At 38.9% G+C, this 138,112-nt stretch overlaps 5 protein-coding genes, 3 long non-coding RNA genes and 3 pseudogenes across 13 annotated transcripts; 6 read left to right on the top strand and 5 right to left on the bottom strand.

Annotated features, from left to right (window-relative positions):
- Positions 1–14,854: 14,854 nt before the first annotated feature.
- LOC126617308 (uncharacterized) lies at positions 14,855–16,219 on the top strand. The gene is made up of 2 exons (XM_050285336.1): positions 14,855–14,873; positions 15,026–16,219. The coding sequence occupies exon 2, from the start codon at positions 15,068–15,070 to the stop codon at positions 16,016–16,018; it is 951 nt and encodes a 316-aa protein (XP_050141293.1). The 5' UTR covers positions 14,855–14,873; positions 15,026–15,067; the 3' UTR covers positions 16,019–16,219.
- A 326-nt stretch (positions 16,220–16,545) lies between these two features.
- On the bottom strand, positions 16,546–21,285 carry LOC126617312 (uncharacterized; annotated as a pseudogene).
- Positions 21,286–29,443: 8,158 nt separating this feature from the next.
- Positions 29,444–40,396, bottom strand: LOC126617304 (uncharacterized). Its single transcript, XM_050285329.1, has 10 exons — positions 40,256–40,396; positions 39,540–39,835; positions 39,017–39,148; positions 38,861–38,900; positions 38,693–38,775; positions 37,729–37,806; positions 37,549–37,602; positions 37,188–37,322; positions 36,157–37,056; positions 29,444–29,913 (listed from the first exon to the last, which is right to left on the bottom strand). The coding sequence occupies exons 2-10, from the start codon at positions 39,795–39,797 to the stop codon at positions 29,479–29,481; spliced, it is 2,115 nt and encodes a 704-aa protein (XP_050141286.1). The 5' UTR covers positions 39,798–39,835; positions 40,256–40,396; the 3' UTR covers positions 29,444–29,478.
- Positions 40,397–59,986: 19,590 nt separating this feature from the next.
- LOC126617311 (uncharacterized) lies at positions 59,987–60,831 on the bottom strand. The gene is made up of 2 exons (XM_050285339.1): positions 60,650–60,831; positions 59,987–60,543 (listed from the first exon to the last, which is right to left on the bottom strand). The coding sequence occupies exons 1-2, from the start codon at positions 60,824–60,826 to the stop codon at positions 60,337–60,339; spliced, it is 384 nt and encodes a 127-aa protein (XP_050141296.1). The 5' UTR covers positions 60,827–60,831; the 3' UTR covers positions 59,987–60,336.
- Positions 60,832–73,835: 13,004 nt separating this feature from the next.
- On the top strand, positions 73,836–75,600 carry LOC126617314 (uncharacterized). Its single transcript, XR_007621328.1, has 3 exons — positions 73,836–74,171; positions 74,325–74,508; positions 74,736–75,600. It is a non-coding gene; the product is annotated as an uncharacterized LOC126617314 (long non-coding RNA).
- Positions 75,601–80,663: 5,063 nt separating this feature from the next.
- Positions 80,664–87,601, top strand: LOC126615369 (putative disease resistance protein At3g14460; annotated as a pseudogene).
- LOC126615370 (putative disease resistance RPP13-like protein 1) lies at positions 80,728–81,225 on the top strand. Its single transcript, XM_050283192.1, has one exon. It carries the CDS (start codon positions 80,728–80,730, stop codon positions 81,223–81,225), a length of 498 nt encoding a protein of 165 aa, XP_050139149.1.
- A 1,037-nt stretch (positions 87,602–88,638) lies between the features above and the next one.
- On the bottom strand, positions 88,639–89,484 carry LOC126617309 (uncharacterized). 2 transcript variants are annotated; one of them, XM_050285338.1, is made up of 3 exons: positions 89,456–89,484; positions 89,223–89,355; positions 88,639–89,088 (listed from the first exon to the last, which is right to left on the bottom strand). In XM_050285338.1, exons 2-3 carry the CDS (start codon positions 89,334–89,336, stop codon positions 88,696–88,698), a joined length of 507 nt encoding a protein of 168 aa, XP_050141295.1. In that variant the 5' UTR covers positions 89,337–89,355; positions 89,456–89,484; the 3' UTR covers positions 88,639–88,695. The 2 variants fall into 2 exon arrangements, with proteins under 2 accessions (XP_050141295.1, XP_050141294.1); XM_050285337.1 differs by having other exon boundaries at positions 89,223–89,467.
- Positions 89,485–108,835: 19,351 nt separating this feature from the next.
- Positions 108,836–110,806, top strand: LOC126617315 (uncharacterized). Of its 2 annotated transcripts, none has more exons than XR_007621330.1 (3): positions 108,836–108,941; positions 109,051–109,176; positions 109,452–110,806. It is a non-coding gene; the product is annotated as an uncharacterized LOC126617315 (long non-coding RNA). The 2 variants fall into 2 exon arrangements; XR_007621329.1 differs by having other exon boundaries at positions 109,447–110,806.
- Positions 110,807–116,950: 6,144 nt separating this feature from the next.
- LOC126617307 (putative disease resistance RPP13-like protein 1) lies at positions 116,951–118,705 on the top strand (annotated as a pseudogene).
- Positions 118,706–129,577: 10,872 nt separating this feature from the next.
- On the bottom strand, positions 129,578–130,418 carry LOC126617316 (uncharacterized). 4 transcript variants are annotated; one of them, XR_007621333.1, is made up of 3 exons: positions 130,316–130,418; positions 130,167–130,238; positions 129,578–130,006 (listed from the first exon to the last, which is right to left on the bottom strand). It is a non-coding gene; the product is annotated as an uncharacterized LOC126617316 (long non-coding RNA). The 4 variants fall into 4 exon arrangements; XR_007621332.1 differs by having other exon boundaries at positions 130,167–130,418; XR_007621334.1 differs by having other exon boundaries at positions 129,578–129,981; positions 130,167–130,418.
- Positions 130,419–138,112: the final 7,694 nt, after the last annotated feature.

Here is a 138,112-nt window from a genome sequence, read left to right as displayed (position 1 = left end):
TTGCGCTCGGTTTTGTGTCATGTCCTCCGTTAGATCCAAGTACTCTAAGTCTTTTCTTAGAGTCTCTTCCAAAGTTTTCCTAGGTCTTCCTCTACCCCTTCGGCCCTGAACCTCTGTCCCGTAGTCACATCTTCGAACCGGAGCGTCAGTCGGCCTTCTTTGCACATGTCCAAATCACCGGAGCCGATTTTCTCTCATCTTTCCTACAATTTCGGCTACTCCTACTTTACCTCGGATATCCTTATTCCCAATCTTATCCTTTCTCGTGTGCCCACACATCCCACGAAGCATCCTCATCTCCGCTACACCCATTTTGTGTACGTGTTGATGCTTCACCACCCAACATTCTGTGCCATACAACATCGTTGGCCTTATTGCCGTCCTATAAAATTTTCCCTTGAGCTTCAGTGGCCTACGACGGTCACTCAACACGCCGGATGCACTCTTTCCATCCAGCTCGTATTCTATGGTTGAGATCTCCATCTAATTCTCCGTTCTCTTGCAAGATAGATCCTAGGTAGCGAAAACGGTCGCTTTTTGTGATCTTCGCTAGATTGCTCCGGTCATTAGTGTGGATAAGTATATAAATGGATAGAGATAGGAAAGCAAACACAAGATGTACGTGGTTCACCCAGATTGGCTACGTCCACGGAATAGAAGAGTTCTCATTAATTGTGAAGGGTTTACACAAGTACATAGGTTCAAGCTCTCCTTTAGTGAGTACAAGTGAATGATTTAGTACAAATGACATTAGGAAATATTGTGGGAGAATGATCTCGTAATCACGAAACTTCTAAGTATCGGAGTGTGGTGTCGTCTTGACTTGCCTTATCTGTCTCATAGGTAGATGTGGCATCTTCTCTGGAAGTACTCTTCCTCCATCAGGGGTGGTATCTTTAACTGGTGGAGATGCACAAGGTAATGTATCAATTTCACTTGAAGCTTACTTGTAGTTTCAGGCTTGGTCAAGCGCGATACAAACCATGTAGTAGGAGTCTCCCAAGTCGCCGAGCTAGGGGGTCTGCTGAAAGAGGTGACAGACAAGGTAAGCAATCAGAGCTCCGACTGATTGTTCACCTTCTCCCCATCTTGCAGCAGCATGAAGGATAAAGAGAAGAAAAATGAGAAGAGATGATATGAGATACTTTTGCTTTTGAAGAAGTAACTTTCCACAGGCTTATTCTTGAACTGAGCTGGAGGGTTTTCTGGTTTCCTCCAGAATATAAGGCCGACTGAAGAATTTGAGGGTCAAAACAAGTCCATCAAATCTAGAGTACGTTCCACCCTGCTGATATGGGATACTTTTGCTTTTGACAGAGTAATGGATGTATCGGCACGTGTGCTGTTACGCTTGTCTCCACATGCTTCCTTGTATCCTTCGCACTTGCCCTATCTGTTCCTCAAGCAGATGCGGAATCTTCCCTGGAAACATAAGATGTTGAAGATGAGTACTCGAGAGTAATGCCAGGTAAGTAATCAGGTAAGGGGTTCCAGGCAGTCACTTCCTGGCTGGAAGCTTGATTCCAAGTGCTGACTGATTGCTCTCTTTCTCCTTGTCTTGCAGGTAAAAACAAGGCCAAAAGAAAAGACAGGGAAAAAGCATGATATGGGATACTCTTGCTTTTAACCCTGATGATATGAGATATTCTTGCTCTAGTATAGCTTGTTTGCAGAGGTATTATCGGGGGGAAAGAAAGCTGAATATTTCGAAAGGCTTCGTTGGGAGTGCCCTCTCAGATATGATGAAGGGTTGAGCATTTTTGCAGGTCTGCCTGTCCGTTGGGGATGGAGGTCGACATATATAGGAGTCTCCCTAACAACAAGTAGTAATGCTATTCCTTTACCCTGCTTGGTCATAGCACGGTAGTGGGAGCTGCCAGTTTCACATGTTTTAACTCTGTCAGAGCACTTTGAAAAAGTGGTCTGTGGTATCTGGCTCTCGAGATTCGGAGAACGATGCCTCTTCGATTTTTGAGAAAGCAATCATGATGGGGGTCTGACTCTCGAGATTCGGAGAGCAATGTCTCTTCGATTTTTGAGGAAGTAATCATGTTGGGAGTCTGGCTCTCAAGATTCGGAGGGCGGTGCCTCTTCGATTTTGGAGCAAGCAATCTTGTTGGGAGTGTTGTCTCGAATGTGAGTAAAGGTTGGACATGTTTGCTAGTCTACCTTGCCACGAAGCACAAAGGTTGACACACAGGGACTTTCCAATTATCCAGCAATGGTACTGTTCCTTTACCCTCTCTTCGATTTTGAGAAAGTAGTCATGTTGGGAGTCTGGCTCTCGAGATTCGGAGGACGGTGCCTCTTCGATTTTGGAGCAAGCAATCTTGTTGGGAGTGTTTTCTCGAATGTGAGTAAAGGTTGGGCATGTTTGCTAGTCTACCTTGCCACGAAGCACAGAGGTTGACACACAGGGACTTTCCAATTATCCGTACTGTTCCTTTACCCTTATGGGTAATAATATGGTAGCTAGACCTTCAAAATTTATGTGTCTAAACTTTGTTAGTGCTGTTTCTTTGCTATTCTTTTACCTTTCTTGGTCAGAGTGATGTAGTGGGAGCTGCAAGCTTCACGTGCTCAACTTTGGCAGAGAACTTTGGCAAAGTTATCTATGGTACCCATAAGTTATTGTTGCGTGTGGGAAGTGGGTGATTGAACAGTAAGATTCATGTGCTTTCTACTTCACCAGAAGTCTTCGACAAAATGCCCATAATTTCTGCAAAGCTGAGTGTGCGTGTGACAGGTGCTGACAAGGCTAGAAAAGTAGGTGCCTCTTCGATTTCTGAGATCGGCCCTCGTGGTCTCTGAGCAGCCCAGCTTTTGAGAAAGCGAGCGCCTCTTCAATTGATTCGGAGAACGATGCCTCATCGATTTTTGAGAAAGCAATCATGCTGGGGGTCTGGCTCTCGAGATTCGGGGAGCAGTCTCTTCGATTTTTGAGAAAGTAATCATGTTGGGAGAGTGGCTCTCGAGATTCGGAGGGCGGTGCCTCTTCAATTTTGGAGCAAGCAATCTTGTTGGGAGTGTTTTCTCGAATGTGAGTAAAGGTTGGGCATGTTTGCTAGTCTACCTTGCCACGAAGCACAGAGGTTGACACACAGGGACTTTCCAATTATCCAACAGTGGTACTGTTCCTTTACCCTTGTGGGTAATAATATGGTAGCTAGACCTTCAAAATTTATGGGTCTAAACTTTGTTAGTGCTGTTTCTTTGCTATTCTTTTACCCTTCTTGGTCAGAGCGGTGTAGTGGGAGCTGCAAGTTTCACGTGCTCAACTTTGGCAGAGAACTTTGGCAAAGTTATCTGTGGTACCCATGAGCTATTGTTGCGTGTGGGACTACTTCCCCAGAAGTCTTTGACAGAATGCCCATAATTTCCGCAAAGCTGAGTGTGCGTGTGACAGGTGCTGACAAGGCTGGAAAAGTAGGTGCCTCTTCGATTTCTGAGATCGGCCCTCGTGGTCTCTGGGGAGCCCAGCTTTTGAGAAAGCGAGCGCCTCTTCGATTTCTGAGATCGGCCTTCGTGGTCTTTGAGCAGCCCAACTTTTGAGAAAGTAAACGCCTCTTCGATTTCTGAGATCAACCCTCCTGATCTCTAAGTAGCCCAACTTTTGAGAAAGCAAACGCCTCTTCGATTTCTGAGCAGGCGCCTCTTCGATTTCTGAAGCTCCGTCGAGTGCAGATTTTTATAGGGGCTGGCATTAAGTTCCAAAGCACACTTGAATCTCCACCAGTAGAAGCTTCATTCTTGCACTTCTAAGATCTTGATTTGTCCGACCTCTTCTCTCTTCAACACCTTTGAAAATGTCTGGCCCCTCCGACCGTCGTTTTGACTTGAACCTTGTTGAAGAGGCAGCCCCGCCTTCTCCAGACAACATATGGCGCCCATCCTTCGTCTCCCCAACTGGTCCTCTTACCGTTGGGGATTCCGTGATGAAGAATGATATGACCGCTGCGGTGGTGGCCAGGAACCTTCTCACTCCCAAAGATAACAGACTACTTTCCAAACGGTCTGATGAGTTAGCTGTTAAGGATTCGCTGGCTCTCAGTGTTCAGTGTGCAGGTTCTGTGTCTAATATGGCCCAACGCCTATTTGCTCGAACCCGCCAAGTTGAATCATTGGCGGCTGAAGTGATGAGTCTCAAACAGGAGATTAGAGGGCTCAAGCATGAGAATAAACAGTTGCACCGGCTCGCACATGACTATGCTACAAACATGAAGAGGAAGCTTGACCAGATGAAGGAAACTGATGGTCAGGTTTTACTTGATCATCAGAGATTTGTGGGTTTGTTCCAAAGGCATTTATTGCCTTCGTCTTCTGGGGCTGTACCGCGTAATGAAGCTCCAAATGATCAACCTCTGATGCCTCCTCCTTCTAGGGTTCTGTCCAGTACTGAGGCTCCAAATGATCCCCCTCCGGTGCCTTCTCTTTCTGGGGCTCTACCGACTGCTGAGACTTCTCCTAAGCAACCTTTGTGAAGGCTCCCTCTTGTGGGTTTATTTTGACTCATGTATATGTACATATTTGTAGCTTATCGGGGATATCAATAAATAAGCTTTCCTTCATTTCAACGTATTGTGTTAAATACACCAAAGCCTTCTTCGCTAAGTTCTTTGAATTTTCTTTTGTTGAAGCTTGTATGTTGAAGCTTTCTGAGTGAAGCATGTAGGTTAGGGTAGTGTTCCCTTAATTTCCCGAGTGAGGAAAACTTCTCGGTTGGAGACTTGGAAAGTCCAAGTCACTGAGTGGGATCGGCTATATGAATCTTAGAACGCCATTGTGCTCGATCCTGTGTCATGTCCTTCGTTAGATCCAAGTACTCTAAGTCTTTTCTTAGAGTCTCTTCCAAAGTTTTCCTAGGTCTTCCTCTACCCCTTCGGCCCTGAACCTCTGTCCCATAGTCGCATCTTCTAATCGGAGCGTCAGTAGGCCTTCTTTGCACATGTCCAAACCACCGTAACCGATTTTCTCTCATCTTTCCTTCAATTTCGGCTACTCCTACTTTACCCCGGATATCCTCATTCCTAATCTTATCCTTTCTCGTGTGCCCACACATCCAACGAAGCATCCTCATCTCCGCTACACCCATTTTGTGTACGTGTTGATGTTTCACCGCCCAACATTCTGTGCCATACAGCATCGCCGGCCTTATTGCCGTCCTATAAAATTTTCCCTTGAGCTTCAGTGGCATACGACGGTCACACAACACGCCGGATGCACTCTTCCACTTCATCCATCCAGCTTGTATTCTATGGTTGAGATCTCCATCTAATTCTCCGTTCTTTTGCAAGATAGATCCTAGGTAACGAAAACGGTCGCTCTTTGGTATTTCTTGATCTCCGATCCTCACCCCTAACTCGTTTTGGCCTCCATTTGCACTGAACTTGCACTCCATATATTCTGTCTTTGATCGGCTTAGGCGAAGACCTTTAGATTCCAACACTTCTCTCCAAAGGTTAAGCTTTGCATTTACCCCTTCCTGAGTTTCATCTATCAACACTATATCGTCTGCGAAAAGCATACACCAAGGAATATCATCTTGAATATGTCCTGTTAACACATCCATTACCAACGCAAAAAGGTAAGGACTTAAGGATGAGCCTTGATGTAATCCTACAGTTATGGGAAAGCTTTCGGTTTGTCCTTCATGAGTTCTTACGGCAGTCTTTGCTCCTTCATACATATCCTTTATAGCTTGGATATATGCTACTCGTACTCCTTTCTTCTCTAAAATCCTCCAAAGAATGTCTCTTGGGACCCTATCATACGCTTTTTCCAAATCTATAAAGACCATGTGTAAATCCTTTTTCCCATTTCTATATCTTTCCATCAATCTTCGTAAGAGATAGATTGCCTCCAAAATGGACAAAAATTGTATTAGGGCCCAAAATATTGCCAAAACGAGATTCCATCTACAACACTGTTAAAAGAAAGTCTTACATGAATTTTCGAAATCTTGTTGTGAAGGTGAAAGCAAATAGATTTTATGATGATTTTTGTATAAATTTGCAAAATAACCTAGAAACAGTGAGATTAGCCAAAGTTCTCTTTTGAGCAAAATGGAAACTTTTTATTTTTTTCGAAATATTTTCCATCATGATTAAGAGTAACTTTATAAGGCAACTTAAAGTGATTTTACCATTTATTGAGCCACAAATGTATTCTTAATATAATATTTAAACTGAAAGCTTAAAACTATATGGACAGAAATTGTAGTGAGACCCAAAACATTGCTAAAACGAGACTTCATCTATAAGCATCAACAAGAAGTTTGACACAAATTTACAAAATGGCCTACAACCCGTGTTAGCCCACCTTTTTTTTTTTTTGACAAAAATGCAATTTTTTTTTATAATTTTTTGCAAAATATTTGCCATCAAGAATATCAACAAAATGTCTTACATGAATTTTCAAAACCCTATGGTGCGGTAAAGGTGAAAGCAAATAGATTTTATGACAATTTTTGTACAATTTTGCAAAATAACCTAGCAACCGTGATTGTTAGCTCATGTTTTTTTCTAAGAAAAATGGATAACTTTTATTATGCTAAATATTTTCCATCATGATTATGAGTAACTTTATAAGGCAATTGAAAGCTATTTTACCATTTATCGAGCCATAGATGTATTTTTAATAGAATATTTAAACCGAAAACTTGAAAATAGTTCAACAAACTGTAGTACGACTCAAAACATTCTAGAAAATGGACTTCATGTACAAGAATATTAATAAAAAAAAATCTTACATGAATTTTCAAAACCTGACAATGTCGTGAAGGAGAAAGCAAATAGATTTTACAACGATTTTTCTACAAATTTGCAAAATAGCCTAGAAACTATGATGGTTAGCCCACGTTTTTTTTTGTTTTGAGAAAATGAAAATTTTTATTTCTGAGAAATATTTTCCGTCATGATTAAGAGTAACTTTATAATGCAATTGAAGCAGTTTTAATGGAATATTTAAGCCGAAAACTAAAAAATAAATGGACAAAATTGTACTATCACCCAAAACGTTGCCTAAATGGGACTCCAGCTACAACTATACTAACAAAAAGTCTTACATGAATTTTCAAAATCACACGGTGTGAAAGGTGAAAGCAAATATATGTTATAACGAATTTTATATGAATTTGCAAAATAGGCTAGAGCCATGATGGTTACCCACGTTTTTTGAGAAAATTGAAATTTTTTATTTTCATGAAAAAAATTTCGTCATAATTATGAGTAATTTTACAAGGCAATTGAAAGCAGTTTTGTCACGCCTCGATCCTAACATACGCCCATGATCTACATGTGACGTCACCAAAACTCATATCTCAAACTTATCCGCCTCCGGAATATGGCAAATTACAACTCCATAATCAAATTTCGTAGTGATTTTTCATATATCTTATAGTTGCATCTAACCTCCTCATTAGACGGCCTATGTACCCTCAATAGGGATCAAGCCATTCGTAGTTCGTCATACATTACACTTGAACAATTATCACATCATTCACTTTATCTTTAGCGTGATACATCCATAGCATGTAACATATCAAATAACCAACGAAGCATAGTATTAATCTCGAGCTACCTTGATCAACTAAAATAATCATAATAATAACTATCATATTCAACGTCATTCCACAATTCCGACAGTTCATGAATTAAAGATGCATGATCTTAGCATTTAACTACGTTAATCAAACAATGCGATAACATGTCATTTTATGAATCTAATTAAAGAACTCTATATAATTCCCTAATTGGATTATAAGTAATAAAAATGGTAAATCTAATTTATATTCACAAGGTCTAGTCGGGTAATTCCCATTCACTCGAATCTAGGGTTCTAGACTAACCTTATGGAAATGAGCAAGAGCAAGGATTTCGGACCACTCAACGGAATCCAAAATATCAAGCGGTTTCTCGTAATCTACCCAAATCTATCACATGTAAAATCAATGCCTACATCATGGAAATGGTACATTGGGCCAATCAGACACTTAGATAAACTGCGAGGCTCGGGTGGGTGACAATAATACAAGTATGTGATATTTAGTAAAAACAAACCATCGATCACAATCTATAAACATTGAGTATAGCATCATGCTTTATGAAATCATAATCAAGTCCCTGCAAACTCCGAAGGAGTCACCCAGACATCCAACGGCTTTTCTAATTCAAACATCAAGATTCACAAAACCATCGTTCATATGTACATAAAAAAAACTAGGGCTAGAGGGACGCAGTTCGGTCGAAGCCTACATAAGTAACCAAATAGGAAGTGGCCCCCCAAAGCGGATTAACCAAATAGAGCCACCTCTGAGAAAGTAACCAAGTAGGCAGTGACCCCCCAATGCGGATTAACCAAGCAGAGTCACTCCTACAACTGTTAGGAAGTGATCACCTAACGCAGATTAACCAAGCATGATCACTCCTAAGCATACATGGCCATAAGGATCGCCCAACGTGGATTAACCAAGCGCAATCCATATATAGTATGATCCCCCAACACGGATTAACCAAGCAGGACCATTAGTGACCCCCCAACGTGGATTAACCAAGCAGGGTTAAGATAACCAAGTAGGTAGTGACCCCCAACGTGGATTAACCAAGCAGGGTCACACATACAGAACTATTACGCAATGATTACCTAATGCGGATTAACCAAGCATGATCACCCATAAATAAAAATGGCCATAAGGATCGCCCAACGCGGATTAACCAAGCGCAGTCCATAAATAATATGGTCCTCCAACGCGGATTAACCAAGTAGGACCATCCATATGCCACTGTTACATGGTGCAGTTAGATTAACACACAAACCACTTACCCTTATCTTATCCACTATGATTTACATCGTAATCACTTGCACTATCAACTTCTCATGACCACTAACTAAAAGTTCTACATAATACTTCTCATAAGATTCTGGGTTCACATCGTCATAAAAACAATCATACACATCATACTAATCATACATATCTAACCACATTTCATAAACATTTCCAAGCTGCAGTCGAATCACAATTAATAAATATAGATCGATGTTAAAAATAAAAATAACAATTCAATAGAAAGCACATTTAATAAACAAGTATAACTCAATATGGTGCCACTAATACATATATCGAGACACACATCAACTGGAAACGACACGTCATCGTGATGAGCCAACTAAGCTCCATCAAGCCTCAACAACAAACTAGAGATAAATGACACTCTAGAGTAGAGCACGTTGACTAGAACGTCAACTGTCGATAAGGTAGGTCCATTAAGGTCAACAATCCAAGGTTATTCAATTCAGAAGATTCGCATATCGGATTTTCGATCTATAAGTTCTCAAGTGTCCAACAATTGATAACTAGCGTGCTCACAAAATTGTACGACGATCCAACAATCGGATTGTCGTCAATCACACAAACAAGTGGTGGTCCAATTTGATCACCACACCAAACAATTGAATTTCGGGAAACCAAGCTAGACATAGGTTCATAGGGTCACTAGAAGATATTTGGTACTTAAACAACACTCGTGGACGATCCCATGCACCGCCACACGTGGTGGTAGCCAAGGTGGAAGATTTAGAAAACCTGAATTTTCAACATTAACTAAATGAGCTCAAATTTACGTAGTAGCTAGAGCTTAACAAGGGAAACACTTTTCACAACTAGGCCGACAATAAATTCTAATCGGAAACCGTCCAAATTCACCGAAAAAAACTGGATTTCTAGGGTTCTAAACATGCAACTCTAAAATGAATACGAAACACGAACCAAGCATACCAACTTGAAGATTATGAAGAGTAGATGAAGTTTCATACCTCACTCGAAGGAAATGGTTGCCGGAATCACCGAAAAAATGATAAAACCACCTGCAAAGTCCTGGCTTTGTGGCTTCAAACTACAAATATGGAAAAGAAAATGGGAAATCTAACACTACAGAGATGTAGGGCTCGTCAAGAGCTTTCCATGGACACTAAGATCACCCAAAACAGAGCTCGGACAGAGAAGATACACGTGGGTCAAGTTGGTCGGTTAACGGGTCCAATACAACAACAACAAAGCCTTTTCCCATTAAGTGTGGTCGGCTATATGAATCCTAGAACACCATTGCGCTCGGTTCTGTGTCATGTCCTCCGTTAGATCCAAGTACTCTAAGTCTTTTCTTAGGGTCTCTTTCAAAGTTTTCCTAGGTCTTCCTCTACCCTTTTGGCCTTGAATCTCTGTCCTGTAGTCACATATTCGAACCGGAGCGTCAGTAGGCCTTCTTTGCACATGTCCAAACCACCATAACAGGTTTTCTCTCATCTTTCCTTCAATTTTGGCTACTCATACTTTACCTCGAATATCCTTATTCCTAATCTTATCCTTTCTCGTGTGCCTACACATCCAACGAAGCATCCTCATCTTCGCTACACCCATTTTATGTACGTGTTGATGTTTCACAGCCCAACATTTTGTGCCATACAGCATCGCCGGCCTTATTACCGTCCTATAAAATTTTCCCTTGATCTTTAGTGGCATACGGTGGTCACACAATATGTTGGATGCACTCTTCTACTTCTTCCATCCAGCTTGTATTCTATGGTTGAGGTCTCCATCTAATTCTCCGTTCTTTTGCAAGATAGATCCTAGGTAGCGAAAGCAGTCGCTTTTTGGTATTTCCTAATCTCCGATCTTTACCCCTAACTCATTTTAGGCTCCATTTGCACTGAACTTGCACTCTATATATTCTGTCTTTGATCGGCTTAGGCGAATACCTTTAGATTCAAACACTTCTCTCCAAAGGTTAAGCTTCGCATTTACCCCTTCCTGAGTTTCATCTATCAACACTATATCGTCTGTGAAAAGCATACACCAAGGAATATCATCTTGAATATGTTATGTTAACTCAGCCATTACCAATGCAAAAAGGTAAGGACTTAAAGATGAGCCTTGATGTAACCCTACAGTTATGGGGAAACTTTCGGTTTGTCCTTCATGAGTTCTTACGACAGTCTTTGCTCCATCATACATATCCTTTATAGCTTGGATATATGCTACTCGTACTCCTTTTTTCTCTAAAATCCTCCAAAGAATGTCTCTTGGGACCTTATCATACGCTTTTTCCAAATCTATAAAGACCATGAGTAAATCATTTTTCCCATATCTATATTTTTCCATCAATCTTCGTAAGAGATAGATTGCCTCCATGGTTGAGCGCCCTGGCATGAACCTGAATTGGTTGTTTGAAACCCGTGTCTTTTGCCTCAATCTATGCTCAATGACTCTCTCCAAGAGCTTCATTGTATGACTCATTAGCTTGATACCCCTATAGTTCATGCAATTTTGTATGTCACCCTTATTCTTGTAGATAGGCACCAAAGTGCTCTTTCGCCACTCATTTGACATCTTCTCCATTTTCAAAATCCTATTGAAAATGTCAGTGAGCCATGCTATTCCCGTCTCTCCCAAGACATTCCACACTTTGATCGGTATATCATTGGGGCCCACTGCTTTTATATGCTTCATCTTTTTCAAAGCTACAACCACTTCTTCCTTCCTGATTCGGCGGTAAAAGGAGTAGTTTCTACACTCTTCTGAGTTACTTAACTCCCCCAAAGAAGTACTCATTTCATGTCCTTCATTGAAAAGATTATGAAAATAACCTCTCCATTTGTCTTTGACTGTGTTCTCTGTAGCAAGAACCTTTCCATCCTCGTCCTTAATGCACCTCACTTGGTTTAGGTCCCTTGTCTTCTTTTCCTTTGCTTTAGCTAGTTTATAGATATTCAACTCTCCTTCTTTGGTATCTAGTCGCTTATACATATCGTCATAAACTGCTAGCTTAGCTTCTCTTACAGCTTTCTTCGCCTCTTGCTTCGCTCTTCTATACCTTTCACCATTTTCATCGGTCCTATCCTTGTATAAGGCTTTACAACATTCATTCTTAGCCTTCACCTTTGTTTGTACCTCTTCATTCCACCACCAAAAGATTCCTTTTGGTGTGGAGCAAAGCCCTTGGAAGATTCCTTTTGGTGTGGAGCAAAGCCCTTGGAAGATTCCTTTTGGTGTGGAGCAAAGCCCTTGGACTCTCCTAATACCTATTTTGCTACTTTTCGGATACAACTAGCCATGAAATCCCACATTTGGCGAGCTTCCCCCTCTTTATCCCACACACATTGGGTGATTACTTTCTCTTTGAAAATGGCTTATTTTTCTCTTTTTAGATTCCACCATCTAGTCCTTGGACACTTCCAAGTCTTGTTTTTTTTTCTCTCTCTCTTTTGATATGTATATCCATCACCAACAAGCGATGTTGATTAGCCAAGCTCTCTCCTGGTATAACTTTGCAATCCTTACAAGTTATATGGTCCCCTTTCCTCATTAGAAGAAAATCTATTTGTGTTTTTGACGACCCCCAAAATTGTTTAGAATTAGACCCCTCCCCCTCTTTTTTTTTTTTTTTTTTTTGAAACCTTCCCCCTTTAATTTGATTGGTCCTTCTCCTTCTAGCTGATTTGTCCCCTTATTTTTGCTTAAAGCTGAATAGGCTTCTTCCTTGTGGAAGTTTAATTGATTTAAAATCTATAGTTTAGTAAAACAACTTCAAATGTTCGTAACTATACCGTTATAATCCGGACTCGCAAACGGCTTTCGCCTATACGTTCATGGTTTCAAGATCTATTCAAAAATATAAACTGTGACCTCGAAAGGTCTACGGATTTTAAATAATTAATTTCCAAACGTCAAACTTCGTAACTAGTTTAATTAAAATCTAAATTCAAACAAATTAATATAAATTCTCGAGAAATAATATAAAATCTCAATAATACAAATACGTAGATTATAACAGTGAAATCCAAGAACGGGATTTCACATTCTTCCCTCCGTTAAAAAATTTCGTCCTCAAAATTTCTAGTATCGTTCCTTTCCTCATGCAATCATGATGAATGATCCATCGATTAAGAATTTTATAACGTAGAAACGAATCGATTCACAATCACCTATATCCATGATTTAAGTGAAAGCGTTCATGAGAGGTCGAGGATGTGTTTTTTCACTGGGAAATAGATCAAGAGGATGTGGATCTTGGTTATGACTACCGAAGATTAGCGAGTCTTAATCACAAGGACTGGGCTTCCAAACAAAAATGGGTTTTCCCATATGGCGTTCCAAGATAGGTTGTTGTCTGTTTTGTATATTTATACGTACATGCAAGAAGACAAAAATATGGCTACAAATTTCCAGACTTGAGCTCCTTCCTGGAAGATGCGAAAAGCTACTCACCCTTAAACTTTTCTTTCCGTGAAACAAAGGCCAGTTTTTCATGATTACTAACTATGTATTATGTTTCTTACTACTTTTGTTAAGCAGATTACTTGGAAAGATGTAGAAACTTACTTTGTGAACTCGAATTATCATAAATAATGAGTTTGAAGCTAATTTATTTCTCTGCTTATAATGTAAATATATTATTGTATGAATAAAATAATAATAAAAATCGTAAAGGGCGGATTGGGTATTGAACAAGTATATAATGAGTCATGACATTAGGACCTGACGTGAAAGCCTAGTCAGTGGACTAATTAAACCAATTGAAGTTATCTCAAGTTTTCACTTCTTTTAATGGTTTGGAACTTAATAAGGGCGGAAAAACTTTATTTGAACCGAATTGTGATATGGTTTGTAGCTTGTTACTCTGGCTAGCTTGAATCCTTGTATTAAGATATAGAAGATACAGAGATTACTCGTAGAAAGTTTTATGGATGTTAGAAATACAAGTCATGTAATGTATGATCCTACATATTATGATAAAAGTGGATGAAAAAGTTGATAAGTCTCACTCCAAATATATTAGCAAAAAACAAATCGAAGTGTTATAGGCCGAGGAGAATAGTAACGCAATATGAATGACACATCAAAGAATCACTCAATTAATTGTTGTTAGTTGTTAGATGGCAATGCGATAAAACGTTATCTAAAAAAAAATCAATTATTCAGGGACTGCTTTTGGTCCTGAATATCAGAAGTGGGATTATCAGATTAAGAGGCCACTCCCATAATAGAACAACCAAAACCCACAGTTAACCTAAATGGAGCCCTAGCGAATCGTAACTGAGTCTATGTTTCTTTCTATATAATTAAAGTGGGTAAATTGCGGTTTGAGTCCCTAAACTATCACTTCAGTCGAGATTGACTTTTTAAATTAATTTTTTGGTAAATTAACCCCTGAACTATTTAAAATTAGTCAATTAACCCCTTGCCATTAGATTGCAGAATCAATTCTGACAAATTCAAGGTGCAAATTAGTCATTTTATCATTAATTATTACTTGTCATCTATAAACACCAACAAAATTTTGACACATGGACACAAAATAATTCAAAAATATATAGCATAATGAGAAAACATAAAAAACCAAACGTTTACATAACGGACTATCTCACATTGTCATTACTCATTATTTTGTTTTCACATGTCATAAGTACATTGTTAGTTATAGTTGATAAGTAAGAATTGATGAAGGAAATACTAATTTTCCTTTGAATTTGATGAAATAGTAGATGGAATCTACCGACAAGGGTCAATTGTCTTATTTCAAATAGTTCAGGGGGTTAATTTACCAAAAAAATAGTTCGAGGATCAATTTCAACTGGAGTAATAGTTCAAAAGGTCAAATGACAGTTTACCCATTTAAAGTCCTCTCACTTACGGTAACAAATCGTGTTCCCAACAAATTAAAAAACTTCTCCTAAGCTTGGAAGCCTTTAGACTTCTTAGGATTTCACCCCCATTCCCCTCCCTGAACTCTTTAAAATCCCTCTCTCATTTGCCACCCTTCTCCATCACCCTCCCTTATTTTCCCTTTAGGCTTAAACAACACCAACAACATAAACAACCTCTCTCTCTCTCGCCCTCCCTCCCTCCCTTTCTTTCCCTTTAGGCTTAATCAACACCAACAACATAAGCAACCTCTCTCTCTCTCTCTCTCTCTCTCTCTCTCTCTCTCTCCCTCTCTCTCTAGGCTTAAACAACACCAACTACATAAAAAACCTCTCTCTCTCTCTCTCTCCAACACAAACCAAGCAATTGGAAATGGGCACTTTAGTTGGACATGTAACACCAGGCCTTGGGTTTCTTCTCATTGGCTTATGGCACCTCTTCAACCACATTAAACTCCATCTTTACCAGCCAAACTCCTACGCATCTCCAACCTGGTTTCCCACCACCAAATTCAAGTATTTGGAGCCCTTCTTAATCATGGGAGGCTCATTTGCCTTCATTGCAACGGAACTGTTCATAGCCCCGGAGAAACACCAACCCTTCGATGACGATGGAACCATCCCCACCAACCGTCTCCGCAACTTTGAGCACTGTTCAATCTCCATGGCCTTCTTGGTCTATGCAGCTTTTGCTATCATTCTTGACAAAATTGCCCCAAAAGCACAACATGGTTTGACCCAACTCCTTGGAGCCATAGCCTTTGGGCAGCAGCTTCTTCTCTTTCACCTTCACTCTACTGATCACATGGGACCTGAAGGCCAATACCACATGCTTCTGCAGCTTGTGGTTCTTGTTTCTTTGGCCACAACCCTTATGGGAATTGGTTTCCCTAAGAGTTTTTTGGTCAGCTTTGTGAGGTCACTTAGCATATTTTCCCAAGGTGCTTGGCTTATTGTCATGGGGTTCATGCTTTGGACACCTGAATTGATGCCAAAAGGTTGCTTCATGAACTTAGAGGACGATCCCAAAGTGGTTACGTGCCATGGAGATGAGGCACTTCACAGAGCCAAGTCCTTAGTGAACCTCGAATTTAGTTGGTTCTTGGTGGGAATAGCCATTTTTGGGGTGTCCTTCTATTTGGTTTTGGTTAGGGTTTACAGTGAAAAGGTTGAGTATTCTTCATTGACAAGGCTACGCGAAGAAGATGAGGAGGAACCGAATCTTGATGTTGAATCTCAAAAGAAAAGTAAGCTTGGAGAGACAGAGAGTTTTGTTAGTCATATGGGAAAAACAGCCTTTGCGTCCATGGACATGGAAAAGTAGCAGGAAAAAGTGCAAGGCACAATGGAAATACGGGATTTGGTATGTATGTACGAATTAATTAAGGTTGTGGGATATATGCCATTTTATATTTGATTAAACCAACCATAGTGTTGGCCTAATTAATTAAAAGAGGGGTTTGTGGAGTGTGAAAGTATATATGTAGTCAATGCCCTGATGGCTTAAATTTTTAACTTTCTCAAATTCTCAATGCAAGAATATATATATTTTAGAGTGCAAACAAGCACCTATTTATATGTTATATAATAAATTTAATTAAATCCGTATAGTCCTCTGAGCCCCCATTTAGGTGCTAAAAGCCTCGACCCGCCGCTTGACTAGCACCTAACGTTTTTTAAAACCTTGTTCAGGAGTGGCTGCTTTGGAAGGCCTCCATTAGGCTCACACGGTAGGGCTGGTTCTATCTTGCTTTGACAGAACCAGCCTACTGAATTAGCTCGCCGGATTGCTCGGTTTGCTTGGTCCCTTTTAACTGATTTATAATATAAATGTGGTACTCTTTCATACTCTTTTAGCGAAGGGGAAACAAATCGATTGATAAAAAGATAAGGAAATGTGTTTCTTGAAGAAGTTGTGTCCTATCAGAAATCAGATAACAGCAACATGTTAATATGACCTATAGACTACAACAACTCCAAATTCTTGTTTTGTTAGCTGTTTCACTAAATCCGAAATTGTAACTCCAACCAAGGCAATCAAATCGCATTAGTGTAGATCAAACCCTTGCTTTCACATCTTCCCTGGATTACCTCCCTGCTGTTGATTCGCGGAAGTGGGTGAGAACGGATCATACAGTTGTTGCCCTCCTCCAGGACCAGACGCCGACTTGCCAGAGGAAAATGCAAGGTGGTTGCTGAACTGTTGATTTGGAGCACGTGGGATCTCAGGTCGAGTTGCGTGAGCAGGATAGTTTTGCTGAATTTGAATATAATTTCCTGGCCTTGGAGGCAGAGGACCTGGCAAATTGGGCATCTGGTGAGGTGGATTGAAGTTACTCGGTCTCATTGGTGGGTGTGGCGTCCGAGGTAGAACGGTACTGGATTCTAGAAATGTTGCGAGTCTAGGAGGAACTGAGATGGCAGTTGAATTTCTGGCATAGGGAGCAGCAGACATATGAGCTGATGGATGCTGACCCATGTGGTCACCGAGTTGTGGTCTCGATAACACCTGACTGCCCGGCTGAGGAAACTGGAAAGACGGTGCTTGAGGTGTTGGAGATGGCAACATTGGTCTGGCAAGAGAAGCGTTATGTGCTGAAAAGTGACTGCTTGGCTGGGGAACTGTTTGGAAGGATGGATTCTGTGGTCGATGAGGCTGAAAAGTGAAATCGCCAGGGCTTTGAGCCGTCATCATTGGTGGTTTTAGGGGAGCGAAATTTGGAACACTTCCAGAAACAGAACTTGGAACTCTTGCTTGCAGAGATGTGGATAGAGATGTAGAAGGAAGTCCCGCTTGAGGCCGTGGAATAGAAATAACTTGGAGCTGCAATAGGAGGGTTTACAGAAGACACCATATTCGCCGTTGATATATTTGAAGGTGGTGGCATGGATGCAACACCTGGTTGTGGAACTGGTGGACCGCTTGATCATCCAGTAGAGCTCTCAGCAGGCAGTGGTCGGTTTCGCATGAATGTGAGTGGAGCTGAAACATTAGTTTGAACTGATGCAGCCTGGGAAGCCATATATGTATGCGGCAAAAATTGTGGTGTTGGTGGATTTTGTCTAGGGGAAACAAGAGATGGTGGAAGCCCAAATGATGAAGGCAGGTACGCAGGGTTGAAAAGTGATGTTGAAAGATGGGAAGGATTGTTGAGGATTGGTCTCAAAGAATTCAGAGTGAAGCCAGGCATATACATGGGAGTGGAAGATGGGCCCCTCGAGAGAAATGGACCAGGGTACTGAAACTGCCCATCCAGTGGAGTTTGTGCAAGTCCTGGCAGTGGTTGTACCATTCCCTGATTTACCACAGTAGTCGGAACCATCGTAGAGGTGGTAGTGTCCTGGACTTGACTAGGAACATGAGCATTATCAGCAGAAACTGAAGCACCTGTACTGCTAACCGCTGCCAGATTTCCCTATATGGAAGTAATTAAAAGAACAATGCTAAGAGAACAACTGTAGAAATCATAATAAATAGCACGAAAGAGAAATTTTAAGAAACTGTTGGACTTAAAGCTTTTTGTTGAGAAATAAAAAGGAAACTCACTGATACAGAGGTGACTAAGAGTTCAATTACAGCAACCGCTGCATCTACTTTCTCAAATGTGTCAACTGATATATGAACATATAAGCTTTCATATTCACCATGGATTTCACTCCCATCAGATGGTTTTATTTCAGCCTGCAAATAAGTTAAAGAATAAAAGAGGGGAAGGTCAATACTACATGAGCATTATGCACATCTCGAAGCAACCATTCCACAATAGATTTTTTTTTTTTTTGGTTAAAATAATATGTTTAAGAAAAGATGAAAATCAGTAAAATTGATGATGAGGAGTCAGGACTCTCAAATTTATCTTGATATTGATTCCATACCGTTCTATATTATTTATTGAAATATTACCTTCTGTCCTGTCCCTGCTTTGGTACCATAGACTTGAATCTTGGCTCCGGTTTCCTTATTTGCATTGACCAATCAAAAAGAAATGTAGAGAAAACACACACAACGCGAAGATCATCAGAACATGCACATGGTAATCACGAGTGTTTGGCATAATCGTCATAAGCACACACAAAACTCTTACCTTTTCTAATTGTTTCTGGTTATCACTTTCAGGACCATATATTAGGCCAAAAAGATTATATTTAGGATATTCTTTCACCTGAAAAGCATATAAAAACATCTAAGCATCAGAATTCAAATACTGGCCGACTCAGCAAACCATGAAATTGGATAATATATGCTCCCGTCTTAGGTCCCACCCTCCACCCCTGGCCAAAGGAAACCTTATAAAAGTAATGGTAAACAAACATACCAACCCATTGCATTCTTTACTCTTAGTAATAAAATAGTTGCATTCTTGGATAAGTTTTATTTTAAATCAATACAACTAAAATTGACAGAACATTTTCACACCATGATAAACTAACTTATATTATCTCAGCAGTTTGGACACATCTTAAAAAAAACAGTTAATTAGGAAAAAGTTGCAGAGGATTGCAGAACGAGAAGATAAACTTACAGGAATAGGGACTGTAGCCTCTTTCAACAAAGGTTTATAATCAGGTGGGGCCTTGTAGCTTGGATTTAACTTTAAATCTCACCTGAATATCGTCAAGAAAACAATAATCATGCAATCTATAATATAACATACAGAAAGGTATAATCTAAGAAAGCTGTCAAACACACCTATGGCTTCCCGCTTTTCAAGTTCCAACTGGTCAACGTCCTACATTGACGAATATTATCATCAGTGCTTAAGAATAGAAACATCATTCAACATAGAAACAAAAGTAATCAAGAATAAATGAAAAAAATAAGAGAACAAGAAATGGAATTTTACCTTTGTGTCAATTTGATGCTTAGAGGATTTGTGGTGCGGATCTTGAGGTGCTGATAGTAAGTCCTCATCACTCTCATCCTCTAACATTTCTGATTTCAACTGTTGTGTAATTTGTTCCACCCGAGTCTACTCAAAATTTGTACCACCAAACAGGCAGTAATATCACTTAGTGGCACCTGGAATGGGAGGTTTCCATGTGCAACATTCACACAGAAGACACAACCAGCATTTTAATACCCAACGTAAAAGGGAAACAATGAACTTCCACTAGGTGGAAATATTTATTCCTCCCACAAGGGGGGCGAAGAATGCCTCCAAACCATAAATTTGAATTTCTAAACTATATGAGGATGGGAACATATTAGAGACGTTTGACATTTGCAAACATAAAAGCGGGTAAGGTGGGAAAAAGATACATAAACCAAGAACAAATTTTGATCTTAGAACTACGAAATAACATAGTATCAAACGAAATATGACCAGAACAGGACTTGCAAACAATCCAAACAATACCTGATAAGCTAAAGCTCTTCCTTTTTTGACAGAAGCATCTTAGGTGAGATCAGGGCCCCATTTTGTTTTCCTCTGAATCTGTTTATTACTTTCTCCACTAACCGTATCACCGGTTCCTAGGTTTTTACTTCCGCGAAAGACAGGCACAAGTGAACCCGACAGCTTGTTTTTCGGTATAACAAATCCAGCCTTGGCAGCAAACATTGAGACCTTTTGTGTACCAGCTGATGATGCAGGTGTCATCGTTATACCAGACATCTCAACAGTGGGAGGTTCGACTGTGGATACAGTACCAACCTTTGCAGTCATCCTGTTTTCCAATCCAATGGGCACATAAATGCCGAAAAAACGTAAGAGATCAACTAAAGCTAATAACTTTTAATCTGAAGATTTTCCCTTCAAATAACCAAACACTTATAAATTTCAGTATTTAACTAAACAGACAAGACAACGAACACGAAATTAGGTAGACAAAATACAATTTCAATTAGGTTTTAATTTCCCAAATCCTTTGATTTCAATGTAACTGCAAATTGCTGGCCTTAATTCAAAGAACTCATTGAACATTACAGAAATTAAAATTAAGACATTGACTATTTAATACACCCCACCAAATCCAATGTGTCTCCTTTTCTATTATTTTCGTCAGGTTTCTCAGCAGCCAAACATAATTTTCTCGGAAAATACAACCTACCTGCCTAAAACTGTAGGAAATACACAGAGAGAGAGAGAGAGAGAGAGAGAATACCAGTGTGAGGATTAAGGAGAGAGATGAGAAGAACGCTGCGTTTTGGGAGTGTAGACTTGCAAGTGGCAACCCAATTGCTCTGCTCTTTTGACAAGTGTAATGTCTCAAAAGGATGAAAAGCGCGCAGAAGCTCTTCCATGGAGTTTTTACAGTTTACAGTTTTACACTTGACCAGCACGAGAGCGAATCGAGACGGGGGCCCGTCGGGTTATTTGGGTGGGCTCAACATGGTCCGGGCCTAGGCGCTGGACGGTGGCCGACCGCCGCGATTAACTTCTAAGCGGCCACAAAATCAGAAAGCATGTTAGGCGGGCGCCTAGGCGGGATTAGGCGGGACTAGGCGGAGCTATGCAAGTCTGGGCGGGGTTCGACGGCGGCTAAAGACGCCGGATTCTGAAATTTTTTGTTGCAGAGTCGGGGTTGCGGGAGGAAGAAGATGACTCGAGCTGGTCCCACCATCTTTTTAATGGGAGCATCCAAAAAATCATGCTCCCATTAAGGCACAAATATTACGATTTTACCAAATGAATCATCACCGCCGTTAAGGCAGAGCACGAACCCCCGTTTATCTCAGCCTTGCCTAATGAAGTAAGGGAGGGCCGCGTGGGATCATATTGTTACCACGAGGACACTCAAGCATTTTTTGATTAGGTAGACCACTAAAAGATGATCAAGGCAATGTTCAAGCTTTCATGCACCCAAAGTGACGAGAAACAGAAGCTTCTAATTCTCTGTGTTCGTCGCAGGAATCTCCTGGCGGACGAGCACACAGCTCCCCTGGGAGAATGGCGTCGGTTGAGGGTATCTGTCGTACTTCTGCTTTCTTCTCGGGCTCGCTCGGGCAAGCCTTTGTCGGGCAGATCTTGGTCGGGCAAGACACACTTCGGGCAAGGCTCGTCGGGCAGTTCTGAAAGAGAAGGACATAGTTAATTTGAAAGGGTGCCTTTGTGGGGCCTTAGGTGTAGGCCTTAAGGCTCACAATCAAGATTAACTTTGTCGTGCTCAGGCGTGCCACTGCCATCTTCAGTATGGCAGATGTTGAATGGGTGTTAAGCTTTGATTGAATATGTATACGCCCGAGAAACCAAGTTAGATATAACAGGTGCCTTTGTGGGGCCTTAGGTATAGGCCTTGAGGCTTCCTGTCAAACTAAACCAGCGCTTGGATGTATCATATTTGGTCTTTTATGGTTGCCAGAGTCTTATCACTATTATACCTTTGATTATCTGAATCCAAGAGGTAGGACGAACCCAAATGAGTGCCTTTGTAGGGCCTTAGGTATAGGCCTTGAGGCTTCCCATCAGAGTTAATCCTTATACTCGGACCAACTAGACCGCAACATGAAATGAAGCTAAATAGATGCCTTCGTGGGGCCTTAGGTGTAGGCCTTGAGGCTTTCTATCAGAATTCACTCCATGCTTAAGCCTTTTCTACGAATCAAGATATAATAGCAACAAAACGGAGAAATAGATTGATTACTTACGCCCCAAGTAACTTCGGACTTCTCGCTTATCAAGGATTGTCGTGGATGGGTTGAGTCCACATAGAGTTCTTTTTTATGCCTTGAGGCCAAGGACTTTTAAACTGATCTTTAAATTACATGCCCGCCGGGCTTAAGACTTAGATCTGATTTGAACTCTGACGCGATTCAGATCGGATTCAAGTGCTGAAGACTCATTTTCATTATGACTTTGCTAGAAATAACTTGTATATAACTGGGAATATATAACATGTTATTGTGCTTTTAAAAGAACGAAAAGACAAAGACAGAGCAAAGATAGTCGGGTAAGTTTGAACCTTATCGGCCAAGGCTGAACTTCTTACAAAATCTATCTTTGTGGCTCTGTCAGAGGTCTGAAAACTTTTAGAGGGGTTGACGGGGGAGAAGAGGATACAAAATGAATCGATACCACCATGAACAAGGTAGCAGAGCTATTACAGGGGTTTGGGAAGGTTTATCCCGAATGGGATGAAGGCTTGTGCTGACTACAGCTTCGTTGAAGGCAAATCTGGCTTGAGCAGAGTTTTGGCTTTTGTTTGTTTGTTTGAGTGTCCCTAATTCTGTCTTCTCTTCCTCCTTTTATAGACGACTTCAGCTTGGGTTCATGTAGCAATAGCGGTGCCCGAATGCGGTTTGGTGATGACTCACTAGATTTTTTACATGAATGCCACCAATAAAGTACTTTATTGGGCTGTGTAGTGACTGAATAGCCTACCCCCTGTGGTCTTTGAGCAGGTAAGCAGGTGGCCTTTGTAACTTGTGCCCAGCCGAAAGCCTCTTTCTTGCCTCCTAAGTTTTCCTCTGGGCCTTGGGTTTGGGCCGACTTTCTCTCTGGCCCAAAGTTCAGATTTTATCCCAAACACTCTGCAACTCCTCCCAAACTTTTTAATTTATTAAATTCTAAAATTATGTATATTTTTGCAACAAATTTTTCAGAAATGGAATTTCCCCCATTTAATCTCTGTTTCTCTCTACATTTGGCACAGTAACAGTTATTTGGTAATTAATTTTCTTTTTGTTTTTAGTTTTGGAAAAGAAAAGGGATTTTTGTTTGGGTGTTTGTCGTTCACCCTCGTTCTTATTTTATTGTATTTCTAGAAATAGTGTTTATTTTGTTCACTTACAGAAATACTGTGAATTATTTTGGTTCAGTTTCAAAAATAGCGTGTGTTATTTTGCTGTTGTTCCAGAAATAATGTGGATTATTTTGGTTCAGTTTCATAAATAATGTGGGTTATTTTGCAGTAGTTCCAGAATTAGTGTGGATTATTTTGGTTCAATTTTAGAAATAGTGTGAGTTATTTTATTGTAGTTCCAAAAATAGTGTGGATTATTTTCTTTCATTTCATAAATAGTGTGGGTTATTTTGCTGTAACTTCATAAATATCGTTTATCTTGTTCACTTCCATATATAGTATATGTTATTTTGGTTCAATTTCATAAATAGTACGAGTTATTTTGTTGTAGTTCCATATATAGTGTATGTTATTTTGGTTCAATTTCATAAATAGTATGAGTTATTTTGCTGTAGTTTCATAAATAATGTGGATTATTTTGGCTTAGTTTCAGAAATAGTGTAAGTATTTTAGTTCAATTTCAGAAATAATGAGAGTTATTTTAGTGTAGTTTTAAAAATAATGTAGATTATTTTGATTCAGGGTAAAAAATATCAGAGATTAGTGTAAGTAGCCTTAAATTTACTTCCAAGTTGCTTTTTATATTTTTATTTTCATTCTTTTTATGGAATTGCTTCCAAGTTGTTGACTTGGAAACGCAAATCTATTCCACACAAGTCTGATGGTAGACTTGTATTCTGCCCATTTCTAATTTTTTAATATCAAAGTTGACAGTGAGGTGTAGAAGTGCGGTTCCTATTGCATCTCTTGAAAAGAAAAGAGTATTGTAAATTTAAAGGAATTCTAACGAAAATGGTTTGGCACTATTCATTCTAATAAAAATGATATTTTGTGTATGAAAAGTTCATAATGGATCATGTTCTTTTCTTTATTTACTCTTATGCCATTATAGCGGGATCCACAATGATGTTGACATTTCTGTCTGGGAATACATTATTTTACATTATACTAATTTACAGCTAGCTCTTCAGGCTTCCATCATGTTGTCGATGTTATGCAGCTCTTCTTCTGTCAAATTATTTCAGTACTGTTCATCGTCTTCTACTAGCTTTGCATCTCTTTCTCTATCTTCTTTCACCTTGTAGTACATTTATGATGTTTCTTCTTTGAAATTTTGAGACTTCCAATAAGGCTGATGACTTATCATTGTCTTGCTATAAATATACATCTCTTCTTCCTCTGCTACTAATACCATATCATATCTAAAATCTTCAAACTCATCTAAGGCATACATTTGGATCCCCCTAAATTGTGCTATGGTGGTGGAGCGGGCCCGGGAAGTGATCCGCCCCGGGCCGGGATGTGACACTAATAGTAAGGCAGGGGTAACTTCTACCACATTAACTTCTACCACATTATGCTTTTTCTGATGCTTATAACTAAAATGCCATGATTTAAAATCTCTTATGTTAATCATAGCCATAGCTACTCTAACCTTTACTTTTCATGGGCCCCACCCGTAAACTTGATCACTTCATGGGCTTCACCACTGATCACTTCGCGAAACCTTGACCATCTCCAACCAAAGGGTCCAGATGGCCAGAGGACCGAAAATAGCCTGAAAACAATCTTCAACCAGGGGCCAGGCCACAGAAAAGGCCAAAGGGCCAACCAGGCGACCCAAATGAGCTAGCCAGCAGGTCCCGGGCCGGCCCATAATTCAAATTGCAACAACTAGTCGTTATTTTTAATTTTTAATTTTTACAGTTATTTTATTTTTTACAAAATTTTTAATTTTTATTTTTAAATTCTATTTTTTCCCTATAACTTCCTAAGTCATTAAACAACATTGAATTAAATTAAGTAATATGAAACAACATTAAACAATATGAAACAACATTAAATAACATTAAACAACATAAATCAACATTTAACAACATGAAACTTAAACAACATTTTTTTCCTATAAATTTAAGTTGTAGTTTTTAAATTTAAATAATAAATTATGTTTGGCGCTATGACCCTCTGTTGGAGACGGTTTTTTGTGACATGGCTAAAACAAGCCCTATAACCTTTTGGCCCTCGATTGGAGATGGTAAAAAATATGGCCCTACACTGTTCATTAAAATATTAATTTCTTGAATGGCCAGAGGGCCCTCCTTCGATTGGAGATGGTCGCATAGCTCTGCCCCAGGTGTATAAAATCGAATGAATTCTCTCTCATGGAATTACAAGTTCAACCATCACTCTCCCTTCCTCCCCAGCTGTGTACAGTTATTATTACTTAATAGGTACAAGTATGATGTACTATAGGAGTATGATTCTCTCCCCTCCTAATCTCTCTCTCCTTCCATCTGCTTCTATTTAAACGGTTGCGATTACACCACGTCTACATCTTATTTTGAATTTTTTATATAGAAAATAAGACAAAAAGAAGAGCGTGAGAGGAATGGATGGAAGGGAAAGGTAATAAGAGGGGAGAGAATCCTACTCCAGTACTATATTGCTAGTGCTTAGCAGTGCCTTCAGAGATTTTTTCAGCAACTACTCAACAAGGTATTCATCAGTGCGTTGGATAATGATCTTAACCTAGAAACAAAAGTACCGGCGGCTGATCAACCATCACCACCGCCGCCTCCAGCTCTAGAACTAGAAAGCACAGTTTAGATTGGACGAAGATTATCGTGGCGTATTGCTTGTCGACAGCCATTGAAATGGCTCTCATTCATGAACTTCTGGATTTCTGAACTGATACACACTAAATTTTGTTTTATTATTATAATATGTACACTTCACCTTCCCATCCGATGATACATTAATATAGTACAAAAATGTTGTCTCTTTAATATTTTCTTTTTTCATTTCTAACTGTAGGCAAGAATATATACTTTAAGATTCATTTTCCCTTTTTTTTTCCTTTTTTAGTTTTTTGAGAACTTCGGTGGTTCGAGTTAGATTAAAAAGTTGTTTACGTATTGACCACTTCTTGGAGGCATGCTTTCAGAGAATTCAAAAATCTGTCATACATAGAGGAGAATTCAAAAGTATCTGTTAAGAAAGAGAATTCTTTACCCTCCTAATCTCTTTACCCTTCTATCTACTCTTATTTGAACGGTCACAGTTAAGTCTTAACAATTTATATTGATTTTTTTTATAAAAATAATAAGATAAAAAATAATGTATGAGATGAGAGAATAGAAAGATAGAGAATCTTACTCTATCTGTTAAGTGCATAAAACCTCTGCCCACCTTCTTTCCACGCTGGCGTCTCACTTGCCCCGAGACACTCTTTGCCTCTTCCGGACCCTATTTTTTGGGCTTCAGATCTGCTGTCCTTTTTTGTCTCTTGTGTCTCTTTGCTAATATTTTGACACATATCATTTAAGTTAACATGTATATAACTCTGTTAACTTTTTATTTAATATTTAAAAGTAAAAAAAAAAAAACCAAAATAATCGACTAACTGTTCGGTTAGTAAATCCAGAATTCTTCACTTTTTTTTTTCCGTGTGGCTCTTGGTTTCCCAGTTCAAGCTTTTAATCTTCAGGTTCCAAATCAGTATTCATCACATTTCCTACTTGGCATTTATAATCAAGGAATTTGAGATTCAAATCATATGCATAGCCACCAGATGCAACGATACTAGTTGCAAGGATCTTATCACCACGCTTTACATAATCTGTACCACCTTGAATCTGGCGATGAAGGTCAACAATTGTAAGTTTCACTCTGTAATGGATCTCGTAGGGATTCGTATAATCAGGTATGGGATCGGCGTCATCGTTGCCACCGAAGCATGTGAAAATGGTGTTAAAATACCAAACACTACTGGCTGAAGTCAAGGAGAAGATCCATCTCTTACTAGATCCACCGCACAGGTGGTCGGAAGCTTGTAGGCCTTCGAATTGGAGTCGGTGTCATTGATTTTAGTTGGAGAGAGCAATTGTTTGGGCTAAAATAGAGGAGGATGGAGGAGCAAAGGGAGACGAAGGAAGAGGATGAGATGGAGGAACGCCAGCGTCGATGAGAAGATGGCGGAAGGGTGGGTACCTTGGTCGTCGGTAAGAAGATGGGGAAGAGATAATATAACTGGTCTAAATTTATTTTTTCAACACAAAATAATAAAATTTAACACTGTTAAGTTTTGATTAAGTTAGATGACACATGTCAAAAAAATATAAATGAGACATAAAAGAGACACGTAATTGGGAGACAGCAGATCCCCGACCCATTTTTTTGTAGGTCCATGCTCAACCCGTCCGATTTAGCGTAAGTCCATGCTCAACTTGTCCGATTTAGTTTTGCTCGTAATAGGACAAATGCCCCGAAAAGTCCATGCTTAACTCGGCCGATTTAGTTTTTGAGGCATTTGTCCTAAGAAAAATTTCTAACCCCACGGCATGCTGCTTCTGTTGACTTATGTGCTACTTCTGGAACACGAACCAACCAGGATGGATTCTCTCCTGAGCATTTTCCTAGGGATTCTAGGGATCCCGCAATCATTTCCGTTTATCGTATATCGTGCGATCAGAAATCATTTAAAATTTCAATTTTAAAATTTAAATATGAAACGAAAACTGACCGCATGATACACGATGAACGGACAAGATTGCGGGATTCCTAGAATCCTAGGGAATGCGAGAATCCTGGTTCCTACTTCTGCCGACTTATGTCCTTCTGCCACGACTTCACTTATCCCCCCCCGGGCCCCATCATGAAGTGTATAAAACCCCCCCTTTCTCCCGTCACCGCACCCACAGCACCCCCAAGCCTCCTTCCTCCGCCCCTTTCTCCTGTCACCGCACCCCGCAGCACACCCCCCCACCCCCCCACCCCCTCCCCCCCACAAAAAAAAAACCTCATCCTCCTGTCAACACCCCGCCGCACCACCCGTCCTCCGCCCCTTTCTCCTGTTGCTTCCACCACGGGTACCCTCCCCCCTTTCTAAACCCGACACAGTTCCCCCCCAGCACCACCCGTTTCTCCTGTCACTCCCACCCTTTTTCTCATCCCGTGTTACTCCTCCCCCCATCTCCCCCTCCTTATTAGCAAACAAGTATGAAGAACTATATTGCTAGTGCTTATCGGTGCCTACGGGCATTTTTTCAGAAACAACTCAACAAGGTCATCAACGCGTTGGATAATAATCTTGACCCGGAAGCAATAGTACCGGCTGATCAACCACCGCTGCGGCCAGCCACGGCCACCAGCTCTAGGACTTCGAAGCACAACTTAGACTGGGCAAAGATTATCGTGGCGTATTGCTTGTCGACAACCATTGGAATGGCTCTCGTTCCCATCCAACTTCATTCCGACCATCTCCCTCTAACTTTTTGCGTTCTCGGTCTCGCAATCCTACTAGCCTTTACTTGTATAATGGTTAGCAAATTTATCCAGTACTCCAACTCTCCACGGATAATAGTTCATCTCTTCCATTATTTCGGGGTCTTCTTTGGAGTCACCGCTTTCTTCATTTCCGTCACAATCCCATTTCCTGTCTGGTTCAAATGTACGGCCTCTGTCATCTATGTGGCCTCAGGCCTCGTAGTACTGTTTTGTCACCACTACTATACATAAGGCTACAGCAAGCAAGGAGAGAATCTCATAAACAAAACGTTCGGTTTGGGAAACATAGTTGTAATCTCCTAGCTACATATCTGCATAAGACCACATGCACACTCTTTTATGTCAGGAACGAGCAACGTTTGCTGACATATTTTTCAATATGTAATTGTTTTCCACATATAATGATCGAGTTAAACTGTATTAGATAGTGTCTTAGCAAGCGTGCGAATTTTATACAAATAACAATATTATTGTCTTGCTTTTCGTTTTGGCCGGTATTTTACTTTTTGGAAAGGGTTTCACCCTAATATCAATAAATATTAATTGTTTAGTTTTGTTATTTTGTTTTTCTTCTCCCGCGTTCTTATCAGCTGTAGACTAGTGAATCAGCTCGCCGGACTGTTCGGTTTGCTTGGTCCCTTTGAACTGATTTGTAATATAAATGCGGTACTCTTTCGTACTCTTTTAACGAAAGGGAAACAAATCGATTGATAAAAAGGCAATCAAACCGCATTAGTGTACATCAATCCCTTGCTTTCACATCTTTCCTGGATTACCTCCCTGCTGTTGATTCGCGGAAGTGGGTGAGAATGGATCATAAAGTTGCTGTCCTCCTCCAGGACCAGACGCCGACTTGCCAGAGGAAAATGCAAGGTTGTTGAACTGTTGATTTGGAGCACGTGGGATCTCAGGTCGAGTTGCGTGAGCAGGATAGTTTTGCTGAATTTGAATATAATTTCCTGGCCTTGGAGGCAGAGGACCTGGCAAATTGGGCATCTGGTGAGGTGGATTGAAGTTACTCGGTCTCATTGGTGGGTGTGGCGTCCGAGGTAGAACGGTACTGGATTCTAGAAATGTTGCGAGTCTGGGAGGAACTGAGATGGCAGTTGAATTTCTGGCATAGGGAGCAGCAGACATATGAGCTGATGGATGCTGACCCATGTGGTCACCGAGTTGTGGTCTCGATAACACCTGACTGCCTGGCTGAGAATCCAGAAATACCCTCCTCCATTTCTCCTTCTTGCTGCGCAGAGCTCTTCACGAGTCTCTGTCTCTCTCTCTTCTTTCTCTCTAGAACCAGAAGCTCCGAGTCTTTAAGGTTCGTTTTCGCTTCGGATCGGGTCCTGCATTTGTATAAATCGGAGCCGTTTGATGGCGCTGGAAGGGATTCGGATTACAACGATCGAATTCGCTTTTTGTCTGATTGGGGTTGAAGATGAACCCGCTGTGCTGCATTGCGCCGGTTTCGGTCGATCGGGACCGGGGCACCCCGGTGGCGGCGAAAATGAAGAATTTTGATCTGGGATTTTTCACAAAAAAAAAGAAGGTGATTTGAGCTTTTCAGAGAGAGAGAGAGAGAGAGAGAGAGAGAGAGAGGATTTGAATGGAGTGCTTGCAGTTGTATCATTGAAGAAGAATACCAAGGATAATTGAATGGAATAAAAAATGGCAAAAGTGGATTAAAATATTGTAAGAATAATGACTAGATAATGCTGGAATGAAATAAATAAAATGGCAATAGTGGATTAAAAATTGTAAAGAAAATTAACATATATTTGTTAGGAAAATTAAATTAATAGCACATTTAGTATTATACATTTTTTAATCATTTCACACATTCACAGGTGTTTTACATAAAAGTTTACCAAATACTATCATACTGCTTTTTTTCCAAAAGCACTTTTACAAAAAAATTTACCAAACATTCTGTTGCTTTATTTTACAGCCGCTTATTTTCACAACATAACATAAACAGTTTTTTTTTCAAAACACATCAATACCAAACCAAACCTAAGAGTTCAATTACGGCAACCGCTGCATCTACTTTCTCAAATGTGTCGGCTGATATATGAACGTATAAGTTTTCATATTCACCCTGGACTTCACTCCCATCAGATGATTTTATTTCAGCCTGCAAATAAGTTAAAAGAATAAAAGAAGGGAAGGTCAATGCATGTACGTACGTATGAGCATTATGTCACATCTCGAACCAACCATTCCACAATAGATTTTTTTCCGTAAAATAATAGTTTAAGAAAAGATGAAAATGAGTAAAATTGATGATGAAGACTCCCAAATTTATCTTGATATTGATTCCTTACTGTTCTATATTATTTACTGAATAATTACCTTATGTCCTGTCCCTGCTTTGGTACCAGAGACATGAATTTTGGCTCCGGTTTCCTTATTTGCGCCGATGAAAATGAAATATAGAGAAAACACACACGACACACTGAATATGCACTTGCTAATCACAAGTGTCCTCTCTTAGATACTTGTGGATCGGTGGTGAAGACCTGGATATGGTATCGTTTCCCCCGGACATGGTCCGGATGGAGATGTTACTCCCCAAATCTCTCACTGAACTCTCAATTGGTGGCTTATAGAATCTGAAGAAATTGAGCAGTAAGGGCTTTCAATTCCTAATCTCCCTTGAATCTTTGGAACTCTGGGATTGTCCAAAGCTAGCATCCATTCCAAAGGAGGGACTGCCTCTTTCACTTACGGAAATTTGCATCTATGGGTGTCCTATGCTAAAAGAGAGATGTCAACCAGGAAAATGACACTAGCACAAAATATCCCACATCCCTTACATAGATATAGATTGGAAGATGATTTGAAGCTGATGGTCGATTCGATCTCATTCTTGAGTTCCAGGCTATTTCTAGGCCAAGGTTTGTTCTCGCGTTCCTCGCAACTCTAGTGTATTCTCCAGATTGCTATGTTTGCTTGGTCCCTTTTCAATGATTTGTAATGTAAGTGTGCTACTCTTTCTTCTAAATTTGGAGTTTTTCCCACTGGGGTTTCTCCGAGCAAGATTTTAACAAGGCCGCTTAAACTTAATCTTTTATTTTATTTTAGCAACTCGTGAGCTAGTAATGCATTCAATTAATGTGTCGAGAATAAGACAATCAACATGGAAATGGAAAGGCAAGGGGCTTGTCGCTCAAGAGGGTAAGAGCATTTTTACCCTTACACCTGAGGTTCTAAGTTCAAAACCCCCCTTCCCCATCATTGCTTGTATAACAAACAATAATAAATAGTAATTTGGAAAGCGAAAGGGAAACAAATGGAATGATAAAAAGGGGAGGAAATGTGTTTTCTATGAAGAAGTTTTGTCCTATCTTAAATCAGATTACAGCAACATGTTTTGTCACCTGCTTCACTAAATCCTAAATTGTATTGCTCCGACCAAAGCAATCAAATCCCATTAGTATAGATCATAGTCTTGCTTTCACAACTTTTCTGGATTACCTCCCTGCTGTTGAGCCCAACAGCCGCGGAAGTGGGCGAGAATGGAACGTAAAGTTGCTGTCCTCCCTGCTGTTGAGACGCTGACTTGCCAGAGGTTGGGAACATCGAACTTGCAATTAGAGAGGTTTGACATTGCGCAAACACAAAAACGGGTAAAGTGGGAAAAAGATACATAAACCAGGAGCAAATTTTGATCTTAGAACTATGAAATAACATAGTATCAAACGAAAGATGACCTGAAAAGGACTTGCAAACAATACAAACAATACAAACAAAACCTGATAAGCTAAAGCTCTTCCCTTTTTGATAGAAGCATCTTGGGTGAGATCAGAGCCCCATTTTGTTTTCCTCTGAAAAACAAAATTTTCTGGGAAAAGGACAACCTACCTGCCTAAAACAATAGGAAATACAGAGAGAGAGAGAGAGAGAGAGAGAGAGAGAGAGAGAGAGAATAACAGTGTGAGGATTAAGGAGAGAGATGATCAGAATGCTGCGTTTTGGGAGTGTAGACTCGCAAGTCGCAACCCAATTGCTCTCTGCTCTTCCGATAAGTGTAAAGTCTCAGAGGAATGAAAAGCGCGCAGAAACTCCATGGAGTTTTTACAGTTCCACACTTGGCCAACACGAGAGTGAATGGAGACGAGGGCCCGTTGGGTTCTTTGGTGGGCTCAAATATGTTCCGGGCCTCAGTCCAATCCAAGATAACAAATCACTACATTCACCGCTCAATTCTGTTTGAACGAGGACATTAAACTTTTACAGGCTTATTAATTGTAATGTCTTTTAAAACTATCATTTAGTAGTCTCAGTTTACTTACTGAAACTGATTTTATCTCACTTTGTTATCTTGAAACTGACATTTTCAACTCTTTTTGTCTCACTTAACCCGTCACGTTAAAGAACTGTTCAATTCCAGGATATTTTAGATTTTAGACTTTTTATACATCTATTTGCCTCTAGATCACATACTAAACCGATCACAAATACATTTTTGACGACTCTAATTCAAACCTCAAGCGTTAGGGCCTTTTTAAAATAAATTCTCAGTCGATAGAAAAATTTTGAGCAACAATGTGAAACTTTTGGTTGCAAACTGTGCACATTTTCTTTAGATGATTTTTTTTTGTATGGGAAGTATTTTGGAAATGATAGCTTAATGGTTTTTGAGATTATATTTGTTGCAAATGATCTTAGATCATTTTTTAATGGGTGAAACTTATGGTTAGGCCAATTTTAATTAGAAAAATATCTTGAAATAGGCATATCATGATTCTTTTTTGTCGTAATGAGTATTTTTTAAGTGCAAAGTTTCAAGCCAATACATGATGCTTTGCAATTGAAATAACTCTAAGAAAAAAAAATATAACCCTTATTTTGATTGATATAATGATTTTGTTACTCAAATTTTTTTTATTTATTGAATAATTTATTTTTTTTAAAGGCTCAAAATTCATGAATTTGAATTACAGTTGTGAAAATTGGAATTGAGATTGGTTTAGTGGGTATGCTAGAGGTAAATAGATGTGTAAAAACTAAAATGTCTAAAATATCCTTAGATTTAACAGTTATTTAACAGAATGGGGAAAGTGAGACAAAAAAAGTCTGTTTCAGGGGGCATTTCAATTAATAAGCCAAATTTTGTGGAAATTAAAGTCTAAATTTCTGAACTGATACACACAAATTTATGTTTTATTATCGTGATATGTACACTTCACTTTCCACATCACATGATACATTATTAATATAGTACAAAAATGTTGTCTCTCTAATATTTTCCTTTTCGTTTCTAATTGTATAGCATAATTGTAGGCAAGAATATATATTTTAAGATTCATTTTCCCTTTTTTTTTATTTTTTTATGAGAACTTCGGTATATATACTTACGAAGTTGTATGAGACTTTAGTGGTTGACCTATTTTGTTTGCTTCTTCTCCCATATATACTTGCGAAGTTGTATGAGACTTTAGTGGTGACTTGTTTTGTTTGCTTCCCCCATAAAACCCCATAAAACTCCCGCCCCGCCCCCGCTTTTTCTCCCTCACACAGCTTTCTCCCCGCTTCTCCTGTGACTCCCACCCCTCCCACGGTGTCACTCACACACAGTTTTCTCCCTCTCCTGTCACTCCCACACCCCCGCCCCCCCCTTTAGATCCCGCCCTAAAACGCCCATTATCCTAGAGTTCCGAAGTTATCCTCATTCTCACCAACCCCACCCCAAAAAAAAAAAAAAAACTCCCACTCACACACAGTTTCCTCCCTCTTCTCACCCTCCAAAACCACCCACCACCAAAACTGTTTAGGGTTCCATCACTCTCCCTCCTTATTAGCAAACAAGTATGAAGTACTATATTGCTAGTGCTTATCGGTGCCTTCGGGCATTTTTTCAGCAACAACTCAACAAGGTCATCAACGCGTTGGATAATAATGTTGACCCAGAAACAATAGTACCGGCTGATCAACCACCGCTGCCGCCAGCCACGGCCACCAGCTCTAGGACTACGAAGCACAACCTAGACTGGGCAAAGATTATCGTGGCGTATTGCTTGTCGACAGCCATTGCAATGGCTCTCATTCCCATCCAACTTCACTCCAACCAGCTCCCTCTAACCTTTGCTTTCTTGGTCTCGCAATCCTACTTGCCTTTACTTGTATCATGGTTAGCAAATTTATCCAACACTCCAACTCTCCGCAGATTATAGTTCATCTCTTCCATTATTTTGGGGTCTTCTTCGGAATCACCGCCTTCTTCATTTCCGTCACAATCCCATTTCCTCTCTGGTTCAAATGTACGGCCTCTCTCATCTAGGTGGCCTCAGGCCTTGTAGTACTATTTTGTCACCACTACTATACATAAGGCTATTGCAAGCAAGGAGAAAACCTCAAAAACAAAACGTTCGGCAGGGAAACATAGTTGTAATGTACTAGCTAGATATCTGCATAAAACCACATGCAGACTCCTTTATGTCAGGAACGAGCAACATTTGATAACATATTTTTCAATATGTTATTGTTTTCCACATATAATAATTGAGTTAAACTGTATTAGATAATGTCTTAGCAAACGTGTGAATTTTATACAAATAACAATATCATTGTCTTGCTTTTAGTTTTGGCCGGTATTTTACTTTTTGGAAAGGGTTTCACCCTAATATCAATAACTATTAATTGTTTGTTTTTGTTATTTTGTTTTTCTTCTCCCGCGTTCTTAGCAGCTGTAGACTAGTGAATTAGCTCGCCGGACTGTTCGGTTTGCTTGGTCCCTTTTAACTGATTTGTAATATAAATGCGGTACTCTTTCGTACTCTTTTAACGAAAGGGTAACAAATCGATTGATAAAAAGGTAACGAAATGTGTTTCTAGGAAGAAGTTTTGTCCCGTCAGAAATCAGACAACAGCAACATGTTAATATGACCTGTAGACTACAACAACTCCAAATCCTTGTTTTGTTAGCTGCTTCACTAAATCCGAAATTGTAACTCCAACCAAGGCAATCAAATCGCATTAGTGTACATCAATCCCTTGCTTTCACATCTTTACTGGATTACCTCCCTGCTGTTGATTCGCGGAAGTGGGTGAGAATGGATCATAAAGTTGCTGTCCTCCTCCAGGACCAGATGCCGACTTGCCAGAGGAAAATGCAAGGTTGTTGAACTGTTGATTTGGAGCACGTGGGATCTCAGGTCTAGTTGCGTGAGCAGGATAGCTTTGCTGAATTTGAATGTAATTTCCTGGCCTTGGAGGCAGAGGACCTGGCAAATTGGGCATCCGGTGAGGTGGATTGAAGTTACTCGGTCTCATTGGTGGGTGTGGCGTCTGAGGTAGAACGGTACTGGATTCTAGAAATGTTGCAAGTCTGGGAGGAACTGAGGTGGCAGTTGAATTTCTGGCATAGGGAGCAGCAGACATATGAGCTGATGGATGCTGACCCATGTGGTCACCGAGTTGTGGTCTCGATAACACCTGACTGCCTGGCTGAGGAAACTGGAAAGACGGTGCTTGAGGTGCTGGAGACGGCAACATTGGTCTGGCAAGAGAAGCGTTATGGGCTGAAAAGTGACTGCTTGGTTGGGGAACTGTTTGGAAGGATGGATTCTGTGGTCGATGCGGCTGAAAAGTGAAATCGCCAGGGCTTTGAGCCGTCATCATTGGTGGTTTTAGGGGAGCAATATTTGGAACACTTCCAGAAACAGAACTTGGAACTCTTGCTTGCAGAGATGTAGAAGGAAGTCCTGCTTGAGGCAGTGGAATAAAAATAGAACTTGGTGCTGCAATAGGATGGTTTACAGAAGATACCATATTCCCCGTTGGTATATTTGAAGGTGGTGGCATGGACGCAACACCTGGTTGTGGAGCTGGTGGACCGCTTGACCATCCAGTAGAGCTCCCAGCAGGCAGTGGTCGGTTTCCCATGAATGTGAGAGGAGCTGAAACATTAGTTTGCACTGATGCAGGCTGGGGAGCCATATATGTATGCGGCAAAAATTGTGTTGTTGGTGGATTTTGTCTAGGGGAAACAAGAGATGGCGGAAGCCCAAATGATGAAGGCAGGTACGCAGGGTTGAAAGGTGATGTTGAAAGATGGGAAGGATTGTTGAGGTTTGGTCTCGAAGAATTCAGAGGAGTGAAGCCAGGCATATACATGGGAGTGGAAGATGGGCCCCTCGAGAGAAATGGACCACGGTACTGAAACTGCCCATCCAGTGGAGTTTGTGCCAGTCCTGGCAGTGGTTGTACCATTCCCTGATTTACCACAGTAGTTGGAACCATATTAGAGGTGGTAGTGTCCTGGACTTGATTAGGAACATGAGCATTATCAGCAGAAACTGAAGCACCTGTACTGCTAACCGCTGCCAGATTGCCCTATATGGAAAGTAATTATAAAACAATGCTAAGAAAACAACTGTAGAAATCATAATAAATAGCACGGAAGAGAAATTTTAAGAAACTGTTGGATGTAAAGCTTTCTGTTTAAAAATATAAATGAAACTCACTGATACAGAGGTGACTAAGAGCTCAATCACAGCAACCGCTGCATCTACTTTCTCAAATGTGTCAGCTGATATATGAACATATAAGTTTTCATATTCACCATGGATTTCACTCCCATCAGATGGTTTTATTTCAGCCTGCAAATAAGTTAAAGAATAAAAGAGGAAAAGGTCAATACTACATGATGCACATCTCGAAGCAACCATTCCACAATGGATTTTTTTTTTTTTTTTTTTTTTGTGCGTAAAATAATATGTTTAAGAAAGGATGAAAATGAGTAAAATTGATGATGAGGAGTGAGGACTCTCAAATTTATCTTCATATTGATTCCTTACTGTTCTATATTATTTATTGAATAATTACCTTCTGTCCTGTCCCTGCTTTGGTACCATAGACTTGAATCTTGGCTCCGGTTTCCTTATTTGCATTGACCGATCGAGAAGAAATATAGAGAAAACACGACGACACAAAGATCATCAGAACAAGCACATGGTAATAACAAGTGTTTGGCATAACCGTCATAAGCATACACAAAACTCTTACCTTTTCTAATTGTTTCTGGTTATCACTTCCAGGACCATATATCAGGCCAACAAAATTGTATTTAGGATATTCTTTCACCTGAAAAGCATTTAAAAACATCTAAGCATCAGAATTCAAACACTGGCCGACTCAGCAAACCATGAAATTGGATAATATATACTCCCGTCTTTAGGTCCCACCCTCCACCCCTGGCCAGGAAACCTTATAAAAGTAATGGTAAACAAACATAGCAACCCATTGCATTCTATACTCAGTAATAAATTAATTGTATCCACAGTCCGTTCATCTCTGTGTGAAATAATGACATGTCAGCTCATACTAGAAGTCCTAAAAAGGCAGTTCAATGCATGTGGATTCCCGCAATGCGAGTTCAGGGAGGTAAAATATGGGCAACAATAGCCGTCTTTCTAGATGGACTGTTTTCGGAACACGAGCTCTCTACAACCTAGCCACTTGGTGAAAGTTCTTAAAACAACCAAATAATTCTTACTTATGTGAACTTACGATCAATATTATCAGGATTCAAACCAACACCGGTATCGCAAACCAACCTAAAAACGCTATGCTAAATATGCTTAAATGAGTAAATCTAAACTATTCCACCAGATTAATACGGAGTGTACCCATAAGTTGCAAAGCTTTAACCAGTTATTTCGAATTCATGTAGTACTCTATGGCCCATTCTTCACCACCCCTGAACCCCAAATTACAGCCAACCTGTTCAGATTTCAGATCCATACTTATCATTGTAGAAGTGTATGATAAGACTGCCACTTATGAGTCCAGGTTGAAATTCCACATACATGTTCTTCTTGGGTAAGTTTTATTTTAAATCAATACAACTAAGTTTGACAAAACATTTTCACACCATGATAAAATAACTTACATTATCTCAGTAGTTTGGACACATCTTAAAAAAAACAGTTAATTAGAAATGGGTTGCAGGACGAGAAGATAAACTTACAGGAATAGGGACTGTAGCCTCTTTCAACAAAGGTATATAATCAGGTGGGGCCTTGTAGCTTGGATTTAACTTTAATATCTCACCTGAGTATCGTCAAGAAAACAATAATCATGCAATCTATAATAAAACATACAGGAAGGTATAATCTAAGAAAGCTGTCAAACGCACCTATGGCTTCCCGCTTTTCAAGTTCCAACTGGTCGACATCCTACATCGATGAATATTATTATCAGTGCTTAAGAATAGAAACATCATTCAACATAGAAACGCAAGTAATCGAGAATAAATGAAAAAAAAATATGAGAACATGAAATGGAATTTTACCTTTGTATCAATTTGATGCTTAGAGGATTTGTGGTGCAGATCTTGAGGTGCTGATAGTAAGTCCTCAATCTCATCATTCTCATCCTCTAACATTCCAGATTTCAGCTGTTGTGTAATTTGATCCACCCGAGTCTGCTCAAAATTTGTACCACCAAACAGGCAGTAATATCACTTAGTGGCACCTGGAATGGGAGGTTTCCATGTGAACCATTCACACAGAAGACACAACCAGCATTTTAATACCCAATGTAAAAGGGAGACAATGAACTTCCACTAGCTGGAAATATTTATTCCTCCCACAAGTGGGGCGAGGAATGCCCTCCAAACCATAAATTTGAAATTTTAACTATATGGGGATGGGAACATGCAATTAGCGAGGTTTGACATTGCCCAAACATAAAAACGGGTAAAGTGGGAAAAAGATGCATAAACCAAGAACAAATTTTGATCTTAGAACTACGAAATAACATAGTATCAAACGAAAGATGACCAGAAAAGGACTTGCAAACAATCCAAACAATACCTGATAAGCTAAAGATCTTCCCTTTTTGACAGAAGCATCTTGGGTGAGATCAGGACCCCATTTTGTTTTCCTCTGAATCTGTTTCTTACTTTCTCCACTACCTGCATCACCGGCTCCTAGGTTTTTACTTCCGCGAAAGACAGGCACAAGTGAACCCGACAGCTTGTTTTTCGGTATAACAAACCCAGCCTTGGCAGCAAACATGGAGACCTTTTGTGTACCAGCTGATGATGCAGGTGTCATCGTTGTACCAGACATCTCAGCAATGCGACGCAGCACCAACCTTTGCAGTCATCCTGTTCTCCAATTCAATGGGCACATAAATGCCGAAAAACTTAAGAGATGAACCAAAGCTGGTAACTTTTAATCTAAAGATTTCACTTCAAATGACCAAACACTTATAAATTTCAGTATCTCCCTAAAGAGACAAGACAACCACGAAGTTAGGTAGAGAAGATACAATTTCAATTAGGGTTTAATTTCCCAAAGCCGTTGATTTCAATGGAACTGCAAATTGCTGACCTTAATTCAAAGAACTCATTGAACTCTAAAGTAATTAAAATACAAAACTGACTATTTAATTCACCCCACCAACTCCAATTTCTCTTCTTTTCTATTATTTTCCTCAGGTTTCTCAGCAGCCAAACAAAATTTTCCCGGAAAATACAACCTACCTGCCTAGAACTATAGGAAATACGGAAAGAGAGAGAGAATACCAGTGTGAGGATTAAGGAGAGAGATGATCAGAACGCTGCGTTTTGGGAGTGTAGACTCGCAAGTCGCAACCCAATTGCTATGCTCTATTGGTAAGCGTAAAGTCTCAAGAGGAATGAAAAGCGCGCAGAAACTCTTCCATGGAGTTTTGCCAGTTTACAGTTTTACCATTGACCAACACGAGAATGAATCGAGACGAGGGCCCGTCGGGTCATTTGGGCCCAACATGTTCCGGGCCTCAGTCCAATCCAAGATAACAAATACCATTTTGTTTGTAGAAAGTCTGAATTTCTGACTCATATTATCATATATTACTTCATTTTTCACATCACATGATATCATGTTAATAATTAATATAGTAAAAAGATGTTGTCTCCCAAATATTTTCATTTTCGTTCCTAATTGTATAGTGTAATTGTCGGCAAGAGTATATAATTTAGCTTATCATGAACTATCATATACCTGGGAGATTCGTTTTTCTTTTTTTGTTTTGGAGAACTTTGGCAGTACAAGAGAATTCTATTGATATGAAAAAAAGAAAGTTGAGTCTAATCAAGGGGGACATGAATCGTACTCTTCATAAGCAAAGCAAGAAGTTACACTAAAGAGTTACTTTCAAGTCATAAATTTTGTCAGCCCCGTGCATGAGCCAATTCCACAGCAAGAATGACAACATGAAACTTCACATAAAATGATTATCCCAAACTCTGGAATAAGCCACCAAAAAAATAATCTGTAAAATCTCAAAACACCCCACCACAAACCGCAAGACCCAATTTACCTTTAGTAAGATCATCCGTATTCATTTTGATCCAAGGACATAGAGAATGATGCCAAATAACTATAACTGTATAACAAGCTTACTTATTCAAAACACTATTGACATGACCAGGAGGATTTACTTTCAAACTTCACTTTTATTAAACAATGTAATTTTGAAATCACCGGAAGCTTCTTATGTTCTAGTCAATTTCACATTTCTACGTTGCCTTCCAAGGTGATAAGCTACTGTGCGCTTTAAGGAAAAAGGCATTTTATAAAATTTCAATGTTCCAATAAGATCATTGATGTAGACATGAAAAAAAGAAATTGGCTGATGCATTGCCAACGTCTTGGATGTATTGTTTTTTAATAAAGAAGGGGAGCAAGTGTTGAGTTTCCACTTCGACAAGACAAAAAGAAGAGGATCCAGTGTGGAGTTTGGATCCAATTTAGAAGCGGATCAAGTGTTTGAGTTCCCCATTTTGACAAAACAGTTGGAAAAAAAATTTCATTATGCTTAGAACACAGGTGATATACCACATATTATTATAAAAGTGAAATAAAATTTTATTTTTTAAGATGTTAAATTTTTAACACAAGCATTTCACCATTTATATAATGACATGTGATATATCACACCGTGTTCAGCACAAATTCCAAAATCTCCCCAAATGTTGGGTTTCCACTTAAAAAAAGAAAGAAAGAAAGAAAGGGAGGGATCAAGTGTAAAAGGGATCAAGTGTTGATTTTATAAGGGCCACCCTTATCATGATCCCTTCGTGCACGCAAGCATAGCTCTGCCCCAGGTGTATAAAGTCTACCATGAATTCTCTCATGGACTTAAAAATTAAACCATCACTCTCCCTTCCTCCCCAGCTGTGTAGGGTTATTAGCTACTAGTATGAACTACCATATTGCTAGTGCTTATCGGTGCCTTTGGGCATTTCTGCAGCAACTACTCAATAAGGTATTCATCAGCGCGTTGGATAATGATCTTGACCTAGAAACAATAGTACCGGCTGATCAACCACCACCACCGTTGCTGCCAGCCACTGCCGCCAGCTCTAGGACCAGGAAGCACAACTTAGACTGGGCAAAGACTATCGTGGTGTACTGCTTGTCGACAGCCATTGGAATGGCTCTCATTCCCATCCAACTTCACTCCAACCAGCTCCCTCTAACCTTTTGCTTTCTCGGTCTTGCAATCCTACTTGCCTTTGCTTGTATCATGGTTAGCAAATTTATTCAGCACTCCAACTCTCCACGGATAATAGTTCATCTCTTCCATTATTTCAAGGTCTTCTTCGGAGTCACTGCCTTCTACATTTCCGTCACGATCCCATTTCCTGTCTGGTTCAAATGTACGGCCTCTCTTATCTATGTGGCCTCAGGCCTTGTAGTACTCTTTTGTCAGCACTACTATAAATAAAGCTATAGCAAGCAAGGAGAAAACATCATAAACAAAACGTTCGATAGTGGAAACATAGTTGTAATGTACTAGTTAGATATCTGCATAAAATTCCATGCAGACTCGTTTTTTTATGTCGGGAACGAGCAACATTTGCTTTTTTAATATAAGTATTTTCTACAATTAATTGTTTGTTTTTGTTATATTGTTTTGTCTAGCTTAATTTATGGATCACATCCTACGAAAAATCTTGAGTCAAGTAGCATGACCAACTTCACAAGATCAAAAAATCTCTTTATTTTAGTTTTACTCGACTCTTCTGCCTATTATAACCTGTATGAAAAATAATAATAAATAGTAACTCAGAAAGCGAAATGAAATAGATCGATTGATAAAATCGTGAAGAACTGCGTTTTTATGAGGAATTATGTCCTGTTAGAAATTAAATTACCGCAACATGTTAATATGACCACCTCTTTCTTACTTCTCCAACGGAGCTGACTACTTCCCCCAGATGCTGTTTTCTCCAACTTTTGATTTTTTGGAGGTTTCGGATGTTGTGGGGGTCTTCAGGGAATTCATGTAGGCTTTGTTCTGCCTTTGAACCCTCCTGATCATGGAAGCTCCCATTGGTTTGGTAGGTTGTCCGTTCTTCCCGACTACGTACCATTTTCGCTCGAGGTGGGCAGGATTTCCTTTTCTGACAGGATTTGTTATCCCATCAATCTTCTTGGTTTCCCTCCCCATCTGGCCATATTGAGGATGATCTGCACCCCTTCGTACTTTGGCCACCATATCTTCTGCCTCTTCAGAAACTTCATGGTTTCGAAATACTTCTGACAACGCTTTGGGTTGGGAATCACCTCCCAATCGTTGAAAAACGCTTCGGGAAGTGTCTTTTATTGTTGCCTGCCTGATCTTTTCGCGGGCTTTTCTTCTTTCATCTTCTTCCTTCCTCTTGATCAGCTCATGATCAATGAGGATTCCAGCCGGGGGAATTTCAAGCTCACACTCGCATTGGCACTTGCTACACATAACCATCCCCTTGATTATGGCTGCTTTTGGATACTCGGGCGATTTAATCACCCTTCCTGTAGGTTTTTCAGCCAATCTTTCTTCCTCTGGTTCCCATGTGATTCTTTCTTTTCCCTTCTCAGCCCATGTCATATTGATCATATTTACAGGGGCTTCTGAGAAGGGAACTGCAGGTTTGGCCATCATCATCTCTTCTGGCTGGCCGGCTCTAAGTCCTTTTCTTTCGGAAGGAACCAAGTCTGTATCATTTCTGGCACTCGTGGAGGCTTTCTCCAATCTTTGCAACATTTGTAGCAACGTGGTTTGCAAATCTTCTGGCATTTTGACATATATCTTCTGATCAAAAGGGGGGATCCCACCGGGCGTGCCAAAACTATGTTCGCGTCAGGAATTTTCGTCGGGGATGTTTCCTGGCCGACGAGCACACAGCTCCCCGGGAGGTTGGCGCCGGTTGAGGGCTGCTGTCGGGCTTCTGCTTCACTGTCGGGCTTTGTCGGGCAAGTCTCGTCGGGCAAGTCTTGTCGGGCAAGACTCTTCGGGCAAGGCTCGTCGGGCAAGGCTGAAAGAGAAGGACATAGTTAACTTTGAGAGGTGCCTTTGTGGGGCCTTAGGTGTAGGCCTTGAGGATGCTCAGGCGTGCCACTGCCATCTTTAGCATGATAGATGTAAAAGGATGTCGAGTTTTAGTTGTATATATGTATATATCCGAGAAACCGTGTTAGTTATGACAGGTGCCTTTGTGGGGCCTTAGCTGTAGGCCTTGAGGCTTCCCATCATTAACTAAACCAATGCTCGAACACATCATATTTGTTTTCGTGATTGCAGGAGTTTTATAACTATTATACTTCTGATTACCCGAGTCCGAGAGGTAGAATGAACCCAAATAGGTGCCTTTGTGGGGCCATAAGTGTAGGCCTTGAGGCTTCCCATCAGAATTCGTTCTTATACTCAAACTCTCTAGATCGCAGAACGGAATGAATCCAAATGGGTGCCTTTGTAGGGCCTTAGGTGTAGGCCTTGAAGCTTCCCATCAGAATCCATTCCATGCTCAAGCGTTATATGATAATCATAATATAATAGAAATAAAACTAGAGGGTAGGTCGATTACTTGCGCCCCAAGTAACTTCGGACTTCTCGTTTATCAATGACTGTCGTGGATAGGTTAAGTCCACATAAGGTTCTTTTTTATGCCTTGAGGCCAAGGACTTTTAACTCATCAGATTTGTATGCCTGAGGGCTTAGGACTTGGATCTGGTTTGAACACTGAAGATATATTCAAATCGGATCCAAATACTGAGAAAGCCGTTTAATAGTCATATTGCTAGAAATAACTTGCATATAACTGGAAGTATACAACATATTGTTAGGCTTAATGAATGAAAAGACAAAAACAAAGCAAAGAAGGTCGGGCAAGGTTAAACCTTATCAGGTAAAGCTGCTCGTCTTGTAGGTTCCTATCTTTGTAGTTTTGTCAAGGGTCTGAGAGCTTAGAGAGGTAGAGGGAGAGAGAAGGATTACAAAAGATGAATCGATATTACAGCAAGGTTGAACAGGGTAGCAGAGCTATTACAAAGGTTTGAGAGAAGGGTTATCCCGAGAGGGATGAAGGCTTGGCTGACTACAGCTTCGTTTTGAAGGCAAATCTGGCTTTTGAGCAGAGTTTGTGCTTGCATTTGTTTTTTTTATTTAGTGTCCTTATTCCTGATTTCTCTTTCTTCTTATATAGACAACTCGGCTTGGACTCCTGTAGCAGCAGCCTTGCTCGAATGCGGTTTGAGGGTGATGACTCATTAACTATTTTACATGTAATGCCACCATAAAGTACTTTATGGGCTGTGTAGCTGATCAGTCTATACCACTTGGCCCTTGGGTAGGTGAGCAAATGGCCTTCATGAGCTGCACCAAGTCAGAAAAGGCCCCTTTCCTGCTTTCTGGGCTTTGACTGGGCTTCGGCCGGGCTCTTCTCTAGGCATCCCTTTGGGCCAGCTCTTTTCTTGAGCCCAAAGTCAAGTTTTGATCCAAACAGTGCCCCCTTCAATTAATGTTAAGGTTGGAATCCCAAGCGCCAACATTGATTGAATATCCGCATGCTTGTATATCAATCTTTTGGAACTTGTGCTTTCGAGACAGAAATGAAGGCGACCCTGTGCCCCTTGCCCTTCTCACGACCTTTTAACTGTCTTCTGGGCCCTATAAATTCTGGCTCGGAATCACTTCTGCCAAGCCATCAAATCCTCCTCAGCCTTCTCTTCCATCTTCCTTGAGCGTTCGAAAAACTGAGAGATGGGTTCCTCAGGCTTTGAGTGGGTTTTCCTAAAACTCCCTTTTCGTGAGAAAAAGGGGTTTCATCAAATGACTGCTATCTCCAACACCCTCGGTCGAACGCCCCGCTACCTCCAACACCCTTGGTCAGGCGGTTTCCTCTTGAAGGCTTGTCTTCCTGCTTGTTGCGGTGATAAGTCAGGCTTCACCATCACATATGGTGACGGTCCTGCCAGAGGATCCTCTACCAGGTACATGTTGGCCGCACAACCCGATCACCTGATCGGACTCCATTCATGAAGATATCGGAAAACCAGCTGAAAGCATCACTTTATCCCGAGAGAATCAAATGTAATACGCAAGAATTGAATCTTTTGTTAATTTCACCAATTTGTCGACATGAAATAAATATTATTTCAGCAACTTTTGTCTTTCTGTCTTTTTGAATGGTTGATGAATAAACACTGCATATGAAACTCCCGAAACTTGTTTTACTTTACCCCCTCTTCAATGTAACAATCTCTAACATCCCATAATGTAGGACAGAACTTCTTCAAGAATTTAACATTAATGGGATGTTTCTGCCTATTTCCTTCGAGGTCCGCCAAGTAGTAGCCTCCTTTATCCAATACCTGACTAATAATGAAAGGACCTTCCCATGTCGGGCTCCACTTTCCAAAACCCCGAAGCTAAGCTCCTAGCGGGATGACTGTCTTCCATACTAAGTCTCCCTCTTTGAAAGACTTTATCTTCACCTTTTTGTTATAAGCTCGGGCAACAGCTTTCTTTCCTTCATGAATCTGGTTCAAGGCTTCAATTCGGGTTACATCCAGATCTTCAATTCCTTGACACATGGCTTCGATGTATTCTTCACTATGTAACCCAAATTGGTTTTGAATTCTAACAGAACTAACATTGATCTCCATGGGGAGCACTGCATCTTGCCCGAAAGTTAAAGCATAAGGAGTTGTCCCAGTGCCTGCCCTCTTGGAAGTTCTGTATGCTCACAACGTATTCCCCAGCCTCTCATGCCACTTTTCTGGACTATCCATCACCATTCTTTTGATAATGTTGACCAAGATCTTGTTGCTGGCCTCTGCCTGGCCATTTGATTGAGGATAGTATGGACTAGATTGGATCATCTTTATTTTGTACTTGCTTGCAAACTCCTCAACTTTTTTTGAAATAAAAGATGGTCCACGATCCGTTACTATAGTTTCGGGCACCCCATATCTGTATAGAATCTTGGTCTCGATAAAATTCTTGACTGCATCTGAAGTTATGGATTTTACTACCTATGCTTCCACCCACTTGGTAAAGTAATCCGTTGCTACGATTATAAAAGTATGCCCTTTACTAGAAGCTGGATAGATTTGCCCGATGAAGTCCATCGCCCATCCTCTGAAAGGCCAAGGCTTGACCACTGGATTTAAAGGTACTGAAGGCACATGTTGGAGAGGTCCGTGCCTCTGACACTCTTCACAACCTCGGGCATAAGACTTGCAATCTTTCTCCATGTCGGGCCAGAAATAACCGTACCTTCTAAGCAACCATCTCATCTTTGTCCCAGCTTGATGTGCTCCACATATTCCTTCATGTACTTCGGCCATTACTCTCATGGATTCTTCTTGGCCTAAGCATTTTAATAGTAACCCATCTGGAGTCTTCCGTAGCAGGTTCTTCGCCCATAAGACATACTTGGTGGCTTGCTGTCTATTCTTCTTGCTTGTAGGCGAATAGGGATCCTTCAAATGATGAATGATAGGTGACCTCCAGTCTTCTATCTCGGTTGTTTCTAGAACCATTACATCCAGACTAAATCCCCTTTCTAGGATAGAAGGAAGATTTCTTCTTTGGACCTCGACATCTACCCCATATTTCCTCTCATGTATTGGCACTCCTGAGGCCAGTTGTGCCATTTCGTTGGCCGCTAAGTTAGATCCCCTGGGGACATGATTGACTGATATCTCAGAATCCCAGAAACTCAATAATTGCGCAGCTGCTAAGTAATACCCCGCCATAGTGATATGTCTGCACTTGAACTCACCATTTAGCTGGTTTATTACTAACTCTGAATCACCAAAGACATCTACCTCTGCTGCCCCCAGATCCATCAGGATTTCCAGACCAATTATTAAGGCCTCATACTCTGCTCGATTATTAGTATTTCATTAGTAGTCGAGGAGAAATGAGTAATAATGATAAACCCCATGAGGGTTTACAATCACTATCCCAGCTCCTGAAGCCTTCTGAGTGTGAGATCCATCGAAATATAATTTCCAATGAGTGATCCAGAGACCAGCTACTCTTCTTATCTCTTGCTGGACCCAATCTTCTTTACCCGAAATATCTTTTCTTGGCGGGATCCAAATGCTAGTAACCTCCAGGCTTCCCGAGATATTGATCACCTCACTTTGAGATTCTTGATGCTCGGTCAGGAAGTCGGCAATTGCCTGACCTTTGACTGCCCTTTGTGGTACATATTGAAAACTGAACTCTGATAATGCTAGAATTCACTTCCAATCCTTCCTGTTAACATTGGCTTTGACAACATGTACTTTATCACATCTGTTTTGGCAATGATATGTATGTGACAGGGTAACATGTAATGCCTTAGCTTGCTGGCAGTAAAATATAGAGCCAAGCATAATCTTTCTACTGAAGAATATCTTGTCTCCACCTCGGTCAGAATTCTACTGAGGTAGTATACGGCCTGCTCCTTCCTGCCTTCATTATTCTGGGCTAGCAAACTCCCAATTGACTTTTCTGAAGCAGAAATATACAGTTTTAAGGGCTTTCCCCTTTGAGGTGACACCAACACGGGTGGAGAAGTTAAATAGGCCTTGATGCTGTCAAAGGCCTGTTGGTGTGGTGGTCCCTACGCGAAGTTTTCTTTATCTTGCAATCTTAGTAGAGGAGTCAGCGGCTGGATCTTGCCAACTAAATTGGCAATGAATCTCCTCAAGAAGTTAATTTTGCCTAGTAACCTCTGGAGTTGCACCTTATTGGTAGGTGAAGGTGACTCCATTATTGCCCGGGATTTGTTCTTGTCCACTTCTACACCTCTTTGATGCACCAGGAATCCCAAGAAGTTGCCCGCTCTTACTCCAAATGCGCACTTTTTTGGATTCATCTTCAATTTATGGATCCTCATCCTTGTCAATGCTTGCTTGAGGTCTACCAGATGCTGCTCTTCTGTCTTAGATTTTACCACGATGTCATCAATATATACTTCCATGCTCTGGCCAATCAGATCGTGAAAGATGGCATTCATTGCCCTTTGGTAGGTTGCACCGGCGTTCTTGAGCCCGAATGGCATGACCAGATATTCATATGCCCCCACATGACCGGGACACCTAAAAGCTGTTTTATGTATATCTTCTGGAGCCATCTTTATCTGATTATATCCGGTATTTCCATCCATAAAATATAAGACTTTATGTTTTGCCACTGCATCTATGGATAAATCGGCCATGGGCATGGGATACTCATCTTTTGGCGTGGCACTATTAATATTTCTGTAGTCAACACAACATCGTACTGCTTTTGTCACAGCTTTTAAAACGGTTACAATGTTGGCTAACCACTCCATATATTTGGCTGGTCTAATAAAGCCAGCCTTTACCAGCCTTTCAATCTCTTCTTTAACCTTTTCCTCTATCTCATTTGACATCCTTCGTGGTGCTTGCTTGATAGGTTTATATCCCTCCTTAATCGGCATTTTATGTTCCACCAAGGTTGGATCTAACCCTGGCATCTCGGTATAATGCCAAGTAAAACAGTCTTTGAATTCTTGCAAAAGACAAATAATCTTTGCCGGATCATCAACCCCCAATAAACCATTGATCTGTATTGGTCTCGGATCCCCCTATGTTCCTAGATCAATAACTTCCAGAGGATCTTGGACTTCTGGTGGTGGTTTATCCGATTCTGCACACAAAAATTCGACCAGCTCCGGGCTCTCGGGCAAGTCATCTGGCCCGTCTAGATCATATATGCATTCGGCCATTTGGATGGCCCTATCCAGTTCCTCTTTGCAAGATTCTTCCTTGTTTTCATGCTGGCTGGTTGAAGCTTCCTCCTGCCATTCCTGCTATTCCCTATCTAAGAACTCCCTTTCTTGCCTCCTTCCCTTCCCATACACCAACAGTTTTTTAATCAGGGATCTGACTGCCATTACCCGATCTTTCTTCTTTTGTTCAGTCATTGATGGTGTAGGGGATTTGGGATGATACAAGGTCTATCCCACTCCTCTTCAGTAAGGAGCATTCTTTGTTCCAAAATCTTTTGGGCCGTCACCTTGGTAGGGCGGCCGTTCTGATCAGCTCCTGAACACTTCAAGATTCCTACATTGGGGTTGTAGAAACTTGCTTATGCAACATTAGCTGTGGGGAGAAATGGCCGTGACTCGGCCTCTACCATCTCCCAAAAGCCTGGTCCTTCTGTGCCCGCTTCATGATAAACAGCCACTTGTTGATGAAGAGTGGAGGGTATGGCTAGACTTTGGTGGATCTAATCTCTTCCGAGTAAGGCCCCATAAGTGGAGGTGCAATCCACCACAAAGAATGCCAGCATTATCTGTTTAGATCCCAAATCCACTTCTAAAGGCAATATCCCATGAGTCTTGGTGATAGCGCCTGAGAAGCTAGAGACCGTGAGGTCTGTGGGAATAAGATCCTCCGTGCCTTTTCCCATTTTCCTCATCTGCTTGGCTAGTAACACATTGACAGCTGCTCCCCCATCTATTAAAATTCTTTTGAAGGGCACCCCTTCCAGATGAGCTGTAACGTATATGGGCTTCAAGTGATTGGCCATCGAGATGTTCGGGCGGCTGAACACTATCTCGTCTGTATGAATCCTCAGAGGACCCCTTTTGGATGCTTCGGCTTTGCCCGATTCTTCTTCTTCAGCTACCTCCACATTGATATGTGCCATCATTGGCTCAGTCGTCAAGTAATCACCCTCCATAGTAGCGGGCTGACCAGGTATGGCACCAAACGTGGCGGATAATACATATGCCATGTTGATATGGAAATTACTAGGCTCGAGCATATCTTCTTTCTTGCTCCCTATTTGGTCCATGAATTCATCCAACCAGGCCATTGCATCGGCTGGAAGTAGTGGTTCTGGTGCCCCCTCCTGTTGCTGCTGATTCATGTCCGTATACAGTGTTTGTTTTAGAACTTCACCAAAAGGATCCACCAATGGCAGAGAAGGTGGTCTCCTCTCAGATGAAACAGTTCCAACGCAAATAGGCTCTGGCTTCCACCCAGAGGTTGGTACCATGATCAGATCTTCTTGAGCTCTCCTCAAGATCCTATACTTCCCAGGGTGTTGGCTCTGCGGCACGTGATCCCCCTCGCCCTCTGTCTTGCTGTTGGCTTTTTCCACCTCTTTCTTACTTCTCCAACGGAGCTGACTACTTCCCCCAGATGTTGTTTTCTCCAACTTTTGATTTTTGGAGGTTTCGGATGTTGTGGGGGTCTTCAGGGAATTCATGTAGGCTTTGTGCTGCCTTTGAACCCTCCTGATCATGGAAGCTCCCATTGGTTTGGTAGGTTGTCCGTTCTTCCCGACTACATACCATTTTCGCCCGAGGTGGGCAGGATTTCCTTTTCTGACAGGATTTGTTATCCCATCAATCTTCTTGGTTTCCCTCCCCATCTGGCCATATTGAGGATGATCTGCACCCCTTCGTACTTTGGCCTTCATATCTTCTGCCTCTTCAAAAACTTCATGGTTTCGAAATACTTCTGACAACGCTTTGGGTTGGGAATCACCTCCCAATCGTTGAAAAACGCTTCGGGAAGTGTCTTTTATTGTTGCTTGCCTGATCTTTTCACGGGTTTTTCTTCTTTCATCTTCTTCCTTCCTCCTGATCAGCTCATGATCAATGAGGATTCCAGCCGGGGGAATTTCAAGCTCACACTCGTATTGGCACTTGCTACACATAACCATCCCCTTGATTATGGCTGCTTTTGGATACTCGGGCGATTTAATCACCCATCCTGTAGGTTTTTCAGCCAATCTTTCTTCCTCTGGTTCCCCTGTGATTCTTTCTTTTCCCTTCTCAGCCCATGTCATATTGATCATATTTACAGGGGCTTCTGAGAAGGGAACTGCAGGTTTGACCATCATCATCTCTTCTGGCTGGCCGGCTTTAAGTCCTTTTCTTTCGGGAGGAACAAAGTCTGTATCATTTCTGGCACTCGTGGAGGCTTTCTCCAATCTTTGCAACATTTGTAGCAACGTGGTTTGCAAATCTTCTGGCATTTTGACATATATCTTCTGATCAAAAGGGGGGATCCCACCGGGGGTGCCAAAACTATGTTCGCGTCAGGAATTTCCGTCGAGGATGTTTCCTGGTCGACGAGCACACAGCTTCTCGGGAGGTTGGCGCCGGTTGAGGGCTGCTGTCGGGCTTCTGCTTCACTGTCGGGCTTTGTCGGGCAAGTCTTGTCGGGCAAGACTTTTCGGGCAAGGCTCGTTGAGCAAGGCTGAAAGAGAATGACAGAGTTAACTTTGAGAGGTGCCTTTGTGGGGCCTTAGGTGTAGGCCTTGAGGCTCACAATCAAGGTTAACTTTTAGATGCTCAGGCGTGCCACTGCCATCTTTAGCATGATAGATGTAAAAGGATGTCGAGTTTTAGTTGTATATATGTATATATCCGAGAAACCGTGTTAGTTATGACAGGTGCCTTTGTAGGGCCTTAGCTGTAGGCCTTGAGGCTTCCCATCATTAACTAAACCAATGCTCGAACACATCATATTTGTTTTCATGATTGCAGGAGTTTTATAACTATTATACTTCTGATTACCCGAGTCCGAGAGGTAGAATGAACCCAAATAGGTGCCTTTGTGGGGCCTTAGGTGTAGGCATTGAGGCTTCCCATCAGAATTCGTTCTTATACTCAAACTCTCTAGATCGCAGAACGGAATAAATCCAAATGGGTGCCTTTGTAGGGCCTTAGGTGTAGGCCTTGAGGCTTCCCATCAGAATCCATTCCATGCTCAAGCGTTCTATTATAATCATAATATAATAGAAATAAAACTAGAGGGTAGGTCGATTACTTGCGCCCCAAGTAACTTCGGACTTCTCGTTTATCAAGGACTGTCGTGGATGGGTTAAGTCCACATAAGGTTCTTTTTTATGCCTTGAGGCCAAAGACTTTTAACTCATCAGATTTGCATGCCCGAGGGCTTAGGACTTGGATCTGGTTTGAACACTGAAGATATATTCAAATCGGATCCAAATACTGAGAAAGCTGTTTAATAGCCATATTGCTAGAAATAACTTGCATATAACTGGAAGTATACAACATATTGTTAGGCTTAATGAATGAAAAGACAAAAACAAAGCAAAGAAGGTCGGGCAAGGTTAAACCTTATCAGGTAAGGCTGCTCATCTTGTAGGTTCCTATCTTTGTAGTTTTGTTAAGGGTCTAAGAGCTTAGAGAGGTAGAGGGAGAGAGAGGGATTACAAAAGATGAATCGATACTACAACTAGGTTGAACAGGGTAGCAGATCTATTACAAAGGTTTGAGAGAAGGGTTATCCCGAGAGGGATGAAGGCTTGGCTGACTACAGCTTCGTTTTAAAGGCAAATCTGGCTTTTGAGCAGAGTTTGTGCTTGCATTTGTTTGTTTGATTGAGTGTCCTTATTCCTGATTTCTCTTTCTTCTTATATAGACAACTCGGTTTGGAACCCTGTAGCAGCAGCCTTGCCCGAATGCTGTTTGAGGGTGATGACTCATCAACTATTTTACATGTAATGCCACCATAAAGTACTTTATGGGCTGTGTAGCTGATCAGTCTATACCAATTGGACCTTGGGTAGGTGAGCAAGTGGCCTTCATGAGCTGCACCAAGTCAGAAAAGGCCCTTTTCCTGCTTTCTGGGCTTCGGCCGGACTCTTCTCTAGGCATCCCTTTGGGCCAGCTCTTTTCTTGAGCCCAAAGTCAAGTTTTGATCCAAACAATTTCAATTAGTGTTTAATTTCCCAAAGCCTTTGATTTCCATGGAACTGCAAATTGCTGACCTTAATTCAAAGAACTCATTGAACTCTAAAGAAATTAAAATACAAAATTGACTATTTAATTCACCCCACCAATTCCAATTCCTCTTCTTTCTATTATTTTCCTCAGGTTTCTCAGCAGCCAAGCAAAATTTTCTCGGAAAATACAACCTACCTGCCTAAAACTATAGGAAATACAGAAAGAGAGAGAGAGAGAGAGAGAATACCAGTGTGAGGATTAAGGAGAGAGATGATCAGAACGCTGCGTTTTGGGAGTGTAGACTCGCAAGTCGCAACCCAATTGCTACGCTCTTTTGGTAAGTGTAAAGTCTCGAGAGGAATGAAAAGCGCGCAGAAACTTTTCCATGGAGTTTTTACAGTTTACAGTTTTACTCTTGACCAACTCGAGAGTGAATCGAGACGAGGGCCCGTTGGGTTATTTGGTTGGGCTCGACATGGTCCGGGCCTCACTCCAATCCAACTTTTAAATATGTATAAAATTCTGAATTTCTGAACTGATGCTCACTAATTTTTTTCTTTTATTGTCATGAGATGTGCACTTCATTTTTCACATCACATTATACATTAACATAGTATAAAAAAGTTATCTCTCTAATATTTTCATTTTCGTTGCTAATTGTATAGCGTAACCGTAAGCAAGAGTATATATTTTACTTATTTTCCTGATCAAGGGGACATCAAGTTTATCTCTTATAAGGCAATGAAAAGAAAATACAGGAAATGATAAAAAGAGCCAAAAGAAAAGCAAGATTTTACACTGAAGAGTCACTTTCAAGTTATAAATTTTATCAACCCCGCGAGTCAACTCCACAGTAAGGATGACAGTATGAAGCTCCGCATAGAAAGTTTATCACAAATTATAGGATTAAACCACAAAAAAAATAACCGGCGATCTCAGAAAACCCCACTACATGTCGCGAGACCTAGTTTACCTAGTTTACCTTTAGCAGGCATCCGTATTCACTTTGAAAGAACAAAGAGAAGGATGCCAAATAATGGTAACCATAAAAAGAACTTTACATGACTCAACTGGGATCTCAGGAGAGACTAAAAGTTGTTTATCCTAAACAATATAAAGCATGACTAGGAGTGAAAACTCCAACCTGCCTAATCCATGTTAAATTATAACGATAAAAGCATGAAAAAAAGGGAGGTTACTTTCAAAATTCACTTTTATTAAACAAGGTAATGTTGACATGAACGGAAGATTCATATTTTCTAGCCAATTTTACATTTCTACTTTGCCTTCAAAGGTAATTTTGCTACTGCGTGCTATAAGGAAAAAGGCAGTCTTATCTATCTACGCTTAATTTCATAATGTTTCAAATGCTTCCGATAAGATCGCTGATGATTTCGACATGGAATTTATGTAGATCTTTCCTTTTGGTGATTGGGTTGGAAAATTGTCACTGAAAATGGGAATTGATGGATTTAAAAAGTTAGAGAAAAAAGAAAAGAAGAGTGGTTCATGCATTGACCACATGTCTTGGAGGCATGCTTTTAGAGAATTCAATATCTTATCCGATGCTACCATCAATCTTGGTTACAAAGTGACTGATGTTGGTAAACTTGAGTTCTGTTAAAAAAACTAAGATTAATTTTATAAATCGTTTAGACTTTGACAAAGGTGTTGGAGATATATTTAAAACTAAGATTAATTTTTTAAATCGTTTCGACTTGACGAAGGTGTTGGAGATATATTTTTAAATTTAGATAGCAAATGTTGTCCGTCCGTCCGTGTGGAATGTCTATGCTCATGCACATGCTAAGAGGGAGCAGGATAAAAGTTGTGTTAAAAAACGCTATATGGTGTTTTATGGTTTAGTGGAACTTCCCACTATGACTAAGAAGGGGCCCCAGTCTTATAATGCTCCCTGTATCATAGTGCTGGTAACTACGTAAGCCTAGTTTTACCAAAAAAAAAAAAAAAAACTACGTAAGCCTAGCTCTGCCCCAGTTGTATAAAATCTACCAATTCTGTCTGATGGGCTTAACAACTTATTCCAACTCTCTCCCTCTCCCTCGATCCCAAGCTGTGTAGTGTAGGGTTCTTAGCAACAAGTATGAAGTACTATATCGCTAGTGCTTATCAATACCTTCAGGCATTTTTGCAGCAACTACTCAACAAGGTACTCACCAGCGCGATGGATAATGATCTTGACCTAGAAACAATAGTACCGGCTGATCAACCACCACCACCACTGCTGCTGCCTGCTGCCGCCGCCAGCTCTAGGACTAGGAAGCACAACTTAGACTGGGCGAAGATTATCGTGGCGTATTGCTTGTCGACAGCCATTGGAATGGCTCTCATTCCTATCCAACTTCACTCCAACCAGCTCCCTCTAACCTTTTGCTTTCTCGGTCTCGCAATCCTACTTGCCTTTACTTGTATAATGGTTAGCAAATTTATCCAGTACTCCAACTCTCCACGGATAATAGTTCATCTCTTCCATTATTTCGGTGTCTTCTTTGGAGTCACCGCCTTCTTCATTTCCGTCACAATCCCATTTCCTCTCTGGTTCAAATGTACGGCCTCTCTCATCTATGTGGCCTCAGGCCTTGTAGTACTTTTTTGTCACCACTACTATACATAAGGCTGCAAGCGAAGAGAAAACCTCATAAACAAAACGTTCGACAGGGGAAACATAGTTGTAATGTACTAGCTAGATATCTGCATAAAATCACATCCAGACTCTATTATGTCAGGAGCCAGCAACATTGTACACTTTTCAATATAGGTATTTTCTACAAACAATGATCGAGTTAACCCTGTATTAGAAAATATCTTAGAAAGTGTATCAATTTTATACAAATAACCTGTATGGAGAGAAAGTTAATGTGGTTTGGACATGTGAAACGAAGATATACAAATGCTTCGGTTAGAAAATGCGATTATGAGATAAAGGCCTAGGGCAAACGGGGTATAGAAAGACTTAGGAAGACTTAAGAAGAGACTCTAAAAAAAGATATGTGGTACCTAGAGCTAATGAAGACTTGGCGCAAAACCAAACGAAACGACGTTTTAGAATTCATACCAACCGACCTCACTTAGTAGAATAAGAATTTGTTGTTGTTCGTGCAGGGCCAAGGGGACCCACCCATCACGTGGTAGTACAATACGGGCCCGCTCTTTGGCTCGGATACCATGTAGAATTATCAGAGAGACGAGCCATACGGCCCACTTCTAACAACACCGATATTGTACCCAACTTGGTAATTACCACCTGCACAATCCGTCAGGTGTGGGGTTTTATCATAAAAGGTCTTGGTGTTAGTTAGAGCGGGGTTAGAATATTTAAACTATTACTTATCTTTTACTACGACCGATGTGAGATTCAACAGTTGTAACATTATTGTCTTGCTTTCATTATATATATATTAATAAACTTTAATTGTTTGTTTTTGTTATTTTGTTTTGTCTATAGCTTTGAACCTAGAGTCGACTAGCATAACCCAATCACAAGATCAATCAAATCTCTGTATTTTAAATTTACTTCACTCTATGCGGACGACTTTGCCGAGAACCTATTTACTTGACTATGCGGACGGCTCTGTCGAGAAATCCTACCTTTTTGAGATAGAGGCATATGCAAGATGTTGATGGTGTTGGGAAATAATATTTTTATTGAATGATTGGAATAACATTACAACCTGTATATATACATGTATCTTCAACCAATAAGAAAACACTCCATATAATTAACCACAACAAACCGTCCAATATTTAAGGAATATCTTATACAATGTCATTTACACTTTTACCCTTAATATCTCCCAAACTAAACTGAGGCTGTCGAAGTGCAAGTTTGTCTCTGAGAAAGATGAACCTGGATTTGGACAAAGCTTTAGTATAGACATCAACCACTTGATCTTGTGAACAAACAAAATGACCAGAGATTTCTTGTACCAAAACTTTTTCACAAATGCAGTGGTAGTCTATTTCAACATGCTTAGTCCTAGCATGGAAAATAGGGTTCTTGGCCATAGAGATGGCTGATATATTATCACATCACAACTTTGGATTACAAGGTAATTAAAAACCAATGTCAACTAGAAGCTTGCAGAACTATGTAATTTCTGCAGCAGTGTTAGCCAATGACCTATATTCAGCCTCTATGGAGGATCTTGCCACTTTAGGTTGTTTTTTGGCACTCCATCTAATGATAGAGTTGCCCAGAAACCACCAATGTTTTTTTTTATCAAGTGTACAACCTGCCCAATCTGCATCTCAGTAGGCATTTATACTGGGAATAGAAGAGCACTTAGAAAACCGTAGGCTAAGATCAATTGATCTTTTTAGATACCTGAGAATTTTCTTAACTGCTTGAAGATGATAAACTTTGAGACAATGCATAAGCTAACAAACAAAGTTCACTGCAAAAGAAAGATCTAGTGACTCTAGTCTGGTCCATGTGAGGTATTGTAGTGCTCCTACAAGTGATCTATACTCAATGGGATTGTTCAAGAGAGGAGAATCATGATCAAGTTTAGATGTGCTGAGGGGAGTAACACATGGTTTAGCACCATCCATTTTGACATTTTGTAACAAATTCTGAATGTACTTAGTTTGAGATATGAAGATACCTTTGAATACCTTTTGGTTTGAGATATGAAGATACCTTTGAAGACCTTTCGACTTTAATGCCAAGAAAGTAATGTAATGAACCAAGATCCTTGATAGGAAATAGAGCACTCAACAGTTGAATAACCTGCTTGCAAGCTTGAGGAGATGGACCAGTGACAAGAATGTCATCAACATAAACTAGGATGAAACCCAAATAGGGATCTTTCTTGACAAACAAGGAATTATCAGATTGTGAACCACCAAAGCCCAGAAAAGTAATGCACCATTGAGCTTTTGGAGCTTGTTTGATTCCATACAAGGACTTATGCAACTTACATACAAAACTTGGATGTGTAGAACCCTCAAATCTAGGAGGTTGTTGCATAAACACTGATTATGTGAGAGTACCATGCAAAGCATTACTCACATCAAGTTGGTTAAGAAACCAATCATATTAGGCAACCAAGGTGAGAAGAAGTCTAATTGTTACAGCTTTGGCTACATGACTGAATGTTTCAGTGTAGTCTTGTCATATCCCAGTCCCGGCTCCGCCGTAACACAATATTATCCGTTTTCGGCCCCTGCCTCGCCCTCATGGTTTTGTTTCTGGGAACTCATACGAGAACTTCCCAATAGGTCACCCATCCTAGGACCGTTCTCGCCCGAACTCGCTTAACTTCGGAGTTCCTATGGAATCCGAAGCTAGTGAGTTCCCAAAAGGCCTCGTGCTATATGGAGGTGGGCATGTACATATAAGGCACATCACCTCCTCTCCGTTGTTCGATGTGGGATGTTACAATCCACCCCCCTTAGGGGTTCGACATCCTCGTCGGCACACTCGCACCACACTGCAGAGTGGCTATGATACTATTCTGTCACATCCCAGACCCGGCTCCACCGTAGCATGATATTGTCATCTTTGGGCCTGGCCACGCCCTCATGCTTTTGTTTTTGGGAACTCACGAGCAACTTCCCAGTGGGTTACCCATCATAGGATTGCTCTTGCTCGAACTCGCTTAACACTACTACAAAACTACCCATTACTGGCACAAATAAAAACGACAAGAAAAGGTTATTACTGAGGGATTTTAAGCAAAATCCGATAGAAAATGGTTGCAGTGGCGGATATAATAAGCGACAGAATTGCCTGCGTCAGGAAATGAATTTTCCGACAGAAAATTCTTTAAAACCGACAGTAATTGTGTTGGTTCCAACCGACAGAAAATACAAGAACCGTCAGAATTTGTGTCTGCTATAACCGACAGGATATATATTTATAATAAATAAATAAGACACTTTCTGTCGGTTAAAACCGACAGAACATATATTAATAATAAATAAAATAAAAACAACCACTTTCTGCAGCATTCACTGCATTTTCCAGGTTTTCTATTTATATTTACATGCATACTCACTCAAGCAATTGGGCAATTATCAAATTCGCAGAGACGACGTACCAAAATGATCAACAAACCATGCAACAGGAAACTTCACACAACAGATTACAATCAGTAATACATTTCTTTACAACAATGCTAATATAATGTGGTAATCAAATATATCATTATCTTCTCAATCCATCAAATTTCAGCAACTGGGTCTCTCATTGATTTACCAGAAAACCAGAAAACTGGGTTTTCGATTTCTTAAAATAAAAAAAACCAAATAAGAAGCAATATTCAATTCATCAATCTGATCATTCACAAGAAAAATACTCAAAAATTCATTCGCCAGACAGAACATCAATCACCGAAAACCAAAATCCAAAAAATGATTCAAGATCTAATAAAGTCGAAATCAACAATGATCCAAACAGGCAGACAGGTACGTCGTCTCGAGTCGCTGAGTCGTCGTCGATGACCTTCAGCACCTGCTTCTTCCTCGAAAATGACGGCAACGGGAGCGAGCTCGGCTCCGGCGACACCACGAACGCTGATCCGGCATACATGTCGGTCTTCTGCACCATTTCTGGCCTGGGCCGTAGCCTCCCAGTCCTGATCCCAGCCAAACCACCCTTTTCATTCATCATCGAGTCCAGCGACTCTCCGCGCCTCAAGATCGTGACTTTCTCCATCTTGAACTTGAAGCCCCGAAGGTCGTCGTGGGAGCTGGACCTCTTCGCGACCGGTGCCGCATCCGCCGGGTGCACCTGGATCCTCCTGGATTTGGATCGCACCGCCGTCCTCTATAAACTTCTGCATACCCTCTTTTCCCAAATAGATTTTCTGCCAAAACCCACATCACAAAATATGAATACTATATAAATTTCAATCACTCAAAAATCCTCGAAAACATCAAACAGTTTTTGAAGGAAAACAAACAAAAACCTACCTGAGCTAAAAGCATTTGTGGTATCAGAAATCTCTTCATAGGAGAAGCATTTCCAAGTGGGTATTGGAGAAAACTCTTTTGGATGTGGGTGTGGATGTTGAACTGGAAGTAAATGAGGAGAGAAGAAAATGAGAAGGAAATGAGGAGAGGAGAAAAGGGGGAAGGGAGAAGGCACATGCGCAAGGAAGAGTTGGAGGGTTTTATGTTGGAAAATTAACATTGCTGTCGGTTTTAACCGACAGAAATATTTTTTTAAATATAAACCGACAAAAATTTAAAGAGATTGTTCATTCCTGTCGGTTATAACCGACAGAAAAAAATGGTGGAAAAAAATTTCCGCCCAAAATTTTAAATTCCCTCCCAAAACCAAAATTTTAAATTCCCTCCCAAAATTTTAAATTCCCCCCAAAATTTTGTTACGATTTCAAAAATTAAAATAATAATTGTGTAGTAAATAAATAGATAATATGTATTTAAATATAATACGTTTTTTAAAATTAAATAAATAATTTTTTTTTTGTGAAAATAAATAATTGTTTGGTTTAATAGATAATAATCCATGTAAAATATGCAATAAAGAAACAAAAATATAATTGTACAATGAAAATGTCATCACACAAACTAAGGGGGTGTATTCAATTGGGATTTTAAGGGATTTGAATTCTTTTAATGAATCTAGGTGTATTCAATCAGGATTTCAAGTGATTCTCTGAAATTTTAGGTGTATTCAATTAGAATTTTAAGATAATTTATTAAAATCCTTAGAAATCTGGGTGTATTCAATTAGGATTTTAAAGAAGTTTATAACATTCCAGGTGTATTCAATTAGAAATTGATTTTAAAGAATTTGATAAAGTTGAGGAATTAGAGGGAATTGAAGAGATTTCATAGTGTATTTTAAACATCCATAAATCTCACCTCTTCCCATGAGATTTCAAGGGAATTGAATTAAAATTTTATATGGAATCTCTACAAATCAATTAAACTCCATAAAAATCCATGGATTTATAAATCCATTAAAATCTCTCACATTCTCAATTGAATACACCCCCTAAATATTGTCTAATCAATACTTGAAAAATATAAATAAAAATTTAGCACAAATTACTTTTCACACTTCAAAATAAATAAATTTTGATCTTTAATTTAAAATATTTAAGAATGTAATAAACAAATTACTTAGCACAAATTACTTTTCACACTTTTCACACCTCAACCCTATAAGAATGTAATAAATAAATTTGATCTTTAATTTAAAATATTTACACTAGTGGATACCATAAAATCTTATTTTATACTTAATAGAAGTATAATATTAACTCTAGGTGTTTGTTTAATCTACCGTTTTGACGCAATATGCATTCTACGAAACTTTTTTCAACGATCCAACCGTCAAACTTATTTGTACACACTTCGAGATTGCATACGTAAAAAATCGTAAAAAAAAACATTCAGAGATTATGTAACAGAACAAAAGTTTTCGACGGTTATAAACGAAAAATCACAATTTAACGGTTATTTAGCTCTGATTTTGATGATTTTTTACATCTACACTGCTCGACCCTATAAGAGTGTAATGAATAAATTTGATCTTTAATTTAAAATATTTACACTAGTGGATAACACAAAATCTTATTTTATACTTAATATAAATATAATATTAACTCTAAGTGTTTGTTTAATCTACCGTTTTGACACAATATGCATTCTACCAAACGTTTTTCAACGATCCAACCGTCAAACTTATTTGTACACACTCCGAGATTACATACGTAAAAAATTGTAAAAAATAAACATTCAGAGATTACGTAACAGAACAAAAGTTTTCGACAATTATAAACGAAAAATCCCAATTTAACGGTTATTTTAGCTCCGATTTTGATGATTTTTTACAGCTTCACTTTTTGACCCTATAAGAATGTAATGAATAAATTTGATCTTTAATTTAAAATATTTACACTAGTGGATATCACAAAATCTTATTTTATTCTTAATGGAAGTATAACATTAACTCTAAGTGTTTGTTTAATCTACTGTTTTGATGTGATACGCATTCTAAGAAGCTTTTTTCAACGATCCAACCGTCAAACTTATTTGTACACACTCCGAGATTTTATACGTAAAAAATCGTAAAAAACAAACATTCAGAGATTAGGTAACGGAACAAAAGTTTTCGATGGTTATAAAAGAAAATTCACAATTCAACGGTTATTTTAGCTCCGATTTTGATGATTTTTTACAGCTACACTCCTCGACCCTATAAGAATGTAATGAATAAATTTGATCTTTAATTTAAAATATTTACACTAGTGGATAACACAAAATCTTATTTTATACTTAATAGAAGTATAATATTAACTTTCAAGTGTTTGTTTAATCTACCGTTTTGACGCAATATGCATTCTACAAAACTTTTTTCAACGATCCAACCATCAAACTTATTTGTACACACTCCGAGATTGCATACGTAAAAAATCGTAAAAAACAAACATTCAGAGATTAGGTAACGGAACAAAAGTTTTCGACAGTTATAAAAGAAAAATCACAATTTAACGGTTATTTTAGCTCCGATTTTGATGATTTTTTTACAGCTACACTCCTCGATCCTATAAGAATGTAATGAATAAATTTGATATTCAATTTAAAATATTTACACTAGTGGATACCACAAAATCTTATTTTATACTTAATAGAAGTATAATATTAACTAGTGTTTGTTTAATCTACAATTTTGATGCAATATACATTCTATTTAACTTTTTTCAACGATCCAACCGTTAAACTTATTTGTACACACTCCGAGATTGCATACGTAAAAAATTGTAAAAAACAAACATTAAGAGATTAGGTAATGAAACATAAATTTTCAATGATTATAAACAAAAAATCACAATTTAACGGTTATTTTAGCTTCGATTTTGATGATTTTTTACAGCTACACTCCTCGACCCTATAAGAATGCATTGAACAAATTCGATCTTCAATTTAAAATATTTACACTAGTGGATAATTTTTTATACTTAATGGAAGTATAACATTAACTCTTAAGTGTTTGTTAAATCTATCAATTTGATAGGACATGCATTTTACGAAACTAGTTTCAACGATTCAACCGTTTGTATGTACTCCGAGATAGCATTTGTAAAAAATCGCAAAAAAAAAAAAAACATTCAGAGATTAGGTAATGGGACCGTGAGTGAAAACAAAATATTTACACCATTTTTTTATTTATTTTTAATGAATGTAACATTTTAAAATGATAAAATAATCAATTTCTGTCGGTTATAACCGGCAAAATACTAAAATAATGACCATCAGATTCTAAAATAATAAAATAGTCAATTTATGTCGGTTATAACCGCCACAATTAACTTAGAAACCGCCAGAATATCTTTAAAATATTAAAAAAAAAGAATTCAAAAATACTGAGGGTTATAATAATTTCATGGCGGTTAAATCCGTCAGGAAAAATCCGCCAGGAATTTATGTCGGATATATCCGACAGAAAGTAACTTTAATCCGACAGTAAATAAATTATGTGTCGGAAATCTTTTATCCGTCAGAATAACTTATTAACCGCCAGGATCGTCCGACACCTAAAGCTAATATTGTAGTAGTGTAAATTCGGAGTTCCAATGGAATCCGAAGCCAGTGAGTCCCCAAAAGGCCTCGTGCTATATGGAGGTGGGTATGTACATATAAGGCACATCACCCTCTCTTCGTTGGTCGATGTGGGATGTTACAAGTCTAACCCTTCCTATTGATGGAATCCCATGGCAACAAGCCGAGATTTATACATGTCTATTGAACCATTAGGCTTCTTCTTGATTCAAAACACTCACTTGCAGCCTACAAGATTATGAGATGGAGAGGAAGGAACCAAGGACCAAGTGCCAGTATTTAGATGAGCATTTAACTCTTCTTGCATTGCTTGTCTCCAATGAGGGTGCTTAGATGCTTGGAGATAGGTAGATGGGACATAATCAAGACTGGATGAGATGGTATTGGATATTTAGTAGCAGTTAGGGCTTTAGGTTTGAAATTACCAGATTTTGATATGGTTTGCATAAAATGGATATTGGTGTTGGTATTGGTATTGGTATTGGATTGAGATTGTGGTGTTTGTGAAGAGTAAGAAACTTGGAAAGTATTTGGTGTTGTGATGTATTGGATGATGTTTGAGGTTAAGGTGTGTTTGGGATAGGTGAAGTAGGTTGAGAGAGAGGTAAATGTTAGAGTTGATGGGATAAGGGAAGATTGAATTTGTTGAGAAGATGAGGATGTGATTGTTGGCAATGGTTTATGAAAAGGAAAGTTGCACTCATAAAAAAACAACATATCTGGAGATGTAAATCCTGCTGGAAGTTGGATCCAGTTTTTTTACTTTGTCATATAAGATAGAGAGATTTTCAAGTACCGTGTATTTAAACAGTATTCTACATGTTATTAAATAAGTGAAGAAAATGATATTTTTTTGTACCTCTCCACGTAAAATACCCGTTTGAATATTGAATACTTCAAAAAAAATTCCTTTAATTTTCCATGTCCCATATATGAGCTCTGACTTGGGTACGTCACGTAAGCCAACCCAACATGGCAATCCATGCACCCCCAAAGTTTATGCATGCGAATGGGCCACCCCCGGTAAATTAAATTAAACATTACAGATGTGGATGACGTGCAGTTTATTAATAGACAGCGATTATGTATGGAATTTCTTTTATATTACCTCGCAGATCCACAATGGATTACTGTGTATTTTTGCCATATTGTTTAATTGCCTTAGCTCCAATGGCTAGTGCAAGAGATGATTCAACACTTCCAAAAGAAGCACCAAATCACTATTCACAATGTACGTGTTTTACAACTCCAATCTTGCTCATTATCCGTGTTAAATATATGTTCGTCATTGTTGTCATTGTAGTTTCAATACGGCCGTTGTTCAAACCTTTGTGTTTACACTACTACAAAAGGGGGCTATAGTGTCGGAGGGTGGTGTCGCTTTAATCTAATATAGTGGCGGATTAGGCAGTTGCGACACTAACTGAACATGACGTCGGATTTACTGTCGCTTATAAGCGTTATTAAATGTTTATGTCGCTTTTAAACCGACGTAAACATATATTTTAATAATTTTTAAATACTAGTGTCGCTTTTAAACCGACGTAAACATTATTTTAATAATTTTTAAATACTAGTGTCGCTTTTAAGCGACATAAAGTGTGTATATATATATATATTAAATTATATATATATATATTAAATTAAATTTTATATCCCTAAAAACTATAATAATTATATATATATATTAAATTAAATTTTTAAAAAATTGGTGATCATTGGATTGGCTTAAATATACATACGATTCAATTTCTTAAGTGTTATACATACAAAATAAATAAATTTAAATCTACTTAATATATATATATATATATATATATATATACACACCATTGAACTTGATTGGATACGAATTCTATGAAACTAATTTTGACAGTTATAAACGAAAAATCACGATTTAACGGTTATTTTAACTTCGATTTTGATGATTTTTTACAGCTACACTCCTTGACCCTATATGAATACAATGAAAGGATTCGATCTTCAAATTAAAATATTTACACAAGTGGATACCACAAAATCTTATGTTATACTTAATGAAAGTATAAATAAACTCTAAGTGTTAGTTAATCTATTGTTTTGATGGGATACAAATTCTCCGAAACTAATTTCAACGATCCCAATCGTCAAACTTGTTTGCATATGCTTCGATATCACATCAGCAAAAAATCACAAAAAACAAACATTCAGAGATCAAGTAACGGGACAAAGCTTTTCGACGGTTATAAACGAAAAATCACGATTTAACGGTTATTTAACTTCGATTTTGATGATTTTTTACAACTATATTCCTTGACCCTATATGAATAGAATGAATGAATTCGATCTTCAATTTAAAATATTTACACAAGTGGATACTACAAAATCTTATGTTATACTTAATGAAAGTATAAATAAACTCTAAGTGTTAGTCAATCTATTGTTTTGATGGGATACGAATTCTCCAAAACTAATTTCAACGATCCCAACCGTCAAACTTGTTTGCATATGCTTCGAGATCACATCAGCAAAAAATCACAAAAAACAAACATTCAGATATCAAGTAACGGGACAAAGCTTTTCGACGGTTATAAACGAAAAATCACAATTTAACGGTTATTTTAACTCCGATTTTGATGATTTTTTACAGCTACACTCCTTGACCCTATATGAATACAATGAATGAATTCGATCTTCAAATTAAAATATTTACACAAGTAGATACCACAAAATCTTATGTTATACTTAATGAAAGTATAAATAAATTCTAAGTGTTAGTCAATCTATTGTTTTGATGGGATACGAATTCTCCGAAACTAATTTCAACGATCCCAACCGTCAAACTTGTTTGCATATGCTTCGATATCACATCAGCAAAAAATCACAAAAAACAAACATTCAGAGATCAAGTAACGGGACAAAGCTTTTCGACGGTTATAAACGAAAAATCACGATTTAACGGTTATTTAACTTCGATTTTGATGATTTTTTACAACTATATTCCTTGACCCTATATGAATAGAATGAATGAATTCGATCTTCAATTTAAAATATTTACACAAGTGGATACTACAAAATCTTATGTTATACTTAATGAAAGTATAAATAAACTCTAAGTGTTAGTCAATCTATTGTTTTGATGGGATACGAATTCTCCGAAACTAATTTCAACGATCCCAACCGTCAAACTTGTTTGCATATGCTTCGAGATCATATCAGCAAAAAATCACAAAAAACAAACATTCAGAGATCAAGTAACGGGACAAAGCTTTTCGACGGTTATAAACGAAAAATCACGATTTAACGGTTATTTTAACTCCGATTTTGATGATTTTTTACAGCTACACTCCTTGACCCTATATGAATACAATGAATGAATTCGATCTTCAAATTAAAATATTTACACAAGTAGATACCACAAAATCTTATGTTATACTTAATGAAAGTATAAATAAATTCTAAGTGTTAGTCAATCTATTGTTTTGATGGGATACGAATTCTCCGAAACTAATTTCAACGATCCCAACCGTCAAACTTGTTTGCATATGCTTCGAGATCACATCAGCAAAAAATCACAAAAAACAAACATTCAGAGATCAAGTAACGGGACAAAGCTTTTCGACGGTTATAAACGAAAAATCACGATTTAACGGTTATTTTAACTCCGATTTTGATGATTTTTTACAGCTACACTCCTTGACCCTATATGAATACAATGAATGAATTCGATCTTCAAATTAAAATATTTACACAAGTAGATACCACAAAATCTTATGTTATACTTAATGAAAGCATAAATAAATTCTAAGTGTTAGTCAATCTATTGTTTTGATGGGATACGAATTCTCCGAAACTAATTTCAACGATCCCAACCGTCAAACTTGTTTGCATATGCTTCGAGATCACATCAGCAAAAGATCACAAAAAACAAACATTCAGAGATCAAGTAACGGGACAAAGCTTTTCGACGGTTATAAACGAAAAATCACAATTTAACGGTTATTTTAACTCCGATTTTGATGATTTTTTACAGCTACATTCCTTGACCCAATATGAATAGAATGAATGAATTCGATCTTCAATTTAAAATATTTACACAAGTGGATACCACAAAATCTTATGTTATACTTAATGAAAGTATAAATAAACTCTAAATGTTAGTCAATCTATTGTTTTGATGGGATACGAATTCTCCAAAACTAATTTCAACGATCCCAACCGTCAAACTTGTTTGCATATGCTTCGAGATCACATCAGCAAAAAATCACAAAAAACAAACATTCAGAGATCAAGTAACGAGACAAAGCTTTTTGACGGTTATAAACGAAAAATCACGATTTAACGGTTATTTTAACTCCGATTTTGATGATTTTTTACAGCTACACTCATTGACCCAATATGAATATAATGAATGAATTCGATCTTCAAATTAAAATATTCACACAAGTGGATACCACAAAATCTTATGTTATACTTAATGAAAGTATATATATATTTATTAAGTAGATTTAAATTTATTTATTTTGTATGTATAACACTTAAAGAAATTGAATGGTATGTATATTTAAACTGATCCAATGGTCACCAAATTTTAAAATTTAATTTAATATATATATATATATATATATATAATTATTATAGTTTTTAGGGGTATAAAATTGTTACATTAATATATATAATTATTATAGTATTTTTTAGGGTTATAAAATTAATATATATAAAATTATAGTATTTGAAATATTAGGCGGGAAATTTCCCGCTTGTTTGAATGGATGGAGGACTTAGTGTCGGTTTTAACCGACGCTAGTGTCATTAAAGCGACGCTATGTGAATTTCAAAAAGTGTGTCAGAAGTTGGCGTCGGTTAAAAGCGATGCTAGTTTCATTAAAGCGACGCTAGTTTCATTAAAGCGACGCAAGTTTCATTAAAGCGACGCTATGTGAATTTCAAAAAGTGTCAGAAGTTTGTGTCGGTTTAAAGCGACACTAGTTTGATTAAAGCGACGCGAGTTTCATTAAAGCGACGCTATGTGAATTTCAAAAAATGTGTCAGACGTTTGCGTCGGTTTTAACGGACGCAAACTAAGTACCCATATTTAAACCCTTCTCTTTCCCATTTCAACCGTGCTTTCATTTCTCCCCCAATTTCAGACTTTCTTCTTCTCCTTCCCCATTTCATATGTGCGTCCCCTTCTTCCTCCTTTTTAGTTTTTCCTCAACTCCTTCCCCGTTTGCTTTGGATCACCAGTTTAAAGATCAACACTTTGAAGAACTCCAATTCGAGGAGGAAGATCTTGAAGGTGGTTCATTTTTAAATTATTATGATTATTAATTTTACTTTCTATTTTGTATTCTAAATAGTTTTATGCTTAAATTGAAAATTTATTTTTGTTTCTTGGTTTTTAATTGTTTTTTTTTGTATTTATGCATGTTGGATCTGAAGAGCAAGGACACTGGAAATCGCAGATCCATAATTTTTTAAAGGTATAAAACCTGAGTTTAATCTATAGAGATTAGAGCCCTAATGTTGAAGTAGTAAAGTATTGGAGCACTGATCTGATGGCAAGCATGACAGTATGGAGTTGCTAGTATTATATATGGCACTATGGAGCTACAAAATCTGTGGTCTTCGACAAAGGCAAGCACAGGAAAGCATGGAGGATGAATTTTTGTAAATTATATGGAATGTTAGATGTAAAACATTTGTATATTATGGCACTATTTTTCTTTTGAATTATTTTTATTATTGTTTGTTTTGGCCTAAAATTGAAATTTATTATTTCGATTATATAATTTTTTTGAGTTATAATTATTTGAGAACGAATACAGAAACAAATTTCGACTTTTTTTTAATTATTATTATCAAAGGTGGTGTCGCTTTAAACCGTCACTAGTTTGCATATTTTATTTATTTAATTGTTCTCTAACGTCGGTTTAAACCGTCACTAGTTTGCATATTTTATTTAGTTAATTGTTAACTAGCGTCGCTTTAAACCGACGTTAACATCAGCGTCGCTTTAAACCGACGCTGCGTAGTGGCGGATTAAGTGAACAAAGCGACGCTGAAGCCCTTTAGTGACAGTAGCAATGGCGTCGCTATTCCAATCCGACATTGCAGTGTTTAATGTCGGATTTTTGCCAAATTTCCGACAGAAATCGGGGTTTCTTGTCGGTTTTTGGTCCGCCGGTGATAGCCTATATTGTAGTAGTGTTAAATCTTTTTACATGAATCTCTTGGACCCTTGGGTGTCTGTTTTGATACTTGTACCCTATGGTTAGGATATATACAAACGGGTAGGGTATTTCGTTAAAAGTCTCAATGGCAGGTACTCATCTATGTTGCATCTTTGCTAGAGATGACCAAAAGAAGAACTTGCTGAAATGAGTTACCACAATGCAGTGCGCTTATTCTCTTACGATGTAGGAAGAAATGGTAGTTTGGATTTCTGTGGCGCGTTATTGTAACAAATTTTTATGTACAAAGTAATTAAGCAGATAAAAAGCGTGTTTGTAATATGATCTGATGCTATCATCAACTTTGGTTACAATGTGACTGATGTTGTAAACTTTCTACTATGACTAATTAGAAGGGCCCCACCCTTATAATGATCTCGTCGTGCAGCGTAAGCCTAGCTCTGCCGCAGTTGTATAAAGTCTACCATGAATTCTCTCATGGAATGACATATTAATCCATCACTGTCCCTCCCTCCCCGGCTGTGTAGGGTTACTAGCTACAAGTATGAAGTACTACATTGCTAGTGGTTGTCAGTGCATTCAGGCATTTTTGCAGCAACTACTCAACAAGATATTCATCAGTGCGTTGGATAATGATCTTGACCTGGTAACAATAATAGTACCAGCTGATCAACCACCACCACCAGTGCTGCTGCCAGCCACTCTAGGACTAGGAAGCACAACTGGGCGAAGATTATCGTGGCCTATTGCTTGTCAACGGCCATTGGAATGGCTCTCATTCCATCCAACTTCACTCCAAACAGCTCCCTCTAACATTTTGCTTTCTCGGTCTCGCAATCCTACTTGCCTTTGCTTGTATCGTGGAAGCAAAATTATCCAGCACTCCCAACTCTCCGTGGATAATAATTCATTTCTTCTATTATTTCGGGGTCTTCTTTGGAGTCACTGCCTTGTACATTTCTGTCAAAATCCTATTTCCTCTCTGGTTCAAACCTACGGCCTATATCTCATCTATGTGGCCTCAGGCCTTGTAGTACTATTTTGTCACCACAACAATACATAAGGCTATAACAAGAAGGGAGAAAACCTCATAAACAAAACGTTGGATAGGGGAAACATAGTTGTAATGTACTAGCTGGCAAGGTTTTAAAGACACTACGAGCTAATTGAGTAGCTGGCTAGGGCTCAGCACCTAGGCGGCTAGACGGGGGCTTACAGGGACTAGGTGAATTTAACTAAATTTATCATATATTTTATAAATAAGTGCATGTTTATACTTAAGAAAACACATAATGTATTGGGATAATATAAATTACAAAATAGAATGACATATTATGAAGTACTATAACATATTTAATACATGGGGAACAATCATATAATGAGTATTCATTCAAGTATTCAACAAGTCTCTTACAATTTATTAAAAAAAATAAAATGCAAAATGAAAATTATTTATTTTTTATCTAAGTTGACAGTCGTGACCTAGGTGGGTCTAAGTGGGTTGGGCGGGCACGTAAGTAGGTCTAGCAGGCGCCTAAGCAGGTCTAGACATTTTTTTTTTAATTTTCAAACGTATGATTAATCGGGCAGTGGCCAACCGCCTAGCGCTTAAGCTCAGCTAGACGGGAGTTTTTTGAACAGTGCTAGCTAGATATCTACATAAAATTACGTGCAAACTCGCTCTTTTATGTCAAAACAAGCAACAATATTTGCTTTTAATATATACGTATTTTCTACATACCATGGTCGAGTTAACCTGCAGTATTAGATAATGTCTTAGCAAGTGTATCAATTTTATCCAAATTACATTATTGTCCTGCTTTTAGTTTCGGGCGTTTACTGTTTATGAAAGGGTTTGGAATTGACCAAAAAAACATCAAAGTTTTTGTCTGGTTAGACATTGATACTTCCTTAGTACCTTACTTTCCAACAACCAAAAAACAAAATATAACACCCAATGATAATCCCAAAGGGATCATAGGCATAGCGCGCGAGGAGTATATAAGTTGTCCTGGCGAGGAATATATAAGTTGGTGTGTGTGTGTGTATATATAACATAATGAAGTCTCTCGTGGAAATACCAAAACCCATTTCTCCCTTCCTCCAGCCCAGCTTATGTGCAGGAAAATGTACTATATTACTAGTGCATATCAGTGCCTTAAGGCATTTTTGCAGCAACAACTCAACAAGATATTCATTAGCCCCCCGTTGGACGATGATCTTGACCCCGAAGAAGTACCAATACCGGCTGAACCAGCAGCAGGCAGCTCGTGGACTGGGAAAGCACAACTTAGACTGGGCAAAGATCATCGTGGCGTATAGCTTGTCAGCAGGCATTGCAATGGCTCTTGTACCCATCCAATTTCACTCCAAGCAGCTCCCTCTAACCTTTTGCTTTCTCGGTCTCGCAATCACACTTTCCTTTTCTGGTATCATGGTTAGCAAATTTGTTCAGAACTCCAAATGTCCGCGAGTCATAGTTCATCAGTTCCATTATTTCGGTGTCTTCTTCGGAGTGACTGCCTTCTTCATTTCCATCGCAATCCCTTTTCTGCTATGGTTCAAGTGTACTGCATCTGTCATCTATGTGGCTTCAGGCCTTGTAATACTATTTTGTGACCACTACTATAATTGATCGAATACATCCGGCAAGAATTAAAATAACACCAAAAAGATAAAAGCGTTCTAGAGAGAAGACATAATCAAATTGTACCGTTTGAATATTACTCTTATATATGTGTTGTAGAAGTGAGACAGTTTGTAAACTACACAGACTAATCCGATGAAATTGAAAGGGCATGGGTCAAATATAAAACCCAAGATATTTGACAAAACTTTATTGATCAAGTCAAAGAGAAGATTTTTTGTTACATTTGCAAACGATTGATTACACGGTCTTAAAGGCAACATGAATGGAAGAGAAACAACATTCCAAAAATACTGATTAGGGCATGGATGACGTGAGATTCATGAGATCACAATAAAAGCAGTATATAAATCAATTCAAACCATTCAATGCTCGTATCATGGAAGAATTTTTCTTATAATAAAAAAATAAAATCAAAGTACTTCTAATAGAATTATTGAAAATTCTGGTAGTTTCAAATCAGTTGACTTTCGACATCTAAAGCTAGAAACCAATTCAAACCAAATCGTTACCATCTCGACATTATCTACAATTGCATACAAAAAGGAAAAATTGAATTGAACACTGCCACAAAACAAAACAAAACAATGTAATTCATATAGCAAAAGAGTACTGTTAAGAGCATCCACGAGCTCATGCACCAAAGCTAAAAATTTGTCTGCCAACAATTCCATTATTATTGCTCATATAAACAAAATGAGAATAAAAGATAAAGAATTGCTCACTACCATAAACTATGATGTATGCTAAGCATCATATTTATAATCGTTATATGAATTTAAATTTCGAGATTCCTGAAGTAGACATGCACGAATTTTAAAATTTAAATTGATCTAATATTAATAAATAAGGTGATGAGTAAAAGTACACTAAAAAAAATGTAAAAGACAAACATTATGATCCCTCCCTACGACAATGAAGAGAGAGAAAACAGAGAGGACTTGTCAATTATCATAGCAAATTGAAGAGGTCTAAAGTCTCTGTCTTCTCGAATCTGGATTTGTTGATTTTCATAAGCGATCAGATCGATGGAAACAAGTCCCTTCTTCTTCATGATCATCTGAAAGCTTCAATTAACGCAGTAAGTTCTTCCTGCAAATATATGGGAAATCCATTATTTATTGATTAATTATTTCATTTTCTTCATCTTAATTGGAGCTATCTATATATATATATATATATATATATATATATATATATATATATATATATATATATATATATACGGTTTCAGGGTCAATTTGTGCAGTTTTACGGTCGAGAGCTCAAGCTTCCAGGGAACAACTCCTTAATCTTAATTGCAAAGTTTTCAACTTCAACTGAAACCTGATCCTTTGAAGCCAGTGTCCTCTTGATCTGACGACTTCCATATAAGTTCTTACTACATATTCGGTCCTATACCGATGTGAGAGTTTCGAGTTGTGTAACTTGTCGCTTCCTAAATTAATACTCTTATTTTTAAAAGTAAAACATATATAATTTTTACATACCCAATTGAGCTCATGTGCAGCCTGTAGGACGGTTATAGAATTGTATAAATTTGTATTACAATAACTAGTTTCCTCCGACCCTCGCAAAGTGGGAAGCGTTGTTGGCTTGGCGTCGCCCTTTTTTTAAATTGGTTTCATCTGTTTTAATAATGCAGCTGTGACTAGTTGTGAGTTTGATTGGTATTGCTCAACGGATCAAACTTCCAATTCAACAAACTATGGGGGGAGAGGTTTTTCTTGTGGCATTCCTCCAAGTGCTGGTTGACAAGTTAGGCGCATCGCGAGGTCTTCAAGTACTTTGGACTTGTAAAGGGCGTAGATCAAAAACTGAAGAAATGGAGTGCCACCTTGTCTGCAATTGGAGCACTGACGAATGACGCAGAGGAGAGGCAACTGACGGCTGAGAACAACGCACTGAAGCTTTGGCTCGATGATCTCAGGGACTTGGCTTTTGATGTGGAAGACGTGTTGGACAAATATGTTACTAATATGTTGAAACGTCAGATACAACATGCTCATTCCAGCACAACAAGCAAAGTGTGGAACTCAATTCCTGATGGTGTTTTCAACTTCAACATAAACTCGGAAATACAGAAGATTAGTCAGCGGTTACAAGAGATATATGAACAAAAAGATCAGCTTAATTTGAAAATTGATACTGGGGCATTGACTACAAGGGCACACCGAAATATATCACCTAGTTCTAGTCAACCAGATGGACATGTGATTGGAAAGGATGAGGACAAAAGAAAGATTGTTGAGCTGCTGTCGAAACAAGAGCATTATGCAGTCAATTTTGATGTAGTTGCAATTGTTAGTATGGCTGGAGTCGGAAAGACAACACTTGCTGGACAAGTACTCAATGATATGGTTGCAACCCAAACGTTTCAACCAGCCGTTTGGGTGTGCGTATCTGACGACTTCAACCTTGAAAGAGTGACAAAGCAAATTCTTGAATCAATCACATCTCGGCAATGCACCATAGAAGATTACAATAAGGTCCAAGATTATCTGCATAAGGAGTTATGTTGAATTATAAGTATTTGAGCTGAAAAGTTTTTTAGAATAAGTTTCTGTTTTGAATTGGTGTATTCACTTGTGCAAATGAGGCAAAGTGTAAATGTCTAGTTTTGTAAAAAGGCCATGAGTGCCATGTGTTGAGTGATCCATGAGATTAGAAAGATGTGTGTCTAGGATGAAATGTAGTGTATGTGTGGTCCCAAGTGCTAGGCCATCAGTTATGTAAAAGCATGTGCTTCGTGTTTTTTCATTAACACAGAGAAATATTCCTCTGCAATTTGACAGAGAGAAGAAGAAAACTATTCATCTTCCATTGTGTTCTTCGATTTTGTTTTTGTTCTTAGTTAAGCTTTCTTTCTTAAGTTTAAATCTCTTGAATTCAGAAACACTAACATGGCCTCAGAGCCTGGTTGGATTTAACAATCTGGGCGTAAATCTGTGAAGTTGTCGAGCTCAATCGAAGCTCTCTTGAAACTCTGTGAAGGTTGTCGATTCAGATCAAAACCATGTCTGGATCTGGAGGCTCGGAAGTGAGGACTCCAATCTTCTCCGGTGAGAACTACGAGTTCTGGAGAATCAAAATGGTGACAATCTTCAAATCACATGGGTTGTGGAATCTGGTGGAGAAAGGAGTTAAAACGTCGGATCCGAAGAAGAAGAAGTCTGAAGGATCGTCGGAGGATGATGGAGATGAAGAAATGTCAGCTGTGTTGATGCAAGACGCAAAGGCTTTGGGAATCATTCAGAATGCAGTCTCGGATCAAATCTTCCCTCGAATCGCCAATGCCGAGTCAGCGAAGATGGCATGGGATTTGTTGTATGGAGAGTATCATGGTGGTGATCAGGTACGATCTGTGAAATTGCAGAATCTTAGAAGAGAATTTGAATATGCTAGGATGCGAGATGATGAGTCTTTGTCTAGCTATCTTACACGGTTGAATGATCTAATAAATCAGATGAGAACATTTGGTGAATCTTTGTCGAATGAGAGACTAGTGCAGAAGGTCCTGATAAGTCTTAGCAAACCTTATGATTCTATCTGTTTGGTTATAGAAAATACAAAGTGCTTAGAGACTGTGGAATTGCAGGAAGTAGTTGCAATCTTAAAGAGTCAAGAACAACGGTTCGATTTGCATATGATTGATGCAAATGAAAGAGCATTCTCTTCACTCTCAGTGAATCCAAAGGAGCAGAACAAGAGTGGTGGTCATTCGAGTTCATCTAGAACTCAGAGAAATTGGAATTCTAAAGGCAAGAAATGGGAATCAAAACCCAAATTTCAGCAGAAATTTCCTCTGCAAAATTATCAGAGTGCAAATGCATCTCAGTCTGTGGGTCAGGAGGTTGCAAAGCCTCAGTGCAAAGTGTGTTCTAAGTATCACTTTGGTGAGTGTAGATACAAAGGGAAACCAAAGTGTTTCAACTGTGATAAATTTGGGCATTGGGCTAGGGAGTGTAATGTAGGCAGGTCAGTGCAAAAGGCAAATAATGCAAGTCAACTGGAGATGACAGGAAATCTGTTTTATGCAAACAACACTGTCACAGAACCAAAGGTGAATGGAGAGTGGTATGTAGACAGTGGTTGTAGCAATCACATGACAGGAAATGTCGATTTGCTTGTTGAGGTTAGAACCAATGTAGCTGGTAAAGTCCAAATGCCAACTGGAGATCTTGTGAATGTTGCAGGAATGGGATCTTTAGTTATTGATACAAATAAAGGGAGAAAATATGTTAGAGAAGTAATGTATCTTCCCGGGTTAAAGGAGAACTTACTCAGTGTTGGTCAGATGGATGAACATGGATACTTCTTGGTGTTTGGAGGTGGAATGTGCAATGTGTATGATGGTCCATCACTAGAATGCTTGGTTATGAGAGTGAAAAAGAAAGTAAATAGGTGTTATCCACTGACTTTGTTCTCTGAAAATCAAATGGTGCTGAAAGCAAGTGTTACTCACTCCACTGAGATTTGGCACAGGAGATTTGGACATCTACATTTTGGTGGTCTCAAACAATTGAGAGACAAGGAAATGGTACATGGTTTACCACAGCTTGCAGAGTACAATGGAGTCTGTGAAGGATGCCAATTTGGTAAACAGCACAGAGAAGAATTCCCTAGAAATCAGGTGTATAGAGCAACTGCTCCACTTGAATTGATTCATGTCGATTTGTGTGGACCTATGAAGACTGAGTCACTTGCTGGAAATAAGTATTTCATGCTTCTGATAGATGATTTTACCAGAATGATTTGGGTCTATTTCTTGAGATATAAGTCAGATGCGTTCAACTGTTTTAAGAAATTCAAAGCTATGGCAGAATTACAAAGTGGTTTCAAGATTAAAACATTGAGAAGTGACAGAGGAGGGGAGTTCAAGTCTGCAGAATTTGATCAGTTCTGTGAGAAAGAAGGTTTACAAAGACAGCTTACTCTTGCATATACTCCACAACAAAATGGAGTAGTGGAAAGAAAGAACAGAACAGTGATTGAAATGGCGAAATCTATGTTGCATGAGAAGAGGATGCCATATTTTCTCTGGGCAGAAGCTGTGCATACATCTGTGTATATTCTGAATAGATGCCCCACAAAGGCCTTAAACAACATTACACCTTTTGAAGCTTATTCTGGTAGAAAGCCAGGAATAGCTCATCTGAGAGTATTTGGATCTCTGTGTTATGTTCATGTTCCAAGTGAACAGAGACATAAACTGGAACCAAAAAGTCTAAAAGGAGTATTTGTGGGGTATGCAACTTGTGAGAAGGGGTATAGGGTGTTTGATCCATTATCTAAGAAGTTGTTCTTGTCAAGAGACATTGTGTTTGATGAAGAAGCTGTATGGAATTGGGAAGAGAACTCAGGGTCAACATTTCTTAATACTGGAAGTTTCATGCACAGTGATATAAGCACAGAGAGTAATGACAGAATGGTGTTGTCCCCTACATCACCTATTCTATCTCAGTCTAGAAGAACTCTTAATAGTGAAGACTATGAATCTGAATCAAGGTCACCTATCTTAGGTGAATCTTCAAGCATGTCAAATGCAATTGAAGGACAAAATCAAGCATTTGATAATACACCTTTGAAATGGAGAAATCTGAATGATGTATTGGCTCAATGTAATCTGTGTATCATGGATCCAGAGAAGTATGAGGATGCCAAACAAGATGAGTCTTGGTTAAAAGCTATGAAGGATGAGCTGTTTATGATTGAAAAGAATAGCACCTGGAAGCTTGTTGACAGACCAACTGAAAAGCCTGTCATAGGGGTTAAATGGGTTTACAAAACCAAATTAAACCTTGATGGTTCAGTGTTGAAGAATAAAGCCAGGCTGGTGGCAAAAGGCTATGCACAAAAGCCTGGTTTGGACTACAATGAGACTTATGCACCGGTTGCTAGGTTGGACACCATTAGAACCTTAATAGCTTTGGCTGCACAAAAGAGCTGGAAACTGTATCAACTAGATGTGAAATCGGCTTTTTTGAATGGAGTTCTACAAGAAGATGTCTATGTTGAGCAGCCTGAAGGTTTTGTAGTAAAAGGCAAGGAAGAAATGGTGTACAAACTTCATAAGGCCCTCTATGGTCTAAAACAAGCTCCGAGAGCTTGGTATGGAGAGATAGACAGTTATTTCTCACAGTGTGGTTTCAAGAAAAGCTTGAGTGAACCAACACTGTATATAAAAGCAAGGGGAGAGGATATTCTGATTGTCTCTATCTATGTAGACGATATTGTCTACACTGGCAATTGCAAACCAATGCTAGAAGAGTTCAAAGAAGATATGAAAATGAAGTATGAGATGACAGATTTAGGTCTCCTTCACCACTTCCTTGGGATGGGAGTGATACAAACTGATTCCTGCATCTTCATTAATCAGAAGAAGTATGCTAGTTCTTTACTGAGCAAATTTGGTCTAAATGAAGCAAAGACTGTCTCAACTCCTTTGGTAGCTACGGAAAAATTGTCTAAAGATGATGGAAGTGGATCTGCAAGTGATGAATTGTATAGGAGCATTGTGGGAAGCCTTCTATATCTCACTGCTACAAGGCCGGATATAATGTATGCAGCTAGTTTATTGGCAAGGTACATGCACTGTCCTACCAATAGACACTATGGGACTGCAAAGAGAGTACTCAGATACATCAAGGGAACTCTGGATTATGGCTTGGAGTATGTGAAAGGAAGAAAATCATGTTTAATTGGCTTCTGTGATAGTGATTGGGGAGGTTCATTGGAAGACAGCAAAAGCACATCAGGATATGCATTCTCCTTTGGCAGTGGTGTGTTCTCTTGGGCTTCTGTCAAACAAAACTGTGTGGCATTGTCCACAGCAGAAGCAGAGTACATAAGTGCATCCGAAGCCACAGCACAAGCAATATGGCTGAGATTTGTCTTGGAAGATTTTGGAGAATTACAAACTGTAGCCACTCCTCTTCACTGTGATAACACATCTGCCATTGCTATCACAAAGAATTCTGTGTTCCATCAAAAGACAAAACACATTGATAGGAGGTATCACTTCATTAAGGATGCACTGCAAGAAGGAATCATTGATTTGATATACTGTCCCACTGAAGAACAGATTGCAGATATCTTCACAAAACCTTTGGCTAAGGATCGGTTCAACTTTCTCAGGGATATGCTTGGTGTGAAATCAGCTCAAAACTTAAAGGGGAGTGTTGAATTATAAGTATTTGAGCTGAAAAGTTTTTTAGAATAAGTTTCTGTTTTGAATTGGTGTATTCACTTGTGCAAATGAGGCAAAGTGTAAATGTCTAGTTTTGTAAAAAGGCCATGAGTGCCATGTGTTGAGTGATCCATGAGATTAGAAAGATGTGTGTCTAGGATGAAATGTAGTGTATGTGTGGTCCCAAGTGCTAGGCCATCAGTTATGTAAAAGCATGTGCTTCGTGTTTTTTCATTAACACAGAGAAATATTCCTCTGTAATTTGACAGAGAGAAGAAGAAAACTATTCATCTTCCATTGTGTTCTTCGATTTTGTTTTTGTTCTTAGTTAAGCTTTCTTTCTTAAGTTTAAATCTCTTGAATTCAGAAACACTAACAGAGTTAACGGGGAAGAAGTTTTTAATTCTTTTAGATGATGTTTGGAAAAACGTGTAGCTACGGTGAATGGATGAAGTTGCAGTCCCCTTTTCGTGATGGAGCACAAGGAAGCAAGATAATTGTGACAACACGTGATACAGATGTTTCAAAAATGATGGGAGCTGCCACGCTCGTTCACAATTTGGAGCCTATGGCTGTTTGTTTGCAAGTATTTGAGCAGCATGCATTCTTAAATTCTAATGACGACAACCCACCAAATTACAAGTTAGTTAAGGAAAAAATTGCTGCCCATTGTAGGGGATTGCCTTTGGCCGCAAGGACCCTCGGTGGTGTTCTACTTCGTAAAGATACATACGAATGGGAAGAAATATTGAACAACAAATTGTGGAGTCTATCAAATGAGCATGACATACTCTCAGTATTGAGATTAACCTACTTTTATCTTCTTTCACATTTGAAAAGATGCTTTGCCTATTGCTCAATACTTCCAAATGACTATGAATTTGAAGAGAAGCAAATGATCCTTCTATGGATGGTTGAGGGGTTTATTCTTCCACTACGAAGATAAGAAGCAAATTGAAGATTTAGGTGCTGATTATTTTCGGGATCTCGTATCAAGGCCATTGTTTAAAAAATCCACCAAAAGTATTTCAAAATATGTGATGCATGACCTCATTGGTGATTTAGCACGATGGGCAGCAGGAGATGTTTGTTTTAGATTGGAAGATAAGTAAAGTGATGATGGTGGACAACTTAGATGTTTTCCGAAGGCACGCCACTCGTCCAGTATGATGGGATTCAAAGATTTGAAGCATTTTCTAAAGTGAATTGTTTACGAACCTTCCTGCCACTAAGACAGGGTTTTCTTCGGAATTTTTTAAGTCGTCAGGCTGCTTTTACGTTATTACCAAAGTTGCAATATTTACGAGTGCTCTCTATGAATGGCTATGAACTGAATGAGCTTCCGAACTCAATCGGTGATTTAAGGTATCTATGGTATCTCGGCCTTTCCTACACAGATATAACAAGTTTGCCTCAATCGACAGGTACTCTTTACAACTTGCAAACATTGATATTGGAAGGCTGTTTTAATTTGATCAGTCATTGCCTGCAAACATGAATAATCTAATTAATTTGCGCCACCTCAACAACTCAAGTGTATCTTCGTTGAAATGAATGCCTCCGCAACTAGGTCGATTGATGAATCTACAATCATTGACTAATTTTGTGGTGAGTCGTGAAAGTGATTGATCAGGGATAAGAGAGCTAGAGTTCCTATTGCATCTCCGAGGGACATTGTGCCTCTCAAGATCAGAGAATATGATTGATGTTGAGGATGCTAGAAGGGTCAACCTAAAATTTAAAGGTAGGCTTGATTCATTGGTGCTAAAATGGTCTGATTCAAGCTACGTAAGAGAAATGGAATCTGATGTGCTTTACATGTTATAGCCTCATACAATGCTGAAGGAGCTCACCATCAAGAGTTATGCTGGAAAAGAATTTTCATCATGAGTTGAAGTTCCTTTGTTCTCTAATATGGTGCTTGTGCGCTTAGAGGAATGTAACAGTTGTCTATCTCTGCCACCTCTCGGACAATTGCCTCATCTCAAACAATTTATATTGGAGGAATGAATGTAGTTGAAAGTGTTGGTGCTGCGTTTTATTGAGAGTGTATCTTGCCTTTTCCGCTATTAGAGACTCTTGAGTTTGTGGATATGCAGCATTGGAAGCAATGGCTTCCTTTCCAACATGATCGAGGAAGGGATGTTTTCCCTTGCTTGAAACGGTCAATCAAAGAATGTTATAAGTTGGAAGGTAAGCTGCCAGAGAACCTCAAATTGCTAGTCGAGCTTGAAATTGTTAAATGTGAAGAATTAGTGGTTTCGATTGCCAACTACAAACTGTTGGAAAATTAGTTATTATTTTATTATTGTTTATGGTTTTCTTGTGGGCCAGGATATTAGAGTTCCTTGCCCGTTAAGGATTCCTTGTCCGTTAAGAATTAGGGTTTTGCTTTAGTTTTTCACTATAAATAGTAGTGCTTGTATTAGTTAATAAAATCAAGTTAGTCACAATATAGCCCTTAGAGTTTTGTAGCCGTTTCGACATTCTCAATTTGTTTAATAATATTCTTATTAATTTGTAGTCTCGTTCGTTGCGCACTCTGATATTCAACTTGGTATCAGAGCAGGTTTGATCCTTCAGGGTTGAATCTGTTCTTGGTAGCTAGTTTGTTTGTCTTGTCACGTTCCTCTTCTTCGTTGTGGTTTGTCGTTGTGCCCTAGTTAGGGTTTTGTTGTTCAAAAAAAACAAAAGAAGTTGAATCTGCCATAACCCCATCGCTGCATCACCACATCTAGGCTCGCCTGGACCACTCCTGCACCAGTATAAGATCCGCTACATCTGCACTTGTTCGACTCGCCCCACCTTGCCTGCATGACTCACGTCGCTGCACTATTTACCATACCCGGATTGAACTTGCTTGCACCAGCACCCAGATCCCTTGCCGTCGTCTCGCAACCGCCTCACATCTGTACCACCACCCGTTAAATCCGCTGCTTCCCTCACATCTGTACCACCACCCGTTAAATCCGCTGCTTCCCTTACCGTACCCGTATCCCCCGCCGCCGCTGCATTAGAACCGACCCACCAAGTCTGCTGTCTCGATCAGATCCTGGTGACATCGCAACGCCTGCAACCCCGCCGTCTCACCACCACTGGTTGTAAACCCATGTTGCTCGCCTGCTTGCGCGCATCGCAGATCGGACCTGATAAACCCACCCTGCTTGCTACTTGTTGTCTGACCGAAACCAGATTGTGCCATAATTTGTCACTGTTCTTGATTATTGTGTTACGAAGGCCAAAAGACAAAAAGCTTATTGCTGAGTTTGTTGCATAGAAGAACGAAAAAAAACAAAAAGAAAAAGAGAAAAAAATAATAATTGGCTTGGTTTGAGGCCCACGGGTTGTAAGGCATGTTGGGCTCTTACTAGTTGTTTTTAAGAAAGCTTGCGCCATATGGAGTTTTTTGTTGCCTACCACCACGACAATTGCTTGAGTGCTTGGGTTGATGACCACTCGAGTGACGTTGTGCACCTGGTTAGTAATTGGATCATTTGCCGGAGTCCGCTAGCTTGCTTGTTCGCTTGGATTGTTCGTTTGCTCGCTTGATTGCCCGCTTGCCTTGTCGTGTCCGCCTAACGGAACTTGCCTTGTCGTGTCCGCCTAACGGAGCTTGTCTTGTTGTGTCCGCCTAACGAAGCTTGCCTTGTCTTGTCCGCCTAACGGAGCTTGCATCCGTATCTGCTTGGTGGCAAACTCATGACGTGTACCGCCATGAGTTTGACAGGGAGTGTTGGAAAATTAGTTATTATTTTATTATTGTTTATGGTTTCCTTGTGGGCTAAGGATATTAGAGTTCCTTGCCCGTTAAGGATTCCTTGTCCGTTAAGAATTAGGGTTTTGCTTTAGTTTTTCACTATAAATAGTAGTGCTTGCATTAGTTAATAAAATCAAGTTAGCCACAATGTAGCCTTTTAGGGTTTTGTAGCCGTTTCGGCATTCTCAATTTGTTTAATAATATTCTTATTAATTTGTAGTCTTGTTCGTTGCGCACTCTGATATTCAACTCAAACGACTTCGTCAATTAAATATTTATGGTTGTAAAGGGGTGGTGCATACATCTACTAAGGTTGAGTTTGAGTTATTAGAGTCCTTGTGCCTTTCAATCATTTTAGAACTGATGTCTCTGCAAACAGGAGAATTGTGCAAAAAGGGTAACCAAGGTCAAAGATTTGAAGATTAATGGATGTGAGGAGCTGACGTCTTCATTGAAAATGAGGCTAGATTATTGCAGCAGTTGACTTCTGTTGGCCGTTTGGAAATTGAAGACAACTCTCATCTAGTTAAAGAATTGGGAAAAGTAGAGGAGTTGCTGCAATTGCAAATATTGAAGTGCAAGTTTGAATGTCTGGAGTTAAACAAGTGCAAAAATCTTTGAAGCTACCGAAAGGGTTAAATCAGTTGTCTTCTCTTCAGGAGCTTCACATACACGAATGTCCACATCTAGTTTCTTTTCCAGATGTTGGTCTGCCACCTTCTCTTAAAGACATCGTGATTACAGAGTGTCATTCGTTGATTTATTTTGCAAAATACCAGATTCCTCAAAATCTCAGAAGAATAGAGATAAGAGATTACAAAATATTAAAATCACTAGTAGATGAGAAGGTTGTTGGTTCTTGGTCGTCTTCTGCTCACAGTTGTCTTAAGTACTTAAATATCCAGGAATGTCAATTTCTGACGTCGTTATCATTGAGAGGTCAACTTCTCAGGACACTTAAACACCTTGAGATATGTTATTGTGAACAACTGGAGTTAATAGCATCAGACGTGTTCTTCGATGACAACACTAATCACTGTATTGAATGTATTAGGATACGGGAGTGCCAAAATCTAAAATCCTTACTGGATGGCTTACGGCACCTTAGCAATCTTCAAATGTTGAATATTGATTATTGTGGAAGTCTTGTTTCCATCCCGAGATTGAGTGTGGGGGGAGAACAGCCTCCAACTTGAGAAACATCTCGATCATCGATTGCGACAAATTGGAGGCGTTGCCTGAGGGCATGCACAATCTCAACCCTCTTGAGGAATTGGAAATCGATTATCGTGAAGGTTTGACTTGCTCCATTCCCCCAACCTAACATCACTTTATATTTGGAAGATCAAAAGCTGTAAGCCACTCTGGGAGTTAGTGTCGGGGTTGCAGAGACTGACCTCTCTTAGATACTTGTGGGTCAGTGGTGAAGACCTGGATATGGTGTTGTTTCCACCTGACATGGTCCATATGGAGACGCTGCTTCCCAAATCTCTCACTGAACTTAGAATAGATGGCTTCCTAAATCTGAAGAAACTGAGCAGCAAGGGGTTTCAATTCCTCACCTCCCTTCAATCTCTGGAACTTTGGGATTGTCCAAAGCTAGCATCCCTTCTAAAGGAGGGTCTGCCTCCTTCACTTAGGTAACTTCGCATCTGTGGGTGTCATGTGCTAAAAGAGAGATGCCAACCAGGAAAAGGATGCTACTGGCCCAAAGTATCCCAAATCCTTTACATAGAGATAAATTTGGTAAGGAGCTCCCCTTGGAGATGATTTTTTTTAGTACATCGATATTTTTACATTAAGGGGAGGGTGATTTCAATCTCTCTGAATCCTTGTTGGTCGTTTCTCGTTTACGCTCAGCTCATTCCTTTTGTTTGCTCTAATCTTCACACGTGAAAAGTTCCTTGTGCTGACTAAGTTGAGATGCATCAACATGGAACTAAAGTTATCCGCACTTCTTATCATGTATGAACTAAAGTTTCAAGGCTTCAATTCTTGAAAAATCGTTTCCTATTATCAGGATGCGACAATGGGCGAGATGGTAGGTAGTTATAGTACAACCGTACTGATGCGATGCAGTGCAGGTGAACCCCTATAATGGTGTTGTTGCTTTGGGTCCATCACTTGGTACAGTCTCCATGTGGAAGCCTACAAGCTATGCTCCTCTACTTAGACTTCTGTGTCACAAAGGACCCGTCTCTACAATCGCATTCAAACCATAATGGCCATCTCATGGCAAAATCTTGGGAAGAGAAGAAAATTAAGCTTTGGGACTTGAGGAAACTCGAGGAAGAACCGCTCCAATACAATGTACTGTCATTAATAGAGTTAAAAATCAAATGAGCGTAAAGATAAATTTACATATTGAATTGAGTTTGAGGGTATTTTAGGTAGTAAATTTGGGTTTAAAGAGATATGGATAGTTAAATTAAAAATCAAATGGGTGCAAAGAGTAAGTTGGATGTAGAAAGATGTTATATGAGTTCAAATAAAATTTCTAAAGTTGTGATAGTGTTTTTTATGTTTTTATATTTATGTCCTTCATTTCGCTCAAGATTTTTGGGGATTGAGGAGTGGCTGCTTTGGGAGGCTTTCATTTGAGATTTGGCTCACAAACTAGGGCAGGTTCTGTCTTGCTTTGAGAGCGATTCTTTGACGACAACCATGGCTAGGCCAAGGTTTCTTCTCCCAAGTTCCTCGCAACTATAGTGTATTAGCTCTCCGGACTGCTACGTTTGCTTGCCCCCTTTTCAATGATTTGTAATATGTGCGCTACTCTTTCTCCTAAGTTTGGAGTTTTTCCCGCTGGGTTTTCTCCGAGCAAGATTTTAACAAGGCCACTTAAAACTAATCATTTGTAATTTCTCCCTTTGATGGAGTTTGATTATGGGATCACCGTTTTCCAATCCCATTTTATTTTATTTTAGCAATTTGTGACTTGTGAGCTAGTAATGCATTTGATTTAATGTGTCGAGAATGATGCAATCAACAAAGAAATGGAAAGGCAAGGGCTCGTTGCCAAGTGCGTAAAAGCGTTTTTACCCTTGCACCTAAGCTTCTATGTTTGAATCCCACCTTTCCATTTATTATTGCTTGCATAAAAAAATAGTAACAGTAAGGTATAACTTGGAAAGCGAAAGGGAAACATGTTAATATGAAAAAAGTTTTGTCCAAGCAACATGTTATATGACCTATAGACTAGAAGAACTCAAATTCTTGTTTTGTTACCTGTTTCACTAAATTCTAAATTGTATAACTCCAACCAACGTAATCAAATCCCATTATTATAGATCATTCGCTTGCTTCCACATCTTTCCTAGATTACCTCCCTACTGCTGATTCGCAGTAGTGGGGGAGAATGGATCATAAAGTTGCTGTCCTCCTCCAGGACCTGACGCCGACTTAACAGAGGCAAATGCGAGATTGTTGCTGAGCTGTTTATTTGAAGCCCGTAGGATCTCAGGTCGAGCTCTGTGAGCAGGATAGTTTTGTTGAATATGAGTATGATTTCCTGGCCTTCGAGGCAGAAGACTGGGAAAATTGGGAATCTGCTGAGGTGGATTGAAGTTACCCGGTCTCATTGGAGGGTATGGGGTCCGAGGTAGATCGGTACTGGAGTCTATAAATGTTGCGAGTCTGGGAGGTGTTTGGGTGAATAATTAATTTTGGGCTTGCAAAGGCTTCTTGGCTGCAGGTACTTGAAGCACAGGCCCAAGACAGATATAAATATCATTTTTGGCAGCTAATAGGCAGCAAGCCTATGATGGAAGTGATAAGGGGCGGAGGGCAGCTCACCCTTGGAAAAAAGTACTTTTCCGTTGCATGGGTAGGTAAATAACAAAAACAGATGATGTCTCTTCATAAGCTATCACTAAAAGGAAAAGCTGGGACACTCGGACAAGAAAGTCTATAAAGGGACGAGGAATGCGGAAGAAAAGTCTCAACACACTCAACTCTGAACTTAACAGGCAAAAAACAGATAGCTTTATTTTGTCTACCCCTTTCTTTTCAAGCGTTAGCACCACTATAGAAAAACTCTCTTTTGTCAGTTCTTAGAAGCTCTGCTACGATATCCTTTTGTAGTATCCAATCCCTTTTGTAAATCTTGTTTGTATCCCATTTTCCCAAAGTTTGTCTTTGTAAAACACAAAGAGAAGGGTATGCGAGGAAACAAACCTTGCCTGAATCTCCTATATTTGCATTTACATATAGTATATCTAACTTTTATGCATCTTGTCTAGTCCTTATGATCCTTTCCATTTTTGTAAAGTTTTCTGTATGTTTAATCCTATTAAAGTGACTACTCTTATTTTCCATAATGTTTATCAAAGTTGGCCCCTATGGAAAGCAACTAATTAAACATGAACTATCTTATAACTGGTCATATGATATTATAAACAAAAGTCCTTGATCGTAAGGTAAGAAAAAGAACTTGATACAGACTTAACCTATTTGTAAACAATTCTAACGAATTAAGAAGCCTAAATGACTTGCGGCACAAGCAACTAACGAATCTAAAAACAAAAAGATAATCTGTTAAACAAAGACAACAGTGGAACGCTCAGATCTATGTTAATTTTGATTGTGAGCCTGAAGGCCTAATAAAAGGCCCCACAAAGGCACCATTCAAACTAATTACAAATTTATGTTGCAGTAAACCTAGCAGCGAACCTTGCCCGACAGGCAAGACAGGGAGAGTTGTGCGAGGGACAATCTAGCCCGAACAGGAGGAACTGAGATGGCAGATGGATTTCTGGCATAAGGAGTAGCAGATATAAGCAGATAGATGCTGACCCATGAATTAGTCTCGAAGAATTCAGCGGAGTGAAGCCAGGCATATTTATGGGAGCAGAAAGATGGGCCCGTCGAGAAAAATGAACCAGGGTACTGAAACTGCCCATTAATGGAGTTTGTGCAGATACTGCCAGTGGTTGTACCATTTCCCTGATTTACCACATTAGAGGTGGTAGTGTCCTGGACTTGACTAGGAACATGAGCATTATGATCACCAGGAACTGAAGCACCTGTACTGCTAACCGCTGCCAGATTTCCCTATATGGAAGTAATTCAATAACGATAGTGAGAAAACAACTGTAAAATCATAGTAAATAGAAAGAAAAAAAAATTTATAAGAAACTGTTGGATGTAAAGCTTTATGTTTAAAATAAAAATAAAACGAAACTCACTGATACAGAGGTGAGTAGCAGTTCAATTACAGCAACAGCTGCATCTACTTTCTCATATGTCTCAGCCGATATATGAACGTATAAGTTTCTGTATTCACCGTGTATCACTCCCATCAGATGGTTTTATTTCAGCCTGCAAACAAGTTGAATATTAAGAGGGAAAAGTCGGTACATGTATGTATGAGCATTATGTCACATCTCGAAGCAACCAATTGATCTGTTGCTTTTGGTACCATAGACTTGAATCTTGGCTCCGGTTTCCTTATTTGCATTGACCGATCGAAGAGAAATATAGGGAAAACACACACGACACAAAGATTATCAGCACATGCATATGGTAATCACAATTTCACAAGTGTCTGGTATTACCACAAAAATCTAACCTTTTCTAACTGTTTCTGATTATGACTTCCAGGACTATTTACAATCACAAGTATTTATTTATTTACATTTTGGTCGGAAAAGATCCATTTTCTCAGTTTTTAGTGCAAATTTGAGTGATCGGTTTTAGATCCTAAGTTTCGGTATATATATATATATATAGGGATGTGACATTCACACACACCATTTTACTTTTCACACACCCTTCTAATTTTCGGCCGTCGAATCAGATAAATTGAAGAAAATCAACTGTTTGAAATTAACAAGGGGTGTGTAAGAAGTAAAATGGGATGTGTGGATAGCACACCCCTATATATATATAGGGTACACTTTTTATACGAAATGGGTAATACTAGGGAGGCTAAATTTTCAAACCAAAATTTCAAACCAAATTTACAAACCACCAATAGGAAATAAGCACAATAATCAACACTTAAGTAATAATACAATCATCAACATCCACATCTTTTTGGTTTACAAAATTTGATTTAAGAATTCGATCTCCGTAGCATTACTCATACGCGACAAAAATACGTCGGATAAATATTTATATGCACTTATGATTCACAAATCCAGTACTAGATAGGATATTTTGAAGGAGGCAGATTGTCTGCCCTCCTGGTATGGTGCCCTCCCCGTGCCCTTTTATTTGTGCGGTTACGGTTAAGTCGCGTCAACATTTTATATTTTTATTGTTTTTTATTTTATTATCTCTAAAAAATCAATATAAAATGTTAACGTGACTTTATCGTGACCGCATAAAATAGAAAGACATAGAGATGACAACATACCAGGAGGGCAGACAATCTGCCTCCTATTCTGAAATTCAACAACGTAAAAGTGGGAATAAGAGACGAGCACAAACTGAACATAAGAAGCTAATATATGTATACGTATATGTATAAAGTGCAACGACTTTTCTTTTCGTGTCACTTGATTGCAGGGTTCCCTGTACAAATCAAAGTTGGTGTTTTGGGAAGAGGATCCCTTTCGGATTCTCATTGTGGGAATAGTAAGGATTCTAGAATCTGTTGCGTCTATCGTTCATTATACAATCAGTTTTTATTATATACTGTTTATATTTAATACTAAATACATATATTTAATATTAAATACATATATTTAAAATAATTTATGATCATACAATAAAGCATGAACTCACAGAATTCAAGGATCCCTAGATCCCCACAAAGAGGATCCGCGGATCCTCTTCCGGTGTTTTGAACTTATGAAGCCTATGAAAATCAGACAGCTGGATTTGTGCAAATGACAAAGACACGACCCGGAACCCCAAAAAGTTTCTAGCCACTGATTCTTTTCTTAGTCCTGGGTGGGTGGGCGTGAGAGTTCAGAATTTTTATTTTGGAAATTGGGGAGAAATTTCTCAATTAGGGGGAGAAATTTGAATAATTCATTAATTAAGTTTCCGAGAAGGTGTCATCTATAATGATATTAAAATACTTGAAGAACAAACTTTTGACTACTAATAAATGAGAAGAAATATATTCTCAATATATTTGATGTCGATATACAAAATTTTGTATTTATGATCAGAATAGTTCATTACTAGTATATGCTCACATACAAAGTGTGTAAATTTTTTTACTTGTTAAAATTGAAGGACAGAGGAAGAGAGTGACAGAGAACGTGGAAGTGAGGAGAGAGGGAGAGAGAGAGCAAGGTTGTTTATTTATTTATTTATTTATTTTTAAATTAGAGATAGTAAACTTACATGTATGTGAGGTTTAACAAATTTTTTTTTGTGTTGTGAAATTACGTTACTGTCCTTAATTTTGTTGTTGTGATATAAGATAAAAATGTCTTTTAACTCTCTTTTGATTCACAAAGAGAATTTCATTAATGTAATTTTAGATAACGTGATTTATGATCTTAAGGCAATTAATTGTGATAAATAGATAAGCGATTAATAATACATTACCGACCAGAAAAATGAAAACATTTCTGAGTATGCCCAATATATGTGTGTGCGCCTTCATTTTTAGAGTGTTGTATGCGTATGCATAAACTTTCACATATACAAGGAGTCAAACATACTTTCATACAGGTAAACGTATTACAACAGCACCTCACAAATCAACATCACAACTCCAAAAGCACACAGTTCAACATCCAAAAGCACCTCACAAAAATCCAAGGAGGCAAACATACATATATACTCACACATATACAAAATATATATTTATATATCCAAAAGCACCTCAGAAAGGCAAATCATCACACTAATTCAACATCACAAATCCAACCTCCAAAAGCAACTTAATTTCATATAGGTAAACGTATTACAAGAGCTAACAAATCATCACCAGTCAGAAAGGCAAAGCATCACACTAATTCAACATCACAAATCCAACCTCCAAAAGCAACTTAATTTCATATAGGTAAACGTATTACAAGAGCTAACAAATCATCACAAGTCCAAGAGCACCTCACAAATCCAACATCCAAAAGCACATAAATTCGACATCCAAAAACACCTATATTTATATATATCCAAAAGCACCTCAGAAGGGTAAAGCACCTCACAAGTTAACATCACAGGTCCAACTCCAACGGAAATGGATCCTCTCCGGATCTATTACGTGGAGATCCTAGGAATCCTCATATCTTAACCGTTCATCGTGTATGGTGTGGTCAGAAATCATTTGACTTTTATTATTTAAAATTAAACACAAATAGTACCTGACAAAAACTGACCGTACGATATACGATGAATAGCTGAGATGTGTGGATCCCTAGGATCCCCACATAAGGATTCGGAGAGGATCCAACTCCAACATCCAAAAGTAGGCCCGGCAAACGGGTCGTATTTGTGTAACACCTATTATCTTAATGGATCGTGTTGTGTCACACTTATTATCTTAATGGTTCTTAACAAGTCGGGTCATTACCCAACAAGTAAAATGACCTAACCCATCATGACCCGTTAAGAAAAATATTTTTTTTTCTTTCTAAATTTGCACATACCACATTGCCGCATAAATATTACTTCAAAACATAAAAACACATTTGTCGTTAAGTACTACATCTACATACTCCAAAATAAGAGTCTGACAAAAAAGCATCAGTACACTACTAGTCTACTACAAAATATCAAATGTGCATATCCAATGTACAAGGATATGCAAAATGAAGGGACTTTTTTTTTTCAAGGTTTTCAGAAGTTAAAACAAAATACATTTAGAAAAAATAGCAAAAAAAAAAAAGGTTACCACAAGCTTGGAGCCAATCGGTGTGGTGGAGGGAGAGTGGAGAGGGTGGTCGTGGACTCGTGGTTGGCCGAAGTTGAGGTTAGAGACTGAGATTCCAGAGTTCAGTTTGAGAGAGAGAAATCGGCTGCTTCGATTTGACTTTTGAACCTTCGAGTTTCAAGATGAGAGAGAGAGAGAGAGAGTCTGATTTAGCCTTTTGGGCTAAAAAAAACATTGGATGCCCAAGATTAAATCTCAACTGATCAAACGGTCATCAATTTTCCAAATATATATATATATATTTATATATATATATTTAACGATACAGATTTAATCTCACAAAAATGAGACTAAATCCTACTGCTATTATTATAGTAATTTTTGTAGTAGTATAAAATTATTAAATGAGTATTTTCCTTAGCGTGTAATGGGTTACCCATGTGTATACCTGAACCGACCCGTTATCTTAACATGTGCTTATCGGGTTACCCGAATCGTTAGCGTGTCGACCCGAAAACCTATTAATTTTGTATCGTTTCATGTCAGTTAACGGGTTGTGTCAGAAGTTGCACACAAATTCAACATCCAAAAACACCTCACAAAAATCCAAGGAGGCAAACATACACACACACATATATATATAATATTTATATATCCAAAAGCACCTCCCAAAGGCAAAGCATGTCACAAATTCAACGTCACAAATTCAACGTCACAAATCCAACATAATTTCATATGGGTAAACGTATTACAAGAGCATCTCACAAATCCAAAAGCACACAAATTCAACATCCAAAAACACCTCACAAAAATCACGGAGGCAAACATACGTATACACACACACACACACACACACACACAAATCACAGGTCCAACTCCAACATCCAAAAGCACCTTACAGTTCAAGATTCAAAAACCCCTCACAAAAAGCCAAGGTGGCAAACATACACACACACAGATATAAAAAAAAAAAATATATATATATACAAAAAAAATCTAAGGTGGCAAACATACATACACACACATATATATCCAAAATCACCTCACAAATAAACATAAATATATGTGTATGCGCACCTCACAAAAATCCCAGGTCCAACTCCAACATCCAAAAGCACCTTACAGTTCAACATTCAAAAACCCCACAAAAATCCAAGGTGGCAAACATACACATACACACACACACACACTGCTATAATATATATGTTTTTTTATTTTTAGGTGCCGCGCGTACAAAACCCCACTGCAATTTTATTTTTAGGTGCCGCGCGTACAGTCTCCTCTAGGCAGATGTTAGGCAAGTGCACCTCAAGTGCAATGGGGGCCACCCAGCTAGGCCATGTGCCTACGTGATCACCCATTCGATCCCGTCCAGGTATGATATATATGTATTTAATATACACAAAGATATCTAAGGTGGCAAACATACATACACACACAGATATATCCAAAATCACCTCACAAATAAACATACATATACACACATATATATATATGTATGTGTGTATACATATGTATCCAAAATCACCTCACAAAAATCCAAGGAGGCAAACGTACATATATATCCACATATAAACATTTAGGGGTGTATTATCTACACACCTCTTTTTACTTCTCACACACCCCTTATTAATTTATGTCCGCTGATTTTCTTCAATTCATCCGATTCGACGACCGAGAACTAAAAAGATGTGAAAAAAGTAAAAAAAAGTGTGAATATCATATCTCAAACATTTATATATATTTATTTATCCAAAAGAACCTCAGAAAGGCAAAGCACCTCACAAATAACCTAACCTCATAAATTCAACATCCAAAATCACCTCACAAAAATCAAGGAGGCATACATACATAATATATATCTATATATATACACATACATATATATATATATATATATTTATAGGGGTGCGCTATTTACACTCTTTGTTAATTTATTTCTTTTAATATTCTTCAATTCATCTAATCCGGCGGTCGAAAATTAGAAGGATGTGTGAGAAGTAAAAAAGGGTGTGTGAATATCATGTCCCTATTTATATATCACACATGCATATATATATATATGCATATATAAATATATATATATGTATATATACATAATATACAAAAAAATCCAAAGAGGCATATATATATATATATATATACACACAAAAATCCAAAGAGGCATATATATATATATATATATATATACACACAAAAATCCAAAGAGGCAAACATACATACATACACACACACACACACACACACACACACACACACACACTTGTGTATATATACCCCATCTCCAAAACCACCAACTCCATACTTCTACAAGTCTCCACCACAACCACCATCGCCTAAACTACCAAACCCATACTACTGCAAGCCTCCACCACCGACTCCTTCTCCCCCGCTTCCATACTATTACAAATCACCACCACCACCATCACCATCACCTCCACTCCCATACTACTACAAGTCTCTTCCACAGCCATCACCTTCTCCCCCACCTTCATACTACTACAAATCTCCACCACGACCGATCACCTTCACCCCGACCTTACTACTACAAGTCTCTTCCACCACCACCATCACCTTCACCCCCATCCCCTTACTACTACAAGTCTCCACCACCTCCTTCTTCACCTCCTCCAGCTTTATAACATATTCTCTACTATATATATATATAAATATATACGGGAATTAATTAACAAACCCATCTCTCCCTCCCTCCTTCCCTGAAAAAATGAAGGCATTTGTGCAGCAACTAGTCAACAAAATCTTCACTAGCGCGTTGGATAATGACCTAGAAACAACTGCACCCGCCGAACCACCAGCAGCAGCAGCTGCCGCCAACTCTAGGCAGCCTAGGAAGCACAACTTAGATTGGGCAACGATTATTCTGGCGTATTGCTTGTCAACGGCAATTGGAATGGCTCTCGTACCCATCCAACTGGATTCCAAGCAGCTCCCTCTAACCTTCTGCTTTCTCGGTCTCGCAATCACATTCTCTTTTTCTAGCATCTTGGTTAGCAAGTCCATTCAGAACTCCAAATGCCCACGAATCTTAGTTCATCTGTTCCATTATTTCGGTGTCTTCTTTGGAGTGACTGCCTTCTTCGTTTCCATCACAATCCCTTTTCCTCTCTGGTTCAAGTGTACTGCATCTGTCATCTATGTGGCCTCAGGCCTTGTAATACTGTTTTGTCACCACTACTATAAGTGATTAAGGGCTAGTTGGGTATTGATGTGTTTTTTTTTAAACAAACTACTTCTATTGTACTGTGACAATAAACAATTGTAAAATAGCGATTTAGTGTTTGATAAACTTTTATATAGAAGTGCTGTAAATATGTCAAGTGGCTATAAATGATATGAATGTTCTTTTTTTTTTATTTTTTATAATCCTTTCCTTCTCCATAATGAAAGTAACAAAAATACCAAAAAATAAAGATATATTATTTAGAAAAATAAAAGAACAAACATAAGATGCACAATGGAGATGGAGAATGTCCGGGATATGCAGAACCCCCATCCGCCGCCGCCATCCTCCAATCTCTCTCTAACCATAATTAAATTGCAGTGTTGAATATTGCTCTTGTATATGTGATTCCTTGATTTGAGACAGTTTGTAAACTAGGACCAAAATTAGATGAAACTGAAAGGACATGGATCAAAGTGGATCTTTGTCAAAACTATATATAGCATGCGATGCTTGTACACAAAGGTAAGCAACTAAAGATATTAAGCAGTGGAACTCCCCAAAATTAGAAGAATATCCTTCAGTGTGCAAATTCAATCTGGGACTTGGAGGAAGGCACAAACTCTTCGATAGAAAAGCTCTCATTTGAGACTCCTAGCTGAACACTATCAGGTGAAAGCATAAAAGTTCAAAAATAACAAACTGCCAGAAGAATATAGGCGGCAGAGCATGCCCAAACTATATATGCCCCATCTTTGACCAGTGCCATGGGATTTCATTCTATACGACGCAAACCAACAAAGGGGAGGGCTGAAGGATAAGAAACGAGTAGCAACCTGTCAAACATGAAGCATTAAAAGTTATCAATTTTCCATTCTGATCACAAGGCAGTATCTTTAATTACACCATCTTTGGAAGAAAACTTGACGCGTCATTTACTATGTGAAAAGCTTTAGTCTTGGTGCATACAAATTTGGAAATACATGCATAGTTTGTAGTTTTTGGTGAGTCAATTCTATTAAAAATGTAAAACTTCAGCATGATTAATCATTACATGATTGGTTAACCTTCATCTATCAAGCTTTTCGTCCATGAAACACTTTATCAATTACAAGGGAAAACAAGCAACTGATTCCCTCTAGCTTGCCTTTTCCAATGAAAGATAAGATAAATCATGATGCAAATGATGTTCGAATTTCTTTTGTTTTAACATCAGAAGCCAAATATAAACCCAAAAAGTTTTAGAAAATTATATTGATCAATTCAAAGAGAATTATTGACAACCATAATTTCATAAAGCTGAAATTTAGTATTTATATTTCTCAAATACTCCTAACATAAAATTCTTGGGCAAAATGAAGAACTTTAAAAGGGAATAAAGTCAAACCTGCACATGCATGACAAAAAATGCCGTGGTTGCCATAAATCCCAAATGTAGAATGCATGAAAGCACAGCAACAGAAATGTGAATCATTCATTAATTAAGTTTTCGGGAAGATGTTATGTATGTGATGATATTAAAATAATTAAAGAACAAACGTCTGACTACTCAAATATGAGGAGAAACTTATTCTCAATATACTTGATGTTCATTCACAAAATTTTGTATTTATGATCAGAACAATTCATTACAGCGTGATTTATAATTTATATTATAAATCAACCGTTGTAAAATCAATTAAAATTATGATCATTAAATTAATTAACTGTGACAAATAAATAGGCAGTTAGTAATACGTTTATCGACCAGTATAAATGAAAGCATTTCTGAGCGTGCCAAATATATATGTGTGAGCACCTTCATTTCTTTGAGTGTGTGTACAAGGAGTCAAACGTAATTTCATATAGGTTAACGTATTGCAAAAGCACCTCACAAATCCAAAAGCACCTCACAAATCAACATCACAAATCCAACATCCAAAAGCACAAATTCAACATCCAAAAACACCTCACAAAAATCCAAGGAGGCAAATATACATATATATACATACACACACACATATATACATACACACATATACATATATATATATATATTATTTATATATTCAAAAGCACCCCAGAAAGGCAAAGCACCTCACAAATTCAACATCACAAATCCAACATCCAAAACCACCTTACAAATTCAACATCCTGAAACGCATCACAAAAACCGAGGTGGCAAACATACATGCATATACATACACACACAGATATATATATATATACACACACACATACACACACGGATACACACACACATATATATATTTATATCGAAAAGCACCTCAGAAAGGTAAACATACATATATATACCGATATAGATCCTCTCCTGAGCTCAGAAATCTAAGTCTCATGACCTCAGAAATCTGAGTCTCCTGACCAAATCACAAGGGCCGTTGAATTTTAATTCAACGGTTGTAATTATTATAACTTTTAGAGGGATCTCCTGTTTGGAGCTTTTGGATCAAAATCCAATGGCTCATGTGATTTGGTCAGGAGACTTAGATTTCTGAGCTCAAGAGAGGATCCAAATCCTATATATACAGCTTGGAGTTTTTGGTGAGTCAATTCTATTAAAAATGTAAAATTTCAACATGATTGGTTAACCTTCATCTATCAAGCTTTTCGTCCATGAAACACTTTATCAATTACAAGGTGAAACAATCAACTGATTCCCTCTATCTTGCCTTTTCCAATGAAAGATAAGATAAATCATGATGCCAATGATGTTCGAATTTCTTTTGTTTTAACATCAGAAGCCAAATATAAACCCAAAAAGTTTTTGAAAATTATATTGATCAATTCAAAGAGAATTATTGACAACCATAATTTCATAAACCTAAAATTTAGTATTTATATTTCTCAAATACTCCTAACTTAAAATTCTTGGGCAAAATGCAGAACTTTAAAAGGGAATAAAATCAAACCTGCACAAGCATGACAAAAAATGCCGTGGTTGCCATAAATCCCAAATGTAGAATGCATGGAACAGAAATGTGAATAATTCATTAATTAAGTTTTCGGGAAGATGTCATGTATGTGATGATATTAAAATAATTAAAGAACAAAAGTCTGACTACTCAAAGATGAGGAGAAACTTATTCTCAGTATACTTGGTGTTCATTCACAAAATTTTGTATTTATGATCAGAACAATTCATTACAGCATGATTTATAATTTATATTATAAGTCAACTGCTATAAAATCAATTAAAATTATGATCATTAAATTAATTAACTGTGACAAATAAATAGGCAGTTAGTAATACGTTTATCGACCAGCATAAATGAAAGCATTTATGAGCGTGCCAAATATATGTGTGAGCACCTTCATTTTTTTGAGTGTGTACAAGGAGTCAAACGTAATTTCATATAGGTAAACGTATTACAAGAGCACCTCACAAATCCAAAAGCACCTCACAAATCAACATCACAAATCCAACAACCAAAAGCACACAAATTCAACATCCAAAAACACCTCAAAAAAATCCAAGGAGGCAAATATACACACACACATATATACATACATACATACATACATACATATATATATTCAAAAGCACCCCAGATAGGCAAAGCACCTCACAAATTCAACATCACAAATCCAACATCCAAAAGCACCTTACAAATTCAACATCCAGAAACCCATCACAAAAACCGAGGTGGCAACATATACATGCATATATACATACACACACACACACATATATATATATATATATATATATATATATATATAGACACACACACACATACATATATATATATATATATAGATATTCTATATAAATATACAACCAAAAGAACCTCAAAAAGGCAAACACACACACACGCGCATATATATATTTATATCCAAAAGCACCTCAGAAAGGTAAACATACATATATATACAGTTTGGAGTTTTTGGTGAGTCAATTATATTCAAAAAGTAAAACTTCAGCATGATTAATCTTTACATGCTTGGTTAGTATTCATCTATCAAGCTTAAATTTCATAAAGCTGAAATTTAATATTTTATATTTCTCAAACACTCTTTAACTTAAAAATTTCTTTAAAGGACAATTTAAGAGGGAATAAAGCCAATGGTCTGTGTGCTAAATTGAAATGACATGGGTGGATCTTGTTGGAAAACATTAGTATTAATTTAGATTTATTTTAATAGTAGTGCTACACTTTACTTGTTATTTGAACCATGACTTGTATCATTTTTCTAATAGAAATATGGCCGTCAACGCGTACAAATAGATAGTAAGAATAACATTTTTGTTATTTTAATGTTTGGTATTTTGGGCCTAGCCCTTTAGTATTAGAGTTTTGTTTCTTTGCCTATTAGGGTTAGGTTAGTTTTCTATATATATGGTACTTTGTAATTCAATATGATAACAAGTTAGTCACATGTAGCATTTTAAAGTTTTATAGCCATTTCAGAATCTTTCTTTGTTTAGTAATATTTTTATCATTTTGTAGTCTTATTCATCACACACTCTTATTTCCAACCGATCTTTGTGAAAACTATATATAACATGCGGAAAAGAACAAAACTGTCACCTTTTCGACAGTCACTCACCTTTTCGACAGTCACACGATGCTTATATACAGAGGCAAACAACTAATGATATTAGGCCGTGGGACTCCCCAAACAAAAGAAGAATATCCTTCAGTATGCAAATTCAATCTAGGACGGTGTGAAAGGCACAAACTCTTCGATTGAAAAGCTCTCATCTAAGACTCCTAGCTGAACACTATCAAGCGAAAGGATAGAAGTTCGAAAAGAGCAAACTGCCTAGAATAATGCAGCGGCAGAATATGCCCAAACTATATATCCCCATCTCCTACCAGTGCCAGGAGATTTCATTATATACGAAGCAAACCAATAGAGCGAAGGGCTGAAGGATAAGAAACGACTAGCAAACTGTGTAGAAAAAGATATATCGGCTTGAAGTATATTTCATTGATACATGAAACACGAATATATACAATTACATAACTTGGTCAGCAAGGATATTATCCCTACAAGTTAGGAATACAACTACAACTAGGATTACAAACATATGTAGACTTCAACTAAGTTTCTACTTGTCTAACAAGTTGGAGAGTGGATGTCAAGAATTCCCAACTTGCATAACATAGTTGAAAACTTGTCTTTTCCGAGAGGCTTGGTGATCAAATCCGCCAATTGGTGTGCTGTACCAACATACTTGGTTTCTATAGTGCCATCTGCAATCTTATCTCGTATAAAGTGACAATCCATCTCAATGTGACGAGTTAGCTCATGAAAAACAGGATTGGCTGCTAAATGTAACGCTACTTGATTATCACAAAATAAAATGGAAGGACCATCGAAAGGAATGTTCAAATCTTTCAGCAGAAACCGAAGCCAAATTAACTCACAGCAAGCACCTGCCATAGCCCTATATTCTGCCTCAGCTGAAGAGAGTGAAACAGTTTTATGTCGCTTCGTCTGCCATGAAATCAAAGAATTTTTCAAGAATACACAATACCTAGTAGTCGAACGACGAGTGATAGGACAACCTGACCAATCAGAGTCACAAAATGCAGCTAACTTAGTCAGATTGTTAGACAGGAATAATAAGCCTCGACCTGGAGTAGACTTCAAATAACGAACAATACAAAGCGCATCATCCATATGAGGTACACGTGGCTCATGCATAAACCGACTCAAGACATGCACATAATAGGTGATATCTGGCCGAGTTATGGTGAGGTAAATTAACCGTCCTATTAAGTGCCAATACTTTTCAGGATCCTTGAGAAGTTCCCCTTTATCAGATAATTTTGTATCATCCATTGGAAAAACAACGGGCTGTGCTCCCAGAAAACCATAATCCTTGAGAATCTCTATTGCATACTTACGCTGTGAAATATAAATCCCACGTTGAGATCGAGAAACCTCAATACCCAAAAAATATTTTAAATCACCAAGGTCTTTTATCTGAAAATGGTCACGGAGAAAAGACTTCAGAGAATCAATGGCACTAACGTCGTTGCTTGTAATCACAATATCATCCACATAAATGAGCAAGGTTGTGAAAGAAGTACCGGACTTTCTGGTGAACAGTGAATAGTCAGCTTTAGATTGTTGAAAGCGAGCAGAAAGAATAGCAGTAGTGAATTTGGCAAACCATTGGCGAAAAGCCTGCTTGAGACCATAAAGAGACTTGTGAAGGTGACATACAAGATTCTCCCCTGTCGCTGAAGACCAGGAGGAACAGACATATAATTTTCCTCATGCAAGTCACCATGCAGAAAAGCATTATTAACATCGAGCTGGTGAATAGACCAAGACTGACTAGCAGCAAGAGCGAGAAGATAACGCACCGTAATCATCTTAGCAGTAAGACAAAAAGTGTCATGATAATCAATACCTTCAACCTGTGTGTAACCTTTAGCAACCAATCGAGCTTTATAACGCTCAATGGAACCATCAGAATTATACTTCAGCTTGTACACCCATTTACAATCAATGGGAATTTTGCCAGGGGCAAGGTGGTCAAAGTCCAATTACCATTGTCATGTAAAGCTTGAAGCTCCTCAGTCATGGCACGACACCAATTGGGGTCACTAGCAGCCTCAGCATAGGATGATGGCTCCACATTCAGACTGACAGAGTTAATCAATGAAAGATGTTTTATGTGTCCCTAATTTTAAAGTGGACCTTTTATCGGTTGGTAAACTTACACATGGATATATCATGTAGAAAAAGATATATCGGCTTGAAGTATATTTCATTGATACGTGAAACACGAATATATACAATTACATAACTTGGTCAGCAAGTATATTATCCCTACAAGTTAGGAATACAACTACAACCAGAATTACAAACATATGTAGACTTCAACTAAGTTTCTACTTGTCTAACAACCTGTCAAACGTGAAGCATCAAAATTTATGATGCATAGTGAAGGCAGTAGCAACGGTAATCAATTTTCCAAATATAAACCTTGCTGAAAAAAAAAACTATAATAATACCAGTAAGGAACACAGGCTAAAAACCAAGTCACTAACGAACTATGGCATTCTGATCACAAGGCGGTATCTTCACACCATCTTTGGAAGAAAACTTTACGCGTCATCTACTAACTGAAAAGTTTTGTCTATGAGCATACAAATTTGGAAATAATTCATAGTTTGGAGTTTTTGGTGAGTCAATTGTATTCAAAATGCAAAACTTCAGCTTGATTAATCTTACGTGATTGGTTAATCTTCATCTATCAAGCTTTCTTTTTCAATTACAAGGGGAAACAAGCAATTGATTCCCACTAGCTTGCTTTTTCCATTGAAAGATAAATCATGATGCCAATGATGATCGATTGTCATTTGTTTTAGGGAATTTTAACGAAAAACGTCTAGTACTGTTCACTTTAATGAAAAACCACATTTTTACACTAAAAAGTTAATCATGGTACTATTCACTTTAATTTTTATTTTGTCCTTATTGTTAAAACTCAAAAATTTTAAATCATTTTCATTATATAAACCCAAAAAAATTTGAGAAAATTATCTTGATCAAGTCAAAGAGAATTACTGACAACCATAATTTCATAAAGCTGAAATTTAGTATTTTATATTTCTCAAATGGACAACGATTGTCTGCCCTCCCCGTGCCCTCCTATTTTGTGTGGTCATAGTTAAGCCACGTCAACATTTTAGTCTCTGACGTCGGAATTGTGATCCAATTATTTTTTCGTGCGTTTTGACTTTCCTGTGAATTTATATGGGTTTAAATTTTTATTGTTAATTTACTGATGTTGGGGGATCATTTTGGCTTATAGATTGGTTTGAACATTTTTCTGTCTTTGTTTTTTTCCTTTGTGTAGTTTTAGTCAGATTGCAGTGTTTTTTTTTTTCAATTTCAGATTTAATTGAAGTGTTTAGGATTATCTACATATAGTCATATATATATTCAATTTTGAAAATTTAAACTAAACCACTATACTGCAATCAAACCCACAGATTATTGGGTCCAAAAGAAGAAGAAGAAGAAGTGAACAACACGAAATTGGCTTTGGGTAAGCTTCCACTCTCTTCTGTGTATAAGCTCTTTGAGAAGTGATTTTGGTTTGTGCTTTCGAAAAAGATGATGGCAATTTCATATTTGGACAGAGAAAACAATAGGCATGTATAATGAAGTGGAATTTTTTGTGGTATTATTAACATGCATGTTATAAAAAATTCTTCATTTAATTTTTTTTGGGGTTTGTTTTGTGCTGTTTCATTCGTGAATTGTGTGTTTTGTTGTATCTGATTCTGGTTTTTGTTATACCCATTCCTTCAATTTTTCTGCTTTCCGTTGGATTTTCAGCCATGAGTATACATCATTGAAGAATGTTAATGAATCCAAACATGGGTTTTGGGGTGTTCTTGCTAGAAAAGCCAAAGACATTCTAGACGATGATGATAATGGAGTTCATGATTCTCATTCACCTTGGACAACAAGGACGGATATGTTGTCTATGCCAACAAGGGAGTAAGGTGAGATATAGTTTTCGTCATGTCTTTATAGTAGCTTGGCATTTTCCAAGGACTTTTAATTGCAGCTGCATTGTTGAATATATTAAGAATGATGCGGTAAACCGGAGAGGGAGTCATCAGCTTATGGATGTGTTAACACATCCAATGTGTTGTAATCTTTTCGCTACTTAAACATGTTAAGACATCAATAATGTCTAGCTAGGATAGCCTTTCTTTATGTCTTAATTATTGATAGTGCTATCATCATGGCAGGCTATGTTGGAGCAAAAACTGTGCAAGCAAAGACGTAAGAGTGATGGAATTTGGAATGAAATGCAGAGGATTTCATTTTGTGCTGCTCAAGTAAAAGTTTCCTCTTCTGTTATATTTGTGCGTTGGATATTGTAGAAAATTAATATAAGTTGTATATTCATGATAATCGCTGCATGTTGAAGAGGCTGCGAGGAAAGGATGATGGTATGGGAACTTGAATGCAGAAATAGTACTTTTACGGTATTCATTCACTATATCGTGTTCACTATTTCTTCCTATGTAGTCATTAATGCTGGAGTAGTTGGATGTTGCACTGGTCTCTTGCTCTTAGTTTTCCAGGTATCCATCATATTATAGAGTTCGATAATTTATAATTAGCTATCATTGACCGTGCTATTAAAATTTAAATGGAACTCCCGATTTTTGTTCTCTCATTTTTGTTGCTCTACTGTGGTTACATTTTTTAAGTGATCAAGCTTTGTGATTGCATATATATTGGTTGGTCTGTTTCTTAAAATTGTGGTTAAAAGAAACCTTTTCGAGATTTGTGAAAATCCATTTTGTCAATCAATCTGATTAGTTAAATGTCTCTTTAGGTATGATTGGGTCCCAAAAGAAGTTAAAAGACTGCAACTTTATTAAGGACGGAATCAGCATCAAATTCTTCTAGCTCTTTCTCCGATTTCTCAAAAGGTGAATTACAACAAAATTGCTCCTCCTTTCTTCAGTGGTTGTTATTATTACCTCAAGATATTTGCATATATGTATTTCTTTTTGCAGGAAACTCAAAGGATGATTAAGAAGAAAAGGAAATCATAGATTGGAAAATAGATGGACAAAGAGGCGATAGAAATTTCTAGGGTCCCAGATCCGTGACATAAAAGGTATAAAATTGTTAATTGATAATTGAACATAAATGCACTGATTATGAATTAGTATGGTTGCTTTTGTGCAATGTATTAAAAGCGTGAGGTGTGGGCGAGGCGTCCGAGTGATAGCCCGGCCTACGGAGGTGTGAGGCGAAGCTTCATGGGACCTAAATTTTTTAATATATACACTGAGCGTACACATATATTATATTAAAAAAGAAGAAGATTATTGATCAATAATCACCCTGAGCACACACATATATTATAAATATACACACACATATATACATATTATATATATATAATAGAGGATGACAACTACAATGAGCACACATATAACAATGCATGCAGACAGCACACACATCTATTATATAAAAAAATAAAAATCAGAAAAGAAGGCTGAGAGACGATAGTTCAAGGAAGAGGTATAAGACAGTTAAAACCTAAAAAAAAACAAGCCCCTGAGGCGCGCCTAGGTGGCTCCGGCGATGCCTTCCGCCCACTTCTTCAAAACAAAGGCGGCAACCCTCATGCCCAGCCTCAGAGGACGCCTAGGCGCGCCCTGAGGCGAGCCTTTTAAAAATTTGCTTTTGTGTCATATTGAATATTGATTTCGTGGTGTACATTTTGTTTGATGGATTATTATTTCCCAATTTGTCCCATGTTCGTCTTCCATAGTACAACTATGAATTTCCACAAAATTTTGTTTGATTCTGCTTCTGTTTATTTCCAAAGAAGGGAAATTATAATAGTAGAATAAATAACCACATTAGAGTTTTGGGTTTTCAAGAGATTAATTTCTATGTTAAGAATTTTGTTTGTTTTGATGCAAGAGTGAACATGGGGAGAGTCGGGGAGACGAAGAGAGAAGAGAGGAAGACTCACTTCATGTTAGTGCCTTTTACTCTATCTTTATACTTTCAACCAAATGAAATTGTTATTAGATTTTGTAAGGTTACATGTTAATTCTCTATGGAACTTGCAATTTTTTCCAATAGGTTTGTTGCAAATAATCTAAGGAAAACTAACGAAAAGTCCAAAAAAACTTATCTTTTAACGAAAAGCTCTTTTTAAAGGTATAGTGAATAGTGCCAGTTAAAGGTAAAAATGTGGTTTTTCGTTAAAAGTAAATAGTACCGGGAGTGTTTTGTTAAAACGCCCTTAATCTATTGTAACCACTCTTTTTGCCATTTTCCAATAAGTCATTCTCTCTGATTTCTATATAATTTTTTTCACATTTGCACAAATTCAGTTGTCTTTCTTATTATACAATGTAGTTCATTAATTTGTCATCTAATAAGTGCAACCGTACGTGCAGCTCTGAATTTTGACAATATAATTATTCTTATAATTTTAATTTTTACATGTGAGTTTAGCTTATTGATTAACGTTGTTTCAGAAGTCATGGTGTGTTAATTTGATGAAGTTGCTTCCTATTGTTTTGGTTATCATATACTGGAATTTGATATGTCAATTGATTCAAAGTTTTCTCTTTTTTTACAAAATAAAGAGAGGGTTTTTTTTTGTGGGGTTGTTGCCCACAAATTCTATTTAGGCCAAATAATAGAGCTAGAAGAATTGCGGTTTGCTTTCGTTTAGTTTCCTTTATTGAGTGCAAACGCGTTGCTAATATACTTGAATTGATTCTAAAGATGGTATATTTTCTGGGTTGTTTTACAAAAGATTTTCCCTTCCTTTTGATTCAGATTTTTATGTCTTTTACTTCTAGCAAGTTAAATTAAGGAATTTAACTTTGCAATACAATCTTTCATACAAGTTTCAATCCCGCAACAACGCGCGGGAATTCAATTGCTAGTTGGTACAAAAATGCATGAAAAAGCTAAGGTACATGACTATTAGTGTACTTAGGTCCACCCCTTCCAACAAACATAAAAAAAACATAATATAACACCCATTTATATTCCCAAAGGGATCATAGCGAGGAATATAAGTTGGGGTGTATATATATAACATAAGGAAGTCTCTCGTGGAAATAACAAACCCATTTCTCCCTTCTCCCCCAGCTTATGTGCAGGAAAATGTACTATATTACTAGTGCATATCCGTGCCTTAAGGCATTTTTGCAGCGACAACTCAACAAGATATTCAGTAGTCCGGCGTTGGACGATGATCTTGACTCCGAAGAAGTACCAATACCTGCTGAACCAGCAGCAGGCAACTCGAGGACAGGGAAGCACAACTTAGAATGGGCAAAGATCGTGTATTGCTTGTCAATAAATGGCTCTCTTACCCATCCAACTTCACTCCAAGCAGCTCCCTCTAAGTTTTTGCTTTCTCGGTCTCGCAATCACACTCTCCTTTTCTTGTATCATGGTTAGTAAATTCATTCAGAACTCCAAATGTCCGCGCGTCATAATTCATCAGTTCCATTATTTCTGTGTCTTCTTCGGAGTGACTGTCTTCATTTCCATCACAATCCCTTTTCTGCTATGGTTCAAGTGCATTGCATCTGTCATCTATGGGGCCTCAGGCCTTGTAATACTATTTTGTCACTACTACTATAATTGATCGGATACATTCGGCAAGAATTAAAATAACACCAAAATTAAAGATAAAAGCGTTCAAGAGAGGAGACATAATCAAATTGTACTGTTTGAATATTATTTATACATCTCTGTTGTAGAATTGAGACAGTTCGTAAACTACACGGACTAATCCAATAAAATTGAAAGGACACGGTCAAATATAAAACCCAAAATATTTTACAAAACTTTATTGATCAAGTCAAAGAGAATATTTTATGTTACATTTGCAAACGATTGATTACACGGTCTTAAAAGGCAACATGAATGGAAGAGAAACTATATTCCAAAAATACTAATTAGGTCATGGATGATGTGAAATTCATGGGATTACAATAAAAGCAATATATAAATTAATTTAAATCATCCGATAAAGAAAAGATAGAGAGCATTTTTGCTTACCACGATAAACTATGGTGTATGCTCACCACTTTATTTATCACCATTATATGAGTTTGAATTTCGATATTTGTGGGACCTGACACGAATCTCGAAATTCAAACTCATCTAATGATGATAAATAAGGTAGTGACTGATGAACATTACCATCACTAAGGGTGATGAGCAAAAAAAAAACTATCGATAAAAATAAGACAAACATTATGACCCCTACTTAGTCCTTAAGACAACGAAGAGAGAAAACAAAGGGGGGGGGGGGGGGGGGGACTTGTCAATTATCATAGCAAATTGAAGAGGTTTAAAGTCTCTGTCTTCTAGAATATGGATTTGTTGATTTTCATAAGCTATCAGATCGATGGAAAACAAGTCCCTTCATCTTCATGATCATTTGAAACTTCAATTAACGCAGTAAGTTCTTCTTGCAAATATATAGGAAATCCATTATTTATTGATTAATTATTTCATTTTCTTCATCTTAATTGGAGCTACACACACACACACACACATATGGTTTCAGGTTCAATTTGTGCAGTTTTACAGTCGAGAGCTCAAGCTTCCAGGGAACAACTCCTTAATCTTAATTCAACTTCAACTGAAACCAGATCCTTTGAAGCCAGTGACCTCTTGATCTGACGACTTCCATGTAAGTTCTTACTACATATCCGGTCCTATATCCATGCGAGAGTTTCCAGTTGTGTAACTTGTTGCATCCTAAATTAATATTGTTATTTTTAAAATGTCAAACATATACGATTTTTACATACCCGATTGAGCCCATGTGCAGCCGATAGGACGGTTATAGAATTGTATAAATCTGTATACAATAACTAGTTTCCTCCGACCCTCGCAAAACGGAGAGCCTTGTTGGCTTGGGATGACTCTTTTTTTTAATTAGTTTCATCTGTTTTAATAGTGCAGCTGTGACTACTTCTGAGTCTTGATTGGTATTGTTGGACGGATCAAACTTCCAATGCAAGAAACTATGGGGGGAGAGGCTTTTCTTGTGGCATTCCTTCAAGTGCTGGTTGACAAGTTGGCACAACGCGAGGTCTTCAAGTACTTTGGACTTGTAAAGGGCGTAGATCAAAAACTGAAGAAATGGAGTGCCACCTTGTCTGCAATTGGAGTGGTGCTGAATGCCGCAGAGGAGAGGCAACTGATGGTTGAGAACAACGCACTGAAACTCTGGCTAGATGATCTCAGGGACTTGGCTTTTGATGTGGAAGACTTGTTGGACAAATATGCTACTAAAATGTTGAATCGTCAGACACAACATGCTGATTCCAGCACAACAAGCAAAGTATGGAACTCAATTCCTAATGGTGTTTTCAACTTCAACATGAACTCAGAAATATAGAAGATTAGTGAGCGATAAGGAGTTAGCGGGGAAGAAGTTTTTAATTGTTTAGATGATGTTTGGAAAACGTGTAGCTAAGGTGAATGGATGAAACTGCAGTCCCCTTTTCGTGATGGAGAACAAGGAAGCAAGATAATTGTGACAACACATGATACAGATGTTTCAAAAATGATGGGAGCTGCCACGCTGGTTCACAATTTGGAGCCTATGGAAAGTAATGTTTGTTTGCAAGTATTTGAGCAGCATGCATTCTTAAATTCTAACGAAGACAAACCACCAAATTACGAGTTGCTTAAGGAGAAAATTGTTGCCAAGTGTAGGGGATTGTCTTTGGCCGCAAGGACCCTCGGTGGTGTTCTACTTCATAAAGACACATACGAATGGGAGGACATATTGAACAACAAACTGTGGAGTCTATCAAATGAGCATGGGATACTTCCAGTACTGAGATTAACCTACTTTTATCTTCCTTCACATTTGAAAAATGCTTTGCCTATTGCTCAATACTTCCAAATGACTATGAATTTGAAGAGAAGCAAATGATCATTCTATGGATGGCCGAGGGGTTTATACTTCCACTGTTGAGCAAAAATTGTACACAATATGCAAACAAATAATTTTACTCGACACAATTTCACCCTCGTTCATTTTTCGAAGAGGGTTTTATTAATTCGAGTTCGACCCATCCTAGGCTACGCGCCTATTAATTACAACATTTCTTTTGGGAAAGGAATACCCTTTGATTCTAATATGAATAAATCGTAACTTGGGGATTTGGGTGTTTATTTGATTTTGTGACTGCGTCTAGGTAGAGCCCTAGATTGCCTACGTACCCTCGTTGAAGGATCAAGTCACTCGTAGTTCCTTATGTGTTTTGTTGGGTTTTGATGCCTTGTGCAGTTTCAGCTCGTGCAGGCAAGGAGCAACTGATGCCTTGTGTAGTTTTAGCTCATGCAGGCGAGGACGTTGAGCCATTGCAGCTTTTAATGCCTCATGCAGTTTAAACTTGTGTAGGCAAGGACTTTAAGCCATTGGAGTGTTTGTAAATTTGATATGGTTTTATGCCATTCTGAAATTTGATACGGCTTTGTGCCAGTTAACATAGCTTCATGCCACTTGAGATTCTGTTGCGGCTTCATGCCATTTGATATTTGACTTTTTCTTCGGCTTCGTGCCATACATTTGGAATTTGATACAGCTTTGGGCCATTGGGTTTTGTCGCAGCTTCGTGCCATCAGAATTTAATACGGCTTCGTGCCATTGAATCGACTTTTAGCCATTTGAGGCAGCTTTGCCCCATTTAAAGTGGTTTTGTGCCACTTAAGCGTAGAGTAAAATTAACAGATTTATTTCTGATAAACCCACTAATATTTTGGCATTTGACTCTAGCTTGGTACCATTTCTTACTCCATGTTTAATTTAACTTTTCCTTTGCAGCTTCTTTCTTCTGACAAATTTGTAGAGAATCATGCTTGGAATAAAAAAAAATATTTCCTCTGTTCTTTCACAGGATTTATCCCACAAGGGTTCTGTTCAAAGCAGCATAAGTGAATTTAGTTTATATAAACCAGAGATTCGTCTTAATTTCTTGGTTGCGTCTAAAATTTAATATCATATTACCTACGTATCCTTAACGGAATCAAACCGGCGTAGTTCGTAAATTTTGAGACTCATCACGGCTTTGTGCTTTGAGATGGTTTGCGTCCAAGACATGTGAAGTAATGTGCGTCCCTGAGGTTGATGCCATCACCATTGTCTCAACACTTTTTGTTTTAAACCAATTTGAAACCGATTTGCCTCAGTCACATCGTTGGTCTTCTTGTCCTCTACTACTGGGCAATTCCAACTCATAGGGTTTAAATTTTGCCAAACCCAAATGAACTTATATAGGAAGCCGTGGCTCTCCTATTTAGTTTGGTAATCAAGCCTTTTTTATTTCTTGGGAATTGAACTTTCTAAATCCAGGTAGGACTCCACAAAGGATAAAGCCACCCCTTTTTTTTATTTTTCTTCTCTTTGCCGCAACTTTCCTTTGGTGGGGTTCAAATTCTTTGGCAAATTTTTGTTCTGTAGCAAACTTGTCCCTTTTTCTATAGAACCACCTGCATGGCTTCCCAAATTGTTTTGCTCTTCATCACGTGAAAGGATCAGGAAGCTTTGATTTCCCCCCAGCACACTTGCCCATATTTTTGTCTTGTTTCTTTGTAGAGCCAATAGCCTCCTTATTGTAAGTGTACCTTTGTTGGGACTTTTCTAATCGTAGGAAAACATCATTTTTCTTTTGACTTTTCCACCTAGAAGCTTGCTGCAACACTTTACATGATGAATAAAACTATCTTCTTTTTCCTGGAACATTTTTCGAAGGATGAAAAGGCAACAACATTTCCTTCTTTTGTAATGCCTTGCCCAATAAATTTTGAGAAAGGTTAGGATCCCATGGCCTTCCCCTTTTGTCTTTCACGAGAATGTCTTCTCAAAGGAAGTCGATAGCAAGCCTTATTCTTCCTTTTTTTTTTTTTTTTGTGAATTAAACTTTCCAAGTTCGAATGGAACTTTGCTACCCTTTCCTCTCATTGTCAGCAACCTTTTTTTTTCTTCTTCACTCGACAGCTGTGACGGGTTTCTTTGTTGTTTTTTTGGCTGGAAGCATCCTTCTCTTTTTTTTTTGGTGTGACTTCTTTTCCAAATAGGATCCTGTGGCTGACTTCAAGGCTCTGCAACTCTAGGGGCTTGATCACAATGGTGCTGCTACCATCGTCAGCCTTGATGCCATATTTTTCTTGGCACGTTTGAGCAGCTTAGAAAAGTTGTAGTGCTTCAGAGGTGTTGGTGCGGCGGTGGCGGATCACTTAGATTTGATTGGAACTTCACAGGGTGGTTTAGACTACCCCGAAGAAATTCATGGGAATAACTGCAGTGGCACGTCCTTAACTTTGAAGCAGCATCCATTTCGACTTCGGCAGCTACTTCGGTTTCTTTTTCCTGGCAACTTAGACAGCAGCTCGCACCATTTTTGGTACTCTATGTGGGCAGCACGTCTTTTCCTTCTAAGGCATTTTTTTTTTTACTTCAAGACAACGACGGCGGTAAGCGTTTTTTATTCCTTGAAAGTTCTTATGGCTCTCTTTCTCAGCTGGAACGTTGTGCATAACACCATCAATTCTAGAATGCGCGGGAGGCGGGCTTGTCTTTGAAGATGTGACCACGGCTGTTTGTTTTTGACACAGGCTTTGCGGGTTGTTGATGACAGCCAAGACGCAGCGACGGTGGTGTTAGAGCCATTGCAGCGTCCTGAATTTGATTGGAACTTCACGGGGTGGTTTAGACCACCCCGAAAAAATTCATGGGATTAACTACAACGGCACGGACTACTCCTTTTTTTTCTAGGCATAGACGAACTTGATGGGTAGAGAGGTCACGACATGGCTGCAACATCCTTTTGGGCTTTCGTTTGACGTCCATGACGGTGCTACAAGTGTCTTCACTGATGGAGAAAGGAAGGTGGCAGAGGCCTACGGCTTTATTCTAGAGTTCGAAATCGCCGTGATGGATGCCATGACTTGGGAGAGGAGAGCGAAGCCAACTGCTTCATTTTCTTTTCCTGAAGAACTGAGAGAAACCAAACAAAGAAATCTAGAAAGATAGATATGTACCTTTAAATGTTTTGGTTCTTTCCTTTGCCGTGTCTCCTTTTTCCTTCTTTTTTTCGCTTTGCTCTCCTCCTTCGTTCTTCTTTTCTGGGGAGATCTCTCAATTTCTCTCCTAATTTCTGCAGGGTCTCCTTCCTTTGATTCTTCCTCCCCTTTGCTTTGGTTTGATGCATTTTTATAGGCGAGAAGGTGGACATGGCAGTTGAAGCTAGTGGGATACTATTTTCCTGGGGTGTGGAGGTGCTGAGAGAAAGCCATCACTTGAGTGGAGAACGTGGGGGTTTTTTTAGAGTTCTAGACACACATGATCTCTGTACTTGGTTGCCACGTAGATGACAAAACTTCATCAGACTTGTCATAGTCCACGTACGTGCGGGTGTAGAATATATTTTGCTATTTTATTTTATTTTTAATTTTTCTCCTAAGTCTCACTGTTTTTAATAAGACTTGCTAATATATTTTATTTGTGAAAAAATATAGCTCAACATCCACGACCAGAAGATAAGAAGCAAAATGAAGATTTAGGTGTTAATTATTTTCAGGATCTCGTATCAAGGTCATTGTTTCAAAAATCAACCAAAAGTATTTCAAAATATGTGATGCATGACGTCATTGGTGATTTAGCACGGTGAGCAGCATGAGAAATTTGTTTTAGATTGGAGTATAAGCAAAATGATGATGGTGAACAACTTAGATGTTTTCCGAAGGCATGTCATTCATTTTACATCAAGGGTTTGTCTGATGGGGTTAAAAGATTTGAGGTATTTTCTGAAGTGAAATGTTTGCGAACCTTCTTGCCACTAAGAAAGGATTCTTTCTGGAATTATTTAAGTCGTCAGGTTGCTTTTGATTTATTGCCGAAATTGCAATATTTGCGGGTGCTCTCTTTCAATTGCTATAGAATAACTGAGCTTCCAAACTCAATCGGTGATTTAAGGTATCTACGGTATCTCGACCTTTCCTAAACAGATATAACCAATTTACCTAAATCAACAAGCACTCTTTACAACTTGCAGACGTTGATATTGGAAGGTTGTTCTAAATTGAAGGCATTGCCTGCAGACATGAGTAATCTAGTTAATTTGCGTCATCTCAACAACTCAAATGTATCTTTGTTGGAAGACATGCTTCCTGATGAGTCCATATTTTACCATATATTTTACCCTAATCTTAGTTATAATGTATTGGTTATTTTGGTAGAATTTTGATACTTTGTTATATATTTCTAATGTAGGACATTCGACTTCCTCTGGAGCAAAACATGATCAAATGGACGAATTTTGGAGTGATTCAAATTGGAGGACGTTTGTGTGTCTCTTGCCGTCTTTGTGTCAAAGTTTCAGATTTTTCTACCAAGCCGTTTAACCATGGCGATGAAATAAAGACCCAGCGTGCAACTTTCTCGAATTGACGTTTCTGGATGTTTTGGATATTTTGAAGGTCAATGTGGCATATTTTGAGAAAGATTCCTTCTGAGGATTTGTAGGGGGCGTCTTCAGCTTTCAAAAGAGACCTTTTAGGACCAAATCGGAGTTGATTTGGTTGGTCAAAAGACTAATTTTCTGAGAACTCCGAATTCTAGTTCAAATAGGAAACCTTTTATTTTATGTTTTATCATTTAATTATGTTTCCTAGTTTTATTCTAAGACCTTTTAGGGTTTTATTTTGTAATAGTATAAATAAGGTTGTTTAGCTATTAGGGTAAAAAACGCAACATTGGGGGAGAAAACGCACGCACACTTTAGAGAGTTTTTGGATTCAAGTTTATTTTCAAGGTGTTTTCTATCCTTATTTTTAATAATATTTCGTTGTATGATTGTTAGTAACTAATTTTCGTTTGCTAGGGTGAAGCCTTGAGCCTTAGCATGAATATGTAGTCTTTATTCAATTGCTTATGATATTATGCATGTATACTTTGAATTATTAATCATTGTGCTTGAACTGTCTCTATGTCTTAATGCTTAGCTACCATTAGGGTGTTTAGATAAGTAATCGGATGCAATTTAGTCGGAATATCACCTGAGGATTGAGTATTGCTTCTTGTGGTTAATAATTGTAATTTCACCTAAGGCGAATATCACGCTCTTAGGGGTTGCATGGTTTTTCAAAAGGTTTTCATAAAACATAATGAGTCTTGCATGTTCATATTTGATCTGAATATCACAGACGAATTGCATGTTAGATATACGTTCTTGCTTGAATATCACGAGGAGAATATGCATAAGGAAAACCTAACATTCAAAGTTGCATGTGTAATTCATAAGTAATTGGTAAAATTACATAGGATTGTTAAGGGGACGGCGGAACCCTAGGTTTTTAACTTTATTTTCAAAACTATTTTCTTTAGTCTTTCTTTGTTAACTTCTTTAATTGTTTTATTTTAAAATTTCGTTTTTATTATTTTAAATTCCAAAATCAACCTTTTAGAAATTTTGTTCTAAATAATTAGCTAAGGATTAGTTTAAATACAAATTATTCAATCAATCTCTGTGGAAAACGACCTTGCTTGAGCTGCTATACTACGACAACCTTGTACTCTTGCAAGTATTTTTAAGTTTTTTTATCCCTACTTTTGCAGGTGGTAAAAATACCTATCAAGAAATACTTGCAACGGCGCCAATTTCTTAATAGGATTTTTACCGCCTGCAAAAGTAGGGATAAAAACACTTAAAAATACTTGCAAGAGTACAAAGTTGTCGTAGTATAGCAGCTCAAGCAAGGTCGTTTTCCACAGAGATTGATTGAATAATTTATATTTAAACTAATCCTTAGCTAATTATTTAGAACAAAATTTCTAAAAGGTTGATTTTGGAATTTGAAATAATAAAAACGAATTTTAAAATAAAACAATTAAAGAAGTTAACAAAGAAAAACTAAAGAAAATAGTTTTGAAAATAAAGTTAAAAACCTAGGGTTCCGCCGTCCCCTTAACAATCCTATGTAGTTTTACCAATTACTTATGAATTACACATGCAACTTTGAAGGTTAGGTTTTCCTTATGCATATTCTCCTCGTGATATTCAAGCAAGAACGTATATCTAACATGCAATCCGTCTGTGATATTCAGATCAAATATGAACATGCAAGACTCATTATGTTTTATGAAAACCTTTTGAAAAACCATGCAACCCCTAAGAGCGTGATATTCGCCTTAGGTGAAATTACAATTATTAACCACAAGAAGCAATACTCAATCCTCCGGTGATATTCCGACCGAATTGCATCCGATTACTTATCTAAACATCCTAATGGTAGCTAAGCATTAAGACATAGAGACAGTTCAAGCACAATGATTAATAATTCAAAGTATACATGCATAATATCATAAGCAATTGAATAAAGACTACATATTCATGCTAAGGCTCAAGGCTTCACCCTATCAAACGAAAATTAGTTACTAACAATCATACAACGAAATATTATTAAAAATAAGGATAGAAAACACCTTGAAAATAAACTTGAATCCAAAAACTCTCTAAAGTGTGCGTGCGTTTTCTCCCCCAATGTTGCGTTTTTTACCCTAATAGCTAAACAACCTTATTTATACTATTACAAAATAAAACCCTAAAAGGTCTTAGAATAAAACTAGGAAACATAATTAAATGATAAAACAGAAAATAAAAGGTTTCCTATTTGAACTAGAATTCGGAGTTCTCAGAAAATTAGTCTTTTGACCGACCAAATCAACTCCGATTTGGTCCCAAAAGATCTCTTTTAAAATCTGAAGACGTCCCCTACAAATCCTCAGAAGGAATCTTTCTCAAAATATGCCACATTGACCTCCAAAATACCCAAAACATCCAGAAACGTCAATTCGAGAAAGTTGCACGCTGGGTCTTTATTTCATCGCCACAGTCAAACGGCTTGGTTGAAAAATCTGAAACTTTGATACAAAGATGGCAAGAGACACACAAACGTCCTCCAATTTGAATCACTCCAAAATTCGTCCATTTTATCATGTTTTGCTCCAGAGGAAGTCGAATGTCCTACATTAGAAATATATAACAAAGTATCAAAATTCTACCAAAATAACCAATACATTATAACTAAGATTAGGGTAAAATATATGGTAAAATATGGACTCATCACTTCCACAACTAGGTCGATTGGTGAATCTCCAGTCATTGACTAAGTTTGTGGTGAGTGGTGGTGGTGGTGGTGATCGATCAGGGATAAGAGAGCTGGAGTTCCTAAGGCATCTCCGAGGAACATTGTGCATCTAAAGATTGGAGAATGTGACTGATGTCGAGGATGCTCAGAGGGCCAACTTAAACTGCAAGGAGAGGCTTGATTCGTTGGTGCTAGAATGGTCTTATTCAAGCGACACAAGAGAAACAGAATACGTTGTGCTTGACATGTTACAACCTCATACAAAGCTCAAGGAGCTCACTATCAAGAGTTATGCCGGAAAAGAATTTTCATCATAGGTTGGAGTTCTATTGTCTCTAATATGGTGCTCGTGCGCTTAGAGGAATGTAACAATTGTCTATCTCTGCCACCTCTCGGAAAATTGCCTCATCTAAAAAAACTTTATATTAGAGGAATGAATGCAATGGAAAGTGTTGGTGCTGAGTTTTATGGAGAGTGTTCCTTTCCTTTTTAGCTATTAGAGACTCTTGAGTTTGTGGATATGCAACATTGGAAGGTATGGCTTCCATTTCAAACGGATCACGGAGGTAGTGTTTTCCCCTGCCTGAAAACACTCTTAGTCAGAAAATGTTCTACACTGGAGGGTAAGCTGCCAGAAAACCTTGATTCGCTGGCATCGCTTGAAATTGTTAAATGTGAAGAATTATTGGTTTCAATTGCCAATTACAAACAACTTCGTCAGTTAAACATTGACGGTTGTAAAAGGGTGGTGCGTACAGCTGCTAAGGTTGAGTTTGAGTTATTAGAGTCCTTGTACCTTTCAAATATTTCAGAGCTGACGTCTCTACAAACAGGAGAATTGTGCAGAAAGGGATTAAACATGGTCAGAGATTTGAAGATTAATGGATGTGAGGAGCTGACGTCTTCATTGAAGAATGAGGCAATATTATTGTAGCAGTTGATTTTTCTTGGCCATTTGGAGATTGAAGACAACTCTCCCCTAGTTGAAGAACTAGGAAAAGAAGCGGAGGAGTTGTTGCAATTGCAAATATTAGGGTGTAAGCTTGAATTTTTGAAGTTAAAGAAGTGCAAAAATCTTTTGAAGCTACCAAAAGGGTAAATCAGTTGTCGTCTCTTCAAAAGCTTCGCATACAGTCTAGTTTCTTTTCCAGATGTTGGTTTGCCACCTTCTCTTAAAGACATAGAGATTACAGAGTGCCACTCGTTGATATATTTTGCAAAATCCCATATTCCCCAAAATCTCAGAAGAATACAGATAAGAGATGGCAGAAGTTTAAGAGTCACTAGTAGTAAACGAGGCTATTGGTTCTTGGTCGTCATCTTCTCACAATTGTCTTGAGTACTTGAATATCGAGGGATGTCAATCTCTGACGTCGTTATCATTGAGTGACCAGCTTGTCAGGGCACTTAGAGAACTTGACATAAATGATTGTGAACAACTGGAGTTAATCGCACCGGACGGGTTGTTCTGCAACAACACTAATTACTGTCTCGAATATTTTAGGATACAGAGGTGCCAAAATCTGAAATCCTTACCGAGACTTAGTGGGGAGAGAAGGGGCTCCAACCTGAGAGAGATCCGGATCACCGATTGTGACAAATTGGAGGCCTTGCCCGAAGACATGCACAATTTCAACTCTCTTGAGAAATTGATTATCGACTACCATGAAGGTTTGACTTGCTCCTTTCCCGCCAACCTAACATCACATATGATTTGGGAGGTCAAGAGTTGTAAGTCATTGTGGGAGTTAGAGTGGGGGTTACACAGACTCATCTCTCTTAGATACTTGTGGATCGGTGGTGAATACCCGAATATGATATCGTTTCCACCGGACATGGTCTAGATGGAGACGTTGCTCCCCAAATCTCTCATTGAACTCTTGTTCGTCGCAGGAATCTCCTGGTGGACGAGCACACAGCTCCCCTGGGAGAATGGCGTCGGTTGAGGGTATCTGTCGTACTTCTGCTTTCTTCTCGGGCTCGCTCGGGCAAGCCTTTGTCGGGCAGATCTTGGTCGGGCAAGACACACTTTGGGCAAGGCTCGTCGGGCAGTTCTGAAAGAGAATGACAGAGTTAATTTGAAAGGGTGCCTTTGTGGGGCCTTAGGTGTAGGCCTTAAGGCTCACAATCAAGATTAACTTTGTCGTGCTCAGGCGTGCCACTGCCATCTTCAGTATGGCAGATGTTGAATGGGTGTTAAGCTTTGATTGAATATGTATACGCCCGAGAAACCAAGTTAGATATAACAGGTGCCTTTGTGGGGCCTTAGGTATAGGCCTTGAGGCTTCCTGTCAAACTAAACCAGCTCTTGGATGTATCATATTTGGTCTTTTATGGTTGCCAGAGTCTTATCACTATTATACCTTTGATTATCTGAATCCAAGAGGTAGGACGAACCCAAATGAGTGCCTTTGTAGGGCCTTAGGTATAGGCCTTGAGGCTTCCCATCAGAGTTAATCCTTATACTCGGACCAACTAGACCGCAACATGAAATGAAGCTAAATAGATGTCTTCGTGGGGCCTTAGGTGTAGGCCTTGAGGCTTTCTATCAGAATTCACTCCATGCTTAAGCCTTTTCTACGAATCAAGATATAATAGCAACAAAACGGAGAAATAGATTGATTACTTACGCCCCAAGTAACTTCGGACTTCTCGCTTATCAAGGATTGTCGTGGATGGGTTGAGTCCACATAGAGTTCTTTTTTATGCCTTGAGGCCAAGGACTTTTAAACTGATCTTTAAATTACATGCCCGCAGGCTTAAGACTTAGATCTGATTTGAACTCTGACGCGATTCAGATCGGATTCAAGTGCTGAAGACTCATTTTCATTATGACTTTGCTAGAAATAACTTGTATATAACTGGGAATATATAACATGTTATTGTGCTTTTAAAAGAAAGAAAAGACAAAGACAGAGCAAAGATAGTCGGGTAAGTTTGAACCTTATCGGCCAAGGCTGAACTTCTTACAAAATCTATCTTTGTGGCTCTGTCAGAGGTCTGAAAGCTTTTAGAGGGGTTGACGGGGGAGAAGAGGATACAAAATGAATCGATACCACCATGAACAAGGTAGCAGAGCTATTACAGGGGTTTGGGAAGGTTTATCCCGAATGGGATGAAGGCTTGTGCTGACTACAGCTTCGTTGAAGGCAAATCTGGCTTGAGCAGAGTTTTGGCTTTTGTTTGTTTGTTTGAGTGTCCTTAACTCTGTCTTCTCTTCCTCATTTTATAGACGACTTCAGCTTGGGTTCCTGTAGCAATAGCGGTGCCCGAATGCGGTTTGGTGATGACTCACTAGCTTTTTTACATGAATGCCACCAATAAAGTACTTTATTGGGGTGTGTAGTGACTGAATAGCCTACCCCCTGTGGTCTTTGAGCAGGTAAGCAGGTGGCCTTTGTAACTTGTGCCCAGCCGAAAGCCTCTTTCCTGCCTCCTAAGTTTTCCTCTGGGCCTTGGGTTTGGGCCGACTTTCTCTCTGGCCCAAAGTTCAGATTTTATCCCAAACAGTGCCCCCTTCAATTGATGTTAAGGTTGGGATCCCAAGCGGCAACATTAAATGAATAACAACATGCGTGCCCTTTGAGCTTCTTGCGACCTTTAAACTGCCTTCTGGTTCTCTATAAATTCTGGCTTTGGAAACCCTTTTCAAATCATCACCTCTTCTTCATTTTGGTCTTCACCCTTCATCCACCTTGAATCCTTCCGTCTCCCCACTGAGAAATGGGTTCCTCAGGTTTTGAGTGGAGTTTCCTGAAACTCCCATTTCGTGAGAAAAAAGAAAGTTTTTACCTGATGATTGCTACCTCCAACACCTTTGGTCGATCACCCCTCTACCTCCAACACCCTTGGTCAGGCGGTCTCCTCTTGATGACTGATCTTCCCACAACTTGTGGTGATAAGTCGGGCTTCATCATCATACATGGTGAAGATCTTGTGGGAGGGTCCTCTACCAAGCTCGTGTTGGCCGCACAACCCGATCACCTGATTGGGTTTCAACCAAGAAGATAGCGGGAAACCAGTTGAAGACATCAACACTTTCAGAGAGGATCAAATGTAATACATAAGATTTGGTATCTTGTAATCTCATCAATTTGTCGACATGAAATAAGTATTTTTATCTCTTTCTGCATCTCTGCCTTCTTTAAATGTTTGGATGAACAAAATACCGTATGTGAATTTCTAAGGTCCGTCTCACTCTGCTCCCTCTTCGATATAGCAATCCCTAACATCCCATAATGTAGGACAATATTTCTTCAAGAATTTTGCATTAATAGGGTGTTTCTGCTCATTGCCTTCGAGGTTTGCTAGATAATATCCTCCTTTGTTCAAAACCCGACTAATAATAAAAGGACCTTCCCATGTCGGGCTCCATTTCCCGAAGCCACGCAGCTGAACGCCTAGCGGGAAGACCGCTTTCCACGCTAAATCTCTTTCCTTGAAAGACTTTAACTTCACCCTTTTGTTATAAGCTCGGGCAACAGCAATCTTTCCTTCTTGAATCTGGTTCAAGGCTTCAATTCGGGCTGCATCCAGATCTTCAATACCTTGACACATGGCTTCGATATATTCTGCACTATGCAACCCAAATTGGTTTTGAATTCTTACGGAACTGACGTTGATTTCCATAGGAAGCACTGCATCTTGCCCAAAAGTCAAGGCATAAGGAGTCGTGCCTGTCCCCGCTCTTTTAGAAGTCCGGTATGCCCACAACGTGTTCCCTAGCATCTCATGCCACCTTTCTGGACTATCAATCACCATCCTTTTAATAATGTTGACCAAGATCTTGTTGCTAGCCTCTGCTTGCCCATTTGACTGAGGGTAGTATGGACTGGATTGGATCATCTTTATTTTGTACTTGCTTGCAAACTCTTCAACCTCCTTTGAAATAAAAGATGGCCCACGATCCGTTACTATAGTTTCAGGCACCCCATACCTGTGCAGGATCTTGGTCTCAATAAAATTCTTGACCACGGTTGAAGTTATGGATTTTACTGCCGATGCTTCTACCCATTTGGTGAAGTAATCCGTTGCCACAATTATGAAAGTATGTCCCTTACTAGAGGCCGGATAAATCTGCCCGATGAAGTCCATTGCCCATCCTCGGAACGGCCAAGGCTTGACCACTGGATTGAGAGGTACTGATGGTACGTGCTGGAGAGGTCCATGTCTCTGACATTCTTCACATCCGCGGGCATAGGACTTACAATCTTTTTCCATGTCGGGCCAGAAATAACCATACCTTCTGAGTAGCCATCTCATCTTTGTTCCCGCTTGATGTGCTCCACATATTCCCTCATGTACTTCGGCCATTACTCTCATGGATTCCTCTAGGCCTAAGCATTTTAATAGCAACCCATATGGGGTCTTTCTCAACAGATTTTTTGTCCACAAGACATACTTAGTTGCTTGCTGCCTGTTCTTCTTACTTGTGGGTGAAGAAGGATCTTTCAGATACTGAGTAATAGGTGTCCTCCAATCTTCCACCTCGGTCTCTAGAACCATTACATCCAGACTGAACCTCCGATCTAAGATAGAGGGAAGGTTTCTTGTTTGGATCTCAATATCAACACCATACTTCCTTTCTTGCAGTGGCACTCCTGAAGCTAGTTGCGCCATTTCATTGGCTGCCAAGTTAGATCCCCTAGGAATGTGATTGACTGATATCTCAGACTCCCACAAACTCAGCAGTTGTGTTGCTGCCATATAGTACCCTGCCATAGTGATATGTCTGCATTTGAACTCGCCATTTAGTTGATTTATCACTAACTCTGAATCACCAAAGATCTCTACTTCAGTTGCCCCCAAGTCCATCAGGATTTCCAGGCCGATAATCAATGCCTCATACTCCGCCCGATTATTGGTATTTTCTTGATAATCAAGTAGGAAGGAATAGTAATGATAAACCCCTTGAGGGTTTATAATCACAATTCCAGCTCCTGCTGCCTTCTGAGTGTAGGATCCATCGCAATATAGCTTCCAAGGTGTAATCCAAAGACCTGCTACTCTCCTTATCTCTTGCTGGATCCAATCTTCTTTGCCCGAAACATCACTTCTTGGTGGGATCCATACATTAGCAACTTCTAAACTTCCCGGGATATTGATTTCCTCGCTTTGAGACTCCTGATGTTCGGTCAGGAAGTCAGCAATTGCCTGGCCTTTGACTGCCCTCTGGGGTATGTACTGAAAACTGAATTCTGATAATGCTAGAATCCACTTCCCAATCCTCCCTGCTAGCATAGGTCTTGACAACATATACTTTATCACATCTGTTTTGGCGATAATGTGCACATGACAAGGTAGCATGTAATGCCTTAGCTTGCTGGCAGTAAAATATAGAGCCAAACACAGTTTTTCCACCGGAGAATATCTTGTTTCTACCTCGGTCAGAATTCTGCTGAGGTAATACACAGCCTGCTCTTTTCCTCCTTCATTATTCTGGGCTAGTAGACTCCCAATTGATCTTTCCGATGCAGAAATATATAGTTTCAATGGCTTTCCCCTTTGAGGTGGCACCAGCACTGGTGGGGAAGTTAAGTAAGCCTTGATGCTATCAAATGCCTGCTGGTGGGTTGGCCCCCACTCAAAATTCTCCCTATCCTTCAATCTCAGTAGCGGAGTTAGTGGCTGGATTTTGCCCGCCAAATTGGCAATGAATCTTCTTAAGAATTTGATTTTACCTAGCAATCTCTGAAGCTGTACTTTGTTGGTAGGTGGAAGTGACTCTAATATTGCCCGAGACTTATTTTTGTCCACCTCCACACCTCTCTGATGCACCAAGAATCCCAAAAAATTGCCCGCTCTTACTCCAAAAGCGCATTTCTTTGGATTCATCTTCAACTTGTGGATCCGCATCCTCATCAATGCTTGCTTGAGGTCCACGAGATGCTGCTCTTCTGTCTTAGATTTCACCACAATGTCATCGATATACACCTCCATGCTTTGGCCAATTAAATCATGAAAAATGGCATTCATTGCCCTTTGATACGTGGCGCCTGCATTTTTGAGCCCGAATGGCATGACCAGATATTCATATGCCCCCACATGACCAGGACATCTAAAAGCTGTCTTATGAATATCCTCTGGCGCCATCTTTATTTGATTGTAACCGGCATTTCCATCCATAAACGATAAAACTTTATGCTTTGCTACAGCATCTATGGATAAGTCAGCCATGGGCATGGGATATTCATCCTTTGGTGTGGCGCTATTAATATTCCTATAATCAACACAACACCGTACTGCTTTTGTTATAGCTTTTAAAAGGGTACAATGTTGGCTAGCCACTCTACATATTTGGCTGGTCTAATAAAGCCAGCTTTCACCAGCCTTTCAATTTCTTCTTTGACTTTTTCTTCTATCTCCTTTGACATCCTTCGTGGTGCCTGCTTGACAGGTTTATATCCTTCCTTGATGGGCATTCTATGTTCCACCAAGGCTGGGTCTAATCCTGGCATCTCGGTGTAATGCCAAGCAAAACAATCTTTGAATTCTTGCAAAAGAGAGATAATCTTGGCCCGATCCTCAATCCTTAATAAACCGCTGATTTGAATTGGTCTCGGATCCTCTTCTGTGCCTAGATCAATAACTTCCAATGGATCCTGGACTTCTGAATGTGGCTTATCAGGTTCTGCACACAAAAATTCAACTAACTCCGGGTTCTCGGGCAGACCGTCTGGCTCGTCTATATCGTAGACGCATTCGGCCATTTGAATGGCCTTATCTAACTCCTCTGTGCAAGATTCTTCCTCATTTTCCTGCTGGCTGGTAGAAACTTTCCCCTGCCACTCCTGCTCTTCTTTATCCAAGAGCTTTTCTTCCTGTCTTCTTCCCTTTCCATACACCAACAGTCTTTTAATCAGGGATCTGACTGCCATGACCTGATCTTTCTTCTTTTGTTCGATCATTGATGGTATAGAGAGTTTGGTATAAGACAGGGTCTCTCCCACTCCTCCTTGGTAAGGAGCATCCCTTGTTCTAGAAGCTTTCGGGCCGTCACCTTGGTAGGGCGGCCGTTCTCATCAGCTCCTAAACATTTCAAAATTCCCACGTTGGGATTGTAGAAATTTGCTTCTGCAACATTAGCTGAGGGGAGGAACGGCCGTGATTCGGCCTCTACCAACTCCCAAAAGCTTGATCCTTCAGTACTTGCCTCGTGGTATACAGCCACTTGTTGATGAAGAGTAGAAGGTATGGCTAAACTTTGATGAATCCAATCTCTTCCAAGTAGGGCCCCGTAAGTGGAAGTGCAGTCTACTACAAAGAACGCCAACATTATTTTCTTGGACCCCAGATCTACCTCCAAAGGTAATATCCCATGAGTCCTGGTGATGGCACCTTAAAAGCTCGAGACTGTAAGGTTTGTGGGAATAAGATCTTCAGTGCTTCTCCCCATCCTCTTCATCTGCTTGGCTGGCAATATGTTAACAGCCGCTCCTCCATCAATCAAAATTCTTTTGAAAGGTACACCTTCCAGATGAGCTGAAACGTATATAGGCTTCAGGTGGTTGGCCAACGAAATACTTGGGCGGCTGAACACCATTTTATCTGTGTAAATCCGTAGGGGACCACCTTTAGGTACTTTTGAGGATTCAACCTTGCCTGAGTCTTCCTCTGTAACTACATCCACATTGACGTGAGCCATTATCGGCTCAGTTGTTAAATAATCACCTTCCATGGTAGCGGGCTGGTCAGGCCTGGCGCCAAACATGGCGGATAATACATACGTCATGTTGATGTGGAAGTTGCTGGGTTCGAGCAAGTCCTCCTTCTTGCTCCCAACGTGATCCATGAACTCGTCTAACCAGGCCATTGCATCGGCTGGTAGTAAGGGCTCTGGTATCCCTTCCTGTTGTGGTTGATTATGTCTCCGTACAGCGCTTGCTTTGGAACTTCACCAAACGGATCCAAAGGCAGAAAGGTTGGTCTCCTTTCAGATGCAACAGTTTCCTCATGGGTGGGCCCTGGCCTCCAACCAGGTGTTGGCATCATAGTCAGATCTTCCTGAGCCCTTCTTAAAATCCTATACTTGCCAGGATGTTGGCTTTGTGGCACATGATTCCCCATACCCTCCGTCTTGCCGTTGGCCCTTTCTACTTCCTTCTTACTTCGCCAACGAAGCTGACTACTACTTCCAGATGTTGCCCTCTCTGGCTTTTGATTTTTTGAGGCTTCAGAGGTGATGGGGGTCATCAGGGAATTCATGTAGGCTTTGTGCTGCCTTTGAACCCTTCTGACCATGGATGCTCCCATTGGTCTGGTGGGCTGCCCATCTTTTCCAACTACATACCATTTCCGCCCACGATATGCAGGAGTTGCTTTCTTAACAGGATTAGCTATCCCATCAGTTCTTCTGACTTCCTTCCCCTTTTGGCCATTTTGAAGCTGCTCTGTACTTCTTTGGAGTTTGGCTTCCATGTCCTCTGCCTCGTCAGAAACTTCATAGTTTCGAAATACTTCTGACAACGCCTTGGGTTGGGAATCACCTCCTAAACGTTGAAAAACGCTTCGGGAAGTATTTTTTCTTGTTGCCTGCTTAAGCCTTTCGCGGGCTTCTCTTTTAATTAACTCGTGATCAATAAGGACTCCAGCTGGGGGAATCTCGAGTTCACATTCACACTGGCATTTACTACACATAACCAGCCCTTTGATTATGGCAGCCTTTGGGTACTCGGATGGTTTGCCTATCCTTTCCGTAGGTCGTTTGGCTAGTTTCCCTTCTTCTTCTTCCCTTATAATTTTCCCTTTTCCTTTCTCTGCCCAGGTCATGTTGAGCATGTTTACCGGGGCTTCAGAAAAGGGCAACACAGGGTTGACTATGACTACCTCATCTGGTTGGGTAGTCCTGTGTCTTTCTCCTTTGGGAGGAGCCAAACCTGTCTCAATTCTAGAGCCTAGGGAGGCTTCATTCAGTCTCTGTAGCATTTGAAACAATGTATTCTGTAAATCTTCTGGCATGTTTATCTTTATCTTCAGATCAGAGGATCCCACCGGGCGTGTCAAAACTATGTTCGTCGCAGGAATCTCCTGGCGGACGAGCACACAGCTCCCCTGGGAGAATGGCGTCGGTTGAGGGTATCTGTCGTACTTCTGCTTTCTTCTCGGGCTCGCTCGGGCAAGCCTTTGTCGGGCAGATCTTGGTCGGGCAAGACACACTTCGGGCAAGGCTCGTCGGGCAGTTCTGAAAGAGAAGGACAGAGTTAATTTGAAAGGGTGCCTTTGTGGGGCCTTAGGTGTAGGCTTTAAGGCTCACAATCAAGATTAACTTTGTCGTGCTCAGGCGTGCCACTGCCATCTTCAGTATGGCAGATGTTGAATGGGTGTTAAGCTTTGATTGAATATGTATACGCCCGAGAAACCAAGTTAGATATAACAGGTGCCTTTGTGGGGCCTTAGGTATAGGCATTGAGGCTTCCTGTCAAACTAAACCAGCGCTTGGATGTATCATATTTGGTCTTTTATGGTTGCCAGAGTCTTATCACTATTATACCTTTGATTATCTGAATCCAAGAGGTAGGACGAACCCAAATGAGTGCCTTTGTAGGGCCTTAGGTATAGGCCTTGAGGCTTCCCATCAGAGTTAATCCTTATACTCGGACCAACTAGACCGCAACATGAAATGAAGCTAAATAGATGCCTTCGTGGGGCCTTAGGTGTAGGCCTTGAGGCTTTCTATCAGAATTCACTCCATGCTTAAGCCTTTTCTACGAATCAAGATATAATAGCAACAAAACGGAGAAATAGATTGATTACTTGCGCCCCAAGTAACTTCGGACTTCTCGCTTATCAAGGATTGTCGTGGATGGGTTGAGTCCACATAGAGTTCTTTTTTATGCCTTGAGGCCAAGGACTTTTAAACTGATCTTTAAATTACATGCCCGCGGGCTTAAGACTTAGATCTGATTTGAACTCTGACGCGATTCAGATCGGATTCAAGTGCTGAAGACTCATTTTCATTATGACTTTGCTAGAAATAACTTGTATATAACTGGGAATATATAACATGTTATTGTGCTTTTAAAAGAAAGAAAAGACAAAGACAGAGCAAAGATAGTCGGGTAAGTTTGAACCTTATCGGCCAAGGCTGAACTTCTTACAAAATCTATCTTTGTGGCTCTGTCAGAGGTCTGAAAGCTTTTAGAGGGGTTGACGGGGGAGAAGAGGATACAAAATGAATCGATACCACCATGAACAAGGTAGCAGAGCTATTACAGGGGTTTGGGAAGGTTTATCCCGAATGGGATGAAGGCTTGTGCTGACTACAGCTTCGTTGAAGGCAAATCTGGCTTGAGCAGAGTTTTGGCTTTTGTTTGTTTGTTTGAGTGTCCTTAATTCTGTCTTCTCTTCCTCCTTTTATAGACGACTTCAGCTTGGGTTCCTGTAGCAATAGCGGTGCCCGAATGCGGTTTGGTGATGACTCACTAGCTTTTTTACATGAATGCCACCAATAAAGTACTTTATTGGGCTGTGTAGTGACTGAATAGCCTACCCCCTGTGGTCTTTGAGCAGGTAAGCAGGTGGCCTTTGTAACTTGTGCCCAGCCGAAAGCCTCTTTCCTGCCTCCTAAGTTTTCCTCTGGGCCTTGGGTTTGGGCCGACTTTCTCTCTGGCCCAAAGTTCAGATTTTATCCCAAACAACTCTCAATTCGTGGCTTCCAGAATCTGAAGAAACTGAGCAGCAAGGGCTTTCAATTCCTAACCTCCCTTGAATCTTTGGAACTCTGGGATTGTCCAAAGCTAGCATCCATTCCAAAGGAGGGACTGCCTCTTTCATTTACGGAACTTTGCATCTATGGGTGTCATGTGCTAAAAGAGAGATGTCAACCAGAAAAAGGACGCTACTAGCACAGGATATCCCACATCCCTTACATAGATATAGATTAATGCATTCAATTAATGTGTCGAGAATAAGACAATCAACATGGAAACGGAAAGGCAAGGGGCTTGTTGCTCAAGAGGGTAATAGCGTTTAACAAACAATAATAAATCAGATTACAGCAAGAACATGTTTTGTATAACAAACAATAATAAATAGTAACTTGGAAAGCGAAAGGGAAACAAATGGAATGATAAAAAGGTGAGGAAATGTGTTTTCTATGAAGAAGTTTTGTCCTATCATAAATCAGATTACAGCAAGAACATGTTTTGTCACCTGTTTCACTAAATCCTAAATTGTATTACTCCAACCAAGGCAATCAAATCCCATTAGTATAGATCATTGTCTTGCTTTTACATCTTTTCTGGATTACCTCCCTGCTGTTGAGCCCAACAGTCGCGGAAGTGGGCGAGAATGGAACGTAAAGTTGTTGTCCTCCCTGCTGTTAAGACGCTGACTTGCCAGAGGTTGGGAATATTGAACTTGCAATTAGAGAGGTTTGACATTGCGCAAACACCAAAACGGGTAAAGTAGGAAAAAGATACATAAACCAAGAGCAAATTTTGATCTTAAAACTACGAAATAACATAGTATCAAATGAAAGATGACCTGAAAAGGACTTGCAAACAATACAAACAATACCTGATAAGCTAAAGCTCTTCCCTTTTTGATAGAAGCATCTTGGGTGAGATCAGAGCCCCATTTTGTTTTCCTCTGAAAAACAAAATTTTCTCGGAAAAAGACAACCTACCTGCTTAAAACTATAGGAAATACAGAGAGAGAGAGAATACCAGTGTGAGGAGTAAGGAGAGAGATGGTCAGAATGCTGCGTTTTGGGAGTGTAGACTCGCAAGTCGCAACCTAATTGCTCTGCTCTTCTGCTAATTGTAAAATATCAGAGGAATGAAAAGCACGCAGAAACTCCTCCATGGAGTTTACTTACTGTTTCACACTTGGCCAACACGAGAGTGAATCGAGACGAGGGCCCGTTGGGTTTTTTAGGTGGGCTCAAACATGTTCCGGGCCTCAGTCCAATCCAAGATAACAAATCACTACATCCAACGCAGAAACTTCTAAAGGCTTATTAATTGAAATGTCTTTTAAAGCTATCATTTAGTCTCAGTTTACTTATTGAAACTAATTTTATCTCACTTTGCTCTCCTGAAAGTGACATTTTCAACTCTTTTTATCTCACTTAACCCATTACGTTAAAGAACTATTCAATTCCAAGGGTATTTTAGACTTTTTACACATCTATTTACCACTAGATCACACACTAAACCAATCACAATTCCAATTTTTGACAACTCTAATTCAAACCTCATGCGTTAGGACCTTTTTAAAATAAATTCTCAGTCGATAGAAAAATTCTGAGCAACAATGTGAAACTTTTGGTTGCAAACTGTGCACATTTGCTTTAGATGATTTTTTTTTTGTATGGGAAGTATTTTGGAAATGATAGCTTAATGGTTTCTGAGATTATATTTGTTGCAAATGATCTTAGATCATTTTTTTATGGGTGAAACTTATGGTTAGGCCAATTTTAATTAGAAAAATATCTTGAAATATGCATATCATGTTTCTTTTTTGTCGTAATGAGTATTTTTTAAGTGCAAAGTTTCAAGCCAATACATGATGCTTTGCAATTGAAATAACTCTAAGAAAAAAAAATATAACCCTTATTTTGATTGATATAATGATTTTGTTACTCGAATTTTTTCTATTTATTGATTTTTTTTAAAAGTCCCAATATTCATGAATTTGAATTAGAGTTGTTAAAATTGGAATTGAGATTGGTTTAGTGGGTATGCTAGATGACACACCCCGACCAAGATCGAGGCATGATGGCCGTCACATAAGGGTGACGTAGCCATCTGCACAGTGCGGAAGCAATTAAGATAAAAAATATACGAATAAACAAAAACCGAAGGCTACTAAAGTGCACTAATAAACAGGAAGAGTTAGGAGTGAGATATAGAAGTAAATACCCCTAATCTGACACGCCCCGATCCTGATATTCCCCGAATACCAGGATAGCACGTGCTGGCCGACACCCGAGGGTGAAGAAAGCCATTAATTGATACAAAAGCTAAGACTAAGAAGTAAATAAGAGTTAGAAATTTAAAATACTAAGAGTTAAAAATTTTAGGAACGTACTCAGAGCATACAACTAAACCTAATCACTAAAAAGAATTTAGATAAAATTGAATAAATAAAAGAGTGGGTCCTACATCGAGAGGATTCGAAGATGCTGCTGCGGAAGTGCCTTCACGCCGGGATTAGGTGCCTTGATTCTAAGTCCTGAATGGGGGCTCAAAACAAAGGTGAGTGGACCAAGTTTATATATATAATAATAATAAAACAGTTATCAACATACTAACCCCCAAAGTTTATATAATGAAAACTACTAGCATAATAAATGATGGATTTAATAAAAAGCCTAGCATGCCAAAAATATCTCAAAAGCCATATTGCGAAATCTCATCGCAGAAATCAAAACAGTAAACGTCTCATAAATCGTCTCGTAAGCACGGTGTGCTGCTAGTAAGATCGCCGAATAAATATAACTCCCGGCCCAATGCCTGCTCCGTGGTCTCTGCGCCCGTAGCCAGAGATTACCAACTCCCGGCCTAATACCTGCTCCATGTCCCTCAGCCCGTAGCTAGGGATTATTTCTCCCGGCCTAAATGCCAACACCAGTTCCTCGCCCCATGCGGCATAGTGTCTACTAGGTACGCACAAATATTTACGCATCTCATAAATAACCACTTCATAGCATAGATTACCGATCATTGTCTACACTATAAAGAGGGGTTCAAAAACATGTTCTAGCATCCTATCGTCATCTATCAGATAGTCTACCAGTTCATGGTTTTTATAGAAAATACGATATATTAAAATATAGCTCAAAATAGGCTAACAATTAATTCCTCACCAAAACACGAGACGATAATCAATATCTTAAATCATCAGGCTTCGCATAAATCAAATCATAAATTTGTAGGCATGCTAATCATTTATGCAATTACTATGAAATCATGTAATTTTAGAAAGGGTCCACTCATAGTACTTAGTTGCCAAAAGCTGCGCCACTAGCGAAGACAGAAACGTCACAATAATTGCCCCTAAACACATAAAGAGTCCAATAAATAAAACTATATAATAGCAATTGAATTTGGGAAAACGGGCATTGGAAACGGATTCAGAACGTCGAATTACCCTAAGAAGAGTCTCAGACAAAAACCCGAAAAGTCAACCCTAAAGTCAACGTTGACCGGAGGTCAACGGTCAATTTAGGTCTAACGGGTTTTAGGCTTGAAATCCGGATTAGGGTTTAGGTTAAATAGGATTAGGATCTATTGGGTTTTGGAATTCTAAGGTTTTTGGGTTAAAAGGGTTTAGGGTGAAGAAATGATGGTTTGGGCTTAAACCCAAACACACACACACACACCACAAACACACACACACGGGCTGCATACACACAGCCCACACAACACACACACACACACACACACACACACCACAAAATCACAAAGGCCTTAAGGCCTAAAAAAAAACATAAAGAAAAATAGGGTTTTAAGCCCCTTTTAAAAGCCACCGGCCCAAGGCCCCTTTTGGGTTTAAAAAAATAAGCTAATAGAAATAAAAGAAAAGGGTTGGGGTTTAATGGGCTTAAGGCCCGAGGGAAGGAAATGGGAAGGCCGGCTGGCCTTGGTTTGCCGACAGAGAAGGCCGGAGCTACTACAGCTCCGGTCACCTGAAAACTATGGCTTCAAGCTCCGATCTAAGTACAACCTTGAAGAACAAGAAGAGAGGAAGAGGTTTCTACCTTCCAAAAACCGTAACTCGGTCGGAGGTGACCGGAAAAAGCTTCCAAAGTCCACGGTTCGCCGGAAAACGGGTGTGCTCACCCACTACGATTCCGAAGCAAAACCTACGTAAAAATGGAAGGATCTAGTTCATAAAACCCATCCAGGCATCAAGCTAGGTACATAAATGAGGGATTCGAGACTTACCCCAACGTAAAAGAAGAAAAGGTTCACTGGAGTTTTGCTCCGTGTCGTCGAGTTCACCGGGGGAAAGTCCTGGGCTTGAGGCGGGTATCTCCTGATGGTTACTGTCCTAGTGAGTCCAGGGGAGAGAGAGAGAGATGCGAGAGGTTGAGGGAGAGGGATATGGGAGAGTTGAGAGAGCTACGGGAGGGAGAGACGAAGAAGAAGAAGAGAGAGATCACAGGGGGGACAGAAAAGAGAAAAAGAAAATGAGGTTAGATGGTTGACACGTGTCAGCTTAGGGTAAAATAGCAAATAATACATATTATTGGGGGTGGTTGTAACAAATCAGAGCATAGAAAGTCTAGGTGCAGTCCAATAGGACAAGTACTAATTATACAGTACCATAAGATGTCCTACAATTATTTTAATATGTCAGAATCGCCGAAATCCTCGTACCTAGCAACAGTAAGCTTACCTAAAACCTAGAGGGGCGCAAAACAGAAAACGTGAGTGGGTAAAAACAAATGTTTTACAAAACCATTTCATTTCTCAACAATTCTAACCCCTCGCCGTAAAACATGTATAATTTTCCTAGAATAGAATATTCACATAAGCATAAAATATATATGTAAATATATCAATTCAAATCATGCTTCACATATTCATAATCATAAGTATGCAATGCCAAGATATAACAGAGTAAGTAATTCAGGTGAGAATAATTTCATGGAAATATAACATATTAGCCGGAACTCCTGAATTCAGGTGAGAATAATTTCATGGAAATATAACATATTAGCCGGAACTCCTGCATAAGTCTGTATAGCTGAATTCATAGCTCAATGGTCAATCTAGCCGAAGTCACTTCAATGACCTATACGGCACTATACTGCACACGAGTCGGAACCAATGAAAAAGTCTGTACGACAATACTGGGTGTAATATAATTATGCTCAATACTACTCTCTCATAATAGCTGGACGATAAATCGCTAGTCACCTACGAGTTGGAACCACCTATGATGGTCTGTACGACAGGACTGTGCACCTAAATTGGATTCAATGTGAGTATATGGTGCGGGAGGTGACATCAATAATAGACCTGGGCCATATATTTGGCTAAATCACATCACCCTAGGTGCAATTACATTAGCTCAACGTTATTCAATCACATGCCATTAATTGTTAATTCTCATAACCAAACATAATTCGCCTGGTACTTACTTGAGCGTCCACAGAACCACAATTATGTATATGTGCAAACAATTCAATTCATATACAAAATATAAATTTATATGCATGGCATTCAAGGCATACTTTCATTTAAACGCATTTTCTGGGAAAATAACAAGTATATAAATATACTGAAAACCAAAAGCCCACTCACTGGTATGTCGAAGGGTCGTAGCCCCTAAGTCTCCCTTGATTACGCTCGTCCTCAGGATAAGTCTCACCTATATGTGAATTAACTGAATAAACGTAAATTTAAAGCACCTAACCAATACTAGCTAATAACTTCTCATACAATGCTCAAATGGGGTGTTTGAATATACCAACGTGATCTACACAACCTCACGAACATCCTCATATTTAGAAAAAATTTCCAACCACCCACGCACCGGCCAAGGTATAGCCAGATGTGCCGCCCACGCGAGGGCACGTGCCTGGCACACCAACGGCAACAGTGACGCCGTTGGGAATATTCTGTTAAATAGTAACGGAATCTGTTAAAATTAACTAACGCCGTTAGAATATTCCGTCAAAATTGACGGAATATTATGTCATCCCTAACCTCAGAACTCCGGCGACCGTCGCCGGCGCCAGAAACTGGGGAATTCTTTAAACCTTGATATCTCTCTCGATTTTCAACCAAAATTCATGAAACCAACACCAAAATAAAGCTCTTAACTTGTAGAACATTTCCTTACCTATTTAAAGCCCCAAAGATCACGGAATTTCGCTGGAGAAATTCGAGAAAAACCGACCAAACTTGAAACCGACGATCCCGACGTCCAAATTGCTTGGTTTTTCTTCTCCGAGCTTCGTGGGGATGTTATAAAGCTTCCTACAAGCTTCAAATCACCCGAAACATAATTACGTCCACATGAACAGTGCATCAAAACTGAGATTTTGAGTTCTCGGGTTTTCGAAGGTTTCACTTACAAAGATGGTATGGATGAATTCTTGGAGTTGCAAGGAACACAAATATCATTTCCCTAGCTTTGATCTGTGACTGGAAGTGAAGATTTGAAGGTTGTCCGTACGTGAGGGAAGGAGAGAGAGTGAGTCCGAGGGAGAGAGAACACAGGAGAGAAGAGAGAAGAAGGGTTTGTGTGTGTGTGAATGGTCCACATGGTCACCAACCAAAACCACAAAACTAAGTGTTACTTTGGTCCAAAAATTAAGGAAAAACATAAGTTTGGACCACCCCTAACATGCATAACACACACCACGACACTCACGTCCAAGGGTAAAATAGTCAATTCACGTCATCGATAATTTATTTCGGGACGGGCTGTGACAATAGAGGTAAATAGATGTGTAAAAACTGAAATGTCTAAAATATCCTTGAATTTAATAGTTATTTAACGGAACGGGGAAAGTGAGACAAAAAAAGTCAGTTTCAAAGGACATTTCAATTAATAAGCCAAAATTTGTGGACATTAAAGTATGAATTTCTGAACTGATACACACCAAATTTTGTTTTATTATCGTGAGAACGCGGTTAAAGACAGATGGAGAGGTTATTTTCATAATCTTTTCAATGAAGGACATGAAAGGAGTGCTTCTTTAGGGGAGTTGAGTAACTCAGAAGAGTGTAGAAACTACTCCTTTTATCGTCGAATCCGGAAGGAAGAAGTGGTTGTAGCTTTGAAGAAGATGAAGCATAGAAAAGCAATAGGCCCAGACGATATACCAATCGAAGTGTGGAAAGTTTTGGGAGAGACAGGTATAACATGGCTCACTGACCTTTTCAATAGGATTTTGAAAACGAAGAAGATGCCAAATGAGTGGCGAACGAGCACTTTGGTGCCTATATACAAGAATAAGGGCGACGTACAAAATTGCATGAACTATAGGGGTATTAAGCTAATGAGTCATACAATGAAGCTCTGGGAGAGAGTCATTGAGCATAGATTGAGGCAAGAGACACGGGTTTCGGACAACCAATTCGGGTTCATGCCAGGGCGCTCAACCATGGAGGCAATCTATCTCTTACGAAGATTGATGGAAAGATATAGAGATGGGAAAAAGGATTTACACATGGTCTTTATAGATTTGGAAAAAGCGTATGATAGGGTCCCAAGAGACATTCTTTGGAGGATTTTAGAGAAGAAAGGAGTACGAGTAGCATATATCCAAGCTATAAAGGATATGTACGAAGGAGCAAAGACTGCCGTAAGAACTCATGAAGGACAAACCGAAAGCTTTCCCATAACTGTAGGATTACATCAAGGCTCATCCTTAAGTCCTTACCTTTTTGCGTTGGTAATGGATGAGTTAACAGGACATATTCAAGATGATATTCCTTGGTGTATGCTTTTCGCAGACGATATAGTGTTGATAGATGAAACTCAGGAAGGGGTAAATGCAAAGCTTAACCTTTGGAGAGAAGTGTTGGAATCTAAAGGTCTTCGCCTAAGCCGATCAAAGACAGAATATATGGAGTGCAAGTTCAGTGCAAATGGAGGCCAAAACGAGTTAGGGGTGAGGATCGGAGATCAAGAAATACCAAAGAGCGACCGTTTTCGTTACCTAGGATCTATCTTGCAAAAGAACGGAGAATTAGATGGAGATCTCAACCATAGAATACAAGCTGGATGGATGAAGTGGAAGAGTGCATCCGGCGTGTTGTGTGACCGCCGTATGCCACTGAAGCTCAAGGGAAAATTTTATAGGACGGCAATAAGGCCGGCGATGCTGTATGGCACAGAATGTTGGGCGGTGAAACATCAACACGTACACAAAATGGGTGTAGCGGAGATGAGGATGCTTCGTTGGATGTGTGGGCACACGAGAAAGGATAAGATTAGGAATGAGGATATCCGGGGTAAAGTAGGAGTAGCCGAAATTGAAGGAAAGATGAGAGAAAATCGGTTACGGTGGTTTGGACATGTGCAAAGAAGGCCTACTGACGCTCCGATTAGAAGATGCGACTATGGGACAGAGGTTCAGGGCCGAAGGGGTAGAGGAAGACCTAGGAAAACTTTGGAAGAGACTCTAAGAAAAGACTTAGAGTACTTGGATCTAACGAAGGACATGACACAGGATCGAGCACAATGGCGTTCTAAGATTCATATAGCCGATCCCACTCAGTGACTTGGATTTTCCAAGTCTCCAACCAAGAAGTTTTCCTCACTCGGGAAATTAAGGGAACACTACCCCAACCTACATGCTCCACTCAGAAAGCTTCAACATACAAGCTTCAACAAAAGAAAATTCAAAGAACTTAGCGAAGAAGGCTTTGGTGTATTTAACACAATACGTTGAAATGAAGGAAAGCTTATTTATTGATATCCCCGATAAGCTACAAATATGTACATATACATGAGTCAAAATAAACACACAAGAGGGAGCCTTCACAAAGGTTGCT

This window comes from Malus sylvestris, chromosome 3 (assembly GCF_916048215.2).
Source record: "Malus sylvestris chromosome 3, drMalSylv7.2, whole genome shotgun sequence".
NCBI lineage: Eukaryota > Viridiplantae > Streptophyta > Magnoliopsida > Rosales > Rosaceae > Malus > Malus sylvestris.
The sequence above is the reverse complement of the archived record's forward strand: the minus strand, read 5'-3'. Positions and strand labels throughout refer to the sequence as shown.

Bases quoted from the DNA above. Each gene is read 5' to 3' on its own strand.
- LOC126617304 (XM_050285329.1), bottom strand. From the start codon at position 39,797: ATGTCTGGTACAACGATGACACCTGCATCATCAGCTGGTACACAAAAG. The intron at 38,901-39,016 runs GTAAAATTCCAT...TCATCGATGTAG, and splicing joins AGCATCAAATTGATACAAAG to GATGTCGACCAGTTGGAACT. The intron at 37,323-37,548 runs GTAATTATTCAA...ACTTATTTGCAG, and splicing joins AAGCAGGGACAGGACAGAAG to GCTGAAATAAAACCATCTGA.
- LOC126617311 (XM_050285339.1), bottom strand. From the start codon at position 60,826: ATGTGCCTTCTCCCTTCCCCCTTTTCTCCTCTCCTCATTTCCTTCTCA. The intron at 60,544-60,649 runs GTAGGTTTTTGT...GGGTTTTGGCAG, and splicing joins CACAAATGCTTTTAGCTCAG to AAAATCTATTTGGGAAAAGA.
- LOC126617308 (XM_050285336.1), top strand. From the start codon at position 15,068: ATGGGCACTTTAGTTGGACATGTAACACCAGGCCTTGGGTTTCTTCTC.
- LOC126615370 (XM_050283192.1), top strand. From the start codon at position 80,728: ATGAAGTTGCAGTCCCCTTTTCGTGATGGAGCACAAGGAAGCAAGATA.
- LOC126617309 (XM_050285338.1), bottom strand. From the start codon at position 89,336: ATGGGAGTGATACACGGTGAATACAGAAACTTATACGTTCATATATCG. The intron at 89,089-89,222 runs GTGAGTTTCGTT...ACTTCCATATAG, and splicing joins TGCTACTCACCTCTGTATCA to GGAAATCTGGCAGCGGTTAG.